General features: G+C 46.6%; 8 protein-coding genes across 20 annotated transcripts; 3 read left to right on the forward strand and 5 right to left on the reverse strand.

Moving 5' to 3' along the window:
* Positions 1-334: 334 nt before the first annotated feature.
* On the reverse strand, positions 335-17,472 carry CLCN6 (chloride voltage-gated channel 6). Its single transcript, XM_066203273.1, has 23 exons — positions 17,391-17,472; positions 16,639-16,698; positions 15,536-15,601; positions 14,941-15,006; positions 14,222-14,288; positions 13,718-13,824; positions 13,360-13,486; positions 12,729-12,796; positions 12,574-12,632; positions 11,815-11,947; positions 11,303-11,416; positions 10,874-11,040; positions 9,908-10,034; positions 9,419-9,545; positions 8,943-9,096; positions 8,689-8,848; positions 8,442-8,548; positions 7,670-7,856; positions 7,165-7,322; positions 6,226-6,382; positions 5,407-5,514; positions 4,878-5,003; positions 335-3,592 (listed from the first exon to the last, which is right to left on the reverse strand). The coding sequence occupies exons 1-23, from the start codon at positions 17,463-17,465 to the stop codon at positions 3,512-3,514; spliced, it is 2,601 nt and encodes an 866-aa protein (XP_066059370.1). The 5' UTR covers positions 17,466-17,472; the 3' UTR covers positions 335-3,511.
* A 331-nt stretch (positions 17,473-17,803) lies between these two features.
* On the forward strand, positions 17,804-28,973 carry MTHFR (methylenetetrahydrofolate reductase). 3 transcript variants are annotated; one of them, XM_066203274.1, is made up of 13 exons: positions 17,804-17,881; positions 18,576-18,610; positions 20,356-20,607; positions 21,690-21,928; positions 22,230-22,340; positions 22,503-22,696; positions 23,163-23,413; positions 24,146-24,280; positions 24,540-24,720; positions 25,114-25,296; positions 26,619-26,720; positions 26,955-27,074; positions 27,569-28,973. In XM_066203274.1, exons 3-13 carry the CDS (start codon positions 20,366-20,368, stop codon positions 27,764-27,766), a joined length of 1,956 nt encoding a protein of 651 aa, XP_066059371.1. In that variant the 5' UTR covers positions 17,804-17,881; positions 18,576-18,610; positions 20,356-20,365; the 3' UTR covers positions 27,767-28,973. The 3 variants fall into 3 exon arrangements, with proteins under 3 accessions (XP_066059371.1, XP_066059372.1, XP_066059373.1); XM_066203275.1 differs by lacking the exon at positions 18,576-18,610 and having other exon boundaries at positions 17,862-17,881; XM_066203276.1 differs by lacking the exons at positions 17,804-17,881; positions 18,576-18,610 and adding an exon at positions 20,715-20,771 and having other exon boundaries at positions 20,521-20,607; positions 27,569-28,972.
* CUNH1orf167 (chromosome unknown C1orf167 homolog) lies at positions 28,910-42,975 on the reverse strand. Of its 2 annotated transcripts, none has more exons than XM_066203271.1 (20): positions 42,609-42,975; positions 42,019-42,062; positions 41,256-41,496; positions 40,904-41,079; positions 40,327-40,424; positions 39,783-39,966; positions 39,172-39,353; positions 38,671-38,860; positions 38,274-38,496; positions 37,525-37,694; positions 37,264-37,360; positions 36,729-36,871; positions 36,014-36,222; positions 35,135-35,279; positions 32,671-32,935; positions 32,018-32,126; positions 31,554-31,761; positions 31,318-31,453; positions 30,472-30,582; positions 28,910-29,782 (listed from the first exon to the last, which is right to left on the reverse strand). In XM_066203271.1, the coding sequence occupies exons 1-20, from the start codon at positions 42,774-42,776 to the stop codon at positions 29,720-29,722; spliced, it is 3,162 nt and encodes a 1,053-aa protein (XP_066059368.1). In that variant the 5' UTR covers positions 42,777-42,975; the 3' UTR covers positions 28,910-29,719. The 2 variants fall into 2 exon arrangements, with proteins under 2 accessions (XP_066059368.1, XP_066059367.1); XM_066203270.1 differs by having other exon boundaries at positions 39,783-39,969.
* A 6,057-nt stretch (positions 42,976-49,032) lies between these two features.
* AGTRAP (angiotensin II receptor associated protein) lies at positions 49,033-58,248 on the reverse strand. Its single transcript, XM_066202983.1, has 5 exons — positions 58,180-58,248; positions 52,969-53,003; positions 52,629-52,740; positions 51,856-52,054; positions 49,033-49,793 (listed from the first exon to the last, which is right to left on the reverse strand). Exons 1-5 carry the CDS (start codon positions 58,204-58,206, stop codon positions 49,687-49,689), a joined length of 480 nt encoding a protein of 159 aa, XP_066059080.1. The 5' UTR covers positions 58,207-58,248; the 3' UTR covers positions 49,033-49,686.
* A 6,152-nt stretch (positions 58,249-64,400) lies between these two features.
* DRAXIN (dorsal inhibitory axon guidance protein) lies at positions 64,401-78,038 on the reverse strand. Of its 2 annotated transcripts, XM_066203187.1 has the most exons (7): positions 77,869-78,038; positions 70,491-70,969; positions 68,948-69,135; positions 68,447-68,558; positions 67,999-68,088; positions 67,668-67,757; positions 64,401-65,423 (listed from the first exon to the last, which is right to left on the reverse strand). In XM_066203187.1, the coding sequence occupies exons 2-7, from the start codon at positions 70,951-70,953 to the stop codon at positions 65,311-65,313; spliced, it is 1,056 nt and encodes a 351-aa protein (XP_066059284.1). In that variant the 5' UTR covers positions 70,954-70,969; positions 77,869-78,038; the 3' UTR covers positions 64,401-65,310. The 2 variants fall into 2 exon arrangements, with proteins under 2 accessions (XP_066059284.1, XP_066059285.1); XM_066203188.1 differs by lacking the exon at positions 77,869-78,038 and having other exon boundaries at positions 70,491-71,007.
* Positions 78,039-78,576: 538 nt separating this feature from the next.
* MAD2L2 (mitotic arrest deficient 2 like 2) lies at positions 78,577-86,081 on the forward strand. Of its 2 annotated transcripts, none has more exons than XM_066203198.1 (9): positions 78,577-78,628; positions 80,638-80,689; positions 80,919-81,037; positions 81,584-81,655; positions 82,508-82,608; positions 82,728-82,822; positions 82,925-82,998; positions 83,988-84,080; positions 84,377-86,081. In XM_066203198.1, the coding sequence occupies exons 2-9, from the start codon at positions 80,650-80,652 to the stop codon at positions 84,416-84,418; spliced, it is 636 nt and encodes a 211-aa protein (XP_066059295.1). In that variant the 5' UTR covers positions 78,577-78,628; positions 80,638-80,649; the 3' UTR covers positions 84,419-86,081. The 2 variants fall into 2 exon arrangements, with proteins under 2 accessions (XP_066059295.1, XP_066059296.1); XM_066203199.1 differs by lacking the exon at positions 78,577-78,628 and adding an exon at positions 78,728-78,807.
* On the reverse strand, positions 85,926-108,527 carry LOC136300656 (F-box only protein 6-like). Of its 7 annotated transcripts, XM_066203190.1 has the most exons (11): positions 108,443-108,527; positions 108,005-108,167; positions 105,384-105,844; positions 104,277-104,364; positions 103,821-103,878; positions 91,116-91,264; positions 88,901-89,214; positions 88,152-88,278; positions 87,363-87,458; positions 86,891-87,026; positions 85,926-86,170 (listed from the first exon to the last, which is right to left on the reverse strand). In XM_066203190.1, exons 7-11 carry the CDS (start codon positions 89,157-89,159, stop codon positions 86,024-86,026), a joined length of 765 nt encoding a protein of 254 aa, XP_066059287.1. In that variant the 5' UTR covers positions 89,160-89,214; positions 91,116-91,264; positions 103,821-103,878; positions 104,277-104,364; positions 105,384-105,844; positions 108,005-108,167; positions 108,443-108,527; the 3' UTR covers positions 85,926-86,023. The 7 variants fall into 7 exon arrangements, with proteins under 7 accessions (XP_066059287.1, XP_066059288.1, XP_066059291.1 ...); XM_066203191.1 differs by lacking the exon at positions 105,384-105,844; XM_066203194.1 differs by lacking the exon at positions 108,005-108,167 and having other exon boundaries at positions 108,443-108,523.
* Positions 89,539-95,772, forward strand: LOC136300657 (F-box only protein 2-like). 2 transcript variants are annotated; one of them, XM_066203196.1, is made up of 6 exons: positions 89,539-89,619; positions 91,041-91,310; positions 92,361-92,487; positions 92,586-92,681; positions 93,743-93,878; positions 94,276-95,772. In XM_066203196.1, the coding sequence occupies exons 2-6, from the start codon at positions 91,067-91,069 to the stop codon at positions 94,408-94,410; spliced, it is 738 nt and encodes a 245-aa protein (XP_066059293.1). In that variant the 5' UTR covers positions 89,539-89,619; positions 91,041-91,066; the 3' UTR covers positions 94,411-95,772. The 2 variants fall into 2 exon arrangements, with proteins under 2 accessions (XP_066059293.1, XP_066059294.1); XM_066203197.1 differs by having other exon boundaries at positions 89,588-89,619; positions 91,045-91,310.
* Positions 108,528-138,737: the final 30,210 nt, after the last annotated feature.

A 138,737-nucleotide genomic window follows, 5' to 3' on the forward strand; every position in this document is an offset into this window, starting at 1 on the left:
GATTTTCTGCCATTCCCCCCAAGAGATGGTTCTACCTGTCTCAGGCTTTATACCTGAGACAGGTATATACCTACCTATTTATACCTACCTGGCACTATAAACCCACCAAGGGAGAGCCAGAGGGCAGGAGCCACACAAGCTGCTGGCTAACTCTGTGTCAGAGAGCTCACAACACAGCCCCCTGATGCACAGAAATGTGGAAAGGCAGTGAGTTTTGTGGGTCCGATATTTCTATGGTGCTCAAAGACTATACTTATATTTTCGGCCTGTAAGCATGTGATGAAAGCTGAAAAATTGTCACAAATTCTTTACTGTAAGGCAGACAGCAGGACAAAGCAGGAAGGATAGCCACAAACTAAATAAACATTACAGATGAAATTAAGAAGAAGAGAACTGTGGAGAAGCCAACTGTGATACAAGAGGTGCCACACTGTAGTCTAAACCTCTTTCATGAACTTACTGGCAGGAAGGTGAGTTCTCAGGTAAGAAAAGCAGCACAATGTGCACAATTCAGCTCCTCATCAAACATGGCAATTCCCTCCTTTAAAACAGCTGTTGTGAGAATGTGGAACTACAGTGGTCACAATCTAATGGATCACAGCCATTCCTCTCTGCCTAGCCTAAGAGCACCTTCTGTACAAACTGTTAGATCCAGACAGCTCATAAATAGCAACTACTCAACTACCTCAAATCATGCTCTTGGATGTCACCATGTTCTACAAGTTTTATTATCAGGAAGGGCAAAAATAAAACAATAGTAGAGACATCAAAAGGCCTTGAAAGTGCTGAAGGAGACACAAACATTTTACTCTCAGACATGTTACAACTACATGAATACTTCCCAAGTGCTATAGTTCAAATAAAAATATATTCATACAAATTTAAAAAAAATACAATTTATATACACACACCATGAAATTAGCTTACATCATTTCATAACAAAAAACAGTGCAAAAAAAAACCAAACAAAAACAAATGGAAAGGTAAGTTGCTACCATTGGAATGGTTCACAGTAATCAATAATTCAGAACTGTATAACTAACACTGCACAGGAAACCACAAGGCAAGGGAGAAGGCCCCAGACCAAGCCCCTAACCCTGCCATCAGAACTAACCCACGTTCTGGGTTAGTTTTCCCTTAGTGTTGCTCTGTTAAAATGTTACAGGCACCTATGTTAGAGTAAGTCTCTTGGTAAATCACTAAGCAACTAGAGCCAGGGTAGCAGTAAGTGTGTTTTAAGAAAAGAATTAAGTAACTGAAGTGTGAGAACAAGAACTGATTCAACACAAGCCCCCTGGCATCAGTCCTCATCAGAAGGGAAATGCTACATCTCCAAATGTCAGGTGAACTTGAAATTCCTTTTCTGCAGGCTACAGAACAGTAACTCTATGCTGAGATTTCCCCTTAAAGCAGCTGACAGGGTCTCCAGCCATCCTCACTGAAAACTTCTTTACTGAAAGAATGACAGGGTGTGTTTTCCAGCTGAAACATTTGAGTAAGATGCCCAGGCATAGCAGACAGTGCTGCCAACAGGTGGAAGGCAAGGTGCCTTCAGATGGGGAAGCATCTGGTGCCCTAGTCATGGGGTGACACAAGACATTCTTCACAGGTGCTCTAACAGTACAGGATTCCAAATTCCACAAGTGATTTGAAATCCCACAAAAGCAGGACTCCTATGATTCGTAACTACCCAGGAGCACAAATCCTTTGAATGAAAGGCAGTCTAACATAAGCATATTTCAAACCTAGAGTCCAGCTTCAGGGAGTGCAAATGGGTGCTGGAAGTTTCCTGGGATAGCTCAGTGTAAGGCCAGAGCTCAGGGAACACAGGCATTTTAGACAACACCTCCAGAGATGATCCAGACAGAACAAACATCCTTACTCCACCGAAAGGGAAAGAACTCACAAATCAAGAGTAGTAGCTGATGCTAATTCCTATGCTCTAAGGAAACACAGAAAATCTGCCTTTCTTCTGCCCCAATTCCCACTCAGCCAGGTCCTAATGGCAGACAACAGGTTAACTAGAGGGCTTAGGGGCTGTGTAGAAGCTTTTGTGGAATACATTCCCCATGCAACTTGTCCCAATATCTTGGCTGAGAGAATGCTCTGTGCTTTATCAAGCCAATCAGCTCTGCAGTGCCTGAGGCACAGCACTGGCTTCCCACTGAGGGTTATCTGCACACAGAACTCAGGAGGGCAGGTGCCTGCTGGAACAATACAGGTGCTGGCCAGGATGGTACCTGCTAAAGCACTGAACTGGCTGCAACTGGTTCCCAAGTGCTGATTTTACCCTTACAGATTGCTGCAGTTGCAAACATTATCCCAAGCATTTTCAGAGCACAGACAGCCCCACTTATCACCTGCAGGAGACCCTGCCTTAGTCACCAGCACCAAGTATCCCTCCTTATGGCAGCCTGAAAGTACAGCAGCTCCTCTCAAGACACAGAGAGAATTCAAGCCCAGAGACCATCAGTTCTATGTGCCTCCAGAAAGCAACACTTCTCCATGCTCTCAGGATGTGGAGCTCCCTGGCCTCTGACTCCAGCTGGAAAGGTGCCCCAGGCTCTCACTGTTGGAGCAGTGCAAGGACAAAGTGCCTACAAATGCCAAGAAATGCAGGAATGTCAAAGTGGAGTGTCACCAAGCATCTTAGAAGAGTCTCTTACAGGGAGATAACAGCAACAGCTAACAGGAAAGAGATCTCCCTTCTCTGAGATGCTTTGCAAACATATTAAATATCTATAAACCCAAACAGTAACTAAAAAATAACCATTTTGAACTCCAAATCTGCTGAGTTGCTCTCAAAAGTCATCTGCTGTCAAAAACATCACAGCAGAAACATTTCCTCATGAAAGAAGGAGAGAAATTAAGAACAAGTAAAGCCAAGAAATTAAGAACAAGTAAAGCCAGAATGAAAAAAAACATGGGCAAAGGGGAACACTTGCAAAGACAGGTGTATTTCCAAAATGCTCCATTTTTAAATACTGCTTTTGCAAGAAACCATCCTCCAGAGCAGCTATTTGGTATCTGCAAACTTCAGCATCTCCTCTCAGTGGTGACAGCAAGCCCCTTCTCACACAAATAAGGCAACAGTTGCAGGAACAACGGAGGAAGAGGAAAAGGGAGTCATACAGGAGGAAGGGAAAGATGCTGCAGTTCTTTGCCCAGAACACAGTGGAGGGAAATGGTTCTTCCTTCCAACTCTTCAGAAAACCCCAAAACAAAACGGCAGAGCACGCAGTGTCAGGACATCAGATGGGAGGAGATAACTGGGGGACAGGGGAAGAAAACACCTGGATCAAGAGCTGTCAAACCAAGTGCCTAAGGCCAACCAACAGCCCTGGGCTCAGGCAGCTCCTCTGGCTAGCAAGATGTTTTCCAGTTCCCCAGGCTTGATCTGCATGTGAGAAGCCAAAAGGCAGGTCTTGGGCCTTGTGGTGTCCAAGCAGAATGCGAGCATGTGTGCAGGCTTGGAGGAGGGAGGAAGCCACACTGACAGAGGGCCAGGGGATCAAATGGTCTGATAGTGTTGTCTCAGTCTTGCCTGCAGGAATTCATGGGTCAGGTTATGCCGAGTGATTATCCCAACAACCTTAACCAGGAAGAAAAGAGGAAGAAAATACAAGTCAGTATCAGAAATGTGCCACTAAGAGACATCCATAATGAAGCAGTCATTCTTTTCAACACCCCAAAAAGAGGAAACCTGAAAGCAGTTCTTGACCAATGCTGAGTTAGAGTAGATTCAAGTAGAAACTCCCTCCCCCAACACTTCCTCTCCAGGCAGGAATGCTGATTTAACTACACCCAAAAAACCAGCTTAACCATTGCTGTGGTGTCTGGCACCAGCAGCACCCCCTGCCTAGGAAGGGAAATCCTTTCCATGTCAGATGGCATAAACATGTAAAATCCTTTGGGAAGTAAAAACTGCAGTTAGAAATAATAAAGCTGTCTTTTAGGGCTTCATTCAAGACATTTCTGGTATTCCACATGGCATGACTTCTGATAGCTCCTATCAGATACATTCAAGGAAGTTCGAAAGGCCAAAACAGAGAAATGGTCAAGAGGTGACTGCACACTGGCAGGTGACAAAAGGGACCCTCTCCCAGCCTACTGTGGAAGCAGTGAAACCATACATTTCAGCTGATGAAACCACTGATTTTACACACAGGAAGAGGTTAGAACTAGGCTCTTCTCTAATACTGCAAGAGCATCTTGTACTAAAATGGAACGAGCCAACATATCTTGTTTGCAACTCACAGGCCCTGCAGAGTAACTGTGGGGAACCCCGAGGCAGAAAAAGCAGTGCTGCCTCACACAGACCAGGTCAGGCTTAAGGGGAACAGTTCCTCATTGTGGCTATAGGAGGTTGCTGACATCTACTGACTGTTCCTGAGCACTGTACACAGCAAAGAGACAAGGACAGTGAGCCAAGCACAAACCATTTTAACGCTCCTTTGGTTTGCTGCTCCTGTGAGTAGGAACAGAATACAAGTCCCTTCCTACAGAAAAACCTCTTGCCCCAACATAAAGGAAACTTTGCTCTTGGCCTTGAATAAAGCTGTGAAAGGAAAGGCAAATTAGTGGCCTCTGATGAGCTCAAGGCCTCTCAACAGATACAAAATTGGGACAGCTCCTACAGGCTGCACTCCTGAGACAGGAGAGATGCACATCCTGCTCTTTGCAGGTAAAGGGGAAGCAGACTAGGACGCAAAAGATGGCAACAAAGACACAGTTTTCAGGGACCTAAAAAATCCCATTCTGACCTCTTCAAAGCATTTCTGTTTGATGTTAAAAGAGATCTTAATTGTCCCAAAGATGGAAAATGTTGCACAAACACTGTGGTTTCCTTGCTCAGCTAAGACAAGACAAGGACTCACCTCTCCAACTGCATTCACAACCGGTAAATGCCTGAGTCCCATTGTCCTGAACAAGTTGAAGACTTGTGACACGTGAGTATTTGGAGAGACAGTAAAGGGTGATGGGTTCATGTATGGGGTGACATCCTAAGAAAGAAAAACAAATCATGTTATTTACAAGAGGCATTTTCACTGTCTCTGGAAATCACTAACAATAAACTCCTACAAGTCCTCCATGCACTGCTGCCTGGATGGAGTGTTTGATCATGGTCATCTTCTATTTCTGCACAAATATGACATTATTTTGGTTTGGTTTGTTGAGAAGTTAAACTGAAAAGGCAACGCCTTATTCTAGAGGTAAAGCACTAATGGACACTGTTACCTCATCAGGGGATCTCCACATTCAGAGAAGGCTGAGTGCTTGAGGAGCACAGGATATTGGTCACTGCACCAAAGAGAGTATTAAACATGCTCTCAATGTTTTTTAAAGGCTTTGGACAGTTGTAAATACGTATCAGGAGACACTGTCACACTGCAGTGCATATCTTACCACTATCATACGAGGGTTCAGCAATGTGAGGTCCAGATCATGGATATCTGGATAGCGAGGATAATCCTCTGACATCTCTGCGTGGGACAGACGGGGCTGACTTGCACTCTGCAATTAAAAGAAACCCCACTGAACCCATGTGTCAACCATCCCAGACAACACAGGGGCTGCAAGCAGCACAGCAAACCATGCCCCCTCATTGCTCCCCCAGACCTCCTTCTCCTCCCACACCCACACATCCACCTTCTGCAGAGGTGCTGTTACCCAAACCTGTGCAGGCCTTTAGCTGACAGAGAACCGATCTTGCTTCCCAACCTCTGACAAATCTACACTTGACACTGGAGGGCAGCAGCAAACCAACCGTGTGGGAGCTGGGCCTCAGATCTCACAGATCTCAAGTGACACAGCTGACATTGTTCTGCTAAGACCTCAACACACAGCAGTAAAACACACAGTATATACTGCTGGGTGCTCTATTTGCATTTAATATCTGCCCTCTGTTCTCCAGTTCTGCTTATCTTTATGTCATGTATTCATACCATATATTTGTATCTTTATGCAAGAAAGAAGTGTGTTGGATTACTTCTTAAACCTTATAAACCATGGCTGCCCTTTTCCTGGAGATATTTTCAACTTCCTTTACTCTAAAGCTGCAAGGGAGAATTCACATTACCTGCCTGCAACTTTTAAAACACACATGCATTCCTTCAAGTGTAAAAATAGATATATTCTTTTTGGCAGCCCACGAATACTGTTGCCAGCCTGCTCAGCTGAGAGGGCAGGGATGTCTCTGCTGCAGTTCCTGAACAGAACACTCACCGACTGGCTCTCGGAGTAGCAAACCCCCCGGTCAAGAAGGGTGACCAGCTGTGAGCGCAAGATCAAGCCATGGAAGGTCAAGGGTCTGAAGCGTTCCTCCATGGTCCACTCCTCACTGGGAGACTGGTCAGGGTACAGGCTGGGGTAGGGAGTGTATCTGTGATGGATTTAACACCATGTGTTACAAGCTTCATATACCCCAACTCCTAAAAGAGCAGCTGTTTCAGCTCTTTGCAACCTTCTCCTGAACATTTCAGGGACAAGCAAGTTTTCAAAAAAAAAAAAAATAGGAGAGAGGGGTCAAGAGCCATTAAGTGGTCAGAGCAGCAGAAGAGGACAGTCTCCTAACTCAATTTCAAATCACTTGCTATTAAAGCAATTTTCAGTGCCAAATCACTCAGATTCTAATAAAAGTTGAGCATCTGGCAAAATGTCAGGGTCAGGATGCCATTCATGAAAGTCACAATCACTGACTTAGAAAATGATTTACTAGGCTGGGCTTCTGCTTGGAAGTAACAGCAATGCAAGCCTGGTGACTCAGCCCAGTTACCAGAAAGGTGGGATCAGTATCATGGCACCAGGACATGAGCTGGGATAAGTGAGCTTTCCAGAGCTCTCACATATTTGCAGACAAGAGGACATTAATTCCTACAGAAATCTTCCCAGGTACTCCATCCTCTCCAGGAAATATGTCTGTATAGGTGTTTGAAGGAAATGTAAGAAGTTGGACATAATCAACCCACTTGCCTGGGACTTGGTCACAGGTGTGAGCCGCAGCACCGGTTTCCCAGACCTGACAAATCACTTCTAAAACATGGATACCAGCGCTGTTTCCACTGACAGATGGAATGACAGAGACTGTACGAAACATTCCTTACAACACATCTCAACATATGGAAAAACCCTGTTTCCACACATTAGTGCCTAGCGGGGCCTCACCTTCTCTCCAGCATCTGCTGCAGCATATCCTCCTTCTCCGGAGGCTCCTCTGTAGCTATGTGCTCGTCACACATATTACGCAGCTCACTCGATGGGTAGGATTTCATGGACTGGCTACGCTTGCGCTGCTCTCCAGCTCGGGTGAGGATGCTGGATTTCTGGACATAACAAACAACTTTCAGATACTCACTAAGCAAGTCAACAGTTATCCAAGAGTGACTATGAACTACTAGATCATAGCTTTGTGCCACCATGTAACATGTTCATTAGCCACTGCTGCTGCAGGACTTGCAGGAACAGCCAATAGGACTGTGTAATTCCCTTAACAAACCCAAACATTTCCATATCTATGTTAAACAGATTACTTTGTCCTCTTAAACTTTTGCCTCTACCATCACCCAGAGAATGGAAAGAAATGGAGTCCTTAAAACTTTTGTATTGCAGTAGGTGCTTCTCTGATCTGAATTCTGCCCAAAAAGCCTAAATAACTAAAGCAACTCTTTACCTTGAATTTGATGTTGTTACTGATCAGCTGATTCCCCTTCATGAACTCCCTCTCATTGCCGCGGTTCTCCGTCACCACAGGGAAGGCGTGATGGACAGTCGTGCGCAGGATGCTCACCAGGGACTGGATCCGGGTGTGTGGGTACACGTATGTCAGGTTGGGTTCCATGATGTCGCTGGCTCGTAGCCTGAAGAAACAGAAATCCAACATTGCTGCATGCATCACGTCAGTGACAGAAGGCTGGTGGTGAACAAACATGGAAATAAACCAGTCCCTAAACAAGATCCTGAAGGAGTCTGCTGCAGTTAAGTTCTGCTGGCTCCTTTTATGTGTGTGCTCACCTTCCGTGTGGTATCAGCAGTGATGACACACCTGATTTTTAAAATTTTTTTAACAAAACATTGTATCAGTGATGCACTAGAGGAAAGGTAGAGTGTTCTAACTTATAATAAAGTTTCTAAACACTACAGAGACAACAGGCGATGACATTCCACAAGAAGCAAAGTCCAATGGAATGTTTTCACAAAGTTCTTGCTGAACCTCCCTAATCCACGCTGCAGATTTCCATCCATCCACCCCCTCAGAAGGGGCTTCAACATCTCTTTCCTGCTGCAGGCCTGGTGCACAACTCCTTTCACAGCCCCCACAGTGCTCCTCAGAGCAACCAGGTTTATTTGAGATGAAGCATCATCCCCCTGCATTAAAGCATTTCTGAGCAAGAATCCCCACCACAAACTCTAACCCACAGCCTGGCCAAGAGAAGCAGCCTTACTTATCCATTTCCACCCCGGTTTCCCACTCCAGGAGAGGCACTCCTCGTAAGTTCACATGGATGTCATAGATGCCTTTGTTGAAAAAGTCTCCTGTCCACTTGGCTACCTGCATAGCAAACACAAGGTCTACTGAGTTGCTGTTCCAAGTATAAGACTTCTTATGACAGCCCTGAAAGTAACAAAGATTCAGGGCCAGCACAGGTTCAAGCAGCCTGCAGAAAGCCAGGGCTGAGGCCCTGCACTCACCATGAGGGTGATCATTATGGGGAGCCCATAGGAGATCTCATTGGTGGACTCGATGAGGATGACAGTCAGGCTGATGGTCATGCGCACCACTCCTCCCAGGAACGCTGCTGCCCCAATCAGTGCAAAGGTTCCTGAGTAGATGTGATCCAGGCCAATGTAACTAGAGCAAAGCACAGAGCCCTCAGATTAGAAAAACCTGCCTGAGAGCTCCTGGGGCACCTGCAGCACATCCCTCACACGCACACTTGATGCACCTTTTGAGGAGGTTGGCGACCAGGCGTCCGAAGGCAGCCCCACAAAGCAGTGATGGTACAAACAGACCACTGGGCACAGAGATCCCATATGTCCAGCAGGAGAGTAAGAAATAGAGAAGGAAGAACAGGGATAGGGTGACTGGGCTGAAAGTACCTGCAACACAAGAAGAATCATGACTAAAGGGGCAGAGGTCTGTCCAAGATAGTGTCTTGCACCATCTACCCCTCAGCTCACAGCAGGCTCATCTCACAACAGCTACTGAGTCTCCCAGTCCAAACACGCACGCAGACAATGAGTAAGTGAAAAGAGAGGAAAAGGAGGCCTTTCTTCCCATCAAGGAGACTTTCACCAGCTGTACTAGCAGTCCTCCAGAGCTATGAAGGCCTGGAGACGCTCCTAGCCTGGTGGTGCTGTTCCAGGTAAGATGAAACTCAGAAGTTTAAGCATGGAATGAGGCAGTCTCCTAACAACTCACCGTCCTGGTGGAAGAGCTGCAGGATAGCTGACTCCTGAGGGTTGAAGAAGAGTGTGGCCATATCATTGTACGTTTCATTAGGGCAAAAAAAAGTTTTGATGCTTGCATTTACATCCTCTGATACATCCTAATGCAGGACACAAAAGACACAAAGGGTTAAAATTCACTGTCTCCTACATTAGCTGTTGGGCAGAATGGGAATAACACTTCTGTCACTGTTAGCCATGCTTTGGGAAGTTCAGACCAAACATCAATAGCAGAGATGGGACCTACAGCATCAATGGGCTCCTTGACTCAGAGCCTGAGTTACTTTGTACAAAAGCACAATGTATTATTTCATTATTACCCTAAGCTCCTGCAACCCTCCGTGGGCTCTCACTGCAGCTCTGTCATGTACTGCACGCTGTCAAAAGCTCATTACACGCCTGTGCTTCTCTGCAGGGTGAACAATATGACAGGGGATATAATCTTCACATAAGAATCCCTCACCTGCAGGCTCAGGGTGTCATTGCCACCGTGCCTGCTGGAAGACAGCTGCCGGCACTCCCCCAGGACCATGGAGGCTACGAAGACCATGACGGTGGTGGTCAACGACACAAGCAAGCTCTCCAAGACTCTGAAAGACACAACATAAACCACACACTGACGCCACACTCAGCCCTGTAACCTAGTTCCAGCTCTGCTAGAAGCAGCAGTCACCATAACTTACCATCAGAACAAGGGACACTGCAAATTGAGTTGAATTATGACTTCGTTCCCAGGGATTGCCTTAGCTCCCCTTTTTAACTGCTTGCCCCAAAAAGAAGCTATTTCCACCCAGAGAACACACAGCAGGGCACATATGAAAAGCCCCAGGGTTCAGTAATGAGGCTGCTCGCATGGAAACAATGTTCTGTACATCCTTACAGGGTAAAAGGGTAGATAGGACTGGGCAGGGTGATGCACAATCTCTCAATCTCTTTTCTAACTATTGAAATTATTTTTCTTTTTAAACTTAGACTATGTGTTTAGGAGCTAGAGCAAACAAACTGCTACTTTCAGAATAACACAGAAGTTCCCTCTCTAAATAGCACAGATATTGTGGATTTAATTAACCAACATGATCTTAAAAAGTGAGATCAGTTATTCCTTCCATATCAGTTTGGGTAAGGACACAAAAAAATCCTGCATGGAGACAAAGCCCTGGTTTGTGCAGACTTTATTATAAAGAGCTCCTTCCACTGCCCTTATAAGAGGGAATGCAATCTTCTCTGTACCACCAAAGTAATCAAAAAATTACAAGGACTGTAACATCTGGTTTCTGGTGTTCACTTTTAAGTTCTATGGAGGCTTCATTTCGTGATTTTTAAAATAACCAGTCTGGGATTTCCTCCAATCCTACTCACAGGGTCTTCTAGACTGATGCTTTTGCTTTGGGAGTGAGATCCCTGTACAAACTCAAGAGAGCACATTTACCTGACCAGCTTTGGCTTGGGATGCACATTGCGCATGCGGTACTTGGCAAGTCTCTTGTTCAGGCAGTTAAAGGTGGCTCCAAGGAGGCCTCCTACAATCCCCATCAGAATGAAGAAGCCCAAGTCCACAGCTGTCCAGAGGTGGCATTTCTTGTCAGACTCAGAGCACTGTGCAAAAGAAGTGTAAAAAAAAAGCATTACAGTAATTTCTGCAACTTCCTACCAAAATTTCTGTCTCCACAGCTAGAAATTTTGAGTAGCTAAGACCAGAGGGGAACAATTCTGTCTGACGGTATCAATGTATTGCAGGTAAGTATAAAGTGCCTTCCACTGAAATACAAGCATGTGTCAAAAGAAACCTCCAAACTAGCAGACAGATGCACGGGACTAACAAGAGACTGGAGAGTGGGGAAATAACAATAAATCTTACCTTAAACTCCCCAAAGTTCAGCAGCCCAGGCAGCTGGAAAGACCCCCAGCTTCCAAACTGAATCCCAGAGCGGAAAAAATTTAGGGTGAAGGTGGCAGCCATGGAACAGAAAAGCTGTGGAAGTAGGACAAAAAAAAAAAAAAAGAAAGGGGAAGCAAAGGTTCCCAAAGTTAAGATTAGCACAGTCAGTTCTTCCTTGAGACTCATGCCTGAGGAAAGGAACTGACTGTGGAAGGGATCAAACTGCAGAGAGCCCAGGCACAGAAGCCCTCTCTCCCAGGTACACTAGATCTGCCGTCTAGAGCTGCCCCACAGTTACAGATAATACCGGGCTCATCTCTGCCCTTGATCTGTAATAGTTCTGGAATACTGACAGAACAGGCAACCTCTCTCCTGCCAAGAGAGCTCAGGAAGAATCAGGATGATCTGAACACCCTCATGGAAAAGCCCTACCAAGGGGAGCCCTCTTCTCAAGGAAGAGGCACACAGAAAGAGTCAGAACCATCACTCACCACTTTCCATGTAAGACCCTGGTTCCAGAAGGAGGAACCTTCTTCCAAACTAAAAAGAGTGCCTCCAATTGGGGCTCCAAAGGCAGCTGCAACCCCTGCAGCTGCTCCAGCAGATACAAAATCCCTTTTATCCCTGAAATGAAGAAAAAAACAACCTCAGTTTAGCAAATTAGAGCTCTGGAGATGCTTAGATTCTGCAAAGTATGAGACTGTCCCCAGTTATGGATATATCCCAGGGATTCAGGAATGAGAGTTGGGAGCAAAGCTGGCTATGGCAGACACTGCCATTTATTTATTAAGCTGCAGCACTGAGCCCTTTCTGTAGAGCACAACCACAGAGCAGAATTCTGCTAACTACACAACTGCCTGGTGTGTGAGGAACCATCCCAAACCATGGACTCCAGCACCACTTGAAAGAACTACAGAGATGACAGGGCAAGAATTTGTTCACATTCAGGAGAACTAGCCTTCTCTGTAGCATATCCTAATCATAAGGGGTAAGTAACTGAGCTTTCAGCCATCCACATTAAAGGTTTGAAATGGGTAAAGAGCAGCACAAGAGAACATCTATGAACATGAAGACCAGAGCAGCTTGGAAGAGTGATGTCCTGGTGCTGTCTCGCTGCAGAATGAAACTGCAGGACTCTAGAAAGAAACTGATAAAACAACTGAGTGGATCACCCCAGCCCGCCACCCTTCTCCCAGGAAAGTCTGCTCACTCATCCTCCTCTCCCCTCCTCCACATCCTGGGTACAGTACCTGTCACTGCGGAAATAGGGAAAGTTAAACTGGATCTTCCTCAAAGACATGCTCTGGAACTACAAACAAAGTAAAGATTTAGAAACACAGTAGATGGAAACTCACTCTTACAAAGCAGTGGCGTGACCAGGACAGTGACTCAGGGAAGCACTAACCTGCGGCAAGCCCGCACCCACGACAGCACCACTGTGAATCATGGGACCCTCCTTCCCGACAAAAAGACCTGGAAAAACAGGGCCCGTGAGGGAACACACTTTCCCCACTGCCACCCTCCCTTGCTGACAAAGCCAGAAGAGATCAGCTCACCATTCCCACGCCATGGCACAGCTCTCTGTGCTGAGCCTGCAGCTCCTCACAGGGAGGTGCTGACCCCCTGCTCCCTAAACAATCCCAAATGTTTGTGAACACTTGCACAGATTCTGCACACCAAATGGGTGGAATCATTGAAAAACAACTGTTACAAGGACTCTGAACTCTCCAGGTTATTCTGCCCTGCTGCCTTCAGGCTGTGTCCTGGAACATTCTCAGGTCTCTCTCTTGGATTCTGCCCCAAAGAGTCACATCTGACTAGCTGACTCAGAAAATCCCGTTTCCCTGATAGTCCTGATCCTTCTGTTTATTGTTTATTCTATAATTGGACTCAGGGCTCACGACCCTGCTCCAAATCACCAAAAGGATTTTACTGGAAAGGCAGGGCCTTCTGTGCCCTATGTAAGCAGAGAAAGCATTTTTTCCCCTTCAGTGACTCCTTCCCTCAACAAGATCAACACACAGAGCCCTCCTTACCTCCTGCCACACTGAAGAGCACTCCCGTAGCTTTGCACACCACTGTCCGCAGACGCACAACTCCTGGAACCTTCACTCCATTGAGGTAGCACTTAATTTCAGGAATTCCTGACCCAGCTGCTACAGGCTGTGGAAAAGAAACACTGACACTATGGTGCACTGATTTCATACCTGACCAACAACATCTCATCAGAGAGCACAGGACCAAGAGACCCTGCTTAGCTAAATCAAATAGCTCTGTGAAGTTAGTTTGATGTTTTGGGGCAGAAAGTGTTTCTAGCAAGGATATTTCATATCAAGGACCAGTGTGAGAGGAAAGGAAGGTTGTGTAAAGAGCAGCAATGGACCGAAGTCTTACTTGGATCAGGACCAGAAGACTGGCAAGAAAAACAAAGGTCAGGTTGAACCCCAGCAGCTCCAACAAGGACAGTGCAAGGCAGCCTTTCTCGGTGCATTCCTCCACCGCTGCAGGGATGGTCAAGGAAAACAACATTCCCCACATCAACACACAGTCACTTGGTAATATCTGGGCCTCCCACTGGCATCAACAGCCAAGCCTGTGCTTCCTAATCCAGCCAGAGCAACTAACACAACATGTCAGGAAGCCAGGCTTTCTTTTCAAAGCTCAACACTGACTTATGAGGAAGGGAAACCACTCATTCCTTCAGTCTCTGCTGATTTATCCGATACTGGACACATTTCTTGGTTTCAAGGGCTGAATTACATAAGCAAGTTGAAAACTTGCTTAATCATGAACAAAATGCCCAGTGGCAGAATTGTGAGAGTCAGCTGTTTTGAGCAAAACATGGGAACAGAAAGGAAAAGGTCACTTGAGTCCAGCAAGGCCCCAGGTAAAAGATACAGCTTTGTACCACCTGGAACTTGAGCTGGGTAAAGAGTCGCACAAAGAAATCCACAAAGAGACCCACCTGGGGAAAAGAAAACAGAACTGTCATCAGGAACTTCTACGCGCAATTAATGAAGACCACCCCCTAGTTAGTCCTACCAGAAATATGTACACAGGGGAGAAGAGAAGATGAAGAAGACAAAAGAAACATAATTCAGAGTAAAGCAGCTTTGAAAACTCAGATTTCTTCCCTCTCTCTCACTGGGACAGATCCATCCTAGAATTATTCCTGACAAGATGCACTTCTGCATCTGACTACTACCCATTAAAGTACTAATCTGGCAGCATTTTTAACACCCTCAACATACTTAAGGTTACAGAAGAAAACTGGTATTTAATGGAGGCATAAAGTCAGCTGGGCTAATTTTCTCAGTTCAGCCATAAATTGTCATCTTTTTTTTATTAAGTTGTTTGCTTTGGACAAGTTTTCCTGTATGCAAAATTAAAGGATTTGCCAGACTACTTTACAAACAAAACTCAGCAAGTTCTGAAAGAAAAAAAAGGCTTCCTGAAAAACAGTCTATAACATGCTATAATTCCCAAAAGACAACTCTAGCTACTAAGCTCTCATCACCGTGAAAGAGAATCTTCTTTACTCCTTAGCCACTGACTTCTAAATTATTCCTGCTTAATGTCCTGAATTTTCTTCATTCCCCGAACAGCATAATCCTTACCAGGCCTGTACAGACTCCAATAGCAAAAACCAGCACCCACTTCACTGCTTCATATCTCTGGGCTTTCTGTTTGGAAAGAGGATTAAAAAAAAAAAAAAAGTAAAATAAAAGCAACACGGAAGCAGGGATTTTCTGGAAAGTGGGTTTTGGCTCCATAGCTCAACAGCAGAGGGATAAATCAACAGAAGATTGTGACAACAGCAAATTGAAAATAGGAAACTGAAAGACTCTACATCTTAGTCACTTTAAACCTGAGGATCACAAGAGATGCTGGGAGCTATAATCTCCAATTTTTTTTTTTTTTTTTTTTTTGTAATAGAGAAACAGGAGAACACACAGAATTTCTGTCATAAAGAAGAAAAAAACCATAAAACTTCCTGCAGTGGAGCATATTTATGAATACAGAATGATCTGGGTTGGAAGAGACCTTAAAGGACCTTAAAGCTCCTCTCATTCCACCCCCCTGCCATGGACAGGAACACCTTCTCCTACCAGGCTGGTCAAAGCCACATCCAAAAAGGCTTTGCACACTTCCAATTAACAATTCCTCTGGACAATTTCCACGATTTTAGCTTACGAAAGAACAAGGTCCTACCTTGTTGTCCATACTCTCCAAGATTTCCAAGTATGGGTCATTGATACAGCGATCATAATCCAAGCTCTGAAATGGCAAAAGGTCAATTTAGGAGAATCAGCTGCAACAGGCTGTGAAAAAAATTATGTTTAGAAGACCTTATTTAACACTACAGAAGTCATTACTACCCCCCCAGTAGATTTTGCAAACAGTAGTAGGAGAAAATACTCCTGGAAAAAATTTAAATATTTAGAGCATTCAGACCCTGAAAATCACAAAGTGAAAGAACAGAACAATTTCACTGCTCAAGTCGAGAGAGACAGTGAAACAAACAGAAGCACAACTGATTTATACATCTTTATGTCAGAGAAGTCACATTGTACAGTTTTACACTTCCTGAAGTGTCTCCACGTGGACAGTCCAGGGGATAACACTGGATCTTCATAGTCACCCTCTCACTGCAACAGGAACACTAGCTAGGAACTCCTCTCCACATGAACAGTATCAATTCCTCAGTTTATCACAGCAAGGAGCTAACAGCAATAGCTTCCAGTCAAACTCACAAAACTCCACTATTTCTATCCACATCTTCAACTATTCAAGTCAAGCAGTAACAGGCTGGGCTGGTGACACCCACACTGACAGCAACTGCTCTAAATACTTCAGGACCACCATACAGAGATGCAAAAAGCAAAAACCTCCTGTAAGCAGCAGAATCTGACATATGGGAACAGCTGCTGTGAGCCAGCATGAGAACACAGACAACAGAAAGGCAACTGTGACCAAGTAGCTACAGATGCTTTCTACAGTCACCAGAAAACAAGGCCACCAGAGCCTGGAAATCTCACATTGAAGAAGTGGGAAAATGCACCAGACTCTGAAAATGAATTTTCTCAGCAAGAGTCTGACTAGAGAGCAGACACTCAACCTACTCACAGGGCTTTATCCCAGAAACATACAAAGATGAGGAACAGTTCTTTGCAAGCACAGCAACTCTCAGAATTTCTGCTGATGCCAATGCAACCTAACATTGAGTATCTGCCCTGTTACAAACTCAAACTGATCAAAATCTGTCTGCAGTTCTTATCACATTAATATCAGGTTGCTATTAGTTAATTCCCCACCTCATAGTCTTTGCGTGGAAGGATCTCATCCTCCTCTTCATGAGTTTCTCCTAGGATCGTCTGCAAAACAAATGCAGGAAAGGAAAATCGTGAAGGGAACGAATGCATCTACAGCTGTTCACGAACACTGGTAGCAAAGCCATTATTACACAAGTCCTATACCACTGTTGCTTTGCGGTAACCCTAAAGGGTCTTACCTTACAGCCCCTCAGCCAGAACACACACCACTTCTACATAGGAGCTCCTGACAGTAAAGTCCTAACCCACATCCTATTTCCTCCATAGCAACAGGTTACAGGGGAGCACAGGACAATTTTGAGGAGTGCACTCTGCAGTGCTAGAATCAGAGACAGCCCCTGCCAGCACCACTCCCCCTTACAGCTGCGAGGGGCAATGGCTTCAGGGGCTGGGATAGAAGCCCAGACAAAGAATGCGGGCCGGGGTAGGGACAGAGCGGGGCTCCCGCACTGGCGGTGAAGCACCAGGCCCGGCAGCAGAACGGGCGGGAACGGGCTGTGGCGCCGGGACAAGCATCGCATGAGAGACTGGGCCAGGCGCAGCACCCTGAGGTGCCGACAGCGGGCCCTGAGGCGCCGGGCCCATCACTACAGCACTGCTCACCGCCCGCCCCCAGGCGCTCCCCTGAGCCGGGTGGAGCCGGGCCGGGACCCGGGGTGAAGGGGCTCTGCCAGCACGCACGAGTCCCGGGGGGAGCAGGGGGCGGCTGGGGGAGCGCGGGGCGGCGGCCGTACCAGCTCCTCGGGGGTGCGGCTCTCCCGCTCGCCGCAGCAGCAGCAGCAGCACAGCCCAGCCCCGCACCGCGCCATCTTCCGCCGCCGGCCCCGCCCCGCCCCGCCGGCCCCGCCCCGCCGCGCGTCACTCCGCGCGCCGGCCCCGCCCCGCCCGGCCGCGCCCCCGCAGCATGGCCGCGGCCGCGATTGGCCCGGCCTGCACATGGCCACGCCGCCATAACCGGCCCGACCGCGCTCCCGCCGCGCCCCGCCCGCGCCGTCCCACCTGGCCGCGCCCCCCGCCCCGTGCCGACAGCGTTCCCGCAGCCCCGCCGGTCCCGCCCGCTCTGGCCGCACCCCCGAGGCCTCGCCCGGCCCCGCCGCCGCAGCCCCGCCCCGCGGCGCCATGTCGGGTGAGGGCAGCCGCGGGGCGCCACGTGACCCGCGCGGCCGCGGCCGCCCTTAAAGCGCGGCGGGCGGGCGGCCCGCGCAGCGCCCGGCACCGGCCGCAGGTGAGCGGGGCCCGGGAACGAGGGGCCCATCGCTGCCCCAGCGCCGGGGGTTCCCCGCGGCGGGTCTGTCTGCCGGCTGCTCCGGGCAGGGCCGTGCTCCCGGCCAGGTCTGCTGAGGTGAAGGGGCGATCGAGCTGCAGTGACCTGCCTGGCCCCGACCCTCTCCCCGGCACTAAGGACCGCAGGTGCTGCTGCTCCCCTTCTCCCCCGGCGGCCCGCGGGGCTGCCAGGGTGCCTTCGGCCATTCCCCTTTGGCTGTCCCGTGGTCGAGCCGCTACCCTGTGAGCTGTTCCGGCGGTGGATGTAGCCGCGGGCGCTTGGGCTGCCCGCCCGCCGATCAGCCCGATGCCGTGGGCCTGGAGCTGCCCCGTGCAGCGTGTGCACCCTGTGAGAAGCGTGCAGCTGGTGCAGCCGAGTTTGGTCTTGAGGGTAAAACAGAGCTTAGGGGGATGCAGACTCCGCGCTCTGTGTGTTGGTGTCAGCTCACGGCTGGAAGGAGTTTGAATACCACCGGCATTATAAAAACACAGTAGGTACATCCATGCTAAGCATCAGCAATATGCTGAGCCACGGATCTTTGAGCTCTGCAATGTGACAAAGACAGGAGCAGGAGTGTTGACAGGTGTTAAAATTGTCCTGCTTTGTTGTTGTTCTTGTTGTTTAGGCTTATCTTTTTTCTCTTTGCAATAACTAGGAGTGTCTGCCAGCAAATCTGTGATGCGTATCATGGTAAGGAAATTGTTCCAAATGCTGCTTGTAGACAAAAATCTTAAGTGAGCCTTTCTCATGTCGTCATGATTTGATATTGCTAGTAAGATAAGGATCTTTCCTCAACAGCAAGTCTCATTTTATAGAGGCATAAAGACATGAACCCTTTTTCCATGTGATGGGTGTTAAATCTCAAATCAGAAAACAAAGCTGCTTTGATTTGCCTGCAGTGCTGTGCCATGCTTGCTAGGAATGAGATTTTGGGAGTTAACAGCACTTGATTGTGAGGTGCTAGCTTGATCACCCAACGCATGCTTGGGGATAATTCTCCCAGATTAATGCATGTGAATGTCAGGCAAAGTCCTCTGAGCTCTCTCAGGGCTGTGACTCTGCACCCAGTTGGGTTTGCTTCCCCTGTCAGTAGGTCTGTGGTGCTGATCTTTACCACGGCTGCAGTGTTGGTAAACAAGAGATCTGAGGCTCCCGGTTCCTCTTGGAACAGAGGCCCGTGCTCCTTTCTCACATCTCCTGCCAGCTGGAGCAGTTCCTCAGGTGGTAAAAGTAGACTTTCTCCCAGAGGGTTTTGCTTGATTGGCAACTCAAATGTAAACAATAGAAGATGAGTTCAAAGTCTTCTTGGCTGAACTAAACCCACAGAGCTTATGATAAGGACTGAGAGTGTGCTGGTTCACGTAACTGCTTCCTCCAAAACAGACTCCAGAGTTATGTCATGCTTGGACAACATGCTGCTTCCCAGTGACAATTTTAAGTATTGGTAGTACTAAAGCAAATAACACAGATCGAAATTTTGTGGTAGCTCTTCCATAACTGTTTGTCATCTCTATCTCATTTTAAAGGCACGTTTTAAAGGATGGGACATTTTGCAGAGCTAAGTGGAGTTGGGTACCCTAAACCTACTTGCAGTGCTGTTTTGCTTTCTGTAAAGCCAAGCAAGCACAGCTGATCTTGTTGCAAGGCAATAAGATGAGATTGGTCTCTGCTGGCCTTGTTTCCAAGCAGCCACAATTGTTTACAAAGGGAACAGTGTATCTGGTAAAGAGTTAATAGAGTGTGTGCAATGGGACTGGCACAGGGGAAGGTTGTCTGTGGAGATGGTGTGTTTTGTGAAGGCTAACGGTTGGAAATGCAGGTGTGATGCCAGCAAAGAAAACAAAGGACAGTTTGTGGGGATGGTGTGGTCAGAGGGGATTCTGTCCTTTGTTTCTGGTATAGCAATAGTTTGTGTATTCCTGAGTATCTGCCCCATTAGCACTGACTCACCTACCTACTCTGTAAAGCACTGCTGCTTTTTGGGAACAAACAGGATGGAAACTCTGAAGACGGATACAGCCAAAGAAGCAGCTGCAGTAGACAAAAGTGTCTGCTAGCATGCCCAGCCCAAGGCCAGAAGATGACAGAGGCCATCACCTAATTCACACGGGCATCCTGGCTTGCTGAGTTGTAGTCAAGGCAAAAGTGACATTGACCTGACTCTTCTGAGAGCCAAATTTGACCCAGCAGGCACAGGAGAGCTGCATCAAAGTGCATGAAGCCAAGTGCTCAGCACTATCTAAACAGATGCTTTTTGTGTTTTCACCAGATCCCCCACTACAGCTTACAGTGAAAGCTGGCAAAAGGGACTCCTTGATGGTGATGAATGTTGGGTCTTGGCACAGGCTTCTTTAATCATCTGCTGCCCACCCCAGCAGCATCTGCTCTGTGCAGAGACCCTTGTACCAACCCTACTCTTGTGCTCCCCTCCCCAGAGCGCTCACCATGGTTAATGAGACCCAGCAGACATGCAGTGCCAGCTCCAGCTCCAGGTCTGATGGGGGCAGCAGCAGTGGCAGCGAGAGCTCCAAGGACAACTCACGCTGCTCCACCCCCGTCCTCGACTCCGACCGGCATGAGCGGCTGCGGGAGAAGATGCGCCGCCGGCAGGACGCTGGAGACAAGTGGTTCTCCCTGGAGTTCTTCCCTCCACGCACAGCCAATGCTGCTGTCAACCTCATCTCCAGGTGAGCGCTGCAGGGTAGGAGAAAGCAGAGGGGGAAGTATCTGTGGTGGAGGGCAGGGAAATAGCTAACGAGGCAGGCTCTGCTCCATGCTCTGTCTCCCCTTCCAGGTGATGAAGCAGGTAATGGGGCTGTGCTTTCCTGCTGAGGAGGGTAATGGACACCAGGTAACTTGTCTTCCTTGGAGGCCCTGAAGAGTTAAGTGTCATGGTGGGATTACTGAGGGGCCAGGTTGTTTCCCCTCTCCCATGCCCTGGGAAGATGGAGTAACCCCAATGTCACGTTCTGGGTCTGAAGCACAATACTGGGGCAGTACCAAGTAAAAGCAGAAGATATTCCCTGATGGACAGTGTGCCAAAATCTCTGAAACAGATTCCCATTTCCTTTCAATATTAATCTAGCCACTATGGTTTGTGCCTCAGTATTACAGTTTTAGCCTCTGATGTAGGTGTCTACATCTATGTGCTAAATGAAAGTTGATAGGTCTCAGCAGAGCTAGGAGTTATTCTGGAGCCCCACGAGCCACCATGGACTTACCTGGAGGAGAAGAGGGTACTTCATAATTATTTTTGTAATTGCTGTATACCAATGCCATATGTTAAACAGAAGGTCCTGTTGGAGCAGGAGAGAGACAAGTTAGGGAAGTCCTTGTCTTCTCTTTTAAGGCACACCTAGGAACACAACAGAGTTCTGGTCCATCTTTTTGTATTTGTGACCTCTACAGTTCAAGCTGGCAACAAGGGGCTGCAGCATAGTCTCCCATCTCAAAAGGAATGGGACTTGTATTGCTTGTATGTCAGAAGCTATATCAGTCTATTAGAGCATGCAGGGAGAAAGTCTGTTGTACGGAGAACATCTTAGTTGCCTCATCTTCTAAGAAATTGTAAGCTCTTCCCCATAGAGCCTTCAAGGATGCCTTTCCTTATTTACATCGGCCACTTGCTAAACTCCTAGTGCAATACTTTTTTGGTCTATCCGAGCTCTCTCTGCCTGCTGCTGGCATTCTAGCAGTGAGCAAGATATTTGAGGCGCAGGGAGGAGATTTGGCCACCTGGTGTAGGCTAACACAGCTCTAAACCCCACAGGTTTGACCGCATGGGAGCAGGTGGTCCCCTCTTCATTGATGTGACGTGGCACCCTGCAGGGGACCCAGGATCTGACAAGGAAACCTCTTCCATGATTATTGCCAACACTGCAGTGAACTACTGTGGCCTGGAGACCATCCTGCACATGACATGCTGCAACCAGACCAAGGATGACATCACAGGGCATCTGCAGAAGGCCAAGAGGCTCGGGTTGAAGAACATCATGGCACTGCGTGGAGGTGAATCCTTCTGTCCTGTGATGTGTTGTGCAGAGGCTGTGCTGCTGTTGCGTTCAATTGCAGAGTAAAAACAGATTTAGGGGCTCCTTCTGCAGGAATTAAATGCTGAGACTGTGTTTCACCTGAGCCCTTTGTTCACAGTCCCTCCATCTCAAGGGCAGACAAAACCAGTCCATAGGTAAAGCTGCAGATTTGGGAGTTCATCTCTGTCTTCCTTTTGATACCAGGAGGTTTTTACAGAACTAGCAGACCTGAGTTCAGCAAACAGTTGGAGAGCGTTGTGGATTTGTTCTCTTTTCAGATCCTGCTGGTGAGGAATGGGAGGAAGAAGTAGATGGTTTCAACTATGCTGTCGATCTGGTTAAGCATATTCGCAATGAATTTGATGATTACTTTGACATCTGTGTGGCAGGTAAAAAATGCCTTCTATTGCAAAGTGTGCAGTAGGGTCTGAGACAGGGAAATCAGCTCAGCAGTCCCTCCCAGACCTGGGCTGTGACAGTGTAATCAGATTGGATATTTCCTAATTTCTGCATGTTGTCCTGAGCACATTTTTCATTTTTTCTCCCCAAAGGCTACCCTAAGGGTCATCCTGAAGCAGAGAGCTATGAGGCAGACTTAAAGCACTTGAAGGAGAAAGTCTTTGCTGGAGCAGACTTCATCATTACACAGCTTTTCTTCCGACCAGAAACCTTTTTCAAGTTCATGAAGGATTGTCAAGCCATTGGCATTACCTGCCCCATTATTCCTGGCATCTTCCCTATACAGGTGAAATTCAGTAATTTGGATTTGGGGAGGGAATAAGGATCTAGGATGTTAGGTGTTTGTGGGTCAGGGCCTGAGACAGGTCTGTAAATATGCTCCACAAAATTTCAGGGAAGAGAGACTGCTGAATGTAATAAATCTGTAGGTGGTTTGCCAAATTAAACTCTCAGGCAGCCAGTTACAAGCTGAAAATGTTTCTTGTGCCCGTTTGGCAAAAAGGGATATAAAGGACAATGACCTGCAACTCCTGAGGTCACTGTCAGCATGCTGGGCTCAGGCAAGGACATGGGGAGAAATCACCTAAAGTGACATGACCTGGACTGTGTTACCATCCTAGAGATGGGGCCTGGGGGTAGATTCCAGGACCCCCAATCCTAAATCTCCTGCCACAAAATCGAGATCAAGTACCTGTGTTACTGGGATGGCAAAAAGGGTTCTTGGAAAAATGACAATCTGCATCCTCATCCAGGGTTACCACTCCCTGCGCCAGCTGGTGAAGCTCTCTAAGCTGGAAGTGCCTCAGGAAATCAAAGATGTGATTGAACCCATCAAGGACAATGACGCAGCCATCCGGAACTATGGGGTGGAGCTGGCAGTGTCCATGTGCCGGGAGCTGCTGGACAGTGGAATGGTGCACGGGCTCCACTTCTACACCCTCAACCGGGAGGTGGCTACGACCGAAGTCCTGAAGCGCCTGGGCTTATGGAAAGAGGATCCAAGGTGAGCAGAATGTGCTGGCTTCCACCCATCCATCCATCCATCCCACCTACTGAAGGTACAAATAATGGATGAGTCAATACTTCTAGTCTCGTTTTTCCTTTTTGTTTTCTTTTATCACCTTTTGCATTTAGTAGTTCACCCCTCCTGCCCATCCACAACAAAAGCTGGGAGGAATAGCGGGGACAGCCAAAGGAGGAATTTGTTTTAGTCAAGTAGCTTTAAAGTAGCCATTCTTGGACTTTAAAAACCCAGAGCTTAGAGCTGCCATTTGGAAAAAACATGTTTTTGATGGCCATCACAACCCCTTACAGGCTAGGGGTATGCTCCCAGTGTGGATTTCTGGGGTTCTCTGCAGCTGAGAAAGGGAATGTGGACTTCTCTCTGAGTTCACAGGCTTCAACACCAACAAGAAGAAGCAAAGGAAAATTGACAGCTGTTTTTTATTTTTTGTTGAAGTAGCTTCCCATAGTGCCTTGCCCTTACCTTTTCTAATTTCAGGTGTCAGTCCTGTACCTTAAGAATAAGTAGACTCTACTGAGCCTCCTGTGAGGGAACTGAGTAGGAAGTATCTTCCATAAAGGAAGAAGAGTTTCCTGTCCTACTTCTTGACAAACAGAAGTCCTCTCAGCCCGTTATTTTTCCCCAGGGGCAAATAGCACCATGGGAAAGGCTTCCAGCCTTTGGTGGATGGTCAGCAGAGGCACTGTGTTAACATCTGCTCCTCCCATGCAGGCGGCCTCTGCCCTGGGCAGTCAGCGCTCACCCCAAGAGAAGAGTGGAAGATGTCCGGCCGATCTTCTGGGCCTCCAGGCCGAAGAGTTACATCTATCGAACTCAGGAGTGGGATGACTTCCCCAATGGCCGATGGTAAGCTGTCACCTGCAGTAAGGCACAGCTGTGGTAGGAGAGCCTGGTGTCCTGGGCACACTTGAGGTGGCTTTGTAACAGAGTGGTTCCCTGTTGCTTGGATTTCAGTGAGGTGAGGCAAATGGCACCAAGATGTTGAGACTTGTGGTGTCTAGGGGGTTTTGTTGTGTACTTCTCTTGTCGGTTGGCCGTCTTCCTGCATCACCCACTCAGCTCATCTTCCTCGGTGACTTCAGGTCTGTGTCTTCTCCCCCTGCAGGGGTAACTCCTCCTCTCCAGCTTTTGGGGAACTGAAGGACTATTACCTCTTCTATCTGAAGAGCAAGTCTCCCCGGGAAGAACTTCTGAAAATGTGGGGAGAAGAACTGACCAGTGAGGAAAGTGTCTTTGAGGTGTTCACATGTTACATCACTGGAGAACCCAACAGGAATGGGTACAAGGTGAGTGAGAGCCCAGGAAGGGATGGTCCGTGTGGCACAAACAATAGTGCACATTTCCTCTTGCTCCTGGTACCACATTGTTTTTCTAAAGAAGATTTGGCGCTTCTGTATCCAAAAGGATTTGCTGGCACACTGGTTGAAGGGGGTCTAGCAACCAGAGCTAAGGCTCAACATATAAAGGAAGGTGCTACAGTATGACATGACCAGTACTGATAGACTTCAGCAGTCATTCTTACTGTTTAGCATGTCCTAACCCTTGAACCAAACCTGGGAATTCTCTCCTGGAGCAGGTGTGTTTGAGACTATTGAGGCACTACTGAGCTCCTTCAACACCCAGATGGTAATCCAAGGATTGTTACATCCATTGTGAGCCATGGTTTCTCCTCGTGGTAGGTTACGTGTATGCCTTGGAATGACGACCCTCTTGCTACTGAAACCAACCTTCTGAAGGACCAGCTGGAGAAGGTCAACAGACGAGGAATCCTGACCATCAACTCCCAGCCAAACATCAATGGCAAACCATCCACAGACCCTATTGTAGGCTGGGGGCCCAGTGGAGGTTATGTTTTCCAAAAGGTACTGTATTACTCTGGGCTAGGCAGCAAAGAGTTTGACCTAGTTTGGTCTCTGTTAGGCTGGGAGGTCCCAGGCTTACATCCATATAATCCTTCTGCCCATGCTTTATCTTAATTCATTCTTGTTGGGATAAGGCAAAGCTCCTTTGGTGTCTTAAGAGCTGTAATACCATCTCTATGGCTGACTTCACCCACCTCAAAACATCTATTGAACATCTGTAGAGTTTCATGGTTTTATTCTCAGCAAGTAATTATTGGTAACTTATTTCTAGAACAGGTCTGTGACATTTTATATATACACATGTGCCTTCCCCCTGTATCTGATTCAGTGATGGCACAAAGCACCCAGATTTTTCACAAAATGGGAATCAGTGAGGTAGTATCTCTACCACCCAGCATCTTTTGGTGATAAAGGGGTATTTAAAATTTTCCTTCTGTATGGCAGAGTTCTCCACAGTTGCCCCTAGCCCATGCACTGTGGTGTGCTGTTCAGACAACTGTCATGTTCCTTCCCTGGCCTGCAAACAGTCATGCCTGCCATGCCTGCCTCCCCCTGTCAGGCATTTCAGGACCTAGAGCCTTGTCTAATGGTTGTGATACAAATATCCCATCAAGGTGAATGCCAGGCAAGTGGCTCATACTGGAAAACAAAGCATCCTTGTTCAAAAGGGATCCAAATGGTAAAACCAGAGACCAGCAGATGGCAAATGCAGTTATGTTTTCAAAGGAAAAAATTCCCCTGAGGTGAGGGAAATCCATCATCTCATGTGATAGCCAGGAAGTGGGGGGAGGGGAAGCAGTTGTTGGGAGCAGCCAAGCACAGAATTTGGTCGTATGAGCACACGGGGAGAATTGTGAACAAAAGATGAGGACAGGGAGCGGTGCTTGGGAGAGCCCAGCTGAGACCCCTGAGTTCTGCTCTTACCAGGCTGGGCTGCTTGGCAAGACACTGCTGTAAAATAAAGACTAAGCTCAGGCTTCTTCCAAGTATTCTGGCAGACTGCTTCCTTGTGCAGCAGTTGTGGTAACACTGGAATTCATTCCCACTTGTCTACTTGTGTGGATGGAAAACAGGAAGCGTGTAGCTTTCTTGAGTGCACTGTTCCTGGGCTGTTCCCTCTGCTCTCCCCTATTATTTTTTTTCCTTAGCTCACTTACTAACTTGCTCTGCCCTTTGCTCAAGCCTCTGTAGTACATGTTTCTGGGGATGAACATACAAGGCAGCCCAGACTCTACAGCTGTCGTCGTTTACCTGTATTTGTCCAGTTCTGCCGTGATTTAAGGCTCTGATTCTCTTCCCCCCTTCTCCATCCCTCCCTGCAGGCATACCTGGAGTTCTTCACCTCCAGCGAAATTGTCACGGCGCTGCTCAAAGTGCTGAAGAAGTACGAGCTGCGAGTGAACTACCACATTGTCAATGTCAAGGTAAGGCCATTATTCTCAGGATATTTTCCTTTCACCACCTTGGGAGAGAGACAAATACCAAATATTCAGGGTATATGATGAGGGCTGATGAAAGGAGGGGAAAGTAAAGCAAGTCAGCTGCAGTGTGCAGCAGCTGTCTGGTCCCTTAACAAGGAGAGGGTAAATAGACTTTTTCCAACTCACTCAGTCCCTCCTCCGGCAGTTGCTTCAGAAAGGTTTTACTTCTCTTGGCAGGGCCAGAATATCACCAATGCTCCAGATCTGCAACCCAATGCTGTCACCTGGGGTATCTTCCCAGGAAGGGAGATCATCCAGCCCACTGTAGTGGATCCTGTAAGCTTCCTCTCCTGGAAGGTGAGTCCTCCTTTCTGTTGGATACATTGCTGTGATGCCCTGGAAGTTCAGAATGTCTGGTTTAGTTTTAGTCTCTGACACTCCTCACAGTTGAGGGCTGTTGCTATACTGGCTTGCAGAAGTACAGGTCCTTGCTCCTCCTGTTCCTTCAGCTCCAGCAAGAGCTGTTCCCAGACACAAAGCGCCCAGTAATGGGAGTTGAGAGCCACTTCTGTCACTGTACCAGGCCTTGGAGTGCTGGACAGTGGCTCTTCCTCCCCTCTTACACACACAGGGGCAGCATTGAGCCATCCACTGTGCTGCAAACGTGTGTCCTTTCAGCTCAGGGCACTTCCTGCTGACTGGAACGCACAAGGCCCCTTGCTCAACTCTTGCCTTTTTTACTGAGAAGAAACAAGCCCCAGTTTGGCCAGTCATGTGCAACACTGGGTAAACTAAATTAAGTAACATGAAGATGTTTCACAACTGCCAACTTTTTTTTTTTCCCATGGCAGGACGAGGCCTTTGCACTGTGGATTGAGCAATGGGCCAAGCTCTATGAAGAGGAGTCACCCTCTCGCATGATCATCCAGTACATCCATGACAACTATTACTTGGTCAACCTGGTGGACAATGACTTCCCACTAGAAAACTGCCTCTGGCAGGTTGTGGAGGATACTTTTGAGCTGTTGAACTCTGCAACTCAGCAGTGAAAATTCTTCCAATTTCTTACTTCCTCCTCCCGTCCACTGACTCCGGGGAAAGCAGCAGCTCCTGTGCTGACAATGAACACACTCCTAAACCGTGATCAGAGTGGTGCTCTGATCTACCCACACTGTGTTCTTCTGTCCCCAACACAAAGGCTCCCTGGGCCATTCTCACTGACCAATAGCCAGAGCTACCTGAACCGCTGAGCTGAGGCTCCAGACTAAGCCCGAAGGGCAAGGTCTGCAGGATGAAGAGCTGCTAATCATGGTTATGCTAATGACAGTAAGAGGAGAACAGGAGATTCTGGTAACTCTCCCATGCCAGAAATGCTGGCAGGGGGACAGAAACACTCCTGTCAGCTGTACCTATGCAAAGGGATTATATCAGTATTTACCAACCTGGAAAAGAAGGTCAAACTGCTTTTATATTGCACTCCTAAAAAGTATTTCTTGACAGTTGATCATCAGGCACTTTTGCACTCACTCCAGAAGAAGGTTCATATTTTCTTCCTAACTTTTCTCCTTATGTTGTATTTCCTGTTTTCTTTTTAATAGGACTGTGGGAATTACCATTTCTGGATAAGACCAAGTAGGAATCACACTATTTCCTAGATTATATACAATAAAATACAAACGTCTCTTGTACCAAGCTGTGCTCTAGCAGAGACTCATGTTGTTTGCTAATTAACCACCTGGCCCAAGGGAAAACTTTAAGAAAATCAAGTGTTTCTGAAGCAGTTCTGCCTTCACTTTCAATGCATGTCCTGCATATGGCCCAAACTCCACGGCAGAGCAGAGAAGGCTCCTAGAATTTACCAAAAGTAATCAGCTGCACTATTTAGCTCAATTCTGCAAGGTCACTTGCAGGTATTCTTTTCCAGTGCCTGTAGGGAAAGATAAGCTTAAATCAGGAAAGATAACCTATCTTTCCTGACCTAATGACTCTTAACAGCCTTAGGCCCCATGGCATTGGAATAAGGGGCTGGGGAAGCTACTGAGGCTGCTTTGTGTACTTAACAACCTTGCAAAGCTGCCACAGGCTAGGAAAACGACCTCGGAGCAGTTCCCAGTGGGATTTCAAGATCCCCACCATGCTGTGAGCATCTCTTTCAAACAAGCAAGGAAGAAAAGCCTTTTCCAGATTCTTCAGACCCTCTTGTTACAGCTGTCTGAGACCGGGCTCATATATCCAAGGTAATTACAAGGCATCAATCATAGAGGCAAGTAATGGGAAGGCTGGGGATCAGACACGCCTGTCTCGCCTCAGCAAAGCTTTTGCTGCTCAGCTGTTCCCAGCAGGTTTCTTCATACCTTGCCCATTCAACACAGAAATGAACCAGCAGGAAGCAGTCAGGGGGTTGGCCACCCACTGAAAGGCTTAATGAAGAGCTGATGGATCCAGGCGGGGAGGAGGTGGGAGCCATGTGGAAATCTGCCCTCCCCCCTACCCCCCCGGGGTAAAAGCCAAATCTAAAAATAAAGACCTGTGTTTGCACCTGCCCAGGTGCAGACTTTGGAATCAACAGGATCCAGCACCTACAAAATCCTGTTCATTTCTAAGACTGTATTTGCATGTTCCCCCCTTGACACCAAACTCGTGTCCAGGGAAAAACACTGAGTAAAAGGAAAGCCTATAAAGTGTTTTTTTGACCTTTAATCAGAACTCCAGCAAAAGCAGGGTCCAGAGAAGAAGAGAATGCAATCTCACAACTGTGAGTAACTTCTCAATTTGTGCTGCTGAGGAGATAGGATACAAGTCCTTTAAAGAGGACGTTTCACTAGGTACCACCTCTTCCTGGTTGTGCTTTGGCTGTCATCCTCCTGGCCGGCAGCACTGTTTTTATTACAAGAGCACAGTGTTCTCTTTCTTGACGGCACAGGGCCAGCTCTTTGTTGTGACAGGAGCCGTATCCTCCACGTGTCCTGAAATGAGCAGCAGCTGCAGGCAGGCCCCTCCATTCAGCAGGATCCTTTGTCCTTGCCCTGGAATGCCGTGAACTGCTGCTGCCACCTTCCAAAGGCCTGAAAGAGGAAAGTGGACAAATCAAACCACTCGGGTTACCCTTGAGAGGCTGCAGCCATTCTCACAGAACTCATAAACATAGTTTTCCTTCTACCAATGGCTCTGCCAGCTGCCTCACCCTTCACTCAAAGCCCTTCCCTGTCTCTCCTGGAGCCAATACGGGGCATGCAGAGTACAAATCAATGTAAGAGAAGAAAGACCAATGCTCCCCCTGCCCTCTAATTTCAATACCTGCTCCCTAATCCTACATGAATCTTCAGGAGGCAGGCAGAGGGGCAAACTGGATATGAGTTCTAAGGCTTTGCCTGCTTGCTCAAATTCATAGTGCTTTGCTTGCCCCTGGGTGCAAGTCAGCACAGCCTTCCTGCACCAATGTGGAGGCTGTTTCTTCCTTGAGTGGGGTCTCAAGAGGCAGGGGATTAGAGGATTAACATCACTAATAACAGCAGGGAAGGGGGCACATGTCAGGGAAATTGACTCCTGACACCAAGCTTTGAAAAACACCCATAGATGAACCCATGTAAAGCTGGAAGCTTTTTTTCCTTTTTTACTGGCAAGTCCCATTCCTTGATGTATCCAGCTTCTCCCTAAGCAAGTGCATTGTGCAGGGAGAGAGATGCAGGGTAAACCAATTGTCCCTTTGGGGTGTTTTTTGTACCACTGAATTGAAACAGTCATAAATGCTTACCTGAGACAGGAGGCTCCTGGCTTCCTCCTCCAAAAGATTCTGCACCACACAGCTTTGCAAATATCTTCGTCTCCACACCCTCCAGGCCTTTTCTATCAGCCGCTGCTGGTCCTGCCAGGAAAAGAGGCAGTGCTCAGATTAATTGGGCTCTGGCAGGCAAATTACCTCACTTCCCCTCCAGTCCCACCTTGTTCCAGTTGCTTTCCTGAATCCCTCTTAAAAGACTTCGCTTTGGTAACAAACAGAGCAGACTAATAACAGAGCTCTTGCTGAACTACTCTCTCCAACATAGTGTGGCCAAGTCCCAGTACCCTGGGGAGGGGACAATGCCCCACTGTGGTCCAGCACAGCTCCTCAGTGACTATGGATATGCTTACACTTATAGGCATCATCCTGTTACCTGGGCAGGCCAGAGCACATCTCACACAGCTAATGCCCAGGAACCAGGCAGAACATGGGTATGAGCAGGAGGGGAAGCCAAATGACAGCTCTTGGTAAGCTGTGGACACCAGTGGGATGTATCAGGAACACAGATGAGGACAAAGATCATCATAATTGCTGTGAACTTTTTGCACAATCTACAGACAATCCAGACATATTCTGTTTCAGCTTCCTATTTGTAAGGGCAAAGCAGAACTAAATCTGTGGATATGCCAGTCTGTCTGTCTGACATTTCAAAAAGAACAATGGAAAAACTAGCCACAGCAGTAAACCAGCATTTCTGGTGCATACTGGTACTTGTTAAACCCCCAGGTGTCATCTCCCAGGATGTATGTGAGGTTACAGGCACAGCAGGCTTGCCCATTAACACTCATCACTGCCACCCCAGTGGCACCAGACACTCACCAACACCTGAGCCAGTATCACCACCCTGCTGGCTTCCCTCCACTGATGCCATGCCCTTGCCAGACAGAGCAGTTTCCTGTCATGCTGGCACTGGCGCAGCACCACTGTGTCATGCCACCACCTCAGGTATTTCCTCCTGCAGGCAAAAGAAGCAAGTAAGCTTTACCAGCCATACAAGGGAGTCCTTCCCTGATGGTATCAGCAAGAGGAAGCCCAAAGCTCTCCACTTCACTTACCCAAGCCACTTCTTATCCCACTCCTCCAAATCCACCTCCGCTGTGTTCTCCTGGATCCTTGCATGTGCATGAGACGCTCCTACCACATCAGGTCTCTCCAGCAGCCTTGCAGCCCTGTTTTGGCTCCTGTAGATCACCAGCCAGCGCTGAATGGCACTGGGAAAAAGTCCAGTTGGTGCTGAATCTTCTTCTCTGCCTCTTCTGCTTTCTAAGAAACAAAAGAGGAATCACACAGGAGCTAACCTTGGAGCTAGAGAGGGAGACATCAGAGCTGCCATGAGCCCTTAGTCCTTCAACTCCTGAACACAGAAGAACACCACTGAGTTTGATTGCCATGAGCTCCTTCTCCACAGAGAAATCCCAGTCATTAAACTGGGATTCTAATCCCAACTAATGCCCTTCCCTCATCACTCACACTACCGAATGGATTTGTTAAAGGAAGAGAGGAGGGAGAATCTTCTTACTCATGGACCAAGAGAGAGACATCTTCCTGCTTTTCCTAACACCTATGAGGGTACTGCACTGCCGTAAGCACTGGGAAAAGGCAGCTGCTCTGGTCCAGTAGTTGCAGGCCTGCAAACAGAAATAACACAGCTGCAGCCAAGAGTAAACACAATGCACACAGCACTCACACAAACCAGTTGTACAGAGACAGGCTCACAGCTCTGCAGGTAGCTTAATATGCTAGATCCCAGGCTGGAAACTGCACAGATGAGATCCCAGCAGGACTGACTCAGCCCTTCCAAATCAATCGACCTCTTTGTAGTTTGCTAGCTGTGAGTCTTTTGAAAAAAGCTGCAACTGTGACAGCTCACTCTGCTCTGCAGGGACAGTGATTATCCCATCTTATCTTCGAGCAGAGAGGAAGGAGTGCTCTCATCTCTCTGGTCAAAATGTCCCCTTTCCTTATTGCTGTGCTCCATATGGTTGTTGCAATCAGTGCCAGATTATGGTGATGAAGTTGTGTGCACAGTCTGTGAAGAATTTCACAGCAGGGACTAAGCAGTCACCACAAATCGAGCCAGGTTTTTATACAAGCCTTGTCACACTATCTCAGTGCTTCGTGACTCACTGAGTTAATAATAACTGTCTCATAGGGACCTTTATCTTCTCTTACTTGTTTGACAGTAGTCACAGATCCCAGGTGCAGGGCTTGCTGTCCTCTTGCAGCCACTCGCCAGCGGTGACAAGCTTTACCTGGAGAGGGCTCCTGCCACTTGTGGTTTCTCCCTCTTGGCACTTGTTCAGCTCTCAAGAGTTTGTCCCTCCACTTAGTAAAGCTCACAGCCAGGAGACGGTGCTCTGTGACTCTTTTAAAATAAGAGAGGGCTTCATGCTGCCTCCGTCTGCATGCAGTGACCTGGGCCCAAGTGAGAAGGCACCTGAAAGACAGTTACAAGCACAGAAAAGAAGCAGATGCCTAAAGTAACAATTCCATGTCAGACCAAATTTCACCCTTTCACCTGCCCTGCAGTGTCCCACATAAACGATCAAAGCAAGCCAAAGAGCATTCAACAAGAAAAAAGCCTGTTCCTATTATTCCTTCTGCAATTTATGCATTGATCTCCATGCTATGTATTTTTCCAGTGCCTCATTTTTGGGAGGTGCAAGTTCAGACTCTTCAACTATCTTTCTGCTGAAAACCTGCCCTCATTTTACTTCAGGTTCCCAGCACTGTTACCTCTCACCTACTCAGAGCCCAAGAGACTCTGTTTCTCTCTGGCCATTTTAGCTTTTCCTCCTCTTCAAAGGCCTCCATAAACTGAATCCAATCTTATACTACACTTTTCCTTTGCCTACAAAAGAAATGCTTTTCCTAGGCTGCCTTGCCAGTACACATACTGGATGCCCCCCCTCCCAAAAAAAAAAAAAAAAAAGAATTAGTCAGTCTTCAATCTATCTCTGTGCTACAAGCTGACCAGAAAGATGATGCTTGATGGAGGCTTTTCCATTTTTTCCTTATGGGATGAGAGTAAAATTGCTAAAATCTCCCTCAGCATGGAACCCAGCAGACTCCTGAAGTCTGTTTGCAGCATTTTTGACAGCCACTTGTCATCAAGATTCACATTTTGTTTCTTGGCTGTCACGAACTAAAGCCCTGTGTATGTGGGATGTACAACTAGAATCTTTATAAAGACAATTTTATTCCAAAAAATCAACAACTTCAGCAGTTACTATTACCAGCACAGTAAATCTGCACCCACAATAATCTCTCTTTATCTTGCAGGCTGGTGCACAGGAGGCCAGTCTTCCTGCAACCAGAGAATCCAATCTGCTTTTAACTCCTGGCTTATCCTTTTGGTTCCTTGTTCCATTTGGACCTTCATTATGCAAATCACCCCACTGCACCATAGGGCAGAGGTATAAATATCCTGTGCCTGGCAGGCTTTTTGAAAGATCAAGAGAAGCTATTGCAGGTTATCCTAGCATGAAAAATGCCCCCCTCAGAAGAGAAAGAGCTCAGCCTGCACCATATCCAGGTGAGAAATTAGAAACACACTCTCATCAAAGGAGACTGAGAAGGAAGATTAATGGTGGAGAAATACTCAACAGGAAGGAACAACATTAAGGGCTTCTCCCAAATACAATTCCCACGAGGGAGCCACACAGATGGATTTGCAGAGGAAAATGCAATTGGGTGGGGTAAGTGCAGAGTCTAAACATCACAGCCACCAAAGTTTTACAGGGTTTTTGGTTGTTCTTTCCTCTGCAGATTTTTATGTAATCTCAGTCTGAACAATTCAAAAGAAAATCTGCTAAGACCAAACCTGTGCTTCTCATGCCTTAAATGAACCCTTGGCATAAATAATCTTACTCATTCTTATCCTCCTGAATTATTTCAGAGAAACACTTCAACAATCCTGTTTGACTTCTCTACACTGCAGGCAGGCACTGGCCTCATACAACATAAACCACAAACAAAACTGTTTTCAATGAGAAGGCAACTGAACACAATTAAGAGAGAAAAGAAATTAAGTTCTTGTGTTTTCGGGATCTGAAACATAACATAAGACTCAAAGACAGACTACACCTTCACCTATATTGTAATAACACCAAGATGAATTGAGTATCATGGTTCTCCCTTCATAAGCTTTATATTGCTTTGCTGCAGGAAAAAATTGAACTCAATTTTTCACATTAAATTAATATCAACACACTATGTCCAGAAACCTAAGAGACTCAGAATTGTAAACATCAGATCTCTGTAAGATCTCTGCCCACTATTTCTTTCAGCAAATACTGAAGTGCAAATGAGGCTTTCAATTTTTAAACTACACAAATTTGTTTGCAACTCTCCCTCACTTAGTGCACAAATACCACCCTGCAGAACTAAGACTAAATACAAGTTCTGGAAGGAAAAGAATTTTTGAATAGGAAAAAAGAGGTGGCGTGTGAGGCTTTAGGTAAGAGACCCCTTAATATAGACACATCCTCAGAGAAGTGCTCCTACAGAAGCTCCATTTATACATGAGCTATCCACACTTTCAAACCCAAACTCTGCCCTTAATACAGTGGATACTGCTACATAAATGGCTCTTCATGCAGAGCTTCCCTTGGAAATGGAAGAGCAAGAAACAAACCTGTGCAGGAGAAGACATTCCCAGAATAAAACAGCACATTTCTGCTTCCTTGTTTGGTAATACCATGTCTGCAGGACCAGCCTCTTCTTCTCCTGGCAGCTGTGCCAAGCCCATTGCTGTTGCAGCTCCCCCAGAGCACGCTTCCCTGTGAGAGAGCACAGCTTCCTGAGCTCAGCCCAGTGACTGTTTCTCCATCGCAGAGTCCAGACAAGAGCAAAGAACACATCTGCTGCAAACACCAAACTTGCTAAGATTTCCTGTCCTCTCTTTAGCAGCTAAAGAGACTTTTCAATTCATCCTGTAGTTTTTTGTCTGCAAGGCAGTCAGACCTTCTTTCAAATTTTCCCTGCAGGAGATCACAAACTACGTCCATTCTTATCTGCAAGGCAGTTTCCCATTAAAAATTGGGAATTCTTCTTCCCTGGCACAGTGTAAGTCCTTAAAGCATATGGAATTCCTTGAGGGATCAGGATTGTTAAGCCACCCCAAAAGATACTCCCTGTTCCCACTGAAGAAAAACCTGAGTGCTTGGTCTGAGGAGACATGTTCAAACTTGGAATGCTGCATGGAGCTCCACTTAACTCCCCAACTGCTAAAAAACCCTGCTTGAACACTCTTTTGGTAGTGCAGGTAGAATTGCCAAAGGAGCATCTTCTCTAATATAAATCACTACAAAACAGTAGTTTTGGGCACATGTCCAGCTGATAGCCAGAAGAATGCAGTGACACATGCACCTACTGACTCCTGGAGTAGTACATGCCTTTCCAGAGGAGCAGTGCACAAAATTACAGCCCAAAGTGTGACTTTCTCCATCCCAACCATTTCCAGAGCTTCTCTCTTCCATGGACATAAGTGATGCAGTGGGATGGGGTAACTCACTTTGCCAGCAGGAACGCCAACGCCACAGAGCATCAGCAGTCATCTGGTGAACGTGACACCTGAACCTCCGCTCAACTTCCACCTTCTGGGCCAGTCTCCTTTTCCACAGGCTGAAAGCCATCTGGAAACAATGAACTCTATCTTTTAAGGCTGCTGCTGCTTTTTGGTTCTTATTTTCCATGACCCAGTGGTGCCAGCTGAGAAAGGCTCTGAGAAAGACAAAGGTTGCTGCACTGACTGTAGGAACAACTCACAGAGATACACAACTTTGTAACAAACATACACATGAGGGAGTTTTTGAAACACATCTGATCTGTTAACATCTTTTCCCCATTAATGTCAGGGGAAATGATGGACAGGACAAGCTGCTGGGAGTAAGGTTTTCTGTCCTGGCTGTGCCAAGCCTGTTGTGCTCTTCAGCTTTGGAATCAGTAGAGAGCATGGCCAGTCCAGTCCTGAATAGGAAATTACCAGGATTTATCAGCAGAGCTGGGCTTGCTCTAATTTGTGAGGCATCCCATCAAACAGAAATTATTGTGCTCCTACACAGTAATTTTGAACCCAGAAAAAACTCAAAATATTGGGCTGCAAAACTCCCACTGAAGACAAAAAAAAAATAGCTAGAGGAAGAATTTTTTTTTTTTTTTAATTAAAGCAAGTGTAAAGCTTTCAAAACAAAGAGCTTTAGGAAACTTCTGGAAAGCACGATCCCTACCGAGAGAGCCGAATGCGCCTGCAGTTCTGCTGGGCCTTTACATGATGCTGAGTTCGAGCTGCCCAGACAATGAAGCACCTCTGCAGGCAGTATTTCTCTGCTTGCTGCCTGCAACTCCTCACCTCCTTGTCAGAACTGCAGCCCTGTAATCCAGAAAGGCAGAAAGGGCCTTAAACTGCTGTTTTATCAGTTACTCCACACAGCTCAGCCATCTCTCCTAGCCACGTGATGTCTGTGGATTGCCCAGCTCTGTTGCTAACCCACACACCCCACACGAACACACATGAAGGTCTAACACATCCCTTTTAAATCCTTGACACCTGCCCTACTTCCACTCAGCTGACAAATGGTAGGGAAGAGTTACCCTGAAAAAAGCCTCAATTTCCCAAACCTTCTGTTAGAGAGAGAACAAAAAGACAAAACAGCAGTGAGACCTTCCATATTCTGATATTGAAACCCAAAGGCTCTTTGCTAAATTTGAATACACAAAAACCACTTGTATATTTACATTTTACACAACACTTTCTAGCCTCACCTCTTCCCATGCGGAGTAACCAGTAGGAGGCTGTGAATTATTTTTTGGACTCTGCAGCACTGAAGATTGGAACTGATTTCCCACAAACCAATTTCCTCTGCAATACAAAGGTGTTGGGCAAGGAGGGAAAGAAAGAAGAACATAAGTCTCCTGGAAGGATGGTGTGACATGACATAAGGGATTATCCAGAAGGAAGGAATTCAGCCAGTCCAAACAATTCATGCTCCTACCAGCATCCCAAAAAACCAGTCTCCAACTCACCCAGACCCAGGGAAGGAGGTCTGCAAGCACAGTTCCCCACCCAGCTCAGCTGGCAGTTCTGTGCACTGGTGGAGTTGCAGGGAAGAACTGTGACATGATATGTGTGTGACATCCTCAGCAGTCAGAAGGGAGGAGAAGCTGTGCTGGCTGCTGTCACTAAGACTGCATTCCTGCAGGTATGAAGGGAGGAACATGCTATGAGGTGAGTGTCCTCACAGTGCAAGAACTCCACTAACAGCTCTGACCATGCCATTTACTCCATTTTTCATCAAGGATTCAGTCAAATCCAGAATGCATCCAAAGGAACTGCAGGCTAGCCATGACACCTCTGGAGTGCAAACATGTAAGTGATGGGGAAGTTATTTCTATACTAGTAACTTTCATACTGAATCCAGAAATACATGTATTTCTGTACTGAGAAAAGGGGGAATGGGCATATGCACTGCCGCAGTGAGGAAGCTCCTTATATCTCATCCCTTCCACCTCACAGCTACAAACAGAAGCAAGTGTACAAGGTAACCTCACTAGCTCAGCACCTTCCCACATCTCTAAATGATGAACCAGAAAAGGCACAGAGAGCATTGACTTTACACTTGCAGATTTCATTTCAGCTCCAGGACCCCACAGATTCAGCACTAGATTTTAAGCAGTTTTCTAATGACAGTATCATGCTGCAGTAGAAATTTTCCCCCAAAAATCCCAGCAATTTAATACCTCAGAGCAGTCTGGGTGCACCAAGACCTTCTCACCTTTTCCAATGAGCTTTGAGAGGTCAGAGTAGCTGGTGCACTGCTGTCAAAGCCAGATGATGTTGAGAAATCCTCAGAAAACAGCATGGCAAGAGGTTCCTCATAGACAGCTCTATGCAAGTGCTTAGAACTTTGTTCAATTGTCTTCAGCATGAGATACTTATGGTGCCATAATTTCAGAGTTTTTCTGAGTTTACACTGCTCTAAAGTCTGAGAGAAAGAACTGAGACAGAAGATATGGGACAGTGAACTGACAGAAGAACAGAAGAGGGGGTGACTAGGCACACACAAGAAGGACAATAGATAGGGTAAAAGGGGTTCTTACAAAAGGTTCAGAAAGTGAAGGGGACATTACTAATGGGGGCAGGGCTCCAGGGTCTGGCTCTTCTGTACTCACTCAGCTTTGTGATGCTCACACAGCCTTGTTTTCCACAGCAGATACACTCTCTGCAGCTTCAGTTTTTGGCAGAAGTCATCAAAAGAGTAGATGGTTTTCTCCAGAAAGTGTCTCTGTCCAGTCCATGATGCCTGACCTTCCTGCCTCGTTGTCACAGTCATGTCAGCTACTGAGCTGTTTATAACTGCTCCTTAACCAGTTACACAAAGGAACAAGAGATCGTTTGTCTCAAGGCATTCCAACTCAGGCCAGCCCAACCCTCAAATTGCTTCTTTTCAGCAAGGTTTAAGAGTTTATGTTTGGTTTATGAAGCAGAGTGACAAATCTCCCTGTAGCTCCATTGACACACACAGAACCAGTCCTCTGCCCACTCTGGTTTGTTCATATCCTGTACCATCTGAGCCTCTCTGTTTTCAGGCTATTTTCAGTGTACAAGAAGAGGAAGAAGGAGCCTAAGCACCTCTGAAACTTGGATTCTGCACAGAACCCCAAACTGCTCACCATAATGCCGCCTCCATTGTAGGAGGAAGAGGTTCGCTACTGCCTGCTTGTCAACTCCTCTGACCTGCAGCATCTCAACCCACTGCTGGAAGTGCTTCCTCAGTGATACTGCTCTGAGACGGGCCAGGTTGCACCTGTCAAGTGCCTTCTGCTCAACAGTCTCCTTCCATGTACTGAAGCACCTGAGAATACCAAAGGAAAAGGTTGAAAAACACTTACACAAGCTTATGTGTCATCCTGAGGCTGGGCTTAGTTCAGGACAGACACACAGAAGCTGTTCCCTGAGCTTCTATTTGTTCATTTCAGTAAAAAGCCACTGTCATGCTTAGAGCATGGAAGCACAGTGGCTGGTCTCAGGTTTGGTCTTCCAGGACATCAAAAGTCAGGACAAAAAAGTTTTGGCAGTGCACAGGAGACAAGTTGCAACATGTCTCGCCACAGCAGTTCCTTTTCATGTTTCTACCCCTACTTTCATCTTTATTAACTCTTAAAATAAAAGGATAGATGGCTTTAAGATGGAACAACTACTACTGTCTGGGTTGGCTCTGTTATTCCTTGGATTTTCACAGTGAACAGATTTTTCACATGAAAACCAGATCTTGTCAACTCACCAGGAGACCAAGTTTCTTTGGATTTGAGTTGTCAGTGTTAGAATCTGTCTCATTTCCAAGCTTCGAGAATGCCACATCCAGAAAATTTTTTGTAGCTTCTTCTTTTCCAGCAGAGCACGGACTTCCAAAAGCCTGGCTTCCTCTTTGCTCAGCAGCTCCTTCTGCCGGCGCCACAGTCTGAAAGCTGCTGTGTCGGCAGGGCAGGAAGAAATTGACAGGAAGAGAAATAACAGAAGAACTTCAAACAACTTAGTGTCACACAGCAAACATTCCCTGGCTTAACTCCAAGCTGCCAGAGGAAGGACACTTAAGAAAGGCAGCTCACATTGCTGGAGCAGCACATGCTGCACCTGAATTCATGTAAGGACTGAGGAAAAACTTGTATGACATGGTGAGTGGCCAACCCCCACCATCACAGATACTGGCCCAGCTACTTGCAGGATCACATTCTGAAAGAGCTCAAGGCAACAACTAGACACAAACCGCAAAAACTGGTGAAACAGTGAAAACCAAGCTGTTCCAAGGCTATGGAATGTGTGCTTACCAGCCAGCCGTCTTATATCTCTGATTGCTTCAGCTCTCCAGCAGAACTCACTTCTTCTCTGCCTATGTCGAAGCTGTGTCCACAGTTCTCCCTCCATCCTGAAAGAGCCACAAGCATGCCTTAGCATCTAGCTGACCAAAGAGGCACTCACAGAACAGAATCCAGTGCTGTCCTCCCTTGTTTTGTCTCAACTTGTTCTTCTGCCTTCAGAATTAGAAGCCTCAACAAAAGGCATTTCTTTTGACACCTCTGAAACTACTGCTAGAGACTGTAGTATTGCCTCACTCCAACCTCATTTACACCTGTATCACACATGCAGGTGATAGCTGAAGCCAAGGATTAGTACAGGAGTGTTTCTGTCAGACACTCAAATCAGACTGCAAACATTAGTGCACAGAAGCTCTGAAAAAGGATTGTTTAGTTCTTAACACTAAACTACTAATTCTTGCAATGTTTATCCATAGCAATACATTCAAGGACATGGAAAGAAGTCTGCCATCATTTGAGAAAAAAATTTCCCTGTGTTTGTAAACCTCCTTTTTCCCAAGATAACAGAAAGAGAATGCTCTCTGCTTACCTGTAAGCTTGCTCTGCCTCCTTTGAGTATCCTGTTGCAAGCTGTTGCTGAGCTGAGCTTGTCATAGTTGCTAATTTTCCTACTCCAAAAATCCCAGCTGATGAACTTTGGGTATAGGAGGAAGGCTCAGGCTGCAGAGCTTCCTTCTTGCTCTGCTTTGCCACAGCTTCCTTCCACTGAAGAAGAAACCATATGATTAGAACAAACTGCAGACAGAGGATTGGTACCAGGGTCTACACCACTGAATTTCACACGGGGCACCCCTTCCTCCTCCCTATCCAAACAGGATTTGTGCTTTCTCTGACTGCAGAGCAGAAAGCTCATGGCATCACTGTCCCTAGCCAGGGCTCACCCTCTGAAAGCTGGCAGCTAGCAGAGCTGAAGCATGTCTCTGCTGGGCCACCTCCAGCTGTGTCCTCCTTTGGTGCACAGTCCACTGCAGAGCATCAAATCCCTCCTGAAGCAGCTGGTGTTTGTAAAGCTGCCTGGCTGCTCTCTTCCAAAGGATACGTCTCTTCCAGGCTTGGAAGCACCTTGCTAGGATTTGTTTTTCACACAAGTGCCAGAAACTTAAAAACAACAGAGCTGAGTTCCTGTTAACAGAAAAGAAAGTTAAACCAGCCAGGAGGTGGCAATCAGGGTTCAGCCATCAAGTTGTAACGAGGTTATTTCAAATCATTCTCTCTAAAGAATGGAAAACATGCAATCTCATACCAAATCAAGGAATCACTTGCTAAACTGGTAGCAACCTCATTCATGTCTTATCTACAAATTCGAACTCCACCTCATGGATAAGTCTAGCTCTTGATCTTCCCTAGCTGTGCAGTGGGCACACTGGAATTTGCTGCACTGAAGAGTAGCACTGATGGTACCAACACTTCTTCATTGCTAGCAACAACCAAGGCTGAATTTAGAAGACAGCATTGAAAAGATACAGACATTATTTTTAGATCATACTCCATTCTAAATGACAACCCTTTGAAAAGGGATGAAAAGTGGATGCAGATTAATGCAGGCTAAGTCCTAAACCCAAATGTTCCTAGGGACATTAGCCACTTTCCAGAAGTGCTCCTCTGTTAACTACCAGCACATTCATACTTAAACAGTCTTTTTACCTTTGCTCATTCACCTTCAGTGACCAGAAGCTGTTCCCTGAGATCTGCAAACAGACGAGACAGTAATTCACAATTATTCACACTGCTCCACTCTGTTGAAGAATTTGTCTTCATGGCACACATAATTTTGGATGGAAACCAGAGCAGGACTGCCTCAAGGTTGTGTATTATGTGGGATGCCCTGGACACTGCTCCCACACCATTGCTCTGTGAATATTCTTACATACTTCAGACATGAAAAGGCACAAAAAGCCTGAAATCTCAGCGCCCTGCAACAATGTGCAGAGTAAAAACTAGTTGAATGCTTTCCCTTGGCATGCAGATCAGAGAATATAAACAGGTGTTTACATTCCCAAAACAACCGATTTGAAAGCTGGTCTTTAGGAAGAAGCATGTTGGATGGAAAGATGCATACACTGAGATGAAGAAGGACTGTAAGAGATGATATTCTGGCCATTCAGTGACAAGAAAAAATTACAGGACAAGCATCCCCATCACTTGTACCTCAACTCTGCACCTCTAGCAAGTGGCAGAAACAAGCACAAGTAATACCTGTGAACACGGATGCTTCACAGTGAGCATACCCTCACCTCTCTGGGCACAGTTTTCTGTGTCTGGCTCCCTTCTTCACAGCACCGTTGTTCTTTGGCATTCCTTTCTACAGAACATTCTTCAGACTCCTTGAGATTGCCATTAGCTTCCAAATTCCACTGGCTGCTTTGGTAAGAGTATTTGTTTCTCCTTCCTTCTCCGCTCATGTTCGTACAATCTACATCAGAATGTTCATTAAAGCCTTCTTCAGCTGGTGTACCCAAAGGATTGGACTGGCTGCTGCCCACTGCAGCTGTTCTTCTGGTTGCTTGTGATCTGGAGTCACACACCTCTTCTGACTCTTTACTGCACTTAACGTGAGAGCTTTTGACTTCTACAGATTTAACACTAAGCTGCTGGCCTGGTCTAAACTCTTTACCTCCAGGATGAGAAGCAATGCTCACATGCACTTCTGCAGGAGTCCCACACATGGCTACACCAACATTCATCTGAGCCCCCCACAAATCTGTCTCCAGTAACACCTGCAGACCCTCTGGATCCAGACTGGCTGAAAGGTCTTTCTTCCAAGACTCAACACATGGAGACGCCCCATTAGATGTCTGTTCTCCTTTAACTACCTTTTCATGAGAATGATTTTTTCTGTGAACATAAAGACTACCAGTTGCCAGAGATGGCTTTACCAGGGACTGGCATCTGAAGAAAGGGGAGCAATTGAAGGAGGAATCTGTTTCTGTACCCACTGGCCTGCCAGAGCCCACTCCAGAAGCAAGGGTTTGTGGTTGGATGCCACCTGAAATTTTGGCTCTCCATGTGTTTGAGCCAATGTATCCATATCTGAGAGAGACAGAGAGAGGCTCAGCATGACTGAACCTTGTCACTGCATCAAGGCTCCAGTCTTTAGCAAATGGGACACCCCATTTCAATCTTGCCTGAGCAGCACTGGTTTTTACTGTAGCTAGCTGTTCTCCCGTAGTTAGGATACTGGGACTTAAATCCTCAGGAGCAAAGCATGAATGGCCAATGACTGGAGGAGACTTGGGCTCCAGAGGGAGGGAACCCCATATCCCCATCAAAGCACCTTCTTGCTTAAGCCTCTGGGCTGAACAGTACAAGCTATCAGAAATCTATGAAGACTGCAAAAGAGACTGAAAAGACTCCAAATTAGATGGATCAAGATATCACAGGGCCAGGGCTGAACTGTGACAAGCATTCACACTTCCACTTGAGCTCCTTAGAGAAGGACCCACCACTTATTCATGCCTAAGAGGGGAATCTGCAGCATGAGATGACAAATGTGCATTGACCAGTAAAGGGTTCACTGGATCCTTACAAGAAGCTGCAGAAGGCTGATCCAATTGGTTTCTCACCAGACAGTCATAATTCTTGTTCCTTCTTTCTGAATAGTGATGGTAAGCAGAGGGTATGGAGCAGCTGCTAGCTGCCTTTGCTTCCTGATGGAGTTACTTAGGAAAGTCAATACTCTCACTCTTCCCTTCCAAAACACAAGCCTCAAGGTGCCAATGCCCCTGGGGGAGATTCACAGCAGGGAGCACCGATGCAGAAAGATGGGGACTCTATGAACCACACAGTTAGAGCTGTCCTGCTGCAGCCTAGAGCACAGATTATTCTGCTGCAGCAAGCAGATATTGGAGAACTGGCTGGCAGTGTCCAGGAATGGCTGAGAAGGGCAGGAGAAATTTGTCTGAGACTGGGATCTCTTCCCATCTGACAGAGGTGTGGTGCACAGCTAGCCCTGTGCTGCTGTCTCTAGGCTTACACCAAATGCTGCAGCCTCAGGCCAGGGATGAGAAATGTCTACTCGACTTCTAGTGCCCAAATACAGATTGAAATTCGTGTTCTTCTGAATGTTTCTTTGCTCTGAAGAAAAAGAAGAAGAAATATAAGCTAAGGACTGTATGCATTTCCTATCTCATCTTGCCTACTTTGCCAAAGCCTTTGGGTACTTTCCTTGAGAATTTCTTGTCTCTGATCCACCAGCCTCAGTCCTGAAAGTGTTATGGACACTACTCTCTTCCTGTTTTTCAGCAGACAATCGTACCTGGCAGAGCAGGAATGACTGAAAAGGACAGATTCAGTTCTCAACAAAAAACCTGGAAAACAAAGACTTCCAGCATTATACACCTGCAGCCTCAGAAAGCCTTTGTTGCTAGCAAGGCTGAATTATCCCGCTGGCAAGACAAACTGTGTAGCAGCTTTTACTGGATGCTTTACATTCCACCAGATCTACATGACACTGACCAACAACAGGTCTAACAAAAATGTTTTCACAGAAGTCAGAGCAACATGGTTCCAGCTGGTTTACAATGCTTACCCTCAACACTGATGGGAAATCCAGCTCAGATCTCCACACTCATATTTTCTCCAGCGCTTGTAGGAAAGGTAGGGCCTTGACTTAAAGTCCTGTTTAACTGCCTTAAAAGGGAAAATTTGTTCACATATCATGCTACAGCTCTCCAAAGGTTCAAGGTACACAGACTTATTTCTTCTTGTCCGCACTAAAGGATGAAACCATGTTTACATATCCATAAAAGCCACACTGTCCCCTAATCTGGAAGACTTACAGCATAGCTGAAAGACCTACTTTGCAGTCTAGCCACTAAGTCTGATGGTTATACGTGTAACACTCGTGCTGAAAATGGATTCTTAAATTGCTGCTAATAGGTAAGTGCAATTTGAGAGGACTGTGGTTTTATTCCCTCAGATTTTAAAAGCGAGTTGTCAATCACTGTCATTCTAACCACCATTCTTTCCCACCTCACTTTTAAAAAATGAAAATGGTTTTGTATAAAGACACACACATCTCTACCATCTTAAAAACCCCTAGTCAATCTGAGAAGAGACAGCAACGAAATCAATGCCCATTGTCTTTTTCAAACACACTCTAATCCCAGAAAGCCTCCTGTCAAATTGCACTGTTTCCAAGCTGTGTTTATTTCATTCTCTTCTAAGAGAGCATTTGAGGCTCAGTTGTCCCTGTTTGTAACAGCTCATTTTTCCCTCTCACATGCAAACTCCTTCAGTAATCACCACAATCTGGGGAGCAAACACAGTTCCTAAAGCAGCAGGAGACAGTCAGGCCGTGTTGCAATTATCCCTGGGAACTGCTGTTACTGCCTTTCATACATCACCGAGGGTGCCATGAACGGAAAGATCCCATTATTTTTTCCAGACAAGTTGAAGTTGGCAACTAGAGAGTGAACAGACAAAGCACAGCTGCCTTCCTTAGGGTGCCTATCACTGCATGAAGTATAACCACAAAATGCAGTGGACTGGTGTTCCATGGAAGCACTCCTTGCATCCCAGAAATATCCAATCAACAAGCAATGTATCACAAAAGGGTGTTACAAAGGATTTAAATCGCAAAAGGACATAAACCCACCATGTTTTTCAGTGTTGTTTCGCTCTGTGAGCACCCAAAATCTGGCTCTGGACTACCTTATGCTCAAGAATCGGGACATAATCTATTTTCTCGACAATAATCTATTTTCTTGATAACTTGTGATTTTTTTTTAGCTCTCCATTTCAGTTCTTTGTGCCAGGTATCAGGTTCTCAACACATCACCATGGTTATTTCAGGTGGTGTCCTTCACCTCACTCATTCTTAATTTCAGTCTCACTGAGATCTGGAAGAAATAGCATCCTATCAAAATCATGTTTGTTTGCCTTCAGAAATTGCCATTCAGGACTTTAGCATAACAACTTTTAAGCAGTAGGGTTAATCTCACTCACAACAAGATTTTACGAAGATATTTTTTAGAACTCCTTCTGAGGCCAAAAGAGATAGTCAAGGCAAACTGCACATTTTATGAACTGCAAAATCCATGACCAATGGATTTTATATTAACTTTTATGATTCCAACTAAAACATTTAATGCATGCTTACGATATACACACTCTGCAGCAACACACTAATGTCTTAATACCTGAAACAAATTCAATTAAGCAAATAAAAATTAGGATGATCAAGTTATTTCTGTTGTTACAAGAGAAAGGAAATAAATAGCACAGGTCATGAAAAGTAAATCAAGCTCTCCCAAGCAAATGCCATTTCAGCAATACGGTAACAACGCCAGACCCATAATAAACACCTTTGCGCTGCACACACAGTGCTTATTTTCCCATCCCTGCAGGCCAAGGCTGATCCATCGCATATTCCAAGCAGAGGCCAGTGATTACTCTGGGATCACACTTCAGCTGCCTTAGAAAGCAGGTTTTTCCCAAACACTGTTCAGCGTTACAAACCAAACCAACCGCATGGCTGCCATCGCATGACGCCTGTGAGACCAACAGCTAGCACAGGTGCTCTTCCCTCCCCAGGGCTGCCAGCCAAGCACCCGCCAGCGTCCCTGCGGGCTGTAGTGAGAGCGAGAACCTCCTCGCCCACGGCCCGGGCTTCGCTCCGCAACCCCGACGGCTCCACTTACCCGCTCCGAGAGGCACCGGCTGCACTGCTGGGCGCCGGGGACTGACCACGCGTTGACTCTGAGCCGGCACTTCCTTCGCGGCGACGGCCACCCTCGGCCCCTCAGCCCCAGCCACCCTCGGCCCCTCAGCCCCAGCCACCCTCGGCCCCTCAACACCAGCCACCCTCGGCCCCCTCAGCGCCAAAAACACTCGGCCCCTCGGTGCCATCCACCCTCGGTCCCCTCAGTGCCAACCACCCTCAGCCCCTCAGCGCCAAAAACCCTCGGCCCCTCAGCGCCCGCACCCCGCGCCTGCTCCAGCTGGGGCTCCATAAGCAGCTTATCCCCGCGATTAGGTCGGTGACTGGGGCTACAGATGGCCAGGGAAAGCCGCTCTGGGCCATGGCTAATTAAAGCCGGGGCCCGGCCGGGGACAGGGGGGCTCATCCCGGGCGGGAGCCGTGCTTGTCGCAGGCAATGCCTGAGGACAAGGCGCCACGTCTTCCTCTTCCCCCTCCTCCCCCGCAGCGAACCCGAAGCCGACAGCGCTGAGGGAGACACCTGCCCTGGCCGGGCTGAGCGTAACCCCGGGGAGCCCTGCTCACCACCAAAACCCCGGGCACAGCAGGATTTTAAAAAACAAGGCAAAACCAGCTGAGTGGAGCATCGCACCTCTCTCGATGAGGAGATCTCGCTGAGACCCCACAAGAGCCCCACCGTGAAGCCAGCGAGGCCATGCTCCGGCACAGCAGCTCCGTGAATCCCCTCGCGCCCTCCTGAACCAGGTACAAACACTCTCTTCCTCCTCAGCCAGGAGACGGGTGGGTTTTTAGCATCACCTCCGATTTACTGCCCAAAACAGGTATCCTTGAGGCACCATAAGATGAGTGTTACTTGTGCCTTGCTCTGCTTCCCAGAGCTCCCAAATGTACCAAATTTTCCACAGAAAAATGCATGGCAGGTCAGCTAGATGGGTATTTCCAATGTATATCATCTGACAAGGCCTCCCTAGATATAACTGACTGTGCCAACACCCAAACCCCACAGCATTAAAAGCAGTGATTTTCAGTCTGTGGTCCACAACAGTCCATGGGTCTACGTAAAAAAAAACCCTGAGCATTTAAATTTCTTATTCAGGGATCTGTGCTGTCACTGTACAGTTCTGAAGAGCTGAAAAACCCCATTCACATAAAGGCTCTGGAACTCCACAAGCCCCAGCAATTTCTGCCTACTCTTTCCTTCTTTGCCATCTAATCACAAGAACAGACCAATTCCTATTCTTGTGCCCCATTATACGTAAAGCCTATAAAGAGAATGCACAACACTTCTATGGCATTTACCATGTACTTGGCTCAGGTACACCAAGAGGTCACTCTAGTGCTGGTGCAGCAGGGTAGAGGAAGCTTACGTTTGAAGTGATCAAAGTTGGGAGAAAATTGCTTGGTTTTAAAAATACAAATGGCATGCTTCTGGAGATTAGGGCAAAGTCAACAGGGGTCTTGGTTACTGAAGAATCAACACAGCAGCAGGTCTTGTCAAGAGAAATGCAGTTGTAAAATAACAGGTAGAAACTTTGAAAATGAACTTGCTTCAGGAAAATACCTGTCTTCCTAGTACTGGAATTCTGCCAAAGCTAACATGCTCATTTTCTTCTGTCAATGAATCCTGTTGAAATTTGTTTGTTTGTTTGCTTCTGGGGTTTTGTTTGTTTGGTTTTCTTTTTTTTAGACTCTTACCTGAAAGCCACAGCAGGATGGATTTATCATGCATAACAACAGAGGCTATAGTTTGTCACACCCAATGAAACTCACCTCTACAGTGTAAAGAAGTCCATCTTTCCTCAATCCCCATTTTACTAGCCCATCTTCCCACCCACACAATTATAAGCAGTATCTTCTACTTCTCAGAGTAAAGCTTAGACTAAAAGCCACCAGAGGCCTGTAGACCTTCCCCCATAATGACCCTCCCAGACTGCCTGGATACAGTCCCAAGCCCTGAGGAAAAGCTACATTTTCAAATGAGACATAAGTGACCAGTGTAACTTTTTCTAACACAGAAAAACTATGTTCATTTTATAGTTTTCTTAGAAAAATGTAACATTTCAAGTTCTGTTAAGACAAGCAGTTGAATATTCCAAAGCACAAAGGATCTATAATCTACATTCAACAGTCATTTTAAGTATCCTGAAGGACATTCAACTTGCATAAAAGCATCAGTTAATAAAACCCAATACCAGATACTGGGAGCACAAGAAGTTAAATAATGCCATCAAAAACAGCTCTTGAGGACTCCCAGATGTTTCCTGGAAATATATCTGCATAAAATCAGACTACACTGTATTGTTTTAGGGCAGTCCATAAGCCTTTTAAATTGCTTGTCCAGGAGTACTTTGAGTGGTTCTCTTATAACAAAGAGGAAGCACAATGAATGACTGGAAGACTGTAGAAGGTGCATTCAGTCACATGTACAGAGGAGGGAGGAAAGGAGAGACTGGGATTACAGTGAGTCACAGTGCTTAACATGACACCTCCAAGATCTCCTGGACTTACTGCAGAACCCATCTGCCTAACCTTTAGGCAGGCAAAAGAAATATCAAGATCTTCTCTTGTTTGCCCAGTATCAGGTGCTGCTCCACGGGCAGAGTGGAAGGCTCAGCTGGGCCAGGGCAGTGTCTGTGCTCAGTGCAGGTGCCTCAGTAGGGTGGCTGGGCTGCCTTGCTCGAGGAAGGCCACTGTGGAGGCACGTCGGGCTGGTCAATGGGCTCGTAGCTGCTGCGGTCCTGGCCTGCGCTCGTGGCACCTGAATGGAGATGGAAGAGAACAAGCTTGGCACAAAGGCAAAAGCACAAGAACGGAATGCTCTAGAAGAAACCAACAGCTCAGGAGCACACATTTTACCAGCTCCCAGCACCTGTGGTCTGTGATCCTCACTAAACAGGCAGGAGGTAAGAAAAGTCATCCTTCCATGCCTATTCTTTCCTTGAGAACTGCTCTCTTAGTAGCCACGTGGCTGTGTGGAAAGCAAGACCCACAATACCCCATAGCAGCACAACAGGCTCATGTAACAGCGTATTTCAGCAAGATAAAGTGTATGAGAGGTCATGAAAAAATGAACAGAGCCAGAAGCTGCAGGAACTGTGGCTAGCTAACAGCATAGATTTAAAGGCATGATACATCCATGAACCACTCTTCCCAACAATGCAGCAATGCCGCAAGTGCAGCACAAAATTTGAATCCAACAGTGCTCTTAAACTGCACTATGAACAATCTGTCTGTGCAAAATCATGTTACTGTCCAGGGGATGAGCAAGGAAAGTGGAGGCAGAGAATGTGCATGGACAGCTCTTTCTCTATGGGCCAGGCATTTGCCATGGGGAGAAAGCAACCTGAATCACAGACTATGAGGGATTTGTTCTAAGCAGCAAAGATGCTCCCAAGCAACAAAGAGAGACTTCATGTAGAAGGAAAACAAGACAGAAAAGGCCAGAAAATTTCAGCATTGCTGGGTTCAAAAGAAAAAGCCAGATAGCAGGAAAACGAGAGGAAATTTGTCAAGCACATTCGGCACAAAAAACACACAGTACTGAAAATCTTGTAAGAAAGACAGTTCAGGAGAGGATATGAAATGACAAATGTTTGAATTCCCAAATGTGCCTGAGAGATTTGGTATCATGTGGTTGAAATGAAGTGCTGCCAAATTCCAAGCAATGAGATGAACTCTTTGACTGATGAGGAGTCCAACCTACACTTTCTATGGGATACACATGTTGAATCCCAATGACAAACACAGTGAGCAGCTAATAAAAACTGACACAAAAAAGGCACTGCATGAGACTTACATGCCTCCTGACCTAGACAAGACCTATCCAACCTATCCATCCGGATTTTCACAAGTAGCTGGCAGGGACAACATCCACACTCCACTAGCAGAGAGGAGCAAATAGCACACAGTGCCCTAAGCCATGGTTTCCCCTCCTCTGCAGGTTTACACAGGAGTGTAACTCCTCTTTTCACAGGAGTGTGATCTTTGCTACCACCAAAACAGAATAAGAGACAGTTTCCAGACGCTGTAATGCAGGTATACCATCTTTTGCCCTGCACAGCCTTCTTAGGATGACAAACAGAACTGTGACAGGCTGCAGGTTTTGCCAGCATGAATTCAAGCAACAATCCCTGGAAAACAAGCAATCCCTGGCAGCTGCCCAGGCATGAACTAGTACCAGGAATGCTTGCAAAGCTCACCAAGACCTAGATCATCTGGCCACAGCCCATCCTTTCTGGCAAATTTTCCACATTATCATTATCAAATAAAACCAGGGGGAAAATTAAATGTCTGCAAGCTAACTCCCATCAGGTAAACATTAGTCCCATTTTCCAAGTGAGGAACAAAGACCAAAGCAATCAAGGTAAATAGGACATGTGAGGCCCACAGAAAGCATGGAGTTAGAAATCCAGCTTTATTTCCCTGTTGTTCATAATCCAGCCAGAGGAAATACTGCCTCTACTCTCCCCCAGAAGGAAAAAAAGGGTTGACAAAGAAAGGACACACAAAAATTTCCAACAAGCACACACAAATGCAGGAGGAGGAAGAGAGGAAAAGCCTCTCAGCACCATTGAGGGCAAAATTGCTGTCAAAAACTTCAGGTCTGAAAGGGGAGAGAGAAAGAATATAAATGTAAGGCCAAAGACACACCAGAATGACAAAATGGGAGAACAAACACGAGCAAGACAGAGCAAGCACCCTGTCTGCCTGGAAAGGAGAGCAGAATCCACTTGCACAGAGCTCAGGCTCGGGGGTCCAAAGTGCAACGCAGTCCTGGGGACGTGGCCCACTCTGACATGGAAGCAGAAAAAGTATCCTACCTATGTTAAAGGTGTACTCTCCTCCACGCTCCCGATACATTCGGTACACCAAATAGCAGGACACAGGTTTGAGGAGGAGGCTGAAGATGGCCATGCCTATACTGAAACGCTTCGCATCACTGAGGAAGTCGTGTGAAGGGTAGAAGATAGAGATGTGAATGATGTCTGTGAGGACTGTGAGCAGCAGCCCAGTCAAGAACTGGAAACAAGGACAGAGAATGGGACATGAACAGAACAAGGGTTTAACCACTGACAGTAACAGTCAGCCTCTGTTTCCTGTGAGATCTGTGTTGCACAATCATCCTTCACCCCAGTATCACATAGCCCTCTTGGTACTGCCCCAGGCAGACAGATACTCCTAGATGAATGATCTTGTATTTTGTGCCTTTTCCTGTCAGATATCTTCTCATAATATATTCTACAATTGTTTATTTTGGTTTGCCAATCTACTCAACATTCAAAAAAGGGTTTTACGAAGCCCCTCCAACTCAAGCATATTTGAGTCCTCATCTGGCATTACAAATCACAGCAGCAGGTAAAAAAAGGAAGAATCAAGCATGTCTCATCTCTGAGAAGAAAAATAATTGATGTGAATGCTTCTCACCATGGTTTACAGAGCTCATAGATTTATATGCTCTCTTAAAAAAAACCTAAACCCACCCAAACAGGGAACTGTTGTGTTGGGAACAGCTGAAAATCATCTCTAGCCCAAAGACTTTGCCCTCCACCCTCTTCCTGAGCAGCCTGGGGGAGACCAACACTCTTACACTCACCATCGTTATGGCATCAAGGGAATCTCGCTGCACAATGGCCCAGATCCCCACTGCAAGGACACTGAAATTCCCCCAGGCATAGGAGACTGGCAACATGTAATTCATGCATCCCCTGCCAAATGAGACCAAAAAAAACCACCAAAACCAGATCACATTCACAATAAGCCTGCAACAGTTTGGTTTTGTCCCTGTTCCCTTAGAAACACCTCACTCTTAGATTTAGGATCTTCTTGCACACAGGCACAAACAGGGAGTGCTGATTCCCAGGGAACATCCCATCTCCCATCCCTAGTTTGAAGGAATACCCTCTTCTCCCCCAGGCCAGACACTGAACACTCACCACACTGTGAGCAGCCAATGTACCAGAATGATAGCCTATAAAAAAACAAAACAGGAAGACAGGTCAGCATGTTGGGAGAACTCTGGGAGGATCAACATGAAACAGCACCATCTTGACCCCAGGGGATGGGTGGAAGAGTGGCCTGGACCCATGAACTAGTGCAGAAAGATGGTGAGGCAATTGGGACAGTGAAGACAAAGCTATTTTTCTCTGTATCTGTTGCTGAGTATTTCCTGTGGTGCTACACTGTAGTCATTCATTCTTGTCATCTCTGTTGACAGCTGATTCAGGGACCACTTGGCCTTTTCTAAATGGGTTTTGGAACTCCAGAAAGCCAGGCAAACTGATTTACGCTGTTTTGTTTATACAGGACCAGTCTGGCATCCCATCACCAAAAAGCCAATGGACAGCCATGCCTGCAGCTCCCAGAATTTCACTCCAGTCCTCACCAAATCCTTCTTTTACCTCCTTCCAGTCTGTTTAGAGCAGTGGTCCAACCTCACTGCAGTATTAACAGACCTGAAGGCTTCTTCCAGGACTCTGTGAACCTGACCCTGGCAGGCACACAGCTCTTTTCACTCCCAGGGAAGCCACCAGGTCCAAATGCCAACAGTGCCCTGAGTAGCAGTGAGATAATGCTGTCACAAATCCTGTACTTTGCACGTGTCCTTAATGATCCTGGTCCTGGTGCTTAATGGGACAAATCCAAGAAGAAAGGATCGTATTGTAATAAGTGATACAAAGATTCTCTTCACCACCACTTGCCATTTTTGTAACCAAGGAAACATACCCTACATGTTTATTCAGAATGGGAACAATATATCACTTCAGGCTTTTTCTACAGCTATAGTCTGCTGGTGACTCCTGCAAAGGGAGATCACTCATATTTGTTCTCTCAACATTTGTGAAAACAAGAATATGGAAGACAGGCGGTATTAACAGCCTCACTAAAAGGCTGAAGCCTGGACATATCAGAGGATCCATGGGTTACAGGCACACTTTCATTCTCTCCTAGCTGAGAGAAAGGCTTCAAATTGGCATTTCTGCTAGCCTTGGTATTAAAAAAATCAAACCCAATTACCAAAACACCTCTGAAGAACACTCCCCCTCAAAGGACAAAAAGGAAAATTGGGAAATGAGTACGTAGCAAAAGCCTGAGTTACTCAGTGGACACAGGAAAGCTGTATGCAGGAGCATTAAGACACAAAAAAGAAATTAAGATCTACTGACAGCCTGCTAGATTCCTTGACTTAAAGCATGCTCTAACTTAAAACGAAACTAGTTGCTGGAGAGAATGAAGCTGTGACACAAGTGGAGCACAGTCAGGAAAGCACAGGGGTGGCCCAGCCGCTGTGGCTCACACTGCTCTGCCGGGACACCACAGTGGAAATGACTTCCTGCTCTTCCTCCACTGCAGTGCCCCATCACAGCTGCTGAGCACTCACTAGACTTTGCTGTAACTTCCAACACCTCTTAGACAGATTTTTATTGATTAATTTGTTAATTGTTCATGAAAGCTTACAAAATGCTTCACCACTCCTCACGCTTCCCCTTCTCCCAAACTGTACCACAGACACAATGGAAAAACTGCTAACCGGTAAAATACAAGATGCTCCTGGATAAGAATGGAGACGTGCAAATAGTGTTTACTCAAGAGACTATCACAACATCAGGAAAATTCTTAATTAGGTACTATTTAATTGCACATTACATCCCCACAAGAACCCTCAAGGCTCACCAGTTAACATAATTAGGCAGGGTGGGTTTTTTTTAAAGCTGTCTAGATCAATACTGCAGTTACTACATTATGAAGTATGTTTAGTCATCAGCATAAATTCAGGTAAACTGGGGCTGATTCTATGAGTGACTGCTGAAATAAAACCAAGATATTCCCTTTTTAATTATTAATCCAATTTACCTGACAGTTTTTCAGCACACTATGGAATTGGCTGGTGGTGTTGGTATGCTTTAACATAGAAAATATAGTGTTAACGAAAAACTACAGTGACTGTGTGAGGTTAGTTAATTTGCAGCTAGTCTCCTGATAAGACAGCAGAAGAATTTAACATTTTTCCATCTGTCCAAGGACGTAAGTGTGTAGCTAAGACAGACATACATTTCTTCTTTTGAGAAAATAACTCCTAAGACTTGAACTAGTGGTGAGAACAAAAAATAAAGGTGGGTCCTTTGTCCCCATCTCTTCGGGGAAAAAGGATGGCCATGTAATTAAAAGCATCCCTTTGGAAACTGGGGAGAGCTAAGGAGAATTCCTACCTCCTTTGCAAATCCCAGCATGTGATGGAACTAATTGCCAGGCATAAAAAGAGCCTAGGTCTGCCAGGGTCTCATTAGATGGGAAACTCTTTGGAATAGGAACTCCTTTAAACATGCTTCAGCACAGAACTTAGCACAAGGTTGAATTTTGACCAAGTTAAAAATGAAACAGTTCAAAATTACAATTATCTTCTTGTTTTATCTAAATTCCTATTTTACTTTTTTTTTTTTTTTTAAATTTTAGAGTGAGCTCACCTACTCTGTGAGTGACATTCACCTGAGAACACACAAAACCAAAATATAAATCTGAGTGGCTGCCTGTGAGGATGCTCCTCATTATTATAACAGAGTGATAATAATGAGAGTGCTTAAGCAGTGGGACAGGCTATCCAATGGGGCTGTCATGGCTCTGTTCTTATTTTAAAACTCAGCTGATTTTTGAGTTGAGCTATTTGATCTAACTTTGCAGTTTGCCTCGCTTTGATCAGAAGGCTTAATCACATGACATACAGACATCTCCATTATTCCTTGATTCTGTGACTTAGCATTTAAAAATGCCTAAGCACAAAATGTGTGTTTCCAGGCACATGGATTGTAGGGCATTGTCTAGGCTTGATCAAAGTCAAATGTTGTATTTCAAGGCTCTGCATGATTATTTCAATAATCATAGGTGTCAAGCTGTCATGGCAGAAGTATGGCTGTGCTGCTTCCCCCGTGTTTTGCTGAGCATGGCTGTCAGAACCAAGCCAGTAGATCCTGTTCAGTGAGAATGCTCCCCACCCACCCCAAGGCAAAGCCTGCTACATTAATTTTATAGCTCTGCAAGTAGCTTTAAGAGACACCCCGAGGCTAAGACACTGCTACATTCTGGCACAAACACAGCTCAGTCATGCAGCTTTCTTGGAACTACTTCTATCACAAGGCTCATCTTTATAATCTCACAGAACCAGTAAGCAGATCATGCCAATGAATAGTAGCAGTGTGTGTTCCAGGCCCCTTCTGAGTAAGAATCTTCCCCACCTTTGTGATATTTTCCAGGGAGTCAGGCCCTAACTCAGGGACAGTATGAAGTGTAGGCACAGCTCTTAACTCCCTATTCCTGTCTTTGCAGCTCAGAGCAGAACTGGCAGACTCGACAACAAGGAATTTCTTTAATGCTGAAAACAGTTTTCCCAGGACAAACTCATGCTTATCTAGTAAGAGATTGGGGAACGGTTGTCTGAAACAAAAGAAGAAAGGCAACATTTTAGTTTTGTTGTCCATTTCCCAGGGTAGAACACGTATTACGTGTTGGCAAACTTTTTAATTAAATGTCCTTAGTTTTCACTGTTGTTTTAGCATGGAAAAAACCCAATCAAACCAAGTTAAAAAACAAAGCAGAAGGCAAGATCTTTTAATCTTCTTAGTGCCCTGGGAATCACACAATAGTCCAAACTTGTCAGAGCAAAGTATCAGCTAGTTTCCAGAATGTAATATAATCCACATGCAAGGCCTTGAAAAATCCATTTGCTTACTTGCTTCTAACAAGGGAAGCTGCTTTTCTTGGTGAACTAGTAAGAGGGGTATTCATCATAACATGAACACCAATCTTTATTTAATACAGCCACATGAAAGCTGTCCTGTACAAAGCTGAATTAATAATGGTAGCTGAGATAATACCACTCTCCCATCCAACCCATAGGCAGCCTGGTCCAAGGCCACTGCTCACAGCTTCACAAATCACCAGCAAAAAAAACCCCTGATGTGATCCATGAAGTTTTCACTCTCTGGGCAAAGCTTTAACCAAAGAAAGCACCTGAACCATGCTGTATTAAATGAAATCACAAAGTAGTGAAGCTGGGAAAGGACACATACACCTAGAAATCTCAGGACTCTGGAAGTGTGAAAGACTAAAAAAATAGAGAGGAAAATGTCACATGTGTGGTAGTACAGAAGACATCAGGATCAAACATCAGCATCAAAAGCAAACAAAGTGTGATTTAAACATCCATTGGCTTGTCAGCAAGGAAGTGCTTCTTCCAGAAGTGAAAAAGGTAACATAACTGGTTAGGTCTTGGGAACGCACAAAGTCTCTTGTATCTCCTTTCTCTGGTTATGAGACATTCACTGAAATTTCCAAAGTGCCCTCAAGTGGAGCCTGCCCTTCCCAGCAGAGAAACAATTGCAGTTATCTATCAGATGATAACCCCCAAGTAAGTCGGCTTATTTTTCTAAGATACTTTGCCTGACAAGCAAAAACTTTGTCTCCTCAGGATCTTGTGCAGTGTTTATCTTGGCTTAGCTCTGGTCAGCTGAGCTGGAAACCCCCATGGACACTAGTTAATAGCCAGCTGTTGTCTCTGCCCAGCCCTTTGCCACTTTAGCAATATCCCCGAAGTAAGAACAAACTTTAGAGTCATCACCTGGTCGGTTTAACCAAGAATCATAGAATAAAGTGAGTTGGAAGTGACTCATGAGGATCAGCAACTCCTGGCCCTGCACAAGACACCCCAAGAATTCCACCCTGTGCTTGAGAACGTTGTCCAAACACTCCTTGAACTCAGATAGGCTTAGTGCTGTGACCACTGCCCTGGGAGCCTGTTCAGTGCCTGATCAGCCTCTGGGGAAAACATTTTCCTCATATCCAATCTAACCCTCCCCAGGCTCGGCTTCATGGCGTTCAGAACTTCTGCAGCCTTTGCCCATGTGATTAAAACAAAAAGAAAAAAAAAAATGTAGGAACTTCAGTATTTCCTCCTCAGAGGGCTCCGCAGCTCGGAGCAGGGCCTCAGCCAGGATCTGGACCGGGCATACGGCTGGAGAACAAGCGAGAGGAGAGACAGAGGGAGGGCCGATGCGAGCGCCCGCGGCTCAGCTCAGCCCACCCCGGCCGCCCCCGGCCGCCCTCCCGCTGCCCCGGCCCCGCTCCCGAGCCCCGCGGGCAGGGGAAGCTCCTACCTTGAGGCTGACGGCCGGCAGCTCCATTGCAGCAGCCCCGGGACCGCAGCTCACGTGGGGCAGGGCCGGGCTCGGGGCCGGCAGGGGCGGGGGGAGCCGGGACACCGCCCCTGGGCCCGACCCTGCCCGGCCCCGCCCGGCCCTGCCCTGCCCTGCCCTGCCCGGCGCGGTGCCCCACGGTTCTGGGGCGACTGGGGAGCCCTTGTTGGAGTTCACCGAGTGTTGGCTGCTCAGGCGTGTTCCAGCAGTCTAGAGAAGGCAGTCCGGGTGCTCTGCCTACCTGATGTGAACCGCACGGCTTCTGATCTCGTTGGTGCTTCGAAGGCGGGCCCCGCGAGGATGGTGGCAGACTCTTCTCAGTGGTACCCAGTCACAGAACAATGGGGGTTAACCAAAACACCAGAAGTCCCAGCTCAACGTGAGAAAGAACTTCTTTACGTTGAAGGTGGGACAGGCCGCCCGAGAAGGGCGTGGAGTCTCTCTGGAGACATTCCAAACCCAACTGGACACATTCCTGTGTCTCCTGCTCCAGGTGACCCTGCCTGGGCAGGGGGAGGAGGTGGCAGGGAGTTGGACTAGATTATCTCCCGAGGCCCCTTCCAACCCTAACAATTCTGTGATTTTGTTTCCAAAGCCACCACTAAGTTAAACATATGCACAGATCAATTTCTTGGCTGCAAACACCCAGCCAAAGTGTGTGCAGATCAGTTTGTTGGCTCCAAACACCCAGCCAAACTCTTCCTGCTGCTTGCACATTCAATGTAGTGAGACAAGGTTGGACATTATACTTTGTAATCAGTGTCCAGGAAAGCTAATGCGTGCAAAGAACTTCGCAGCTTTCTGCAGGAAGAGAGTTTCTGTGCATATATCTCTCAGCAGTGTGACCAAAAAATGAGGAGTGACAAAGAAACTGTTGATAGACACCAATAAAAAGGTTATTTTAAGATGCTAACTGTGCTCAGCTATGTCACCCAAAAGCTAAGTCATGTTAAGGTCAGTCTTAGGGGTTGGGTCAGGTAGCTAGGATGGCTGGCAGGTAGTTGAGTTGCTTCCTTTGGCCCTAGATTTTTCCCTAGAACTAGATGACTGAACCCTTTGCCTAAAAACCTGGTACAAATAACAAGTTCTTCATTTCTCATTCCGAAAGAAAGCTGGTTTCATTTTAGAGCTAGAGAAGTTGGTAAGTGACCAATTCAACCCCACACAGTTCAGCTATAACTTACCATTTCCTGTCGAGTTCATACCAGCAGCCTTCTCCCCAAACCTGGCAAGGGAAAGAACAGAACCCAGACATCATGATGACACTTCTCAAACCCTGCCATCCTTGCCTAATGTGTGCTGTCTGCAGTGTAAGGCTGCAATGTCTTACTAGATCCTTTCTTGTCATTATTCCTTCTTACAGAAAAGATGAGGCCTCTTGAGAAATTAGCTGGGTCGGAGGTTCATTGCAGAAGTTGGATGTGGAAATGCATGAGTCACCCTTCAGTCCCATTTTCAGTTCAAGCAGTGAGAATTGTGCAGTGCTGAACCTACTGTCAGACATTCTCAAACAAGCCACAAATGTAGTGCTATCCAGCCTGTCCTTGACCGTGTCCTGAGTGCTATTGACTGCTTGTGTGCAGCACACTTCAAGATTTCCCGAGGCAAAGCATTAAATGCCAAAATGAAATTACCTAGAAAATGCTAGGAAGCATCAGGATAAAACTGACTGGCTGCATAGCTCAAAACAACAGTAAAAAAACCAAAAAGGCTGTGAAGTCCCCTCAGGAATCTCTGAATGTGTCACTTTCAAAAGAAAGATTGAAATATAACTCATCTGTTGCCACATGACATGTGAGCTGTGACTTCACTTCCATTATTGTGTCCTGCATGAATACATTACTGTGTCTTGCAAGGAAGTCCTGCCTCTGTCTACAGATGTAGTGGTATCAAATAAGATCAATGCTAGTGGTTCCAGTAATGTCAAGGAGTGACTGAATTTCAAGGTAAATGACAAAAATATGTGACACTTGTGATGGGGGGAAAGATACAGAGACTGAATAGCCATATTGCTGGCTCAGTGCTGTGTGTGAAGTGCACTAGGATGCCCTTCTGCCAAGCCAGGTATCTATCAGAGGAGAACGGTTTGTTATGAAGACAAATCCCACTGTCCCTGTTGAACAATAAGCACTATTTGGATGCAGCAGCATGTGGGCGTCTTTGCTCCCTTCAGCATTCTCACTCAGCCTGAGACAGAGTCTCATTATCATTTATGCAGTGTGAGTGTGAGCCATAATTTGAATTGATAACACTGTTTAACGCAAAGCATTTCCCCTTGTACAATAAAAGCACTTTACTTCATTTTGTTCATCAACGTATAGTGCTGTTAATTCATCCCTGCTTATTATATCTCGGGCTTGCATGTCATGGACTCAAGGGACTTAGAAATGTCTTAATGATCTCATGGATATGAAAACAATGAGAGCTATGACTGATATTATGCATTATTATGTCTCTCACACCTGTGTGATCTGGGGGTTTCTTATTTTTTATTTCTACTTTGTGCTTCTTGTACCCTGTGAATTGCCTCTCTGTGTAACCCACTGTCTCTCTCCCCTTCCCCAGGTTTGATAAAGCAACACAACATGGCAAGGAAGATAAGCAGCAAGTTAAAGAAGACCTGCAGGGAGAAGCAGGTGACCCAGGAGACTGGATGCAGAGATTTTTGACTAGAAGACTGCTCCAGGTGAGTTCAGCTCACTGCAACCAACACCCAGCAATTAGCTGCTTTATGCAAAAATCTACTGTTTTTAAAAATCTATTGGTTTGCCTTGTGCAGACTGAATACAAGCCTAATACACAGCTGGATCCCCTCCTGATTGCATAAAAGTGAGGTTAATAAGGCAGAAATTCTTCCCTTTGCATTTTCAGATCACTGTACCCTTGGTGCATACGGTGATAGCAATTCCATAGGGAAGTGAATGAGTTAATACAATTGCACCTGCTGTCCTTACCTGGCCCATGAAGATGGAGACAAGCTCACCCCTCATAGTTCTGCCTTTCTTCCCCTCTCTCAGGGTTTAGTCTGAAGACAACTAAAGGCTGCAGCTGACACCAGTATCTCTGAGTTTTGCCCCTGGCTATGGAGTTGAGACAATGAAGGCATCAGCTCAGCACACATACATATATTAACCACAGAACCCTTCTGAATAAGTAGTGAGGAAGGGCATATAGAAGTTGCCTGGCTCTACAAACTCCCTTTTAAATCCCAGTGGGAAATCAGTAAACAGAATCGTTATTTGGATTGGAGGGGAAACTGAAGGCATTTTGTAATGCTGATGGAAAGCCGCCTCCTGCAATTGCACTGCAAAACAGACTATGGCAGGGTGATTAGGGGAGTGGAGAGGGTCACATTAATGTGGTGTCTTGACAATTGCATTTGGAAGTCAGCACAAGCTGCTCCTCTGATTTTCTAAAATCTAACTAAAGCTTTGAGATATCATTAAGAGACCACTCTTCAAGATTCACTGACACTCCAGAAAATGAACTGACACACCAGAAGCGGTTTTATGGAGTACATATGCTCACTCAGAACATTCCAAGAAAACAACAGCCCTCGGGTTTTTTTCTGATAAAAAATATGAAAGCAATGCTTTTTCCAGGCTTCATGTAGCAGAGAATGACTGGCATGGATGTGAACAATTTGGTATAGCATGGGTTTCAAATTGAAGCACTTTCACACACTGTGGATTTACAACAGGGTAATTACTGGGGGAGGAAGGGAAGAGAGAGGGTTTCAATAAAACACCTCCAAGTGAAAATGAATGCAGACTATTACAAACCTGAGACAGAATGATTCCCAAGTGTTTTAATTTGTGCCTCCACTCCTTGCCTCTCTTGCAGTCATAATTTTGGCAACTACCAGTAACATCCCTGAGATTCAACAGCATTTGCAGAGCAGGCAGCTGCTGAAAGGATTATGTCAAAACAGCATGCTGCTCTCTCTTTTCTATGTTTAATGATTCTCACCCTTGGAGAAGCAGTTTAAAGTGATGCATAACCCTTGGACTCTCAGAGGCTGCTAAGAACAGGACTTTGGGGTGGGACTTCGTCACTCACCTTTCTTGCATGCATGCTCTGTGATTAACTTTATAAATTATTGTACAGAGCCCTGCTATGGCTGGTTTGGGCCTGATCCAAAGTCCTTTCAAGACAATAGACAATCTTGCAAAAGCTCTGACTAAAATTCTCTGGGGCAGCAGAGAAGCTGAGCTTGTGTGAATTTTTAATTTGAGTTTCTTAAACAATCAGTTGAGAAGAACACATAAATCAAGTCTTGCTTGACATTTATATCTCTCTCTTGTTCAGACCTAATGCCCCCAAAGACAAAACTGTCACTGACAGTGCTGTGACAATAAGATAGTGGGAAGGAAGGGGAAAGCTGCTAAAAGTAACCCATGATGGTGACGCTTTGCAGCTGCTGTCATGCCTTTGAGACAGCACAGAGTGGCACTAAATAGCTTTGCCATGCTCACAAGTGGGTTGGACATGTACAGATGTTGCCCTGGGGTTTTATATCACAGGCTTCTCTTGCTTTCCACACCTTTGCACGTGATTTACTCAACAGCTTTCCTTTGTACTGCAATTGTGAAGTCAGTAGTTGATCTGGCTGATCCATAATTCAGGTTGATCCTTTTTGTGCTGCTGTAGCTGTGCAGCATGTGCCTGTACCACTGCTAACCCTTCCTGCCCCACCTCTGCAACCCCACAGCAGAACTGACACTTGGTCATGGGCTCTCTTTCTGAAACTCCAATGTGAGCAATCAATCCAGTAATCCCTGACTTGACTGATAATAGTTAACTGAATTTTCACTGACTTTAACTAATCCCACCAATTAAGAATAATCTGTTCTTTATATTCAGAGTTAATAGCAAACTGAAGGCTGAAAAAGGAGGAAGTCTCCTTTTAGAGTCTAAAAGCTCTGACAAATTTCAGACTTGCTTGTATTTCACATGATTTGCAGAACAGTCTTGCCTCAAACTCTGTCCATGATCCTACAAGAATCCCATATGTAGTGTACGAGGCAAGGAATATCTGGATCACCAAGGATAAAGATTTCCTGCAAAATTACCTGCTCGCTTTCAGTTACACTGTTCCCCCCAGATGCTGGGTGCTACACTAAAGAGCAGTGTGATATCAAACCTGGCTTTGATAGTGCCTGTGCATGTGGTTCTCATCAGGGTCACAGAAACCAGAGGCTGAGAGCTCTGCAGTTGAATGTGATCAGTTAGGAGCCTTTTTCCCCTTTATGCTTCCACTGACAATGGCACTGGCAGCACCACCCACTATTCTGCATCTGGGCTGAAGGAGGGGCTACATTGCTCTCCCTGGGTTAACAAATTGAATCCTTGCTGCTGTGGCATCGAACTGAAGGCAAACCACCTTTCTTTACTTCTGTCTTTTGTGCTAAGACTGTCACGCTGTAAACGGAAATCTAAACAGCTACATCCAAGCCTGTGCTAGGTTTGGCCTTAGTGCTCCCGTACAAATTCCTCCTTCAGCAAGTGTGCGCAAGTCAGAAGTGAAATTGTATTGACAGCATCTCTCTGTGGCCATGACTGGGCACTCATTATATTAGAGATGCAAAGTGTAATGCTCACAGCCTTTGAGTGAATACACAATGCAAAGTGGCACCATAGCATAAACAGGATTGCAAACTGGAAGTTTGACTAAATAAATGGAACACAGGGGGTTTAGGGAAGCTGTGTAAAGAGGATTTTGCCCACAGCACCACAATTAATATTTCTGTTCCTAAAGACAGTGGTATACATCTCCAGGCTCTTGGATACAAAGAGCTTCACAGCTGCCTCCCCAGAGAAGTCAGGGTACTGGGGTGTTAGCAGTAGCAGAGAACATCTTCACCAGCTACCACTACTCCAGGTTAACACAGGTAGCTTTTGTTGTTTCAGTATATCACTGAAGCCAGTAATTAAGTATAAATATAAAGAAGTTTAAAACATCTGGCTGGCTACACTAGGCAGAAACAGTTATCTGCAATTTGAGTGAGAATACAGGCAACTTTGGGGAGAGAAATTTTTCTACCAGTAGCACAATTGTTCTGTGTGAGTACCTCAGGTCATCAGTGTTACCTGCTGACCAACCTCCTTATAGGCTTTTCTGGCTCCTCCAAATCCTTGGGTGCAGTCAAAAAGCAGAAGAGTTGCACAAAGTATATCCATCATATCTTTATTTACATATCACAGAAACACACATGCAACATGTCACAGGTTTTACTACAATGGAACAGCCTGTCCTATCTTCTGTTACAAAAACCTTTATTTTTGGCTCACTAGGAAAACGATCACTTCCCCAGAAAGCTCCTAAAAATAATTATTTAAATTAACAGACCTGGCAGGATAGCTAAATGAGTGAGAGCTACAAGCTGGGATGTCTTGCCACATCCTTGCAGAAATCAGGTGGTTCTCTGGAACCAAGAAAGGAAGGAAGGATGGAGTGGGATTGGATTGTCCCAAAGATGACAGGTAGGAAGTGGTAATGTGTAACAGCTAGGGAATATGTCTGGAGCAGTGAAAAAGACAGAGAGCAAGAGGTCTGCCGGAGGGTCCTCTCTGACCCAGGCAGGCAGCTTCCCACTGATCCACTTCCCATCTTTCATTCCACCTGGACACTACAAATTCCCTCTCCTCTAGGAACTTCAGTCCTTAAGGAGGATCTATCTACCTTTATTCTCAAGCAATAATTAAGGGATGAAGTTTAAGCTCATATCCCCTTTTCCCTGAAGGATCTTCCACATCTTGCCTCTCTTGAGAGGAGGAGATGAAACTGCAAAGCCTTTTCCTGCCAGGACCATCAGAATGGGAGTCATGATCATTGCTTACTAACTAGGAGAGAGAGACTCAATTCAGTGGCAGGAATGTGCTGAAGGAAGGGACAGGGAGTGCAGCCCTGCAATGGAAAAGGCTGATGCCATTCTATTTATAATGAACATGAGTTTCAGTCTAGCTGGGACCTGGCACGTTCAGAGCCTGCAGCTTCCATCATTTGCTCAACTTTTCTTCCTCTAATTCCCATTGCTAGGTATAAACAGTTTGACCCTAGCTCCTGACCATACAGGCAGGAGTCCCACCCTCCTAAACATTAATGAAAGATCCCTGCTCTCCGTTGGCTGACTCAGGCTCCACACAGCGCCCTTTCCTCCGCGTCACTCTTCGGTTACGGTGGAATTTGGCGTAACAGCGTAGCCCTGTGGAAAAGACATGGAGAAGTGAGGAGCAGGGCTCACTACAGCACTAACACCAAATATCTCTCTGTCAGATACTGTGGCACTGGGGACAGTCCCAGTGCTGTGTCAAATAGGGTGGCAGAGAAATGCCTCACACAGACAAGGCATATTGCTCTCTGGGCACTGGCATTCTGCTTAGTTCACTGTTCTGGTTTGGGATTCATTGTTCAGGCAGGTTTCACTGGCTTCTTGAAATACCAATGAATTATTCCAATTGTTTCCAGTGATTTTATGGAAGCCCTGCTTGGTTTCCCCCTATTACTTCCCATTACTGTCTAAGCAATCTCTCCATTGGGAAATTACTGTAGACTTAATGTGCAGCAGCAATGACTAGGGGCCTCCCCTTGCTATTTATTTCCCTGAAGCTTGAAGGGAGAAGAGACTTTGAAGTGTTACTACTGGGAGGTCCAATCCAAAGCCCACTGCTCATCTCCTTTAATTTCTCTGTTTTAGATGTTCTCTGTTTTAGATGTTCAATGTTCAGGGTCTGAGAGAAGCTAGCTAATATGGGACAGGTGAGTATGAAGGGGAAAAAAAGGTCTTTTATTTGTAAAAACCATGAATACATATTCTCCAGTGGAAAGTAACGGGAGCCTCCAGACATGGTGACTACTTGGTTTCTGGCCCCAAGAGGTAGATTTTATGGTGTTTCTGTCTGACTTTGTTACACCAGAATGCATAGCTACTTGGGCCAGACAGGACACAGCTTATGGGTAAATAATTCTCATGAAAACCCTGATTTTCAGTAGTGCAGAATCTCGTCACTGGGGTTGGCAGGAGCTGATTTGATCATTCTAGAAACTGCAGCTCTTTTAACTTCCAGAGCAGGCAACAGAGGATTTATGGCTTTTGTAATAAGACAGCTCAAAACTGTCCTTGGTAGTACACTGGAGACCCAGGTGATGTCACAGAACGGTCTTTTGGAAATATGTCCCTGGGCTACATTGAGACCAGTTACCTTAAAACGTTGGGTTTGTGCCCCTCATTACCAATCACACCAGGGCAATCTGGCCTCCTAGGAGGAGAACATGCTCTTTTCAGAGCTCTGCTCTTATCTAAGCCTCTTGTGTGTCTTACCTGGATCTTCCATCTCTGGATCTTTTCTATGCTACACAGGATGGACTTTTGCTATCAACTTGTAACTAGCTGAAGGATAAAGCAGGGCCTGGGGCAGCCTCATTAGGGATTGCAGAAACACATTTCTAGGCTAATCTATCAGAAAGTCATCTCTGATTAGGATCTTGTGGTGTTACACAACACGCCCAAGGTGAAGACTATCATTTAACATTGCAGCTCCAGGAAAGATGCCCATTTAACTGGGTAAAAAGTAGGCAAACAGCCTGGTCAGATCACTGGGTACCTAATGCAGGTCACAAAACTTGGCGAACAGTGTTTTGTTCTGGCAGGCAACACTCAGTGCCTGGAGCTGATCCTGAACACATTTGGACTAGAAGAGTGCCTTTTAACACCTTCATAATGTACCTGCTTAGTAAAGGCTGCTGTGGATTCTTCCAAAATAGTTTTAAGAAACAAAAGCCTGAGTCCTTCCCACATCTACTAAATTACTGCAAGTTCAGTTGAAATTAACTTGGGAAAGTCATGTTAGGCACAAGGTCATACAAAACAGTGTCTGTGATACTTGAAAGCACCACTGAAATGTTAATATATTAATGTAAATAATGTGGCTTCTTCTGTTAGGGTGGTAGATATCAGGAGTCAAGAAAGAAACAAGAGAGAAAACAAGATATCCGAGAAGACTCAGTAGTCACACTGTGAGTCAGTGGCAGAGAGAGCCCAAGAGCAGGAGAGCTTGGCTCCTGTTTTCAGATACAAACCACTATTCCAAGTCAATGCTACAAAGTCGGGGAGTGTCTTGGGGATGGTTTATATCTCATAACCATGTTTGCTTTTGTTTTTGTTTTGTGTCCAGAAGGTTTCTGTGGCCAAGAGAGGGCTGGCACTGGGTTCTTGGTTCTGTTTGTTGCTGTTACCATTGTGGTTGTTTGTTTGTCTTCTTATACATATATATACTAGTAAAGAACTGTTATTTCTTTTCCTGTATCTTTGCCTGACAGTCCTATAATTTCAAAGCTATAATAATTTGGAGGGAAGGGGGTCATATTTTCCATTGCAAGGGAGATTCCCACCTTCCCTGGCAGACACCTATCTTTTAAACCAAGACAGGGAGCAAAGAGCAGGACTCACCTTCAGTGCACATACAGTCATCATAACACTTGTTGTTAAGGCCTCGATTGTGTGGTTTGCAGAGGTGTTCACGCAAGTCACAGCAAGAGCCTGCAACACAGGACCAGGGGTCAGCACAGCTCAGGTATCCCTTACCTGTAGCACTACTGACACCCATGTCAGCTCCATTTTACAGACATCATCTGGTCCCACAACACACCTAGAAAGCCTCTGCCCTTCCCTTGCATAGCACTTCCTATCAGTAGTGGAAATCAGGGTGCATGTCGCAAAACCTGGGCTAGATTTCAAACATCTCATTTTGGAGAAATGACTCTGCCAAGCTGATCCTGACCTGGGAGGCAGTCAAGGTGGTGATCACATGGCTCTCCTTCAGCTGTCATGGTTTCATTTCCACTGTTGGGGCTCTTACTGCGGCGTTTTTCTACAGGGGAAAAAAAAAAAAGATGTTCATAGAAAATTTCATGCCAGTGTTTTCATTCTGGAGAATATATTGTTCCAGGGTAAAAAGAGCCTCAAATTTCAAGAGTTTGAACTCTAAACCTTCATAGTCTAATCTCCCTATTTCTCAACTCGCCCATTTATCATTTTTCCTCTTCCTTCCAAATATGCATCCAAAATGAGAAACGTTCTGAACCTGAGCACAAAACTCAATCACCTTTATCCTGCTTCTCTCTTTCCCCACCACTATGATCTCATGTCCTTCAGCACATCTGTGAATACTAACCATAGACAAGCCTTACAGGATGACTTTTGGGAAAGAGGACAGGGAGGTTTAGCACCTTTCTTTTTAGCAGATGGCCACATTTCTGGTTTGAGATCCTCATAATCGGTCCAGTCAAAGAGTGCCATATCCAAGGTGGGCATCACATCCCCATCTTGCCTGAGGCGGGCCTGCAAACCACAAAAAAAAACCCCAGACAGACAACAGATTACACTTCTGTAGAGACATCGAAGTATTTGCAAATTTTTCATGGTGCTTTTACACATTAAAAAGGCTTTATGATTTTCCCTCCCCAAGTCCACTCCTGTCTTATTCACTCAGGATTCCTGGCATTTCATTTTCAAAAGCAAAGAGCGGTCCCTTGTTGAGGCTGAAGCCAAGGGGGAAGTCTCCACTGCTTCTGTGTGAGAACAAAAGGTGAGCAATGAGCATTAGGACATGTTGGGTCTTCAGCCAAGGGCTCCTACTGTCTCTCTGGTCCTTGAAACTCAGTGAAGTTGGATAGCTGAGGGAGAGGCAAGGCTTGGAGGTACAGAACAGTTCCCAGCTGTCTCTTTACCTGTGACCGTGGTGAAGTGGCTGGAAGAACAGGAGGCTCTTCTGTGGAAACAGCTGTGTCCAGTGCACCAATGAGGAGCATGGTGGGAGTCAGACTTGTAGCTTCCTCTGCCTGAAGATTTTGAAACTGTTCTTCAAAGCTTTTGGGTTTCTTGTACAGGGAGCTTGGCCCAGCATCAGGATTCTTCCCTGCAGAGGGCAACAGGTACAGTGGCATTACCTTTCTCATCCCTTTTCTCCATGTGACAGATTTGAATCAAAGGAATTCATGTTTCATCCAGTTGCCGACCACTGTTCCATGACCCTGAGCCACTGTTTATACCACTGCAAAACACAGTAATGAGCTATTACAGTGATAAAGCACATCCAGAGTATATGCAGCTTGATTTTTGCAAGCTTAACACATCCATAATCCCACCTTCCTGAAGACAGGTCTATTGCTCGTTTAAGAAGCAAAACATGTCTTTTTCTGGTCTCAAGAGTACAAAATGTGCCTGTTTAACCATTTTTAAACCAATGAATTAAGCTGTTGCAAATATCTGTGAATACATTCTTACTTGATTTTAGTAGTGAATTATTTCAATTTAGCTCAAGTCAGGACGTACCTAACTTGAAATTATCTTCACAGATATAGCCCTCTTCTTCATAAGCATTAATTTAAATATAGACCTTAAGTTAACTGCAAGAAATAAGCCCAGTCTGTAGTCTGCAAATATTGCTTCAAACCAGCTTTGTTGCATACTCTTCTATACTGCTAACACAAGCTGTTTAGTCAGTCCCCTGAAAGAACAATACAGCTTTTCTTACTGGGGCAGGGAGGAGTGATAGATGGAACTCAAGGATGTGACACCCAGGTTGTTACATTGTGGATTGACACAAATTGCCTCGCTTTAACAGAGCTCAAGGTTTACCACACGGTACCACAGAGCTCATACCACAGAGACACACCCACAGCTTGACCTGCAAAGGAAAGCAGTCCCAGACAAAACCAAGCAAAATTTTAAAGTTAGCAGTGCAATTTCACATATGCAAAATCTGATATTTTTGTTGTTGTTGTTGTTCAGCATAAACATAGAAGAATACAAGCTCTGTTGAGAAGAAAATAGTCTTCACAGCAAAATAAGGGGGTTGTGTTTTTTCCAATTCTCATCATTTTTTGAAATCAGTGGAGAGATTGAACATGGCTCAGACATACTTGTTCTTAAATTGAGCCATTTGGTAAAAAGGAAAAAAAAAACCCCCAAAACCAACAAAGCAGGCCAACCCAAAAGAGCCCCTCAAGTCTTAGAGAATCTCAAGAGTGCCTGCAAGACAAACCAGGTCATTTTCACAAAATTGCAGCCAGCACTAGAACTCTCTGTTTCTGCAGTTCCCCTTTCTTCTTGTGCCTCTTTTGTTCGGCAGATTTCTCCCCAGAGCAGCACACACTCCACACCCTCCACACACCCATGTGGCTCCACCACAGCTGCGTCTTCTTGCCCTCACACAAGAGACGCTCATTTCCAGTGACACAACAGCCCCAGCTTCCCTTGGAGCTCAGATACCTCGCTGGTGTTTGAGCCTGTCCCTGCGGCTATGTCGACGATGCTCTCGGTTCTGCTTCCTTCCTTTCTCAGAGCCTGGGGACTGGTTTTCCCTCTCAGGATACAACAATTCAAACCCCAGGAACACGTCCTTATTCTGTTTCAGGGCTGCTGGCTGTCCCTCTGGCACCAGCTCTTCCACAGCTGAAGCTCCGCTGCCCATTTTGAGGGTCTCTTCCCCAGCCGGCTGCCCTCTTGAAGGCGTGGCATGGACCCTCTCCTTCTTGGCCAAGCCTTGCCTGTGATGGCGCCCAGTTCTGGGCTGCTGCAGCCACATCTCTTGGTTCTGAAGGTGGTTGTTGTTCTCTGGGGCATTTTTGAGCTTTGTGCCAGGGTTCAGGGAGACTGCAAGACTGATGTCAGAAAGAACCAGCACGCACAGGAAGAGGAAAGAAGAGAAGGTGGAAGAAGTTTCCATAATCATGGGTGCTCTGTCTCACCTGCAATTAAAAAAGAAAAAAAAATAAAACAACCAACACTTAGGAACTGTAAAGGCCATCAAGATTCAGTCCTAGGACACTTAGATGGAAGCCATTATGGTGTCCTGAGCTGGAAGCAAGTTATTCCCTCTGCTTATCTCCTCTTCTCTCAGCCCTGGTTACAGCAGCTGAGACACATGTGCAGGGCCTGCAGGGCTGAGAGGTCCCAGTTTCATGTGCAAATGAGGCCATCAATCAGTAGGACACTTCCCTTTGATTCCCCACTAGCCCCCCTACCCTCCTATTCACAGCCCACCATCTGAGGGGCTGGGGGGGCTGCCTCCTGCCCACAGCTCCTAAGCCTGGCACAACACCAGCTGCCCAGCCAGGGCTGTCTGCTGCCAGGTTGGCATCCTGGGCCGGGGCACTGGCCCCTCCTCACAGCTGGGTTCCTTGCAATGAAGATGTCAAAATGAACAGAACTGGGGGCAGATGGTGGCCTCACAGGACCAGCAACAGCCCTGAGCAGCTCAAGATAGAGACTTCCACTCATGCTTGCATACTGCTTCAGGGTGGCTGAAATTGGTCAAAGAAAGAAAAAACACTGGAGATTTTGTGCTGATACCTCATGGCATAGCAGGGAAATAAAAAGGCTGTCAGCAGAGCAGGGGATGCTGGTCGAAGGACCAAGGGGCAGAGAGGCAGACTGAGGTTTCTTTAGCTTGTCCCACTTTCCCTCCTTGATCCTGTACAGGCAAGGGTGTCATTGGGAGGGTAATTTAAGTCCCAATTGAGACCATTAGGTGTCCACCAGCACAGTGGCTGCAGACTGTTCTCATTCATTCTGTTTCACTGTCATATTTTTGAGGGTCTTCTTTCATCCTTGTGTTCGTGTTACAAGACATGGCTTTGGGATGTTGCACAAGTCAGAGCATTCTCTAATTAAGTTATTCAGTCATTCTCCCCTGTCCTTTCCCACAAAATGGGGAAAGGGGAATTGCAGCATTTCTAGCGCAGCTTTTCCAGACTGTCTCTCTCTCTCTGAGCAGCATGAAGACATGCTTAAAAACAGTTCCCTGGGATACTGACTGCCAGAAAACCAGGCCTGTGCTTACATTTGAGAAATACTGTCACACAGTTACAGCCACAGCTTTTCACTCAACCTCATCCCAGTCTTTCCTGCACTTCAGCCCTTGGCTGCACCTGATTTCCACCTGTTCACCAGGAGAACCACTTTGCTGCTAATCACAAGGGCTCATATTCCCTCCTCCAGGTGATTTTCTGCTTGACCAGTGTGTTGATTTGGCACAGACTGGTTTTTGGTAGTGGGGAGGGCCACAGGGGTAGCTTCTGTGAGAAGCTGCTAGAACCTTCCACCATGTCTGACAGAGCCAATCTCTGATGGCTCTGAAGACGGACATGCTGCTGGCCCAATTAAAAAGGTTGGTAACACTTCTGTGATGCCATATTTAAGAAGAAAATCAAAACAGCAAGAGCACAAGTTTTTCCAGGGGTGCCGAGGCGCCACGGCCAGGGCCCATCTTGGCACGGCCCATGGTGAGCCACATTGCCTGCCTGGCTGCCCTCAGCCAGCCATGTCACAGGCAAAAATGGCAGGGAATGTGGCTTCTCCTTGTCAGCCCCTGCATGGAGAGAAGTGTTAAACAGTGCCAGCACCACAGTGGGGCTGATGCTGCCCTCACGATGGTGGCAGGGCCGCCGGGCCAGCTGTGGAAACATGGCGAGAAACTCCCCGACACAGAACCCAGACGAGACCAACTTCTCAGCACTGCGAGATCCTGCAAGAGTTTTTGAATTGGTGGAACTTGTTGGCAATGGTACCTATGAGCAGCAGTTTTTCTTCTAGTCAGAGAAGGAAGTGAGTGCATGTGAGGGAAAACAACATGGTGGCACCAAGGTCAGTGGAAGAAAAGGAGGAGGAAGAGATGCTTCAAATATCGGAGCTGAGATTCCTCTGCAAGCCACGGTGAGGACCACGGTGAAACAAACTGTCCCCTTGGAATGCATGAAGTCCACGGGGGAATTTTGAGTCAGTGGAAACTCTGCCATCACAGCAACCCAGCATCCTGAAGTTATGAGAGAGATGCCTTCATCCTGTTAACTGAAAAAACCCTGCTCTTGCACTCACCAGCCAATCCTGCCTTTCCAAGATTCCTCTCTGTTGCTGTTCATAGCCTGGGAACTTGTTTTCAGTTCAGCCATTCCCTGGAAAGAGGCAGGCAGCACAGGGGCCTTCTTTTCACGCAGTTTTCAAAAAGCAGGTCTTTCTACTGGCCATAAAAGACAATAAACTGTTCCTTGAGGAGTGATTTAGGAGGCACTGGGAAGCTCACTTGCTGAAGGCAAAATGCTAGAAAATAGTATTTTATTGGCAACTACCTGGAACAAAGGAAAACCAGTCTGACAGCTAAATCTATTAAGAAAAGCATTTGAAGTTCTTCTTCAAAACTACTGGAACAAATAGCAACACCCCTGCATGGGGTCATTTGCTTTTTCCTCAGACCATAGGGTCTTTGTTTTTTTCCCTAGGATTTTTTCTTTAAGAACCAGAGCAAACCAGCTGGATTAAGACATCACTCAGAACAACTCAAAGAGCTCATCTTACCTTTTCATCTGTAGGCAAAATACCAAGAGGAGAGAAGAAGTGCAAAGAGAATGCAAGGGTGTCTCCAATCTCACTCACAGACATGGCCCTTTGATGGTAAACCTGACAGACACATTCTGATTTTCAATGGGAGCTGGGAGGCAGCTAAATGCTGCAGGGCAGTTAAACAGAAGGTCTGCTTCAAAGCATAGGGGGCATTTATTTAAGCTGCCCAGCTGTCTTGTTGGCATGAGCCAGGGTGAAAATGCAGGTGGAAACACAGATTGCCTCATCTCTTCACTGGCAGAGTGGGCAGGTTAACTTGCTGTGTTACTGTCACTGAGAATCTTGCATTAATAATGCAGATAAATACCTGTGCTACACGGTTTCCAGGGGAGACCTGAGCTGTTTGCTAAACCAGACCAGTGCATGGACAAGTTGTGGGTTAATGCAACACTGCTGTGCTAGAGGCAAAGCAGTCCCAGCCTTTTCCTAACCACTTGTTTCCATGTCTTGATCTATCTTTAATTCCAGAAATCTCTTTGTGCGTCCTTCATTTTTCTTACCCTACAGAGTACACACTTTAAAAAGACAGCTAGATAACACAACAGCATCCCTAGTTCTCAGTGCTCAGGTTCCTCAATGGCTGAGCACTAAAGTAAGCTTCACTCTCTTTCTAGCAGGACCACAAAAGAAGCCCATGCTAGCTCTGGGCTCACTGATGTAGGTGACAGCAAGGTTCTAACCCTGCTGATGCAGCCTGCAAAGGATGAAATTCTAACTGAGACACACACCAGGCAGAAAGAAGTCTGGCCTTGTAAGGAGCTGCCTTTCCTAAATTGCTATAAACAAACACACACGTTACAACAAAGCCCAGAATTCCTTCTCTTCTTAGGGTTCATATATTAGTAAGGGAAATAAATAGAGTATGTGCCAGGTAAAGCTGCTCCTGTAGTTCTTCACAACACCAGACCTACATCCTTATTGCTGCACCCCTCTTCCTGCACTGCCTTATAGACCCTCAGAGTTACAAGCCAGCTGGGGTAGCAAATCTGCCTCTCACATGAACATATGTACAGCAAAGAGCTGCCCAGAGTACAGACTCAGGGCTGGGGAGTGAGTTGCAGTGCTGTTTTCCAGCCACAGTTTCTGATCCATTTTGGGTTAGTAGTGGATGGTTACAATCCTGTAAATTAAATTGAGGGGAGGGAGGGTTGCATCTTGGGTAACTTTCCCTGTGGGAAGTCTCCTTCTCTGGACTCACTAATATAATTGCTATTTCTGTGCTCTCTGCTCGTAATCCTGCAATGCAGCCATGCACTGAACAGGTACACAGAAATTCATGCATGTTTTCCCCCTATAAACACAGTTGTGCCACCTTGGCTCTGAAGTAGACTCTGAAACTGTCCTTGGTGTATTTGTTCTGTATTTGGCAAAGCAGGAACATCAGATGATCTACATTCATTCACATATCTCACTTAAAACATGACATCTGACAGTCCTAGCTTTAACTTTTCATGTATGTTCTTCATGTCACAGCCAAGAGGAACAAAACCCTTGAGTTGAGAGACTGTCAAGATCCTTGATACGTTTAGTTTGCTCAAGGGCTGAACCAAGCTGGACCCAAACACGTGTGCTGGGCCAGATTTCTTTTTGGCTCTGATAAGCTCAGAATTTGGCAGGCATTTGTTAAGATTTCTTGGACTCCAGACAACCCCAATCTGCAGCAATACACAAAGAGTATGGGCATCTACGTGGGTGTTGTGTGTATGTGCCTGTGTGGCAGGGATGACAGACAATAAACCCAGCTTTGTGTGCCAGGCTCCCTGTAAATAAGAAGCCATGGGGTGATGGATGGGCTTGAGAAGGCCTGGAGCAGAATGGATGGGGCTGGGTCTATGGTGGCTGACATGCAGAGAGCTGGCTGGAGCCATGAGGATGGCATTGTGCAGATAAATGAGATTTCGCTTCCCTGCTAGGTCTCCTTCCATCTGTTTTTCTGTTTCTGGAGGCAAATGCTGGGAAGAAAAATTGCCAAGAGACTTTTCCATTTCTAAAAGCTCAATTCCAGCTTTCTAGGGTCTCCCAAAGCAGGCAGGTAACATTTGCCCTTGTCTTTTCCTCTCCACGGCAAAAGTACTAACACTTTTCTTCTTTCCAACACTTCCTGCATACTCGATCTGTAAAGAATTTCAATTGTTTTTGCTGTTGTCCCAGACATCCTTGGGATGACAGAACAGCAGAATTCCCTGCGCACAGATCTTCAGTCCTTTTGTGTTCCTTTTCAGAGCTGCCTTGCTTTTTAGGTTTCCTGTTTCCATCATCACCATTCCTCCCTATCCTGCCTTTCATACTTATCAGACTCAAAAGTTTCCTTGTCCCTCATGACTGTGATGCAAGACATTTCCTCTCTGCAGGTATTCAAGGTACCTGAACCGTGCCACCCCCCGCCCCCTTTTGCCCTATGAAACATCTGGTTCCTTCACTTGTGCTGTTTTCTCTCACCTTTGCTATCCCCAGGCAGCACTCCGGAATAGAAAGGGCCAAATTCAGTAATGTACCAATTGCATTAGTGGCACAAGAGACAGGACATTAGGATTCAGCTTTGCAAGGCATTAAGTAGGAGTAGTAGCTGCCCCTTCACAAAGCCTCTCCCTGGGGCAATTGGTATTCTGTGACCACCTGAAACTTGATTCACTCAACATTAGTTGCAGGGCTGGAGCTGGGACTCCCCTCACCCATCAGTTCTGCCTGACAGCCTGTGCTCTGCCCTCCTGATCAGGACAGAAGTCATCTGTTTACACAGCACAACCCAGGAAACTCCCTCTCCTGCAGCCCAGGCTTGTGAGCTGCCCGAGTCCCTGCTGAGCTCCAGCACCCTGGTTTTGGTCGGCACTGGACACCTTCAAGTCACTACACGGCCCTGGCCACAGGTGTGTGACCCTTTCTCCTGAGCCTAGCCCAAGCTGCCCTGAGAGCTTCCCAGCACAACATCAGCCATGGACAGCTCAGCCCAGCAAGTCACTGCAGGGAAGGCAAAGAGGGGCCCATGAATGAATATGTAGTACCCTCTGCTCTGCTTCCCTCTGGGACTTCACAGTGCAGCCATCACAGGCGACCTGCTATCAAACAGAGTCTACTCTATGCAATAATGAGACTAAAATAGCAATGAGCCTGAGATTAGCATCCAAGATATAGCTGCTTGCTGTCAGCATGGCCGAGAAGACTCTTCAGTTTCACACACAATGCCAGGTGACAAATGGGACACAATCAATAGGAAAGGTCATTGTTCACCCAGCTGGGAAGTACTTGCCAGTGTTAAGGGGAAGAATGGGGCAGGTTTGCCCTGATCTTCGCTGGGAGGGACACACGGATGTGTCCTGACTGGCAGAACAGTTAGGATATGCTATCAACATTCTTCCTTGCAAGACATTCTCACTTTGAACCATGTATATAAAATTAATGCCTCCTTCTTCAAGGGAGAGGAGATGGGAATACAAAACCACTTCCATTAAACCCTCCAGCTGACAGAAAACTTCAGGTGTGAATTGGATAAGTGTCACTTAAATTCTACGTGATGAATTACTAGCTGCAATAAGCCATTAACTGATGCCAAATTGATTTAATTCAGAAATGAGACCTCACTTTTATCAACAGAGGAAGAGCAGAGAACAAGCCGCGGGTACCCAGGGGCTCGGTGCACGGCAGCGCACGGCTCTGTAAACACAATGACTCGGTGGGAAAAGCTTCCGTCACCCCTCGGCATCTCTGGCTCGGAGCCGGGACATACCCCTGAGGTGCGCGAGGGGCTCAGGCCCCGCGAGAGGGACGGTGCCTCTGTCCGAGCCGACTTCGCTTCCAAGAGATATCCTGGGGAGCGAGTTTGCAGGAGTGATCCACAGTGGGGCGGTGGGACGTGAGCCCCAGAGCCCGTACCGCACATCCCTGCGGGGCACACGGCGCAGGGCACGGAGGCGACCCGTGCGGCAGAAGAGTCCGGAGCCCGCTCCCCAGCACGGGTGACAATAGGTCTGGCCGAAAGCACCGCGCCCCGGCACCGGCGCTGTCCGAGCTCTGTGCTCGCTCGCACCGCTGAGCGATGCCGCCGTGACCGGAGCTCCGCGCGCATCCCGACGGCGGCGGGACCGGGGATCCCCGTCACCCCATGTCTTTGTGTCCTCCGCGGCTCACGGAAAGTGGGAAGGTGTCCCCCACTCCTCCCCGGTCCCTGCGACAGCAGAGGGGAATCAGCTCGGCGGAGCATCCACCGGCGGCCCCGGGGCGGGGTGAGCGCGGCGCGGGCAGCGCTGCCTACCTGTCCGGAGGTCCCGATCTGGCGGAGCCCGGCAGGCTGGGCAGGGCAGCGCAGGGCAGAGCTGTGCGAGCGGCGGAGGGGAGGCAGGTCTGCGGGGGGCAAGGGGTGTTCAAACCCGAGAGAAGGAGGAGGAGGAGGAGGAGGAGACAGGGGGAAGGCAGTGGGGGAATGTGGAGAGGAACCGGGGACGTCGGGAATCCCGGGGGACCGGGGTGCATGGTGCGGGAGGAGGTGGGGCTGGGAGGGGTGGAGGGGCTCCGGGCGTACGGGGGGGCACAGGGGCAGTGCAGGGACATGCCAGGGGAGTGTGCTGCGGGGGTGCCCGGAGCTGAGGAGGAGGTGGGTGCGAGAGCGCAGGGTGCTGGTGGCAGCAGCGGTCCCCGCCCCGGGCACGGACGGGACAGACAAAGGCCGGAGACAAAGGCGTGGCAGCCCGAGGGGGAGGGAGCGGGTGAGCCGGTGAGCCCCGCTCACCTGCGCGGTGGGGCGGGCTCCGCGCTCCCGCGGGGTTCCCCCGCGTTATGGTTACGGAGCGGGAGAGCCGCTGGCGGCTCAGCGTGCCCCGCTGCCTGCCCCGAGTCCCCGGCCCCGCCGTGCCGGGGGAGCTGTGGCGGTGCCGGGACCCCGCGGGGGCAGCGGGAATAGCCCCGCTCCCGCTCCTCCCGCCCACCGGGGGGCGCTCGCCGCCCCCGCCCTGACGTCACCCGCACGCGCCGCCGCCGCCCCCCGCGCTGGGCGGGCGTGACGGGCGGCGGGCCCGGTAAGGGAGCGGGGGACAGCGGGAGGGGGCACGGGGGCGTGGGGACACCCGGGGGCAGGTGGCCGCGCTGAGGCGGGGCCGGTCAGCGAGTGTCCTGGGCGGTCGTGGGGCGTGCGAGCAGCCCCGTTTCGGGAGGGAGCAGCGGCGAACGGGCGGGTCCCGGGCTCGGGAATGCCGAGGCAAGGCAGTGCCGTGCGTTGCCTGGGAGCGGGGCGCTCCAGGGATCTGTCCCCTCCCTTCTGCTCGCGCGGTTGAGACACCGGAGCGGGCGGCGGTGACCGGGAGCCCGGGCTGCGGGGGTGGCCTGTGCCGGCTCTTCTGGGCTAGTGCCGGAGCTCTGGTGGTTGATAGGCTGGTGGATTATAGTTACGTGATATGCGCCATCCCTGGAAATGTCCAGGGCCGGGTTGAGTGGAGTTTGTACCAACCTGGAATAGTGGAAGGTGGCCCTGCCTCTGGCAGTGTGTTGTAATAAGATGAGCTTTAAGGTCCCTTCCAACCCAAAGTGTTCTGTGATTCCATGGTCCCCCAGCCTGCACAGTCCTTGAGCGCGTAGTGCCTAGTTCCTACTTCGTGACTGTGTGGAAGGGTGGATCTCCTCCAATCCCTTAGGTTGTTTGGGCATCTCTTTAAGGAGGGATGATGTTTAAGTGAGGATGTGAACCTAAACCTCTAAAAACACAGATTGTTTATGATACTCCATAGATCTTTTGTACTAATTTGAGGGACACTGTGACAGGGGTGCTAGAGAGATACTTTACTATCTTGATTTTATTTAGTGTAGCAGATCACTAATATTCCAGAAGGTCCTTGTATACAGTGGTATAACTGTATCAAAAAACTGGGGATGAGAGTAGCTCCCTGCTTTGTGCAGATTGAACTAATTCTTTGTAGGTCTGAAAAACATGTTTTATTGCAGCTGAAACTGCTTAAAAATCAGTGTCTAAAGAGGTGAATGGATTATCTGTGGTTTGTAAAAAGTCTTTGTAGGACATCTGAGTTACTGGTGGAGCCAGGGTGCTCCAGAGGCATTTAAAGTTCATGGACCTCTGCAGTTCATGAACAGTGCTGCTGTTAGTGATTAGAATTTGCTTGCATGCAGAGAGTGTGGATAAAATACTGAAACAAATTAAAGTTTCTAATAGATATTTATGTACACTGTGGCTTAAACTGTGTAAGGCATGGAGTCTGCTATGCAGGCAAAGCTGTTGGGAAGCTCAATTCCAGCGTCTGCTGTTTGACTGTTGGCACATTAAACTCAATTTGTCGCAATAATGTGCTGCCCTTTGTAGCTCACAAATTTCAGGCTCCCCAGGGATGCAGTCATGGCCCAAGCCTGTCAGAGTTCAAGGAGCAGCTGAATGATGCTCTGAGTCACATAGTTTAGTTTTAGGTGTCCTGCGAGGAGCAGGGAGTTGAACTCCATGATCCTTATGGGTGCCTTCCAACCTGAGCTATTCCATAATCCTGTGTGACAAAGTTGACGTAATTATGCAGCTCTGCAGGGTTTGGGTTCCTTGGGACTGCAGAGAGAAGCTCAGAAGCTGTTGACAGTGGCAGCAGATGAGAACCTGTGTGATGGTGTCAGTGGAAGATCTAGCTCCAAGCTTGGGCAAGCAATGGTTCATGGAGGTGCTGGAATAAACCCAAAACCCCAAGAAGTTCTTGTGTTATAGTAGGATATGGGGCTTAGAAAAGGCAAATACTATGGAGCTATAAAAAAACAGTGTTTCTTGTGTGAGTAAAAAGTATTTGTCTGAACTTTCCTGTATCCCAGAAAGAGAGAGACTGAAAACCCCAGGAATTGAATTATGAATAATCTTTCATCCTGAGGTGTGAGCACTGGTTTGTGCACTGCTGGTAATCCCTGAGGATGTGCTGTGCTTATGAGGGGTGCTCACACCTCTCACTGTGGGCTCACAGGGTCTTCTGGTGTACAGCTCCATGAACTGACTAGATGAATAATATAGGAGCCAGAGGATAACTGCTCCTTTTGTGGTTCCTTCCAGGGCCTGGGGAAGATGACCACTCTCACACGGCAGGACCTTAACTTTGGGCAAGGTAATGTGTTGTACTAAGCTGCAGCTGGTGTCCTCGTGTGGCTTCTCCTGGGCACTGAGCTTGGGGGAGTGTTGTTGTAGGGTTGCTCTGTCCCAAAACTTTCTGCAGCTAAGAGAAGGCAGGTGAAATTTATGCAGAAAAAATACCTGTAAAAAAAGTTCCCCTGAGTCTATGGTATTGCTCTACTTTCCCACACTCTATTCCAGCATCCTTTACTTCTGTTTTTCAGTAGTTGCAGATGTTCTTTCAGAATTCCTGGAAGTGGCTGTTCACCTCATCTTGTACGTCAGAGAAGTTTACCCCATTGGGATCTTTCAGAAGAGGAAGAAATACAATGTACCTGTCCAGGTAGGAGATTTTCCTGGAAGCTGACAGCCACATGGACAAGCAAAATAGCAAGGATCAGTGAACACTCACCAGAACAAACTTACACTCCGGAAGTGATTGTTTAATGTATAGACTTATTTTAGGAGAGCTTAGTTCTTGTCATAAGAGAGAACAGCCCTGTGGCTGAGGGTACAGCAGGTACTCATGGAACAAGTCATGGACAGCAGCAGTTAAAGGCTGCCCCAGCTCTGTGCAGTGAAGTGAGGCAGCAGGAAAGCATGTTTCCTAGGAAGTAGAGATGGTTGGAATATGCTATTCCCAATATGCTGTTATGGGTATGCATTCCAGATACACAACAGCTGTGTGGGTGCAGTGACCTGCCTCAGCTGATTAACCCTTCCCTGAAAGAACTGCTGGTTTGAATGGGCAACTCAGCATTTTTCAGCACTATTTGAAGCATGACTTGAATGCCTTCTACACACTGCTGCTTCTGTTTAAATCTTCCCTTTTAGCATTGTCCTGGCTGATATTAAACACAGCTCTGACTCTTCCCTGTGTTTGCTGCAGATGTCCTGCCACCCAGAGTTGAACCAGTATATCCAGGACACGCTGCACTGTGTAAAGCCACTGCTGGAGAAGGTGAGCTTAGACTGGGGACCTGGGCAAAAGTACTGCAAGTGGATTTGACAGAAAGTAAGAGTACATAAATATTATCTTAACTGCAACATTTGTTTACAAATTTACCATGCACAATATAGGAGCTGAGAAAAGTTCCTAACGAAACTAAAAACATCACAATTTTTCCTGGCTGTTAAGACCCTGCCTTGCTTGTCTCACCACACAAGGACACATGTCTCCATATTTCCAGTTACATCATCCTACTATTCTGCTTTACAATCGATTCCAGTTTAAGCACCTGTTGTGGCAGAACAGTTTGAATGCTTTGCTGTGAACCAGCAAGCAAAGGTAGGTCTGGACTCTAGGTTTTGTGAGAGAAGGTTGTGACTGATGAAACACTCCAGGAGGCTGCTGACAGGTTTTGTATGCCTTGCTCTTTACAGACAATTTTAATGCACATGTAGAAAATGGAATTAGGTCTGTTTAAAATCATGGTTGTGCTAAGTTCCTCTGTTTGGGCAATGGTCTGAATGTATCTTCACTTCATCAGTGCCCATCCGAGTGACACAGTGAGATGGCTGTGCGTTTCCTCCTTAGTTCTAAAACAGGATCTAGAGGAAAGTACAGTTTAGCACACTTCATCTCCCTCAGACTTAACCACAAGCTGGCAGCTTAACACCCAGCAAGAAATGGCTTTGCAAAAGCATTTTTTCTGATTGCTAAGAATAATCTGAACTCAGGTTTTGGAAAAGGGCTTGTGCTGTCAGGCCCAACAACTGAGTGTACTCCCACTGCATCAAAGGATACGAAGCACACTGTGGGCAGCAGACAGCTCATATTAAGGAAGGGATTTTTCTGTGTTGGTTCCTGCAGAACGATGTGGAGAAAGTTGTGGTTGTAATCCTGGATAAAGAGCACCACCCCGTGGAGAGATTTGTCTTTGAGATCACCCAGCCACCTCTTCTTTCCATTAGGTGAGGTTTCCATTCCTGCTTGCCCATCCATGGCATCCAAAACCCAGCCCTGGGAGATATTCTGGAAGTAACTTCAGGCCATTGCTGCATGCCAGTAACAACTTCTGTCTCCTCCACAGTTCTGAGTCCCTGCTGTCCCACGTGGAGCAGTTACTGCGTGCCTTCATCCTGAAAATCAGCGTGTGTGATGCTGTGCTGGACAACAACCCCCCAGGTAAATGTCACTTGGATCCAAACAGCCTAATGCCTGGCATTGCTTGGCTTGGCTGATCCTCTGGAAGCTGTCCCCTGAGCTGGAACCTGACACTTCTCTTAGGTTGCACCTTCACAGTTCTGGTTCACACACGGGAGGCTGCCACACGCAACATGGAAAAGATCCAGGTGATAAAGGTGAGTGATATCCTTGGGCACCTGAGATTGTGTGTGAGAAGCTGCAGGGCAAAGACTGGGCAGTGCAGAGTTTTGGCACCTCTAAAGTTAAGGCTGAGAGATATTTTGAACATGTAGATTGCTGTCACATGAGGCACATCACTACTTTGGTGAAATGGTTTATGCTGATGAGCTGACAGCACATTTGGTACACACAGCCACAATTTTAGACAACTTTAAGTATTGAAATAGATTGTAACAATACTCACTGCCCAGTGCTTGCTCAGACACTTAGAAATACTTAGGCATGTAGAATAGGTACTTGAATTTAATCAAGCAAAAAAGCAGTGCTCAACCACCATCCACTGTGTGGTGGCTGATTTTGTATGAAGAGCAAGAAAGAGAGATTCAAGCAACTAGTAGGTTTGGGGGCACAAATACACTTTATCTTACAGGAAACTGTGTGCAGAACACTTTCTAAAGGAAGATGATTTTTTAAAGAATCCTTGGTTAGATGCAGGGAAACGTTTTTCCTGAGTCAAGTTATTTTAGGTGTCCTAAGGCACAACAAATCAACCTAGCAAAGTATAAAATTATTTCAAAATGGAAGTTTCTTCTGCACTGCTTAGTAATGGAAACTTGTGGTGTAGTTGACCCACCTTTAGACTTCCAAGGCAGGATGGAAACCCATACCATAAGCATTCTGGAGTTGCAGTTAAATCCTGGTGTAATGAACTGGGCATGGTAGCTCAGGACAGCCGAGAGTGTATAATTTAAAGAAGTGAAATGTCACCTCTGCAGTAAGTGAAGTGGGCTGACCTCACAGTGTGATGCTGTAACTGAAGATAATTATGCTGAACATCAGGGACAAGCGTGCACGTTATGTTGTTGTGGAAGGCTGAATTACCTGTTCCTCCCTCAGCCACTTTACACAAAACAAGTGCTGAGGAGGAGCTCACCTTACAGCACTGCTGGGCTCTGCCAGTAACACCTTGTGTTCCTGTCCCCAGGATTTCCCTTGGATCCTCGCTGATGAGCACGATGTGCACATGCACGACCCCCGGCTCATTCCCCTGAAAACCATGACATCTGACATCTTAAAGGTGAGCAGAGCATTCTGACCAAGGGGTGCTGAACCTGCTGTATTTCTGAACGCTGAATGCTCTGACATCACCTCTGCAGTTTTCTGTGGTGCAACTTTAAAAAATACTGCTGAGCAGTAGCTTAGCCTTGCAGATGTCTGTGCCAGTAATCAAAGCAGGGCAAGACTCCTCAGTAAAATAGGAAACCTGGTTATGGGGGAAGGTGTAAGCACTTCCTATTCAGCCTGCTGCAAGCTCTTTTTTTTCCATTCACCTACCTGTATACCAACAGGACTGTTGCTTGTTTCTCTCTCCAGATGCAGCTATATGTAGAAGAGCGAGCTCACAAAGGCACCTGATTTCAAATCTTCCTTGCCTTCAAGCCTCATCTGATCTTCCAGTGGAGTAAGATCTGTCACAAACTGTATCTTGATAACCATCTCTTCAGCTGGCCTTCTGGGTGAATGTAGAGCAGCTGCTGCCTCTTTATTTTAAGTGCTCTTACCACTGTATAAAGAACTGACTTGGAACAGGGAACCAGAGCCTGTTCCCATGTTGACTTGTGTGAGAGTACAGGTGTTGATACAGTGTGTCCCTGGGGAGTCAGTGCTTTATTACCAGTTCTCACCTGAAAAAGGGCAGCTCCATTGCACACAAGCAGTGATAGACAGCAAGGAGCTGTCACACAATCCATGAGAGCAACATTTGTGCTAAGGGGGAGTGAGGCCTTATGTAATGTCTGTTCACTGTGACCATCCCAAGTAGTCTTCAATAAATCCTAAGTTTTACCCCAGTAGAACTGGGCTGAGTTCTGTCAAAACCAGGCTCCCTTCTTCAGTGAGGAAGTATTTTTATTTTCTGTGGGGCTTCTACTGCTTTTCTGGCCTGTATGTGAACTCTGTCAATTCCTATGAAAGGCTGTACAACCTTTGTCTCTCCCCTTTCCCTCAGAGGTGCCATTAACAACCTGGAATTTATCTGTCCAGCAAGGACACCTGGCAAGTATCCTACTCCTAACAGAGAATAGGCAAGGAAAGCACTGTTAATCCTACACTTGTCAGAGAAGATGGAACATGGCCTCAGCATTAGTTCTGGGTATATAGGGGTGGCAGACACAGTTCAAAGTGAGCTGAGCTTGTTTGTCAGAGAATTTGGTACACTAGCCTGTCCATCACCTCCTGCTTCCTCCATGTAACAAGTGTAGGAACATTACAGATCAAGGCTGGGCACTGCTTTAACATTTTATGTTGGGTTTCACTGCTCAGTACAAACCAAAGGTGATGTGGGAAAAGCCCAGCACCATCAAAAGGCACTTGTGTTGTTAGGCAGCTGCCTGAAGGGACTCCTTATCTCCTCTTTCTCTACCTGTTCATTCAAACACCAAGAGACTGTTTTGGATAGGAAGGCAGGTAACATTTTGATCATACACACTTAGAGAAAGGGTAAGGAATTCACTAGCAGTGACACAGCATTAGGAACAAGGGTGACAGTTTCCTGATGCTATGAAAGGTCTGATGCAGATCATAAATCTTAACTGAATCTTAAAACTGAAATAGGAAAGAAAATAACCATACAAAACAATCTGTGGCAGAGTACTTGTAGATATCATTAGTAATCTGAAATTAAACATTTTAGCCTTATCTTTCTTAAGTTCCATAAACAAGAAAGTATCTTTAAGACTGTGTGTGTTAGCAAAAGAATATATTAACTAGAAAAGATAGACCTCAGATTTAATTGTCCCAGTTTTCCTCTGGAAGGGCACCAGTAATTGGAGTAGCATCCATGCCAGGAGAGGATGGAAGATGAAGACAGAAGCCCTTCCAAAGGGCTGGGCCTGCAGAAGTTCTGCTGTGAACAAGAGCTGCAAGACAAAGCTAGGACACACCCAGAGAGTGCAGGCAAATAGTGCACCTGAAGCCTTTTGGTTACAGTCCTGAGGTAAAAGCAAACCCTTACATTGTGCTTCATAATGCTGTCTGGGGCCCAATGGTGATGCTGGTGTTGGTGACACGGATCCCATACCACCCTGCCCAGAACTGGGTGTCCTGGCCTCCGTGCTGGAACCAGATGTAACGAACTCCTGCTGGGTAGTTCTGGAAGGTGTGAGACATCTGGAGGGAAAAAAGAATAACTCTTAATTTGCCTAAATAAACCAGCGCTCACCTAGAAGCTCAGAAAACTACAGTGTGTGAGTCTTAGAATGAGCTCTTCCTGAACCCAGATATCTTTCATTGAAAGTGCACCATACCCTGGGTCTGTTTTTTGGGGGGGTGTGGGGGAGGGGAGAGAAGCCTTTCTCACTCAGCCTTTTCCCCAAAATCCTATCTGAGTTAAACTAACATTAAGCTTGATTCTTAAGTGCATGTATAACTAACATCTAATGTAGAGTGTACAGCAAATCAAACCAGTTAAACACCTGTAACAGTTTAAGAAAAGTGAAATCTGCAATACTTGGGTATCCATGCAGTATTTTTAAAACAGTTTTTTGATCCAAAAGACCCCTGAAATCTGCTCTCGTTACTTAATTATTTAGACAGAATCTTACATATAACCAAGAAACAATTAAAAAGACTGCACTAAAACAACACAGAAGGCTACAGGATACTCTCTAGAAAATGCGGGGCACCTAAAAATAGCACCAGTCTCATTCAGGACACTACTGCTTCTTCAGCATCATGAATAGCAAGGACAGACTCACCTCTATAGAGTAGAGGAGGCTGAGGAGCAGAGAAAGTCCACTGGCAACTAAGTACTTTTGGCCAAGTAAGACTTGCAACACGCAAGTATCACAACACAGCTGTAAAGCTCCTGCCTCCAGGGCTGCTGCTCACCTCTCTCCACCTGGCATCACTCCACTGCTCAATGACTACTGGCTCAGGGTGGAATTCCTCCAGGACGATGTAATCTTTGGAGAGCAGCCTCACTGTGAGCTCGTATCGGCACCCGCAGTCACACCTGGCAGCGTACCTGGAGAGGCAGGAGGAATCAAGGAGCAGGGCTGTGTATACAGCATTCAGTTTTCTTTACGTTTCAAAAGCAGTCTCCAAGGGGCTCCCTGTCTGCAGAAGAAAAGGAATGTCATCCCCATAGCTATAGAGAAGTTCTAGAACTTGCAGCTATCCCACCCTTTACAGGATTGCCACCTTGTAGTCCAGTGAGTGAGTTTAAATTTAGCTTATTCTTTACTCAAGAACTACAACTCCCAAAGAATAAAGAACTGATTTTATAGCATGAAAAGCTCCAGAAGCCTAGCTTACCTCTAGACCAATGCCAGAAATTGTAATTTTCAGTGCTTCCACTCACCAATCCTTGACTGTAATTTCAGGCCGTTTCTCATCCATCAGCTGATTCGAATAGCCTTCTTTCTTCAGGGTAATGAGTTGAGACTTTAAGCATGACCTGAAACATACACAGAAATACAGTTCCACAGAACACATCTCTTCCCTCTTGCTGTCCTTTCCCTGCCAGCTGTAATACCCACCCAGATCCTGAAGACCCACAAAGCTGACCTGGCTAAACCCTGCCTTATCCCTAGCCAGAACCTGACAAGAAAATGAACTGAGTTAGCTTCAGCTAACCAAGATAAAAAGAATAGTTACCTACAAGCTGGATTAAGAGGGGTCCCTGTACTTACGTATTGGTAACAGGAAACCAGTGCCTAGTGCTTGTAAAAGCTGTTGATCCTCCTCTGGTGACAGCTTTTATTACAAGTCATTAGTGGGACACACCTACCACTTGTGGAGGTTAGAGCTTTGACCTTGTCATGTAAATGCAGTTGATTAAGTTTGCCAGATCCTTAACCTTTCCCTACCACCTTTGAGAGAGGAGAAGCAGGGATCCCATGTGGATTATCCTAACTATAAAAATTACAGGAAGTTCCTGGTAGGCAGAAAAATTTAGCACCTGCTGTGATCAATTCTCTCAGCAACACCCATCTCTTTAGACTAACTGGCATAAAGGGTTAATGAAGCTCCTTCCTTTTCCCACAGGTGATCTAAGGTTCAGTAACCTGCCTTGTAACCATGGTGCCTTTCCAAACAGATATGAGAAAGCAGGTTTCCCAGTCCCAGATTACTGGAATCCAGTTCTTACCCATATGAAGTGACAAAGTATTTGTGTACTCTGGGGTCTGGCGTATTAGTTCCATGAGCTCCAGGCAGATCCTCAATTCTCCACTGATCTCCTCCATTAGCATCAAGTGTCCAGTGCTGGAAGTTCTCTAAAAACACAGGTGTCCAAGGTGAGGGTTAGGACCTCATTTCAGCTACCAGCAGGATCTCAGCTTTCATTAGAATCAGCAATAGGAGAATTCTAGGAAGCTACTTGGCATTTTCAGATCCACTGTATCTTTCCTACAGCTGTAAGTGACTCCTGTCATTATGCCGTCATTACCTTTAATGTGGCTGTTAGCATCTAGGCAGTAGGTAGCAGATTTCTGATCTCATCAGAAAATCAGCAGCAGCAATAAAGCAGAATTACTGTGGTCATATTAGCCAAGTATTTGGTAACAAAAGTTCTCCAGCTGCCCAAATGTTTAATCCCAATACCTGATCGTTTCACTGCCACATTGTACTTACAGTGCAAATTAATTGTCACTGCCTGCTGTACTGGGGCCTTATGACTCCAGATTTTTCTGGCTAAAACCACAGAGTATTAGTAAATACATATTTATCTACCTAGAGCAGTTTTATTGCAGGAGCTGGGCTGTGAATCTGACCTAGCAGAGCTACACCCAGTATCTGGACAGTCCCACAGCACCAGCAGTAGCTGAGGCACGCAGGACACTGACTCATGCTGACTGCTCGGAAACTCTTACTCCTTTATTAAATAAAGAAACAAACCTTCAGCACAGGGGTTTTTGATTAAGTTTCTCTTCAAGTGGCAGAGCATACAGAAGATCTTCCAGTCCGAGACGCTTCTGTCCAAGCTCTGACGATAAAACCCGTCTCGCTGACACTTGCGCTTCCACAGGGTGGCCAGGTCCACCACGTACCGCCACTGCGTGCACACCAGCCGGCAGCTGCGGAGCAGGTCCCGGGGGGGCAGCAGCGACAGCAGCTCCACCAGCACATCCTCGGGGAGGTCGCCGATGGTTGTCATGGCAGACCGCGGGCCGTGGGAGGGCGACGGGGAATCCCCGGCACGACGGGCCGAGCTGCCGGAAGCAAAGCCAGTTTCCCCTCGTTACGGACAGAACCACGGACAGAACCACGGACAGCCCAGCCGGCCCCCGGCCCGCTCCCCGCCCGGCCCGGCCCCGGCCCCGGCCCACCTGGCTCCGCCCATCTGCTCGGTCCGGACACGGATGTGCGGGCCCGCCGCCCTTCCGCGGGGCGGGGCCAGCACGGCGGGGGCGGGGCCAGCACGGCGGGGCGGGGCCAGCACGGCGGGGCGGGGCCAGCACGGCGGGGCGGGGCCAGCACGGCGGGGGCGGGGCCAGCACGGCGGGGGCGGGGCCGCGGTCCACCCTCAGCGGAGCCGGGGGCGCTCTCCCCCTCAGAGACTCCTCAGACCCTGATCGGAGCTGGACTCGCCTCCGGCCCGCCCGCGCAGCAGTAAGGTAAGAGCGTTCGGTGCCTCCCCTGAGTCCCTAGAGGTTTTCCGGGGAGAGAGGAGGGACACACATGTGCCCCGAGCGCGTCAAGGGATGGGAGCTGCCCGGGAGCGTGTTCCTGATGCAAAGCCCTTCCCAGCTTGGATGCTTAACTGGGGTGGGAAAGGAAAGGTACCTGCGCCCTTCTCCTGAGTGCGGGAGGGAGCTTGGCTAACTGTGCTCCATCAGCAGGCAGGGAGCAGGAGAGGCTTCTGAAGTTCCTCTACGAGATGAAACCAGCATGATCCCTACCTCCCGCCTACTTTTAAAAACTTACATTTTAGCCTTCGGGGCTGTGGTTGAGGGTTGGAAGTGTGAGGAGAATGGGAAATCACTAATGCTGTCTCCAGGAAAGCCAGGGAAATTTAAATTCTAGTTTGCCCTTGCTGAGTGCAGTGCAGATAGAGGACACATCTGAATGTCAGGATTTAGGATGCTGTTACAGCAGTGACTCCCTATTTCTTCCCTTCCGTGCCAGGTTTGGCACCATTTTATTTCGTTAAGTTGCATGCCAGGGTATTTCACCTCGGTTCTTAGTCCTCTCCCCGGCTTAATGAGTCATTCCTGAGAAGTTTGGCTGCATCCATGCAGTCTCAGCACCTTCCCAGCAGCAGGACTCAGCTGACATAAAAGCAGTGTCACAGTGCATCCCTCACGGATGACACGGGCTCTGAATCTGCACACTCATCTCTCCATAGTCCTGCAGCACCTGCACCTGGAACTCAGGGCAGCAGAGAGCTCCTCCGAGTTCAGAATTAGCACGTGAAGTTAGAGCAAACACTTCTGACTCAATTCCTCCAGTTATGAGGCCATAGACGATAGAATATTGGAGAGTATTAGCTGAGTTATTTTCAGTTGTGCTCAGACCTTTATTTTATACTGACTCCTGACTAAGGTGATTAAGTGCCAGCACTCTGAGGGAAAGCCTGTCAGATACAGAATGAACCACTGCAAAGGTGGCTGGCAAGATGCTTAACGCTGATATTTGAGTACTGCTTTGCAGTATTTGTTATCAGGGATGTTCCTAAAGGCAGAACAGACACCCGTGTGCCTCCCTCTTCAGAGGAAATCATTACTGAGAAACTGATTTTTGCAGCAGCAGAGATTCTGGAAGGACTGATTCCAGCCTGGAAAGTGAACAGACTGCCCATAATTGCAGTTGTCAAATACATACATTTTGTAGGCAGATTTAATTCAGGGCTTTTACTTCGAATATAAAAATAGTAATCTGCTTCAGGATATTAACTTAATAAGGAACAGGAGACCGTGAAGCTAGAAAATCATGCCTTCAGACAACATATTTCTTTTCCCTGTTTTTCTGCTGCATCAGTGTCTGACATGGCTGAGGGTGGGAAACCCTGACCACTCCTCTCCCCACTCTCTCTTAGACAGCTGTGCCCAGCCTGCCCCAGGGATGGAGTCCCTCCCTGAAGCAGTCCTGATCCGAATCCTGGCTGCCATACCTGCAGTGGACCTGGTGCTGGTGTGCCGCCTGGTCTGCTGCCAGTGGAAGAACCTGGTGGATGGAGCTGAGCTTTGGATCCTGAAGTGTCAGCAGGAAGGCCTCACCACAGCAGAGTCAGATGCAGAGAACTGGCAAAACTTCTACTTTCTGAGTAAGAAAAGGAAGAATCTCATCAAGAACCCGTGTGGTGAAGGTGAGAGACATCACAACAAGCTTCAAGGTGTCACAGATGACCAATCACTGAGAATTGCATATCTCTAGTCTTTAAAAATAGATCTTAGTTGCTGTCAGGTTGCAGAATTTTCTCCTTGCCCAAGAGTCAAGTCATTCAATCCATGCAGACAAATAATTTAATGAGCACAAAGGCCTTTGATAATCAGCCTTTGCAAAGGGCTTTACCTGACATTAACTTTATATAACCTCTGCAGGGATCTAAATCATGTTTGAGATGTCCTTTGCAGAAACCATCCAACACAGTAATGGCCGTGGCATTTGTTTCTGTATTGCTTCTTGCCAAGCCATGAGAGGAGAGATGAAAGATTTTCCCAGCTCAGGGGCAAGTCTGCCCTCAGCTCACCCTCAGGCTTCTTTCCTCAGAGCAGCTCAGGCCAATCATGTTTTCACCCTCCTCACCACATCCCATGTGCCATTATTCTGAATCTAAGAATTTCTCTTGCCAGACCTACAAGCTGCTAAGTAATAAGCAGCAGTAACCAAGCCTCACAACCCAAGCAGCAACAATTTCACACATCATAGACCAAAGCAGTATCAACACAGCTTCCCCATTTTGTTTACAGATGACCTTCTGCAAGGTTTTCCAGCATCCAGGTTTCCCTCTAGAAAACCCTGATGTTTAAGGTCTTATTCCTTCAGAAAATACCACTAAGTGCTTTAGAAAACTTAGAAATAAAGCAATCAGCATCTGTCCCCAGAGTCTTTGTGTGCAGTGACACTGAAAATGCTGACACACTTCAGAATACCTAAATTCTTTCCCTGAAGCACTTTCTTAAACCCACGTGTACACAGCCACTTTGCTGGGGAATGTTAAAGTTTGGTGTGATTAGGCCCAGTCAGACTAAAGGTTTTTGCCTGACCTCTACTTAACAAACACATAGTCTACATACAAAATCAGTGCTGTGTCTAATATTAAACTTTCACAAGCCAGAGGAAGGTTCCAGTGGAAGATGGTCAAATTCCCCAGACCCACAGGACTCATCCAAAGTCTCTTTTCTGCCATTTGCAGAAGACTTGGAGCACTGGGGAGAGGTAGAGAATGGAGGTGATGGCTGGAAAGTTGAAGAGCTCCCAGGGGACTTTGGAAAAGAATTTCCTAGTGAAGAAGTCCATAAATACTTTGTTACATCTTATGAGTAAGGCTGCTTTCTTCTGTTATTCTGGAAAGGGGGCATTTTTGGTTCCCCCTAGCCCCCGGAGAGACTGTGGTACCAATTAACATCTTGTGTTTCAGGTGGTGTAAGAAGGCTCAGGTCATTGACCTTAGGGCTGAGGGCTACTGGGAAGAACTGATGGACACAACCCAGCCTAAAATCATGGTAAGAGACTGGTAAGTATTAAGGAAGAGTCTGAGGACAGGCAGGCAGAGGGTTAAGAAAAGAAAGAGCAGGGAGGGCATAGATTCATATCTATTGGGCCTTAAAACCTCAGCTGCCAGGATCCTGGATGTGGGACAGGGCTCACCGGCAGCTCCCACAGGCTTTAAACTGTTGGTCCAAAGCCCAGGATCCTGTGATGAGTGAGGGGAGGTGGTAGGCTGGGCTAAGAACCGTTGCAGATTTCCATCTCAAACCAAGGCCACAGTAACTTGGTGAGTGTGGGGGAGCCTTTGCAGAGCTCCTACAGATAATGCCTTGTCTTGGTATGGAAAGACAGGTGTCTTCCAGGGAAAGCTGCAGTTTCCCTTGGAATGGAGAATGTAAACCTCCTCTCTCCAAATTCTAATTTTGCAATTAAGGGGCTTTGAGGCAAAGATATGGGAATAGGAACAACAGTTCTTTACAAGGAATATTAAAAAATGCAAATGTAGTAGTACAAAAACAAGCAAACAAAAAAAAAATCCTAGAAACACTGACAGAGTCAGAATATGACCTGACATCCTGTTGGTCAGGGTGTTGGGAGCAGTCCAAAATAAATCCTCCTGGAATGACAGATGTGGTTCTGTTGGAGCAGAGATGATCCTGTAGAAGGATCCAATGGTGGTGAGATAGGTCCAGTCTTCCTCTGGGAATCCAGTGCAAACAGGCTGTGCTGGTGTTCTAAATCTCAGGTTTTATCCTGGTGGGAATGCTGGGCTCCTCCCCCTGGGTGGAGCATCTCCCCATGGGATGATGGAATTGTATCAGCCCTGCAGTGAGACCATTAACAGCAGATATCCCCTGGAGGGAGGATGGGTGGTGCAAGAGATAAGAACACTGCCCCAGGTGATTTGAACAGCTGCCCATTAACAGAACACACCCACCCCATCCCCTTTGGAGTCACGAGGAATGGGGTATACTAGAGATAAAGAAAACACCTCCCCAGCCGGTTTCAACAGATGGCAAATAGAATACACGCTTTTGGTTACATGTTGCAACCCCAGACACGCCAACAGCTTGGATCTCCTTGTAGGTACGCAGGACGCAGTGATGCTGGCTGCCTCTACGAGCTGTGTGTGAAGCTGCTCTCTGAGAATGAGGATGTGCTGGCTGAGTACAAAAGTGAGACTGTCACCATCCCACAGGACAATGATGCCAGCTGGACTGAGGTGAGTTACAGCTGTGGGCTCAGCAGGTGACACCCAACCTACATGACCCAGGAATATTTTTAAGAATTCTCCAAGGGGAGGGGAAGGCTCTGTCATGTGTTCTCTGGAGCCATGACCCTATGATTGAAAAAGGGAAAGGGAGGCTGCTTTACAGGACACTTGGAGACTAGCTGAGTCACCACTAGCAGGTGTAAAGTGAAGGAGATGTCCAACTGGGAGTGATTAAGTGGCCTTAGAACAATGGGATCAAAGCTTCTCCCACTGTAAATGTCCCCACTGTTACTCAGCCTGGTGGTCTGACTGTGACCAGTGGGGCTGAAGGCTCTGTGCGCTGAGCAAGGGCAGGTTTGTGGTGGTTTGACACTTACTAACAACAGTTTTGTCTCTTGTCCCAAAGATCTCCCACACCTTTTCCAGCTATGGGCCCGGGGTGCGTTTTGTCCACTTTGAACACGGTGGGCAGGACACGCTGTTCTGGAAGGGCTGGTATGGTGTCCGTGTCACCAACAGCAGTGTGACAGTGGAGCCATAGCTGGGCTTGACCAGGATCTGCATGCTGGAGCTGACTGCCCTCGGGGCATCCCCATGCCTTTGGAGGGTTTCTGCATGGTGCTGCTTCTGGCTATAAAGCCTTTCTGCATAGGAACGTGCCTGCAAGATGCCAGGAGCCACCACCCATCCCTCCTCAAGAGGACTGTGCAAAGAATCTGAATGAATTTGTGAATGCACCACAAGACTCAGCCTCAGAACCTGCACTGATGTTCTGTCAGACAGATCACCTGAAAGTCCTGCAGTCCTCCTCTCTTTAGTCTCTAATCCCTGGCACCCCGCCTGAGTCATATCTCTCCTGCTCGCTTCCCAGACTTGGGCACTCCTTAACTTGAAGGGATATTTTAAGTATATTTTCCGGAAGTTAGAGTGGGAAGAAAAGAATAAAGAGAACCGCAGACACTGTGTCTCTAAACATACCAGGGAAACACAGAGCCCGGTCCCCAACTGTTTCCATGACCTGCAATGAGAATCTTTGCTTCTCCCACTTATAAACAGCTAACATTTTTTAACAGAGGGGCTCTAGCTTGGCTGTCAATGCTATTAATTTTTAGTGATAATGCAAAGCAAAAGAGATTGAATTCTTTTCTCTTACACCGTTCCCAGCATCCATTTATCAAGGAAAGTGTTGGGAAGAGAAACCTGTCTGGGGTCCAATCCTGGGGCTTCATTTGGCTCCCTCACATAGCTAGGGTCTGAGAGTAATTGCTGGGGGAGAGAAAGAAAGAGATGACAACAACTTAGGGAAATGGGTTAGAAAAAATTGGGGATAGGGTCCAGGAACAAATGGAAACAAACTCATTTACCCCATCCTGGCCTCTGCACGCTTCATGAAACAAGCATTCTGGTCATCCAGTGTGACTGCTAGCAGGACACAGAAAGCTGCTGGCCTCGCTCCACCTCTACTGACCGTGCCTGCAGGTAGTGCACATCTGCCTCTGCCATGTGCTTGCTGACAAGACAGCACTTCAGTCTCCCACTTGTGCTCCTTGATATCAGTCAGGGCTGTGAGCCCACCCTGAACAGACCCCTAAGCTTTCCTGGACCAAGACTATCCCTGCTAGTTACTCCACTCAGAAGAGCATCCCCTAACCGAGCTGGTGTTGCCTGGAGAAAGTATTTATATTGCCTGGAGAAAGTATTTATATTTTTGTGTCTATCTCTCTGTCTTCTCTCCCTGGGCAGCCATTTAAGTGCCCCCTTATACTGGTACTGCCTGCAGCCAAAGGAAAGAACTTCCCACCTGGACACTGTGCATGCTTCTTCCTCAGGCTTCCTGCACAGCTGCACCCAGGTGCCACACACACATACCAGAGTCCAGACAAACATAATAAAGTGACACAAATGTGTGTGGATTTCCTCTTGTGTATAGGGTATTTGTCCTCTGTGCTCAAGCATTTTGATTATGTGGAGCATGTCAGCCAGTTCTCTCCAAAAGCAGGAGTCACTGTACTGTGTGTAATACCATGTGTGTCCCTGAAAGAGGAACCTGCTCTGTTCCCCAGCACCCTGCACCCATGGGAAGCACTTCATGTGCAACGGGTCTGCAGTGTAACAGCAAGCTAAAGTGCATTTCAAGCACAGTGGGAATTCATTCAAGGCACAGAGAAGGTACAGGAAAGCTTCAACAAAGTCCAGCCCTGCTGCACACCCTCCAGGTCATTTGTCACTAGCTCTACTGTGAGTTCAACCTTAGTTCTGACCCAGAATCAGTTCAGAATTTAATTGTCTCCCCTCCCTTACCTCTGCACACACAGTCATACAGTGCTGCTTTACCCACCCTTAGCCTTTAATGCAGCTGTTAGTTAATATTCAGCTCACTGCCAGCTCCCTGCCCCACAGAAGAAACTATCCCTCCATTTGTCCCTAGGGAATCAGTATATTCAGGGGATCAATATTTCACACCTCAATGCAATTGTTAAACTCAACCTCTCCTAAATCACCATCTTACAGTCAGGATAAAGCTCAGGATTAGGCTCTCAGATATTGTGGCCCTTGTACATCCGGGGTAGGACCATGGTCCCCACTTTGGGTTTATCTGGGCTGAAGCACTGAACACACACAGCTTCCCCAGCAGCTCTGTCGCAATGAATGCAGCTGCCTGAGGCCTTTTCTCCCTGCACTCCCTCTCTATGTTAGCACCCCCATGTTCACACTGGCTGTCAGGGGCAGCCTGCAAAGCTTGTGCTGACCTTCCCACTCCTCTCCAAGAGGTGTTTTCCCAGTGCCTGCAGCCTCACTGCAGAGAACAGCCACCTCTGCTTCACAGAGCTGCTCACAAAAGCTACTGCTGACCTCAGGGGAGCAATTACTCCTCACATTCAGCCGTGTCAGTACTAGATTCCCAAAGCAAGTGAGTGTCTGGGTACACGGGGGGAAAAAAAGTCTTGCTCACATTATAAATATTTTGTTCCAAATGCCTTTTGAATTTTGATCAAACACTGTAAGCCTGAACACACTGCACCATACACATACACCCTATTCCATGTCAATTCACCCATCAGAGACAGAGTGCAGAAGGGTGATGGCTTCTCACACCTTACAGACTTCATGGAAATTGAGATGATGCAATTTCATAGGATTACAGAAACTAAGTGTAACTGGCAAAAGGCCTTACATGTATCAAATCTCCCAGCTGCTGCAGGGCTCTGTCACCCACCACTTCCAAACAGACTTCCTTCTGCTTTTTGCTGTGCCATCAGCAGCAAGCAGCTGTGTGACACTACACAGTAGCTTCTGGGACCACTATGACCAATGCAGATGTGACTCATATCAGATATTTGCATCCCTCAGACTCAGAGTATTTAGAAATCTGAGCATTAAAACACAAAGATTGAGTCTTGCTGAAACATTCACAATGAAGAAGGAAAAAAAAGTACCAGAAAGCCAAAACCACATTAAAGAGTCCCCTCCCAGTCTTGATCATGGCAACAAGAGCTGCAGAAAGAGCTTGTGTTCCTTTGTGCATCATGCCCACAAGGCACCCCAGCAGTGCTGAGCTTCACTGAACACTGAAGTGTTTTCCAAACACCGACAGCAGAATGGAACATCCCCACTGTGAAACATTCACAGCTGGATGATAGGACTGGAGAATTTAAGACAGGAACCCTTCACTCTTTGCCAAGACACCACATGAACATTTCTTACCCCAGCTGCTTTAACACTCAGAGGCTCCAAGAGAAGCCCTGGTACAGCACAACAACCCTGTCCTGCTCTAACCAGCTGGCACCTGATGTCCTGGGTGGCTGATTATACTTGGTGTCTGCTGTTGTACAAGATATCACTGTCATTTTCTTCTCTACAAAGCCCACCACAGTTAATCTTGGATATAAATGTCATTAGAGTTAAAAGGGGGTTGTTGGCTTGTTTTCTCTTTTGGTTCCCCCCCCCACCTTGGGGTTTTTTAGGGTTTGTTGTTGTTGTTGGTTTTTGTTGGGGTTTTTTGTGTTGGTTTGGGTTTTTTGGGGGTTTTTTTGTTTGGGTTTTTTTTGGTGTTGTTGTTTTGATTTGGGTTTTTTTTTTGGTGTTTTGGTTTTTGGTTGGTTGATTGGCTGGTTGATTTTTTTCATATTAACTTCTACAGCAAGTCTCTTGCAGAGGAACAGAACAGAGCAATATGGGGTCCTGGCAAGGAAGCACTATCATATATCTTCTGTCAAGTCTAATTGAATTTTTCTATATGAAGCATCTATTATTACCCACCTGGGGGGTTGTGGACAGATTGAGGAGTTTTCTCCCCCACTAGGCAATTCAAGGCTGGGGATGGGACTGTTGGGGGAGAAAATAAAAGTAATCTATCTGATAATTCCCTGTTGCTTGTAGCCCAGCTGTTCTAGTTGTAAAAGGGAGGGTAGTTTAGGAACTTGATTCCTTCTAAATAAGTTTACAGAGGCTGGGAATGGCACTTCCTGCCAAACAGGATAGCAAAGCATCAATAACTGCAGCAGAGAAATTCACCTGAAAGCTGTAGCAGAGATTAACAGATTGACAGATTATTCTGAGTTGGAAGGGACCCAAAATGATAAAAAGCAAATGGCCCATACAGGGGTTGAACCCACAGCCTTGGTGTTATGTGTTATTAGCACCATGCTCTCTAACCAAATGAGAGACTCTCAGGGCAGGTGTCAGTAGGGTCATGGGGAGAGGGATGGAAGACCAGGGACTTACCCTTGCCTGTCAAGAGCAGAAACTTCCCCAGGAAGGGGAAAGCACTGGACTAGTGAAGAAACACTCCCTGAGGCACACATCTCCCTTTGCAGCCACTCCCACACCTCCTTCACTGCTGTCCCACATCTCATACAGGTACCTTAGGGGACAAAGTCCACATGTCAGTGCCTTGGCACTGAGCTCACCTGATTCCTGCTTCTCCTTCCATGCAATTATTTCCTTCTGATGTGCTCAGAGCAGTGACTCCCCTGGCCTCAGTCTCCTTCCCTAGCAGGGAAATAAGGACCTAAAGATGCTTTCCTACTGGGGAGACACTTTGGAATTACAGAGAGAACAGACACAGCTGGAAAGTCTCACAGAACCTGGCAAGCACAAGGATTGCTCAGAGAGCCGAACTCCTTACACAGCAGCCCGTGTGTAAAGCAAAGGTTCACAGACAACCAGAACAACACACTCATGGTCAAGACTGACACACTTGAGGAAGAGATGTCGCAGGCACAGAGGAGCCAGACACAGGCAGGCAGGCACAGCTGGAGGCTGTCACCCTCCCCAAGCCCGGTCCCTGGGCGGTGACAGCAGAGGGCACTCGGGCTGCAGGCAGGAGCCGCTGAGGTTGCCGGCTCTCTCCGTGCCAAGCGACACGCAAGAGATGTGATTCTACCGGTCTGGATGCTGCGTTTTGGGTCTGCTTCTGAGCCCTGCACCTCGTTTTTTTTCCGGCTGCAGCTTTGGCTCGAGTGAAGGTTTTCTTCTCATGCTCTTGCAGTGCCTTACCGGCATGGTTTGCAGTGCAGCCTTTGCTGCACAGACTCCAATGCTTATCCCTGCCATCTGGGACACCTATATATGCATTTTGGAAGGATTGTTGCCTCTAGGGCAGCAGACAAAACACACTTCTATTGGATGCAAGCAGCTTTTTAAATTGCGATGAGTTATCAGAGCAGTTTAAGCTCTGCTTAAGCAGAAAGCAGTTCAAGCAGAAAACTGCCTGAACATAGACCAAGGCCTTTCAAATTAAAGTTGAAGCAACACAATTTGCTCAACACTGACCTAGAGTGTTGAAGTCTCACTCAAATTAGTAACATGCCTTTCCTTGCAGAGTATTTTCTAACCTTAATGCAGCCCACAAGGCTCACAGGAGTCTCACCCAGAGCAGCAGGGCTGTCTGTGCCCAGATGCCCCATGCCCAGGCACTCCCAGTGCCCCTGCCCACCTCCCCTGCAGGCAGAGCTCTGCAGCCCTCCCCAGCCAGGCAGGAGTCCCAGGCACATCACACATGCCCTTGGCTGACCTCCCTTGCAGGCACTCAGAGTAACTCATCTGGAGCTGGTATCCGTGCAGACCCATTAACCACAGTGCAATCAGTGCTCCCAGAGAGGCTGCAATAAAGCCATAAGAGTGCTCGTTGGGCTGATGGATGGTGGGGAAACACATCCCACTGCAGCAGGAACAGGGGCTGGGCACTGACAGGGAGGGGAGGGAGCTTTGGCTGCCACAGGCCTCCCACAGAGCACATTGCAGATGTTCAGAAGCACTGAAATGCAGTGGGATATTTATATCCAAGTTTCCCTGAACATGAAGCTTCTTCTCTGAAGAGATGAGGGTAGAGAAAGGATGGCATCAGAGCTCTGTTACTTGCAAATCCTTGCAGAAGGACCTGAAGTCAAGCAGTGCTATTTCTACCTCACCACACATAGTGCAGCTCCTCTCGTTAATATTGACACAAGAAGCACTGCAAAATGAAGCAGATAAAATCCTGATCCAGATATGAGTAATGACTTCGCATTTTATTTGAAAATTAAACTTAATCTTGTGTTGACTGTGCTGTACAAGGCGAAATAATGAAACAGATTAAGATGAGATCTTGTTCACTCTTGCTGAACAAAAGCCAATTAATTGTCAGCAGGATTATTGTGAAGTCTTTCTTCTCTCAGACAAATACAATCAGATGGAGTCTGTGTGCTGGTGCAGGAGGCTGGCTTATTGGTGACTCTGCCTAGACAGCTGAAAACACTGCAAAGACTCAGTTACCCACACAGACACTCCTCCCTTGATTTTTCCCAGTCTCTCCTGCCAACTCGCACACAGGAGAGAGATGCTTTGGAACCAACACACACACTTCCAACCATACAACCCAAGCCTGCCTGCTCTAAGTCCCCTTCTCCTGTCTAACTCAGATCCCTTCCCACCTGTACATCACTCCTGACACAGATCCATCCAGCCTTTTTTCAAAGCTTTCTGGCTAGAAAGGCTTTACCCTTGCAAATCCTCTGTTACAGTCCTCCATCATGCTGAGATGTTTCTTTTCTCATCCAGACAAAATCCCTGTTGCAGCCTGTTTGCTATTTGCCTGGTCCATAGCAGAGCCATCTTTTACCTGTCTGCCATGATGACAAGGAAGTAATTCCTGCCTCTTCTCATCTGTCATTTTTCCAATGTAAAACAGCAATCTGCGAAAAGGCAAGGATTGTGGGAAAAGTTTCTAATGTCACTGCTCTCCCAGAAAAACGAGGGAAGACTCAGCACAAGGACTGACTATGAGACCTGATGAAAGACTTCAGCACTGCAAGAAATATCACTTGGGAGTCATTCAAGCACTGCTGGGTACATTCACCACTGCATGGGAGCCCAAAAACAGCACTGGAGTGTGAGACGCAAGGAAAGGTGCAACAGATTTTGTGGCACTGAAGGGTGGTGGTACATCACAAAAATAGCTGGCATGGAAAAACAAATCCTACTTTTAGCTGAGAAGCTTCAGGGTAGGAAGAGAAACCAACTCCAGCATACCTGGAAAAAGGAGAACACCTGTGCTGAAGTCACTGCCCCACTCCTATGGCAGAGTGAAGCTAAAACACACCCTATCCTGCCAACTCATGACAATCCCCCTTTTTCTGACAGCACCAAGAGCTCCACGCAACTCACTAGGGAAGGAGTCAGCAACAGCTAGAAATGAAAGGCATTGAGAGAATTTGTGAACAATTTACTTGGAGAAAATACTTCTTACTTTCACACCAGGTTAAAAAAAAAGTAAATTCCCACCAAAGCCTGCAGCACCAGCATCGACAGACAAAAATGACTTAATAGAAAAAAAAAACCAAAACCCAAACAAAAACCAAAAAACATGGGCAGGGAAAGTGATTTTCTTTGCCTGCATTGCCAGGGGAATTAAATCTTGTTTTTTCCCCATCACCACCGAGTGGAATAATCCAATATATTAAAGTTAATGTGCTTCTTGTATTTATTGCTGTGTATTTGACCTAACAGAATTTTATTCCTACATCAAGAATAAAACCATTCCGGAAGGCAAACTGCAAAGCTCTAGATCAATTACTACCATCTCCAACAGCTGAAAAGTGAGTTATTTCTTGTAAGAGAGAAAAAAAAAAAAACCCTAAAAACAAAAAAATCCTTTTCCCTGTGCAGCAAGTTCTGCACTGCAGACCTGGTGAAGTTCAAGAATATTGAGTTTGGTTTCTAGGCAACTTTTTAAGAAATCAGGCAGCATCCTCAATCACCCGTGTCAGATGCTCGTGTCCCCCAGCCCTCACAGCACTCAGTCACCCACTCTTAGTGGGCTGGGCAGAGCAGAGAGCTCAGCTCCAGCCCACACTTCCCACTGTGCCTTCAGGGGCCACAGGGGATTCAAGGCACCCAGCAATGGCACCTGTCCAAGGCAACTCCTGCTGGTAAGCAAACAACACCACAGGCACAACAACATGAAACTCGGGTGTGAGAGGGCCAGGCAGAGGTGGACAGAGGCAGGGTGACGACTCACTGATACAAAATCACTGAAATAAATATGAAAACACTCCTTGTGTCCTGTCTTGGGCCAAGCCTGCAGGATGCCACCCTGTCTGGGAGGGGTCTGGACCAGCACACACCAGCTGAGCCTTCTTTCTTACTATTGAGGCTCTGACGCTTTGCTTGGGGGTGGTTTACAGGCATACCCGGGTTTGGGGATCCCCAGAGGCAACACAAGCTCCTCAGTTGCACCTCAAGGGGCTGTTTGCTGGAATATCTGAGCTAAGACCCTTCAAATCAGCCTTCCACAGAGGGCAGGGAACACTAATCCTTCCGGATGCACTCTCATGGCATTGGCTACACCAGCTGGGAAAGGGGGTGCTGAAAATGTGGCACATTTGAAGAAGCACAGGGTTCCTCTAGATTTTAATGGTAGCAGCATTTATGAGGAAAACCAAATAAACCAAAGGAAATTATACTGATTTGTTGCCATTGATTGCTTCGGTTCAAAGAAATGAGAAGCTGCAGTACTTATGATTTGACACATTCATTACAGAAACGGAGATGCTGCTCACAGACAATCAGGAAGGTCAGGGCTTCTTTTCTCAGTGGAGAGTTTGGGATTCAGTATGCATGAAAAAGGGTGAAGAAAGGGGCTCTGATAAAAGGCAAGATCATATTTATTAAAAAAAAAAAAAGCAAGAGATGCATTAACCTTTAGAAAACAGCAAATGTCCCATAAAAAACCAACATGCAGGGCTTGCAACACCTGTGTTTGTACAGAGTGCTAGGGCTGGCAAAAGAGAGATAAAAGAGCAAAACTGCAGTGAAAGGCAAACTCAGTGTTCCTCCTGGCAAGTGCAGGAATGCAAGTGAATGTCAAAAAATCTGAAGGTACTACTTCAATATCCTTGGTACTTTGGGGATTGGTAACCTCAAAAGAGACCTAGACCCAGGCTGAGCTACTGGGCTTCTTCCCAGTGTGGTCACCAGGGCTTTTGTGCATCCCACTGCAGTCTTCCCATCCTGTGTCCACAGCCAGAGAAGAAACCAGGTGATACACACCAAGGACAGCTTCAAAACAAGAGCAGATACCATCAATCACAAGTCGATTGACTTGGAGTGCACTGAGGCATTTATTTGCCACCTGGAAATCTTTTAACCACAGCTCTGAAGACTGTTTCATGACAGGGATGTTTCTTTACATGCTTTTCTTAGGAATTAATTCTAAGAGCTTCATTATAAAGAAAAAATAACAAAGGTACATGACAAAGGACTCCTCGAAAGTCCATGGGACTGAACTTCTGTTCCTAGAGAGACTCCAGGTTAAAAAAAAAAAAAAAAAGAAAAAGAAAAAAAAAGTTTCTGAAGAGATCAGTGAATAATAAACAGGAAATCTTTTCCCACTGTGCACTAAGTCATTGGAGCTCCATGAATAACTCACATTTGTTATAAGGTAAAAAATGAGTAGAAATGCTTTCCTACCTCCTGCACCCTCCCCTCCACTCCAGGACTAGCATAGCTGAGCACAGGGTTTTCTCTCCTAGAAGTAAGTAAGTAAATAAACAAATATTAAAAATAAAAAATAGTTGCTCTGCATGGTTTCCCTGCATGCCTCTTGAACATGTAATTTTGTAATTTCATTTTCAAGGTCTCGAATGCCCACTTACAGACCTTGAAACAACTCTATCACCTGATCCTATACAAATCAATAAGGAGGAAATAAATCTATTTAATGGCATAGTCATGGAGTACAAGGAGAGGACTCAGGCAGACGACTATCTGCTGACATCTTTCTCCCACTGTGTGCCGGACATCTGCTCTCCCCAGCTCAGCTAGCCAGGTCTTTCTAGTGAGAGACCTGTCAGAAAGGTCTGAAAACTCCATATGGCTGAGCTGCATCACTCTGTGGTTCATTCTCAACAAAAAACAACAACTTACCAAAGATGAAGAAATGGCTGAGGTACTTAACATCTTCTTTGCCTCAGTTTTCAACAGTAAGACAGTTGTCTTCAGGACAAGTCGCCTCCTGAGGTGGGAGATGGGGACAGGGAGCAGAACAGCCCCTTGTAATTCAGGAGGAAGAACTTAGACACAAGTCTGTGGGACCAGGTGGGCTCTGTCCTAGGGGGATGAGGGAGATGGTGGAAGAGCTCACCAAGCCACTCATTATTTCTCATCAGTCCTGGCTCACTGGGGAGCTCCCAGAGGACTGGAATTAGGAGCTGGGAGTACAACAGGTTATGCAGACATATTTTGCATCCTAAGACTCCTCTAAGTTTTGACTCAGTCAGGACTTTCTCCAATCATGGCATTTGAAATTAAGTTTCCACCATAAATACTATGAACAATTTTTGTAATGTGACTGCAGGAATTAGAACTCCTTGCTATTTCGATGGTAGGTAGGAAGAGACTTTCTAAGTCCTGGGACTTAGATCCACCACAGCTCACAGATGTTAGTAGAGAGCTGGTATTCTCATCCTGGCTCCATATTGTCCACTTCACTGCATGTCCCTATAGGTTAGCTCAACCGCCCCCCCCCCCCAACCAAGTTAAAAATCAAAGCAGAGCTGGACATATCAAAATTCACCACTATCAAAGATGTTCACGTGTTTTTCTACACCAAGCTAGTTGCATCGGAACATATCTCACAGGGGATTACTTCACACTTTGCTCCTCTTCTTCCTGGCCCCCTTGTCCACTCACATAATCCCTCAGTTTACATCTGCACATGCCAGCAGCCTGTAAGGGACTGGGACTCTCAGGCAGGCAGCACCTGCCCTCCCCTCTGCACCCTCTCCCCTTTCTTCTGGAACAACTGCAGGCAAATTTGGCTCACCATCCACCCCAGATCAGGCAATAGGGATGCTCTGGAGCCCAGCCCAGCCCATGTGCCATGGAAAGCATCAGCCTTTCAACACAAATGATCAGCTGTGCAAAGCAGCTTCCACAGGGAAGAGGGAAATCAATTCCTCCTGATTCCCCTCCTGAGCTCAGCTTATCCCTGAAGCATGAGATTAAATTACCCTTATCATTATGGTAGCTTGCCTTGCTAGAAATGTTATTAGCAGTGATGAAATTATCCAGCCCTGTTTTATGCTGGAAAGAAATGCAGGAGGCTCGTCATGACTGCTACAAGGAGTGGGTGCTCTCTTCAGCAGAAAGGGAAATGCTCTTCTCCAAGTGCCATAATAGCCCCTCCAAAGGAAGGACCAGGACCTTGGCCTCAATTTATGCAACACACTTCTGTCACTGAAGTCACCAGCTGAGGACCACAAGCAGATGATGGTCAGGTTTTTGATGGCCAAGAGAATTACACCCTCAGAGAGCTGTGACATCCAGGCCTTCCATGTAAATCCAGGTATTGGCATTGCAATTCCTCGATTCCCTTTTCGAGCTCTGGCCCAGGCAGGACATTCCCACATTGTATCGTTGAATTGGGCTTCACTTCAATACCACAAGTGCTAGTTGTCCTGAAGTTGTGCTGGGCAGAGCTCCAGCTGTTTCACCTGGGTATGGAGGCAACAGGAGAAGTTTCTGACCTAAGGGACTGTGAGCTCTGCCCCAGAGGACTGGAAACACACACGTCCCAAGAAAATCCAGGCAGGATTTCATTCACAGAGATCAGGAAATGATCTGGAAGATGCAGCCCTGTAGCTTTGTCTTGGGTTATCACTGTGCCCACAGGCCACTGCAATTCACAACGCAGGCTTTGGAGAGCAGCACTTCCCCCAGCTGGACAACACAACTGGGACATTGCTTCCCTTCCTCTGCTGCTCTCTGCTCTCTTGGGAGAGACCTGGGAGCTGCCACTTCTCAGCACAGGTAGCCCCTGGCAACAGCAGCTCCCAGGGCCCAGAAGGACATGCAAACCAAGCTCAGTGTATCAGCAACCAGCACATCCAGTAACTAATGAGAAAAGCAAGGCAGAGACAGCAGGGAGACAATTTTGAACCAAATCAGTAATTCCCACCATGTCTTGTTAAGTCTTGTTATGGTCTCGTTAAGCTTGTTTTTAAACGGAGGTGGAATCAGCCTCAGCTTTGCTTGGAAAAAGCAAGCAACAAACAGTGAGAGCTCATGAGTGTAAGGGGATTTGGGGTGCACTGGTAAAGTGGGAACACAGATGTTTAAAGGGATAGAAAGGGCAAGTGTGGGCCTGTGTGGAGAAAAGGAGTGCAGGTGGGCGGGCATGCACACAGGTAGCTGGTCAGCCACGGAACACACAGAGTGCTTGTTATAAATGCATATGATATTATTGGCTTTTTGCAAATATTAAGATAAATGCTGTATGTATAATGTCGGAATAACTTTGCTCTGTGAATATAGTTTTCATTTCTATTATTAACAAAACTTAAAAATAGTAGTGAAATAGCTGATATAGTTATGCTTATAATTGAACTGTCTGCTTAGTTAAGATAACACCCAGTAAACATATAATGAAGACCCTACTGCTAACATGTTAACTATCAGCACCTACCATCTGTGGAAAGTACAGACAAAAGCCCAAACTGGAGGTGATAATAAAGAAAGACCAAAACCACAGCCAAAAACCACACATACTCTAAAAAGGTGGACCCAAGGAGAGGCTATGCAAAATAGTTCCTAAAATATATAAACTAGTTTGTGGAAAAGTGTAAATATACATAAAGGTCTATGAATATGCAACAGGCTAACGTAATGAAGAAAATATTTAAGAAGTATCTCCGAAGATGATAAGTGATAAGAATATCAAATACCAGCTGTTTAACCCTTTACTTTATCTCCTATTATCTTTTTATTAAACCTTTTAAGTTTCACCAGAACATTAAACCTCGTTTTCCACAGTGCTGGAGTCCAGCTGTCCCTGCATTGGGGAGCACCCAGCTGTGACTGCATGTGCACACATGTGGGCACACAGAATGACACCTGAGAGGACCAACACGATGGGCACCCTGTGCACAGATCTGTGCTGGGGGAGTTTAACATCCACCCAGCCTCTGGCTTCCCCCTGCACACTCAGCAATCCCTGAAGGGCCTTCCCCTTTTCCAGTCAGCTCTAATGCCTGATTGGATTCTTCTCCCTTTGAGCAAGTTTTCAATTCATCTCTGTTTTTAAGGAAACACTTAAAGAACAAAGCAGAACTGATAGCTAAATTAAACTTGCTGAGAATGCTTGTTTAATTGAAAATGCCATCTGTAATTTAAATGTCAGGGCTGAGATGGTTATTAAAACCCTCCTTGATTGCTGCGTCTCATTTCACAGTTTCAAAACAGACAAGAAAAAGTTTCAAGTGGGTCATGTAACACCCAACCACCAAGGAATGAATAAACCTTCTCCACACACACCAGTGGGGGCCAGGCCAGCTTTTTCCCCATGGCAAGGCTGGCTCTTGCCTCTGTCCTGGGAGATCATCTCCCAGCTGCAGCAGAGCATATTTTCTCTTGGAGGATGCTCAGGAGAGCCAGACAGAACAGGCAGTTCAGCTCTTCCAGGCCCAGCAGGCAGGCAGCTGCTCCTGGAACACTGGGCAGAGTAGAGTTCCCCTCCAGAGGTCCAGCTGGAGAGGCTGCAGAGGCAGCTCTGTGTCCCTGCACTGGCTCTGCCCAGCTGCCAGGCATGTGCTGCTTGCTCCCCATTCCTTCCCTGGCACTCACAGGGCACTACCCAGCTGTCCCCAAACACTTACCCAGGGTTTTCCTGCTTCTCTGTGCACTGCTCTCTGCCTTTCATCCTGCTCTTCCCAAGGCAAGAGGGAAGGCAGGTGACTAGTGGGGTGGGAGGAAAAGGAGCAGGCTCATGCTGAGCTCAAGGTCACAGAAATCACTGCCTTGTCCGGATCCCAGCCAGCTCTGATGCAGGGAGGGAGGAAAACAAATCAGCAGCTGCTGAGGTAGCAGCACCAAAGGCAGGCTTGCCATCCATCATTCCAAGACTACAGTTTATAAACCAATGGGCCTCAGTAAATTACAGGAGGAGCCAGAGGAGCATGCAGGCCACCATGAGCACAGGCTGCAAGGCATTTCCTTCCTGCTCTCCTGAGGCAGAAAAGCTGCCAACATCCCCCAATGCGAGGAAACCTGAACCAGCAGAGCTGGATTTACAGACACCCCAACCCATCACTAACCTTGGGTACAGCAGCACACCTGAGTCCACTGGTCAGGCTGGGGGTGTCCTTGTGCCAGCAGGGCCCCTGCACGCCCCCTTTTCTGTATGGGTACCCTATGCAGAGGCAGGGCTGGTTAAATTAATCAGTACTGCAGTGGGAGCCACTAATTAATCATTAATGGTCACTGTGAGAGTTGGAGGAGACTTCAATGAGCACCTGGCCACAGGAACTATAGCCAAGTGCCTCTTTCCATCTCCTCTACTCCCTCACTTTACCCCTAGGTTTAGTCAGTGGTTGAGGCATGAAATCCATCACTCCTTTGACTCCAGGAGCAGGAGGAAAACAGGGATCTGGTGAACCAGTGCATAGCTCTGTGCCCCAGCCCTGGATTCCTTGCTGCAGCAACACAGACAACAGTAAAGGATCACAGCTGATGAGATTTTGCACGGAACTCGCCCCTCCCCAAACCTTGGCTTTCCTGGTTGTTCCTAATTTACACATTCCCTTCACCATGCAAAGAATGTAAAAAGAAATAATTAAGATATTACAAAGTATATCAAGAGATGAGCTAGGACAAAGGGTAATTAATATTGCCCCTCAGCTACCTCTATGAAGTCCCCTGTAATTGGATGGTAAAGCACTCTGCTTTATGTTAGAAAAAAAGGGAGCACAAAGAGGCTCACATTACAGAAGGCTCATCCCACATTAAAAATTACAGTAATCAAAGCCACAATGAGCTGTAACATTTAATGAAACTTTTCGACAATATCTTTAGGCTGTAACATTAGAAATGGCAACGTTTAAAGAAAAACATAAAAGGACACTATAGGAGAAAGATCACTGGGGAAGGATCTGCTGGCTGTCAAAGCCAAGGATCTGATCTTGTCACCCCAGTGACAGTCTTGGCAGTCTCCCAGGAGCACAGGGTGGGAAAGGGTTGGACCCTCCACAGGTTCTTTGCAGCCCAGTTTCACCTGAACAGGTACAGGGCCTTTGGAAAGGCCACACCTGAACAGCCGGAATACCCCCACCTAGCAGTGCCCCAGCTTTAGCATTCCAAATACACAGCCCCACAACTGCTTACAGTACAAGCAATCAAGGTTTAGAAAGGCATTTTAAAGTAAATCTCTGTATCAGAACTCAATGGGGGAGTATCAGAGCCTTGCAGGAGAAACACAGCACCATCAAGCTGGCTTAAAACAGAGAACCAAGAGGCAGGGCTGCTGTTTAGGAGAAAAAAGTATGCCAGAAAGAAAGGAGGTGCCTCATCTGCACGCTGATTTCTGTTCTGACCAGCAGTCCCATGACTGGGTATGTCACCAGCTTTGTTATTGTTTGTTTTTGTTTTTTGTTTTTTTTTTTTTTTTTAAATTTTTATTTTTAAGCCTTTGGGACCTATGGCTAATGGGAACTGGTAACATCCAGCACCTACCCTATTGCTGGTGGAATTGATGAGGGGACCATTCACACAAGCTCAGTCTGGACCAGAACATGCAAACTTTTTCTAAGGTATGCACAACTTTTTGTCTGCATCATCTCCAGGTTTGTAGTAAATTACATCGTGGCACAGAGCAAACTCAGCATCACAAAGGCTACCACACACACAGGAATCACCTGGAAATATCTGGGCTGAGGGTACAATGTTCCCCCTACTAACATGACAAGGACCAACTGCTGTCTTCTGTCACACAGCAATTACTGAATCTGTGGGAAAAGAGACGTGGGAGAAAAATGTTTTGCCCCTTATCTATTCCTTGACTCATTTCTCCCTCTGTTCTAGGTAAAAAAAGTATTTTCCTTTTGGGTAGGCAGACTCCGGACAGTCGAAGCCATAAAATTTCAGATTTCTTTCTGCATCAGCTATTCCATGCAACATTAAATTAAGATAGTTGTTAATGTTCCAAAATAATTGTCTTCTCCTTTCTAAGGAGTTAAGTAGTGTCATGCAATGAAAGTAGAATAGATTCTATCAATTAGGAGCAGGGTAAGAGTCTGCAGATTTTCCTAACTGGAGATGAGAAAGGCTCGCTTCCAGCTCTGAGTTTTTCCTCCCCTGGCACACAGCAACCTGGAGGAAGTGTGTTCTGCCTCACAGCAGAAGGACTTGAGAGACAAGCTTGATTCTGAGTGTGCTTGAGTGCCCTGGCATCAGTCCAATGAAGCACTCACCGCCCTGATTAACTGTAATCACAGGTATGTCCTAGAGACAAGCCCTGGTGTTATTTTAAGATCCACTACTATATGTTTGTGAGTAGCAAAATGCTAAACTAAATACTCAAAGCCATAATAAAGGCTGATTCTGCAGATGGAGAAATTGCAGTACAAGGAAGGAAAACAGACCTGGTTGTCTAAGGCTACCCATGAGTCAGGGCCACTTTGTGTGACAACGATGGACACACAAATCAAAATGATGGAAAGGCCTGGGCTGAAATGACCCTTAAAGACCATCTGGTTCCAACCTCCCTGCCATGGCCAGGGACATCAACCACTAGGTCAGGTTGCTCAGGGCCCCATTCAACTTGGTCATGAACATTTCCAGGGATGGGGCAACCACAGCTTCTCTGGGCACCCTGTGCCAGGGCCTTTACCAGGCTCTGGATAAAGAGCTTCATAACATCTAATCTAAATCTCTCCTCTGTTAGTTTAAAAACATTCCTCCGTGCCCTATCACCATCTGCCCATGTATAAAGCCACTCTCCCTCCTTTTCTATCAGCCCTTTTCTTGTTCTGGAAGGCTGCAGTGACATTTCCCCAGAGCCTTCTCCTCAGCCTGCTCCCAGTCACCTCCCAGACCCAACAGCCCCTTAGGAGAGAGGTGACTTATCCACTGTCATCCCCCACAGCACAGCTCAGGGGTGCTCACATGGAGGAAGAAAGAAAAGTCTGACTGACCAGAGGAACAGCCACAAACCCCAACCCTCACCACAATCCCCCCTTTACAGCAATCACTGCAACCTCTCCTCCAGAGCCTCAGCCCTCTCAAGTACCACCTTCCCCAAAGACAGAAACATACAGAACCACTGGGCCAGTGGCACACATCAGACACCAGAAAACTACAGGGAGGTCTAAAATGTTGGCAAGAGTGCACTTATCAGAGCCCAGTAAGATTCCACAGCCAATATTCCCTGTGTGGCTCACAGACCTGGGTTTCCACCAGAGAAACCAAGGCACAGAGAGCAGCAGTTTCCCCCAGTCACACTGAATGTGACGTGTGGAGCTCAGAGGAGTAAAGGTACTCTGGGTTCACATCTCTTCCTTTAGCCCCTTCCTTCCTTCTGCTGTCATGCAGCAGATTACATTCCTGCTCTCACCCTGCCTGGTCAGCAGGTTCCTGAACACACCTGCCTTTACCTGTCATGCCTCAAGCACCACCTCAGACACGGAAGACTCTGGCTTCAGGTATTCCTGTCCCTACTCAGAGCACTGGGACAACTTCTACCAGCCCAGCATCCTCAGAAAGTCTTTACTACATGTTCCATAGAAAACTAGAAATGCAAAACTGGTTAAGTCTTACTAGAGAAGAAAAGGGACTAGATAGTAAGAAATTTCAGAGTCACTTTTGCCAAACACCATTTCTTGTATCAATAACTGTTTTCTTCTTTTGTTTTATAATGGGAAGATGCACTTTCTGGAGTCTGATGTCAGCAGCATAGCTGAGTTATTCCTTAAGCTCTTTTAACTTACTACTGTGCACTGTACATCGTTAAATCACTTTTATTATCACTTTTGAAAGAAGCCAAGCAACTCAAAGAACATCCTTCTATTAATCCTAAAAAATACCCTAAGGATTTTTCCATTCTGCACCTGAGCATGTATTTACATGATGGATTCATTACACCTCATTGAGAGAAGGATGGTGCATTTTTAAGCACACTTATAAATATGTATTCATCTGATAGACTGGAGGAACTAATCTAGGTTTGAGAAGGTCCACAATTATGAATTTACAAGCTCTTCCCTAATTGTCCCTAAGGGATAGGGTAGGGATGGAAGAAAGGATGAGCATCTGGAGCTACAGGGAGATCGTACACATTAGTGATGCTTCTGAACACAGCAGCTCAGTAGAAGCACCCAGTTTTCAGTGTGGAAAGAACTGCCTAAGTACAGGAAAACAGGAATCAGGCTGATGGCTTGGCACAGAGGCAATATCCAACATACAAGGGATACAAATAACCCGAATTTCCAGAGCTGTTCTCTCCCTTTCCTCAGCGTCTCTGAGCAATGCCACCTTCCCTTAGAAAAGACAGCAACAAAACCACAGCCCAGCTCTCCTGACAAACAAGCCACATAATTAGCAAAGCATTGCTGCACTTCTAGGTCTTCTTGTCCTAATTTGTTTTAATTAGAGATTCTGCTGCTGGTAGGTGACGGCAGACTGACCTTCACGTGAGCAAGAAAAAAGCCAGTTATACATAAAAGCATTCCAAGTTCCTCCCACCGTGCTCCCCTTTTTGAAGGGGAGAGGAGATTTTGGCTCAGCCATCTCAGCTTTGTGACTCCAAGGGCAGTTGCCCAGTTCTGCTCCTGTTCATTTCCAGCACCTCTCTCACACCTCCCAGGCAGCCCAGCTAAAGGCAGACCAAGCAGGTCAGTGCCAGGACAGTTCCAGAGTTTCATGGCTGGACGACCAAAAGGGACTTGATCTTTTAGATCAAAAGCTGATCAGCTGATCCCTTTCCTCCTTGGAGCACATCCCTCTATCTTCCTCTCCTAAGAGTAGCCAGGAGTTGGAGAAACACTCTGGACACATGGCAACTGTACCTCTGGTGTGCTTCATGCTCCTTGCATGGACAGCTAGACCCTTAGGATCATGCATTTAAAAATTTCTGCAGAAATTATATTACCCTTCCATTTGATTTGTGCTTTATATTTGTGCACCCCAGACAAACCCAGATTTTATTCCCTTCCTAATTTCCCTGAGATGCTGGAGTTTCCAATTAACCAGAAAGGCTTTTTATTCCTTAAAACTCTCCAGTTATGAATAATTATACTAGCTCATAAATGAAAATTGTCTATTTAGATTCTGTATTTCTGGGAGGGTACATGGGGAAAAAAATCAAGCATGAGGCAGTGGCCCTTAGGTCATTTGCAACTTATTAATTTCAAGCAGAGCTCTTAGCTACCTTATTAACACTGAGTATACTGCAGTGGAATTTAATGGCCAGGATATTAATTACCTTGCAGACTTTCACAGATAGAAGATGGTTTATTTTTATTTTATGTTACAAAGCAGCTGTACCAGGGGGATCATTCAGCACTCTCAGATCTGGGCAGTGCAGGTCCTTAAAAGGCTGGTTCTAGCAAGGATGAGATGGGGCTGCTCTGAGCCCTCAGCCTGGCCCTGTGCCTGTGCAGGATGCCCTGTGACAGGGAATTGCCTCTGGAGGGCTGCTACCTGGTGCTTTTTCCCCAAACAGAGCCAGCCTGGAAGTGAGGTGCAGCTCCACACTTCACAAACAAAGCTGGCACGGGCAGAAACCACACTTGGAATGTCTGTGGTAGTGTCTGCACCTGAAACAGACCCTCTGGAATCACTCCACAGCAGATCACTGGATATACATACTGCACTGCACCAGGTGGATGTTTTCTATATAAGGAAAAGGGTCTCAGTTTCATCCCAGGACTTTTTAAGGGAAGAACTCTAGAATTTTCTATGCCCTTCTGATCACAATTGGCTCAATGCCAGAACGAAAACACTGATAAGGCTCTTTACCTGGTCCTCAGAAATGTAGTTATTTTCTATTGGGCTGTTTGCCAAAAAACCCACTTAAATATTTCAATACTTAAGGGAGAGTACAAGGCTTCTCACCACATTTTTGGGGTGCTGTAGCAGGTGTGTGGGACCTGTCCCTAAACTATGTGCAGCTTTTGTTCTTTGTTTTTGTATTATTTCCTTCTTTTATTAAAACCTTTTTGCTTTTTCAAGACACTCTCGATCATGCCATCTCGCTAAATATTTTAAGCTATTTTCTGTGAGGTGCTGGACACCCTCAGAGGTATTGAACCCTCGCAGAGCTAAATACATCTATCTCTTGGAGAAATTCAATATATGCACAACGGGTTTTAGTACAGAAACAGGACAAACCTAAGCAGCTGCCTCCTACCTATGCCAAGACACTGCTGCCCACTGGGAATGACCCTCAGGACACATCGACCAGCCCCAGAGGGGCCACAAGGTGCCTGTCTGGGTGACCATTAACAGCCACAGAGCACTTTTAAATGCCAAGGTGCTTTGGATGTGTTCTACTCCCATCGATTTTAACGTAATTCTTAAGACACATAAATGTGCCTTTCACCCAAGCTTAGAGGAGACACCTGTCTCTGTCCCCCTTGCCACTGTCTCATTAAGTTCTGATCCCATGGCTGTTCCTGGAGAGTGAAGGTCAGTCAATTGACTGTAAATGGAAGCATATAAAATGCAGCAGCACTTAACAGTCAGTGCTCTGCAGTAATGGTAAAGCTATGATGTGACTTTTCTTGGCGTTTTCTCTTAAGGAAGGATTCCACCTGCTTTAGGATTCCATAAAAGAACAACAGTGATTTGCATCTCTGTCAAAACAACCTGACCCCTTGCAAACCCTGTAGCTGCCAAGTGGCCACTTCCATAGCTACAGATACTATAAAATCTACTCATCCTCCTACACTGTCATTAAAAGAACTGATAAACAAAACCAGAATTCCCCAACGAATCTTGAGGGACAAAACTGGACTATAATTTATATATACAGTCAAACCACTGAAGAAAAATGTAGTCTCACTGCTAAACCAACTGCTATTATCACAAATTCATAGATGCCTCCAAAACTAAGCACAGTTGTCCCTCTTCACCCATCAAAAGCCGTGGCTATTTGCTTGGGAACGCAATGTACATTTTTCAGACGACATAAACATCTGTTAAAGGATGGAGAGACAGACATCAACCCAAATACCTTTCTCTGACTCACAATCTGGGGCTTTCAGCAAAGGAAAGGAGCAGAGGGGACAGTTACAAGTTAAAATTATGATTTTCCTCTCCTCCCTCTCTTTCTTGTATTTTTAAACCCTGCTAATTTCCTTCCCCCTCCCCCCTTAAAATAAGTTTCTTAAAGAAGTCAACGGATCTGGCACTTTCTCTCCCCTTTCTTCCTTCTTTAGATGCATCTGTTGAATATGGAAGAGCACTCCTTTTATATTCCCAGGTCAAAAGGATCAAAACAAGGATCTGGGAACTGATGTCTGTATAGTTACTTTGACAGAAACTCAAATGCATTGATGCTAATATATATCCTACCTCTGGTCTCTCAGATATTCCCCAGCTCCTTCAGCTCTGTCCTTATATCTCCATTACTTCATTGGGGAGGAGGGAGAAACCATGGCCAAAGAGGCAAGACATTTATCTTCATCATATTTTTCATGTGAAAATGTAGCTTAACCTAAGCCAAAGTCTCAGAGGTGGGTGAGGACTTTGTTTTTACAAAACACATATTTGTTAGGGGCGGGGATGTGGATAGACATCAAAGTTGTTCCCGTGAAAAGATCGTGTTCTGATTGTTATAGGTCCAAAGTTTCTCATCGCACCCTGACTAGCGTCCCTGACTATGTGTGGATCTCTGCAAGCTCCTTTTCCCAGCTTTGTTGGAGCTTTCCCCTCTGAGGCCCTGGGTCACATCAGCCTTTGTCCGACCAGCTCACATTTGTATTCAGGGGGGTGGGGACAGGTCAGGGAACCAGGGGAAAGCCACATGCTACAGCACATCCCATAGTACTGCCCTCATCCTCCTCCCCGCAGCTGGCTGGGAAATGAGGTGACTATTATCTTGATATAATGAGGGCTCATTAATTCCTCTAGGCAGATGTTCCCCAGCAATGACAGCCCAAAGGTCAAAGTACTTTTTGAACTGAAATCAAAGCAAGATCATGTGGCTGAGTCTTCCCCAGTTTTAATGGCTGCTCATGGGGCATTTCAGGAGTCTCTTGTTTTGTGACAGCTGGGCAGCCACAAAACAGAATTATGGGCAGTCCTACTAAAAGGACCTTTCTGTGGTGCAGATAGATTCACTAATCTGTTTTAATGGCTTTTCCAGCAAAGCCTTTGACACATTTTCATTACAGTAATGCTTTAATGCAGAAAGCATCCATACAATTAGGATAAAGTTTTCAAGATCTCCTCTTTATGAAGGTTTCTTTTTATTTCAACGTGTTTTGAACTCACACAGCAGGACCACCTTTAAAAAGCTGCTTTGTACAGGCCAAATTGGACCAATTCCATCCTTTAACAACAACAACAAAAAACCTCCACGTAACAAATCCCTTACTTCCTAGTTACTAGGTCAGCAGCACAGCTGGTGTATAAACATGCATCACCCTCCTTCATAATCCTGGCTATGTCAGAGAAGAATGTTTTACAGCCAAGCCGTGCCAGCTCAGGATATTATCCAGTTTTCATAGTGTCTCGGTTTTGAGACAAATTTCAGGAGAAAATGCCCAAGAATGGACATTTCTTCTATGAAGAAAGGACTTCAGTAACTCTCTTTTTCCTCTGCCAATGAGAGAAATGGATACCAGGCTTTTAAAGTGAAAAAAACCCCTGTTTATTAACAAAAAAAAAAAAAAAAAGAAAGAAAAAAAAAAAGAAGGGTTCCTGCAAGGCCCAGAAAAAGAAATAAAAAGAAATTGAACAAATGCCACTTATCTATTTAAATGCTAGATATTTAAATAAACCTTACCCCCAGCACAAACCCAGCCCCAGCCCTCTCTGGAGCGCACCACCTTCCCCTTGGATACAGTTCCGGGCACGGCCAGCAGGGGCGCTGGTGGCTCCCGGCCGGGCAGGGTGGGTGCAGTGATTCCCCCGAGCCTGCAGGGGGCGCTGTGGCGGGGCCCTGAATCGTGAAAAACAGCTAAAATCATGGACAAACACTCTCTAAGTAGTTAAAGTTAGAAAGTCGTGTGTTTTATGTTTTATTGTGATGTCGGGAGTCGCCTTTTAGAGTAGTGCCCATGAATTTCAAGGCTCTTTGCCCTCTATTTATTTACCAAAGTCATACGTACTCAAAATGCTTATACATATGCATAATCCCAGGACCTCCCACTCTCGCTTTGTATTATAATGAGCCCAGAATCCTTCACACTGTGCAATTCTTCACTCGAATTGGGTCAATGGTCCTTGAAATGGGTCAGTGCTCTTGAAAGATGAAGTCAGGGATGTCTTCCTCACAATGACCTTTCTTCTGGCAGGCTTTTGTGACTTCTTGGCACAATTCAATCTCCCTTACTTCGCTTCCAATTATTTCTGGGCCCAGGTGCTGTCATGGTTCCATTGGTTCTCATTTGTTCTCCTGATGGTCTATCATTTCCTTCGATAAACACAACTAAGACCAGCACATAATAGCAAGTAACACATCTCCTGTGTTCTAGTTTAAGCATCTAGTAACTATTAACTCATCTTTGTTTTTCTAACTTGCATCTTAATCAATATAAATTACTTCTGTAATTACTATAATCAATATAATTACTTCTGTCCAGCCGTCTCTCTCACGTGGTTCTGGCGGACACAGCCAGCAAAAGGAATGGAGAAGGGGCTTCCTTTACAAACCCTCAGTGGCAGCTGGTCGCCGTGCCCCTCTGGATAGCAAAAGGAACTGTAGTAGGAACCTCGGGAGAAGCAAGCTGGAATGGCAGGACCTCCTGGCAGGCAGAGGGTGAAAAGGTACAGTGCAGCACAAATCTGCAGCAATGGGTATGGCGGGGGTTAAAATTCTGCAGCTGAGCCCTGCTCCTCACCAGTAGGCACAGAGAAGAGGTCTTGCTGTGGAACAGCCCTATGCTACAAGACATATAATTACATTTCAGGCTCTATTACTCTCCTCTTTCAATTACAAAACTGATCCAGTGAGGAGAAGCAAGTAGCTTCCTGTTTAGAGAGGCTTGGAAGATGATTTCATCTCACTGCCATAGCACCCTAAAAATAATCCTCAGGAATAAGTTATTTTAAATAAACTCAAAGATTCTGAAGTTTCTCTCAAAAGAACCCTACATTCCAATCCCAAACTTGTCACAGTGCAGAGGAGATAGATGAGAAGTGTTTTACTGTCCTGCAGCTTGTCCCATGCAGGGGTCCTGTCAGACCTCAGACCTCCAGCTCCCTCTGCCTCAGCTAAGGCACAAATTCGTCTGATCCACAGCCTTGAGAGCCCCAAGTTAAATTAGCAGAATAACTTCCTTCACTAAAACAACAACAACAAAATTTTTTCTCAAGTCTCACCTAGTCTCAACATTATGTCCTGGCACCGTCCGCCTGCCCAGCCCAACAAAACTCCCCGTGTCAGCAGCAGGGCTGAAATCCTGCCAGTCCCAGGGAGGGAGTCCCAGCAGCCCTACAAGCAGGAGGAACAGTATGATAAGATGGTGCTCAGCAAGCAAGATCATCGTGCAGAGCAGGCAATGATCCTGCTCCTGACGGGGAGGCTTATTGAAGGCTGTAAGCAGGGAGGCTTCTGTCAGGCTGTCTCAGAGCGCAGGTTTATTCTTAATGGGAAAAACAAGGAAACCCCTTGCCTCCTCATTTCACACTGATGATGTGAATGAATTTTGTTTTGGCTTGAAATTATAATTCAATGGGAGATGACTGCCAGCAGAGGGGGTCATGGGTTTTCCATGTGCCCTGCTGAGAAGAAAGGGCTCTTGTGAAAGACAGAGCAGCCAGCAGCTGCTGCTCCAGGCCCAGGACAAGCTGGAAGCATTTCAGCTGCACTGGAGCAATAAAGAGAGACCTCTTCCCTCAGCAGCCAAGGGAGCACAGTGACAGTGTGGAGAACAGGGTCTGGACTGAGCCTCACAGAGGCAGCCCCAGGTCAGAGGGAAACACCACTGATGGAGGGGAGCAAGCAACAGCTCCCTACCCAGATGACATAACAAGGGCAACACGTGTCCTTGTGGGGAAAATCTCAATGCCTCAAACCCATTGGGCTCTGAGGGGAGATGGAGAAGTCTGGTTTCCTGGACTCCCCCACACTCTGGAGCCTGCTGTGGTCTCAGGTTTCCATAGAATTCACTGGCTTGGCAGGTGACCCACCACTGCAGAATAACTCTAACTCTGCAGAACTATGTCCTGCCTCCAAGTACAAATCAACGCCAACCTGAACAGCATTTCTATCAGAACTGAGATGCAGTAGGACAGGTCAGAATCACTCCACATGCAGACAGCACACACAGGGAATACACCAAATTCTGACCAACCTGTAGATGAGACAAGTGTCTCACAGGGAACAGTGCTTCTGAAAAATGTGAGCAAGGGAAAAAGACAGTTCATTTATCCTTCCATGTCTTACAACTCCCCATTGTGCCTACAGGCTGCACCCTCTGCAAGTGGTGACCTCTCCTCAGAGGCAAGGAGAGTTCTTCCCTCACCTCTAGGGGTGCATGGCAGCATTGCTGTTACTGACTGGGGTCAAAGGCCCATCTTTGCTCCAGCCTCCCACCAGCAGGGCAGAGCATCCCCATCTGCAGTCTCTGTGCAATTTCCCAGAAGAAAACAGTTGTTGCAGTGTTAATGAATTGCTGCCAAACATTATTAAGTGTGCAGCATGACAGTGGGATGTAGGTACAGAGCTGCATCTGCTGAGGCAGGAGCACCACCCCAACCTGCACTTCCACTCTTCTCTTCCCCATCACTGCTCAACTCCCTCACAAACAGCAGTGTCAGTGCAGGGCTTTCCCCCCAAACATCAGCTGATCAGAGGGCACTGCAGGAACAAGCTGAACAGGGTACTCCAGGTTAGTGGGGAATCCGTCACTTGAAATGTCATCAGTGATGTTGCAATGATTAAATTCCAGTCTGAAGTCCCCACCGCATTTTTTACTGATTAAATCAAGTGCGTTATATTGACAGAGTTTCTGCACACTGTGCAAAGGCATAGAGAATTCATTATTAGACTGATGCCTAAAGTTTTAGCTTTCATGTTTTCCAGATTCTGTACTGCATTAGTATGTAACTCTGAACTTCATATAAAGTGTTAACAAGCTCTCTTCACAGTTCAGTCAGACAAAACAATCCTTTTCCAACCTGAGAACCAAGGACACCATTGCAGCTTCAGGCCCAAAAGGTATAAACAACAGTGAATTGAGGAGAGCAATTTGGGAGGATGGGACTTCATAACCTGGAGCTGTAATTGGACAATTAACCCCAATGTGTAAATGGACCAAAACTTACAAAAGTGTAAAAACTCGTGACTTGGAGTCCATCTTCGGTCCATCTTGGGTGGAGCCTTGGCCAGGCTCTTGTACTGCCCAAGGTGTATCCTTTGAAGGCCTTTTAATAAACACCTACTTTTATTGCTTTAACACTGTCCAGCCTCTGTTCCAGGTAGCCTCTCAAGGCACCAAGAGCAGCCAGGCCACAAAGGCAAATCTGAACATAAGATTCTGAATAAAACCCGAGAAATCTGATGGTTTTCCTGCCATAATTCATCCTACCTTTCACATCTTACCCCTACTGTCAAAAGTCTGATGGATGCTGTGGCTGACAGGCACCAAGGAAAGGAGACACATCGAGTCAGCTCCATCCTTACCCACTATCCCCATTGTGTCACCACTCAACACGGGCTCTGCTCTCTGCAGTGTCCACTGGGGCAAAAGACAAAGCCTCTTGCCCAAGCTGGGAAGGGCTGATGGCTGCCCAGAGAAGGGCTGGGAATGTAGCAACTGTGCTGTGTATCACTTGGTTTTCCTGGGGTTTATTTCTCTCTGTCTTAGTATTTTTTTTTTCTTTTCACGCCAATTATTATGGCGTTTTGGCTTATTTCAATTAGTAAACTGTTCTTATCTCAACCCACAGGTTTTACCTTATCTGATTCTTCATCTGTCCCACTGTGAGTGGCTGTGTGATGCTTAGGTATCAGCTGGAGTTAAACCATGGCAGCATCCTATTGATAAAGAGGGAAAGAGCAGAGACAAAATGAGCCAACTCTGCAGCTCGACAGGCTATGACAAACAAATATCCATTTTCCTTAGACACTTCATGTTTAGTGCCCAGCTGCAGGTGGAGCAATTACCAGATGCTTTTTAAGCCCCTGCATCTTCTGCCAAGGCCTAAGGGTGTCTAAAGTCTTACTACTGCCATTTCTATGCCACCCTCCATCTCCTCTAGAAATGGGATCACTCAAAATGAGCATTTCTGGAGTATGGAGCTGGACTAACTAGCCAGGCATTTCTCATGCTAAATGGAACAGAAAAACAAAACCTATCAGGAGGGACACATAGCAACAGCCCTCTGAGACCATCTGCAAAAATATGGAGGGAAACATCTAGACAGCTGTGGACAGGAACAAACTATGGACCTGGCCCACAAAAGTATTTTGTTTAAAAAAAAAAAAAATTACTGCTGTCCAACATACTGTGATAGCAAAATCAATTCCTTTGCACCAAATTACCTGTATTTAAATAGATCTATTTTATGCCACTCACCAGAGAAATGCATCTTCTATTGACAGTAAAGCAAGGCTTTTTGCTCCTTTTTAAAGGAAAGGAAGCTTTTCATAATATATTGCCAGCAGGGAAGATGTTGGAGGGGCTTTTATTTTCTACTTAGTACTCTCGGTAATAGGACTGCTAATGTAGCTTCAAAAGGAGCAGAGTTTTTACAGTTAAGAGGTACACCGAGCTCTGCAACATCAAACAGCCACCCCAACCCTACTTGCACAGCCCATTGAACTGAGCAAAATTAGTTCCTTGCCTTCCCTGAACTGTCTGGGAGCACTGAGCTCTGGGGAAAACGGACTGAAAACACATGCCTGCCTGCAGCACTGTCAGTGCTGGAGACCCGCATTCCCTGGCTACCAGAGACACACCAGCCCCTCCATCTGTGTCAGTCACGGCTACACTCACCTTCTGGAGGACAGTGAGGAGCTCAAGCTTCTCCTCGTGGTTTCCTCATCCCCTTCACTGCTCTCCCAGACACAGGACAAATGAAGAGATGCTGTTTGGCAGGGACACTGCCACACAGGCTCTGGAGCCAGTCTGAGGGATTGTTACTGCATGTCTGTACCATTAACTGCTTGTTAATGGGTGGAAGGAGCATTTGCAGCAATAACCTCTATTCATCATCCCACAAGGCAGAGCCAGGAGTGCTCGGCAGCGCTCCAGAGTCTTTCTTCTGCCAGGGCCTCCAGCAAACTCCTACTGATGATCTAACAGCGCTCCCCACGACACCCCGAAGAGCCAAGCTGCAGGGGCATAAGGGAGAGCCTGCTCAGCCCATCACATTTCTCAGCACAGCCACCCTGCCCAGGACTGGTACCAATCCAGAGACTCAGCAATCCTCCCTGGCATCAGCAATGCAGCAGAGAAGGAAACAGAGGAGACTATAACCTTGAAAGGGGAGGACAGGCCAAAATTTAACTAGGCTTCTCCCCTGAGCTTACCAGGAGCATGGAGGAGACGGGCAGATGATCCATTTACTCTAGCAGGATGTGTACCATTGTGTTTCCCAATTAAACTCCAATTAAACACTGACATAGAGGAACCAGAGAACCCAATTAAGAAAAATGCTAGCACACTAATTCAGTTAGGGCCAAGTCAAGAGTACTTAAGTATCCAGAAATAACTATGCCAGACATCTGGGTAGACAATTACGTTTGCCATTCTTCACAAGAGCAAGTACTGAGCACTTGGCCACCCCGTTCCTCCCTGCCCTGAGCAAGGGCAAGCCAGGCAATTCCCTACCCATCACCTGGGAGGTTTCCTCCCCAGTGAAGACACAGAAGGTCAAACCAGACCACAGGAAGAGGGAGAAAACCCAGGCAACAGCACCTGAGCAAGTCACACATATTTTAGGTGCTTTTGCAATTGCTCACACCCCAGCCATGTCTAAAAGGCCCTGTTTCAGCCCCTGCTCCTGCAGAGTGGGACTGAAAAGTGCTCCTTGCTTGAAGCAGCTTAGACCACAAGCACACACCAGGAGGCAGAGAGCTTGTTCTCATCCCTCACCCACCCCAGAGCCAGCACAGATCCGCACAGAGCACATGGGACCATGGAAGGGCCCACATGGGTCAGCCTGGCTTGCAGAGCCACCTGCCCCCAAACATCAATTAGCCACTGCCCTGGATAGCAGTACACCAGAGGAGACAGACTGAGAGCAGTGGAGACATCATGTAGACAAGGAAGCAGAGTCTGGCTACAGTCACTCTGAGCTGGCAACAATACCTCAGGTTTCCCAGCAGAGCTACAGGAGCAGTGCCTGACTTCACAGACACAGTAAGGCAGATGTAAGGAAGCTTTTTACAGTCCTGTAAATACTGACTCCAAAACATGCCCCTGACTGCCCAGGCTGAGTAGGGTGGGAAAACACTGTGTCCAAGAACGTCTCAGGAGTAGACCCAAACAGTTTTATTTCATCCAGCTCTCACAACCTGCCAGGGAAGTTCACTAGAAGCAGCAGGCAGTAACTCAGCCCAGCCAACAGGAGCAATGTCACACTGCCGATCTCAGGCTGGGCAGAACAGAAAATCAGTGAGGTGCTTGGGATTTGTGTCAGCAACAGGAAAGCATCAAACACAATGGAGTTTTACTTTTTTTCAGCTATTTGCTCAAACAGAGCTGAGATGATGCTCAGTTTATATTCCAGCAAGCAATGAGCCTAAGACCAAAGTACCCCTTCATATCCTCCAAATTCCTTTTCTTGCTCTTTGTAGTGCATGCCAGTGTCTTTGACCTTTGGTGAATTTCCTCAACAAGTCTCCTCTCCAGCACAGAAGAGCTGCTCTTCAACTGGATATTAATGGGCAAATTGCAGGGCCCATAGGTCCCAGCAGCTTACAAGGCAACTGAGAAAATTACAGATTGCTCAACTGGCAGATAAAGAACTAATCCTGCCAGAAAATTTGTTTTCCATGATATTGTGAATTCTGCAAAAGGAGAACGAAAGGGGCTGGATATCATACACAGAAGTCATGGTTTACCACCAAACACACAAGCACAACCTGTCTGCAAGGAGCTGATCTCAGCTGTACAGGATCCCTGAACGTGCCAGAGAAAGCCAGACCTCCTCCAGGTGAAGGGACACCACAGGAGTCTGGAACCTGGCTGACTGGAACAGAGCACTGCTCTGCCTTCTCCAGCACCAACACTAGCAAAGAGCAAGGGCAAAGAAGAGAAAAGTGCAGCTAGAAACAGCTGATGTAAGGACCGCCCCTCACTGAGGACCATTTCACCCTAACCTCATTAAAAGAGTGACGCTGTTTTACACCACAACAACACAGGACTCCGACTTCAGGAGGCTGAAAATTACTCCTTTGTTTTTGTGATGTGTCTCCCTTACATACTATCCTACACAGACCAATTTGACTGGTGAAACGAAGACAAATCTCTTCAACCACATTGGTCAGACCAGAGTGACATCAAGAAGAAGTCCCTTCTAAGAAAAGAATGTAAACCAAGTTTACAGAAACATGTCTCTTCTTTACAGAAAATTCCCTGGGAAAAGAATTTCAGGAAACCAAAACACCTCAGGCACGAACCAGGGCTACAAAAGAGGATTGGGATTTATACCCCAAATATTGTTTTCTCTCCAACATTTCTTTTTACAGCCTTTCTCTCAGGACTTCAGCCACACACCCACACACCATGGGGGACACTACACACCTCTGATTTGCTGTGATGTATTTCAGGGGTAAGTTTGCACAGGATAACTTGTCCTTTGACATTGACCCAAGAGCTGTGGTAGGGAGGAAAGAGAAAAAGTATTTCCTTCTTGTCACAGTCGAATCATCACCAGCAGCTGTGGGATTACAAAGCCTGGCTCCCCTCCCTCACTGAATATAGGGTCAGGTCCCTTGGTCCTGCAAGCAAACAGTTGAGCCATGGACCTGACAATTAACATGCAAGACAGGAGAGAACCAGGGCTCATTTTCAACTTGTCAGGGGCCACAAAATAAATTACGGAATAAAATCTCAGAATGACAGAATAATGAGCAATTCATTTGAAATGTAAAATAAATAGGTAAATCTCTAGTGAGCTGGCAGAATAAATGGGATTCAGCTGACATTTGGTGATTAAGTTAAACAGTAATGACCTCATGAATAATGGGCTACAGGATTGAATTTGGAGGGCAATATTTTCTTAAGTGGGGGCAGAGGGACAGCACATCCAGTAAGAGCCAAGCTACACTTTTGGCATTATTTTCAGTGCTCTGCACAAACTCCCCTCTTCTGAAAAGCTGCAATGCCTGAGCACACAGCCCTCCTCTGCAAAGGCTCACCACAGCCCCAGTGTCTTCAAGTAGGAAGATCTCCAGCTCCAAAGGGGATTCCTCCTCTCCCAGCAGGCAGCTGCAGTGTTATCTCAGGGCATGAAGAGCAGCACAAATCCTACCGCTCCCTTTGGAGTGGGGAAAAAGTTAAAACCAGCAGAAATTTAAAAATCACTGAGGCATGAGGCATCCTTCCTAGCAAAGCCACCTCCTGTGCCCAGAGAGACCAACCCTCACCTGTAGTGTGCCCCAGCCAGGGGCACACACTGTCCTCTCTCATGTCGATGCACACCCAATGCAGGGCCAGGTTTCCCAGCTTTTCCCTCCCTCCCCTGCCCTCAGCTGCAGGTATTATGTTGGTATTAATAGAGGATTATGTTATCAGGGCTTCTATGGTAATGTCAGCTGCTGTTTCTCGACCTGCAGTTCTGAGCTTGGTCTTTCACTTATCAGCTACAGACAGAGCTGTCACTGACTCCAGCTGTTACTTTGAGTTAAATTCATTGGTGTGCAAAGATGCCTTTCCCCAGTCCGCTGCTGGCCACCCTCTTCTCTAAAAACTCCAGGATCCCCAAGGATACAGGGCCGATCTCTCCTTTCTCAGCCAAAACCTTGGCAGCCTGGGGAACGACTTGTTTCAGTGAGTTCATTTCTTTGTTTTCTTTAACTTAGTAATTGACCAAGAAAGATGTGAAAAGTGAAATTTCCTCTTGGTTCAAGTCCAGAAAATCCTGGTTTGTATCAAACAGAACAGAAATAAAGACTTGTTTAAAACATACTTACACATTTCAGAAAAACACAAATTCTGAAACTTAAAATATTTATCTTCCTGCCTCACTTCACCCTCCTGTGAAAACTTCATTTCAAGCAGGTGTGCTTGAAAAAGGTTTTTTTTTTCCTCAGACTCAGATATGCAGTGTTGAGGGACAGAAGTCATCCCAAAACGGGAAAGGAGAATAATTAACTCATCAAGATAACATCCAGTGTGGTAAGTATTGCTATAGTTTTGCTAAACCTACATCACAAAGCACAGACAATTTGGTTAAGAACAGTTCCCTTTACTAATGCAGAACAAACTTGCTGGTCTAATAACTTTCCCCCCCTACAAACCAAAGCTCAGCAGAAGTGTTGCCACAGGCCAATAGATTGAGAGCAGGGAAATAAATCAAGACCTACAGAGATATAAAACCTAATAATTCTATTAAGGCCAAGTTAAGACGATTAAGTACTGGTGAGACATCAAAAAGCTAAGTAGCCTGAAGAAGTTGATTTTATAAATGAACCAATTCATTTAAATCTATGTCCTCACAAATTGCATTTAATTCTTGCTACACATCTCAAGCCCCAAACCTCTCCCACTGAAAGTCACACAGTCCCATGCATGCCCTGTAAGAGAATCACGGGGGAGAGGTGCTGCTCTCAATTACCCTTCACCTTAAATCAGTAAGGAGTGAGCATGGTTGAGGAGCCTCAAAAGGTATCTCCCCACATACCTACCTAGCACACAGCCTCTGGACCTGCAGGAACTGGAGATCAGCTCTCCCAGTTCAGATCCAGACCACCACCACTGCTGTTGGCACTCTGGGAAGAGGCTGCCTAGCCCATTTCATCCTGCAAGCCAAATGCCTTCAGAATATTCAGCAAAGGCAGCTGCCTTAGCCCTCAGCACCCTGTGAAGCTTTGGCTTCCCTCCTCGGTAACACAAGGACCAGAGCTATCAGAAGAGAAAGTAACTTACATGAGCAGTGCCAGTCATAAAACAGCTGAAGAGGATTTAACTACACAGCTCTTCACAAAGCAAAATCCCTGCAATGTACTTGCAAAGCCTGAAACAGCCACACAGCTGACCCCAGCACAGCAACCCTGCACTCTGGGTAATGCTACAACTGCTGCCTTGCAGGTGTTTCAGAAAACATATTCCAAGCGGAGCCCCAGTCACAGTGCATTGTAGAATAAAATAATAAAAATGTCACATGATAAATTCCTGTACACCAGCTCCTGATGCTTCTGCTGAGAGACCAAATTTCTGCTGACTCTGTTTCAGTTCGCATCACCATGGAAGAACAGGACAAGTAATACAAATGAAAAATGGGACACAACTTACTCTCTCCTAACCTCTCTTCCTCTCCCATTGCTCCTTCTTCAGTATCCTCCTCTCTCCCTGACTATCCACATCCTCCTTCTTGGCTGTCTTTCCAGGTCTGTAGTTTTATCTGCATAGCCTGAGGGATTAAGAACCCCGACAAAGAACATCTTCTCTCCTTGAGATAAGAATAGAACATTTGGAAAGGGATGGTTTGGGTGGGGAAGGTTGGGAAGGGAATGTTTGGGTGGGGATGGTTTGGGAAAGGAAGATCTGGGAAGGGAATGTTTTGGAAAGGATGATTTGAACACCTTGCTGGCTTTGCTCACATTCTCCCCTGCACTGCCTACAAAGCCTGGTGCTCTACTTGAAAATTTTGCCAAGAAATCTAAACAGGTTACAGCTGAGATTTCAGCTGCAGAGGTACAGCAGGGGAAGTCACTCCGAGGGGCCCCAATACAGCACCAAGAGCGACTACATAGAAACTCAGCTGAGCATACTCACAGTGGCAGAGTAAGCTCCCACTCAGACCAGGAATAAAACCTGACTGTCTTAGGGTGATTTTATGATGATACTCAATTCCCTAATTATCTGCTTTGTGCCCAGAGATGGCTGCTGCAGCTTTAAGGTGAATGCAGAGGAGGGACAGGGAGCCCTGGGGGCTCCTGCACGGGCTCTGTTCAAAGATTCTCTCTGGAGCCTGCTGGCTGCGCTGCACTGTTGCTTTCAATGGATTTTTTTTTTTTTTTTTTTTTTTTTTTTTTTTTTTTTTTTGCTAGTTTAAGCCAGAAGTTTCCTTTTTTCCTTCCCCTTGCCGGGAGGCTGCACTGGCCATCCTTTTGGCAGCTTCTGTTTTGTTTTCTCTTGAACTGTTTGGCTTGGTTTTTTAGTCTGAAGTCGGGTGGTCACCGAGGTGGTTGATCTGGGACCTGCGGGTCGTTTCTCTTATTGGCAGAAAAGGGGAGATTACTGAAGCCCTTCCTTTTAGAAAAAACACTCAATCCAGTGTTTTCACCTAAATTTGTCTCTAAACCAAGGCACTGGCTCCCTTAAATAATGACTGGCATTGGAGTGGATGAAGATCTTTCTCCCCTTCAGGTCATTCTGACATTGCCAAGAGCCAGCATTACGATTTTCACACTAACACATGCTCTAGCCTGGCAATCACAGCACAGCACAGCCTCCACTCAGTGGCAGAGCAACCCTTGATTCAGCAGCAGAATTGAGTTGCTCCAGTTCAGCTCCTCTGAGAGGTCAGGCCCCAGCTACTCCAGCAGCAGAACCAAGCCCACACTCAGAAAATGCTGGAACCCTGGGCATTGAGAATTTTAGGCTTTCTGTGCTGACAGGCACTGACCCCCAGGAAAACACTGCAATTGACCTGAGGCCTTGGAAAAGGCTTCCAAAACTGAGTGACAGCACTGGGATTGTGGGTGTGTAGTTTGAATGGAAGTGTGTGATATCACAGGGTGGAAAACACAGAGTTTAAGGTTCTAGAGTATAGTAATATATAAAGCGAGATGGAGGATTTAGGGTGGAGGCCAGTTCTTCTTTTTCACCTTCTTCTTCATGGCTCTGGGTGGTATTTTGTAATTGGATAGAAAGATCCACATTGCGGGCCATGGGTGGTTGGTTATTGGGTTAAAAGTAAAAATAATTTAGGTGACATTTCTTAATTGGACAGTTTATCCTTAAAAGGCCTTGTAGAGAGAGACATGGCTCCATTTTTAGCTTGTTAGCTAGAAGTGCTGTAGAACCCACGGTTTGTGAGACTGTAATATAGATAAGAATTCATAAACATCTGAGTCTGAACAAGAAATACCATCTCAAGCATTTAATCCTGACTCTGGCAAAAAAGAAGATAAAACACTACAGGAAAGAACCCTCCGCTCCAGTTGTTCTCATCCCTCTTTGCTCCTGCTTCTCCTGAAGCTGGATCAGACTCCAGCAGCAGCAGTGAGACAGCCCTGCACCTCCTGGGGACAGCTCCCCACCATCAGCTCTGCCGGAGCTGCCAGCCCAGTGGGCACTCCACACAAGCCTCCACACACTGGAGGGGAAAGGCATCTTGTTTACATGAAAGCCTGGCTCAACCCTTGCATTTGAAATGCTTGTGCTCACTTTCCCCCTTCAAACGAGCGGTGTTACAATAGGAGTCCCCTGGTGACAGAGCCTGATAAAGCAGATTATGTGCCTAAAGTCTGATTCCCACTAGGTTCCCACTTGGCATTTTATCAGATCTTAGAGCAGCTGTACAGCAACATTCACTGTAGCACCAGACATATGCCAGCCTTGGCAGTTGCACCAAAGCTCCTCACAGCTTCCAAGTCCTTTTCTGGAGCTGGGCTTGGGCAAAAGACAGCACTTCCAGCACAGCTCCCAGAGCTGCCTCCATGCACTAGGAGGAAAAACTTCCCTGTCCTTACATGCTTCACCTCAGCACGACAAAGAAGGGCCAAAAGCATTTTGATTATGAAGAGCATTTGCAAAGCTCAAAGCACAGTTATTGCTTGTAATTACAGTGTCACAGCTCAGCACAAGGACATCCTCTTATGTAGGTCTAACCAGTGAAAGTGTCGTTTTTAGAGAGATCTCTTACCTTACCAAACAAAGACCTTTAAAAAGCTGTTATTTGCTGAATTCTACATCAGCACATCATCTTCCAAAGTCTCCATAAAGCCTCCTGAAGCAAAACAAAGCCCAGTTCAAACAGCGTACCAAGATCTACCACAAACAACCTTTCCAGATATTATATTGCAGATTTACATTCTGCCCGTTCAGCAGAAACTGTGCACGCTGTGAAGGCTACAGTTATTAAAATACACATACATTGGCTCTTTAGAGCCCCAAGAGCCACAGCCTTGACAATTTACATGCACCCATTCTCATTTCTGCTACACCCACGCCTCGCTGCTGCTACCCTAAATTTTAGTGAAAATGTTTCCTGGCTTGTCCTGGTGCAACGAAGATCAGCCCCTGGTTGTGAGGGGAGATGGAATAGAGGCAGGTTTTTTATTTATAAAGCCTCCCACTCTCTGCCTCCTGGCAAATCTTATATCCTGCCAAGTCAGTACACACTGAAACCAAAATTAAAATACAATAAACTATCGTTAGGAAAAAAAAGGGCTGAAAACTCACCCTCATAACATTTCCACAGACAAAGACAGTTGAGAATGGAAGAACCAATTAGGAATAGAGAGGAGGGCTCAGCAATTGGCCTTTTTAAAAGGCTGTATTTGGATGCAGACCATGGCAGGATAGCGGAGCAGCGTCTGAGAGTGGGACTGCCACCACTAGAACTGGCGGGTTTGGGCTGACCTACAAGTGTTAGGGTCTGAGTGCAGGGAGCTGAAACCTAACTAAGGTCACTGGAGAATTCCCGAGCAAATGGAGGAGCTGCTTCACCACCGATTTGCCCGTTTGCAGGGTGAGGCCACTGAAGATCAGGGCTCTGGGCCAAGTCTCCAGAGCAGCTCATTTCTGGCTCTCCCATCAATCTTCAGGTCAGGCTTAAGACAGATGAAGAGCAGAAACCGCCTCATGGCACCTCCTAATGGTGACAAATGCCACACAACAGTATCTTGGTAAACAAAGCAGAGTCTGCCCAGCATCTCACCTCCCCTGCAGAATGAGCTGGATTCCTCTCTCCCCTGCCAGTCACATCCACTTGGAGTGTAATCCTTCAAACCAAGAGCATCCTTCCCCTTCACAAGGGCAGTGGGCGGCACAGGGGAGCCCTGATCTCAGCCAGGCCAGATGAGCCTCCAGAAAAAAGTAATAACACTGTAATCACAAGGCATATTACTCTAGCAGCAGGTGAAACCTCACATTAAAAAAAAACTAAAAACCCTCTTGGAGATCACACTTGCCCAGAGCCACATCAGGGGAATGGGAGTGCCCTTGAAAAGTCTGATCCACCTGACATTGCTCTGGAAGGCTATTCCTCACCCAAGATAAACAGCCCTCTGCTCAGCAGGGCATCAGAGTGTTTACAGATTATTTTTTTTTCCCCCCAAAAGAACATCTACTCCATAAAACAACAATTAGCTGCACTCTGAATTTATGAGTGTAATTTGCAATGCTGTTAAAGCATGGGCAGCCTTGGCTTTCACGCAGTGGTAATTGCAGTGCTGTGAAGGAGCCTGAATAAGGCACACTCCTGGCTTTTGGGGATTGCTGGAAAAATGAGAGGCTGCTGTTCTTCATGGAAGAGAACTGCCACCACCTTAACAGGGGAGCAGGGCACACACTTGGTACCGTTATCACCTGCAATGATGCAGTGACCACCCCAAAAATGTTTGATTATATTCCCACCACAGAGAGTGGTGGGAAGGATTATACTGTGAGTTTTTGGCTACCAGATTAGTCACCTTGGTTGCATCAGCAAGAACCAGATGAGGCAAAGAGGACCAAGGAAAGCTGGAAGCCAAGCTTTTCAGAAGGGCAATAGTAATGAAAAGACTTTGCATAATCTAGACATGAAGGGAAAACATTAGGAGTGATGTCTCCCCTGTCAAGCTACTCTCCTAAGTAAAAACCACCAAAGTCTGGTAAAATATCAGCTTATGGGAGAAACATCTTCAGGGCTTAACACAAGTATTAACAGCTGAGCCTGAGTGGAGTTTTTGTACAGCCAAGATCACAGAATCACCAGGTTGGAAGAGACCTTTAAGATCATTGAATCCAACCCAGCCCTAACACCTCAACTGGATCATGGCATCGAGTGCCACATCCAGTCTTCTTTTAAACACATCCAGGGATGGTGACTCCACCACCACCCCAGACCATTCCAGTACTTTATCACTCTTTCTGTAAAAAAACTTCCCTTAATATCCAACCTGTATTTCCCTTGGCACGGCTTAAGATCCCCAATGAAAGTCAATTCATTCACATTCCAGCCAGTCAGCATTAGCCTGTGCCAACTAACCTGCAGTCTCCCCCTACAAGGGGTAAAATGGGAATAAAAAGAGGAGTAGCCAAGGGAAGCCTTCAGCCTAATGTCAGGAGAGCCCAGGGAAGACGAGGGGGGATGATCACTTGGCACACAGGTCCCAAGAAATGCTTCTACTGAGAAAAAGTGGGACATTTCAAAAGAGAGTTAATGTGGACCAAAAGAAAGTTATGACACAAGAAATATGCAAAGACTGCAGTCTTTCCCAGAGCCTTTCCTACCCCCCTTTGCTACAGTGATGGAGACAGTCAGCACTTTTCTCACAGATCAATACTGCACTTGAATGTGATCACCACTCCAATTACTGCCTCAATTACAGACACGAGTGTACCCCTGCACACCTACCCTTCTGCTGAAAAAACACCTTGCATGAGCTGCCCCTTGAAAAGGTACCTGTGGGAAATCATTAACCCACTAATTTGAAATCAATTTAAAGTCCATTTGCCTAATGACATGAGCACTGTAAATTATCTATAAATTATTAATTTATGAGAATATGACATCAGAATTTTTGTTTTATTAATTGGCTTTTCCAGATGCAAGTTATTTCTAAAGCTTTATAATCCATGTCTCTTGGTGAGCAAACATTAAAACCTGCTTAATAAGACAACTTTTTATGCCAAGAAAAAGAGTAAAATGAGTAAACCGACTCTTATGAACACTTCAGTATAAGGGTTTATGCATTCATCCTAGCAATTAGAGAAGAAGTCACAGAGAGATTGAAAAAAGGTCCTCAGAGTGTCTGTTCACGTTCTTGAACAAAATTGGCTCCAACCACATTTGCATTTTTCAGAAGCAAAATTCCTCTGAGTGCAGAAATCAACATCAGCCCAGGTCACCTCTTCCATCATCCTCATCCCTCCTTGGCAAGGACTCAGCCAGGCACAGACTGAGCTAAGAACCCATCTCTAAGCAAATACTGAGTGACAAACTCACTGGCCAAAGCATTTGTAGGAAACGATTGTCAAAGTTTGTGTCCCGGGACCACTTTGTGGTTTCTTTGCTGATGTGGAGGTATTAGAGACTAACTTTTCCTATCTGCTACTAGTACAGGAGTGCAGAGACTTCTTCAGATTATTTTCTTGTCATATCAAGTACACAGGTCCACAGAAGTTAATTATTTCATCACCTAACTCCTATTTCAGTCTCTCACTCTCCTGGACCTGTATTTTTGATGTCTCATGCCATACCACAGGTCCCGAATTTCCCTCCTACCCCAGGCAGCTGCTTGGGAATTGCTCACACACCATCCACAGCCACCCACAGAAGTCAAGTCCATGTCATTTCTCTACTCCATGGTAACCAGGCAACATGACTAAAATTTTCAAATATCAATATTTATCGACAATAATACAAATGCAAAGAAATCAGGGTTTGACTGACCCAAAGAGCAAATGCACCAGAGGAACCTGCAGCCTGCTCCTGGACAATCCTTGGGCACAGATCTAGTGCAAATGAGTTTCTTGGTCCCTGTATTCATTTTACTGAACAGTCAGAAATAAAATCTCCAGATGCACCATGACCTTGACAAGAAGAAGGGGAAAAAAAAGAAAAAAAAAAGGGAGTATGATGATTTCAGCTACTGCCTGATGTTCAGCAAATCTTTCAGCACTGGGCTTTCCATATTCAGTATGATTTTAAGGAAAAGACAGAACAGGAGCAAGGTAATGGGAGTCCAGCCTGGAAGACAGCCAGGCAGCAGGGAGAGGCACTGCTCAACAGTGCTTCAAAGCCCCAGTCTGCACCTGGGAAGAAAGATGAAGCCACAAGATCTCTCCCAGATGAGTCCTGAAGCAACATGCAGGTCATTGGGCCAGTCTGCTTCCAGCTGTGTCTGGGGAAAGGCAAGTGAGCCCCAAAGCTGGCAACATTTACTGCTTGTTCCACCAGGGTGCACACACACGAGGCATGGTCAGCCAGCTCCACTCCCTCTCTTCCTGACCATCTTAAGCCTTGATCCAAAATTCCCCCCAGCCAGCACAATGCCCTCAGGAGTGCTTGTGTGCACATAAATGAAAGCTTCTCTGTGCAGGGACCAACCACCCCTGCACTCCAGCAGCAGCTGGCGTGCACAGAAAACTCCTTTTTCTTTTTTTTTGCCAAAATAGAAAGCTGCAATCTCAAAGCTTCCCTCTTCCCTTAATGCTCTATTTAAGTTAGTCTTTGAATCCATCTGGATTACAAACCCATCCTCTCCCAGCAGAGGCCCTTCCCAGACAGCCCTCCCCTCCTCTCTGCTAAATGGACACTAAATATAAATATATAGCCAGGAGAATGTGTTGGGGGAAAGGAGGAGTGGGATTTTTAAAAGCTCCCCTGTCTTTCATCTACTCCACAAACACACCAAAACAGAGCTGCTTTGTTTTTGGCTTTCAGAACTTCCAGTTGAGAGCTCATCCCTCCTCCAGTCATTCATTGCCACAGCCTCTGCTGCAGAGTGCAGTGCTGGGAACACCTTGGTTTTCTGCGGGGATGGCCAAGCCCCTGTGCTGCTCTTCCCCAGCAGATCTCTTTCATGCACGGACAGGGCAGATGATGAACGCAAGGGTGCTCAAAGAAAAGCTGCCAGATGAATGCTGGCCCTATTGTCCAATCCTTCAGAGAAACCAATCCAGCTGGAATAATTCTTGCTTGCCAATAAGCCAATAGTATAAAAGAGCTTTAATTGTTTTCTCAACACTGCCTGTGCCACTTGCACACCCACACTGAAGCAGAATAAAGGCTCTATAACTAAAAGTTGTGAAGCAGGTGTGCTTCACTCAGCTCCTGGATGCAGGGGGGAATGGTTCCACCAAAGTCCTGAGTACAGGTCACTGCTCTCAGACCCCTCGGCCACACCTGCCCAAACAGAGGAGACTCTGGTTGCTATGGGGCTGATCTGCATGTCCCACTTGTGCCCTGAATGTATTTATTCTGGTGTGAAATCACAGCCCCACCCGTTCTGATCATATCAAAGTTCCCGTTTAAAAGAAAATACCCTTGGGGTGGATGAGAGATGATAAGAAAATCCAGCAGTCCTTGTACTGTCTGCTCTTGAAAACAGGAGGGGAAGGGTGTGTGGGTGAAGGTACAGGAGAGATCAGTGACTCACACAGCATCATTAGCCAGCCCACACTGCTCCATCTGCAGCTCCTTCAGAGCTGGACCCAGAACCCATCGGTGCTGCAGCGCTGTAGGAATGCATTTCCACACCTAAGCAAATCATTCTATTTAAGGAAAAAAGTTTCAGTTTACCTCTGGACATAGAAGGAAGCCAAGCTAGAAAGTTCTGTGCCCTTTTCCTCTGCATTGGCCCAGTGCCAGCACAAGGGCACTGGCTGGGATTTAGAAATGTTTCTCAAAACCTGTAGCTGTTTCTATTAGCAGCAAGGCAAATTATCCCTCCTAAAACATTAGGTATTTAAGAAGGAGCAAAAAGATGCTCAGGGCTTTTTAAGGTGTCTTAGTCACATGTCAGATGCTTCTCTGGCACCTGCCGCAGCTTTTGTTTTGTTTCTGTATCATTTGTTACTTTCCACTTCTATTAAAACCTTTGCTTTACAAAACACACCCAAGGAGCCGTCTTGCAAACATTATTAAGCCACTCTAGGAGGCTGCAGGTCAACCCTCAGCCTTGATTCATCTTCAGGGGGCTCATTACACACTCTGGCCATGTGTAAGACTATCAGCAGCGATTGAGTTTTAGGTAACATCCCTGCACAGGTTTGAGCTTTGCTGCTGCAGCTGTACAGATGCAGAAGTGCCTGATCAGACTAACCCACCCCCTTTCCATCAAACGTGTTTCCACCAGTTTTGTGCTGGCATTAAACAAGCATTTCATTTGCTCTAGCTTTCTGCTCAGAGAGGCTGTGGCTGACAGTCCTCTACACAAGTCACTTGAAGCAGCAGGATGATATGCCTGGCCCTCAGGAGGACCTTGTTCCCACAGAAATAATTTTCCTCCTGTAGTATCTTGTTCCCAGTCCCCTCTCACCCTGAATTTGAGCTCTAAGCTCCCACAATAACACAGCCTTGCTTCAGGCTGGATCAAAACAGCACAGTTTGGCCCACACTGTCTTACAATCAGACAGCATTACCCAGGACAAGACCTGCGGTGTTCCCATGGAAGAAGCAGCTTTTGACCAGCAACTCCTCCTCTCTCTTCCCCCAATTTCTTTCCTAGCTAACACTCCTTCCTTGAGAGGAGGTAGCATAACCAATAGCCTGGTGCAAAGGCTGTTGCAGATAAGACACCAGAGAGCCTCAGTGTTGTCTCTTCCCAGGTACAATGCAAGGCCTTGCCTGGCTCTCTGGAAACATCTTTGGTTTTATGTTTATTTTTCAGCACGATCATCAAGCAAGACAGCAAACTGACTCATCACCATCCATCACGACCTTCACTGTTTAGTAATAAGATGTATTGCCCCCTTGCAGCAAAATAACATTCCAGCCACAGCTCCCATTTGTTATGATCTGGCTGACTAGGACAGCTGCTCATGTCAATGCTGTAAACACTCCATTTGGAGCAGAGACAGCATGTTTGAACTGCTAATAAATGGGACAGCAGGCTGCAAGTGCACACGAGGTTAGCAGCTGGTCACCAGCAGCCTTCCCCAGCCAGGCTCCTGGAGCAGCTCCCAGCCAGTGCTGCAACCACTGATGCCCTTCAAACACAGCCCAGGGTGCGTGGCTCTGCCTGCCAAGCCATCCCAGCTCTGTCCCACACAGACAGTAAACCCTGATGGGAGTTGCCACAGCACAGTTACCATCCCAGAGTGACCCCAAAGTTCAGTTGCCACATGAGCAGATAGGGTTTGTCATCAGAGTCGGGTGGGTAAGGCAGTTTTCTCAGCTCAGAGGAATGGGCTCAGAGTAGCAGTGCTGGAGAAAAAAATTGACTTCTCCCCATGCATTGGGAGCAAGATGAATCTGGTTTTCTGTAGTTAGCTTTATTAGAAATGACCTCAGCAAAACAGAGAGCAGAGAGAAAATTTTCTGGGAGAGCACTGTCTGACTTCTCCAGTAGCGCACAATGATAACCTGTTGAGGACAAAATTACTGCTCAGCTGGGTGTCTCTGATCTGGTGCCCTCTGTGCTTTCCAGTGCTAAGCCATGCTCTTCTCTCAGGGTTATTACCAGCTGCACATTGCACAGACTGCTCAGCCCTAAAGCTCCGGAGCAGCAAAGGCCCAGCAAACCTGAGCCTCCAGCAGCAGCTGGAAAATTATAACTGCATACTGGAGGGTGAGATCTATCACCACAGTAGATGCCTAAACACACAGTGGGGCAGTTGAGAGCATGCTTCCACTCCCCACATAAACTCCACTGTGGCCAGGGTAAGCCAGGCCCCAGTGTTCCCGTATTTCCAGCTGTCTTGGGCTGCAATGCAAGATGAAACCAAAAGTATGTAATCTATAATATTCTGTGTATTCAACATCTGGGGCAGTGTTCTTTATCTCTTCCAGACTCATCCTCCCTCCAGGGGATATCTGCTGTTCATGGGCTCACAGCAGGGCTGATACAGTTCCATCATCCCATGGGGAGATGCTCCGCACAGGGGAAGGAGCCCAGCATTCCTACCTGCATAAAAAACCGAGATTTGGAACACTCGAGCAGCCTTTTCCCTGGATTCCCAGAGGAAGACTCAACCCATCTACACCAGCACTGGACCTTCAGAGGAAAACTACACCCTTCTACAAGATCATTACTTCAACAGAACCACATCTGTCACTCCAGGAGGACAGCAGTATGGCCAGTCCATACACAGGACCTTCCTTCCTGCCCAAATTCACCCCTTGGTGTTGCCACTCAACCTCCATTTCCACAAGGAGAATCTTTAATGTACAGGATGGGTCCTGATTTAGGCAGGCAGTAGAAATGTTCTATATTTGTAGTTTAATTCGCTCTCCTCCACACCCCACCACAAGCGGTTTACTGGCTGCTGCCTTCCAGCCCAGCCAGGGCTGCCCTTCACTGCCAGATTAATCCATGGACAGCCCCACCTGGCAAAACAGCTTCTCTGCTTCAAATCTGGGCTTGAAACCAAATCTTTGGCAATCTTTTTGACCCCAGCT

Source organism: Chamaea fasciata, unplaced genomic scaffold, assembly GCF_029207755.1.
Source record: "Chamaea fasciata isolate MVZ Bird 193981 ecotype frontalis unplaced genomic scaffold, bChaFas1.0.hap1 SCAF_23, whole genome shotgun sequence".
NCBI lineage: Eukaryota > Metazoa > Chordata > Aves > Passeriformes > Sylviidae > Chamaea > Chamaea fasciata.

Excerpts from the sequence above, each read along its gene's own strand:
- CLCN6 (XM_066203273.1), bottom strand. The coding sequence starts at position 17,465 with ATGGCGCGGTGCGGGGCTGGGCTGTGCTGCTGCTGCTGCTGCGGCGAG. Across the intron at positions 11,041-11,302 it reads TGAACTTTGGGGAGTTTAAG|TGCTCTGAGTCTGACAAGAA; the intron begins GTAAGATTTATT and ends TCTTTTGCACAG. Across the intron at positions 10,035-10,873 it reads CCCAAGCCAAAGCTGGTCAG|AGTCTTGGAGAGCTTGCTTG; the intron begins GTAAATGTGCTC and ends TGTGTCTTTCAG.
- MTHFR (XM_066203274.1), top strand. The coding sequence starts at position 20,366 with ATGGTTAATGAGACCCAGCAGACATGCAGTGCCAGCTCCAGCTCCAGG. Across the intron at positions 20,608-21,689 it reads GCTGTCAACCTCATCTCCAG|GTTTGACCGCATGGGAGCAG; the intron begins GTGAGCGCTGCA and ends TAAACCCCACAG. Across the intron at positions 24,721-25,113 it reads CCAACAGGAATGGGTACAAG|GTTACGTGTATGCCTTGGAA; the intron begins GTGAGTGAGAGC and ends TCCTCGTGGTAG.
- CUNH1orf167 (XM_066203270.1), bottom strand. The coding sequence starts at position 42,776 with ATGAGCGGAGAAGGAAGGAGAAACAAATACTCTTACCAAAGCAGCCAG. Across the intron at positions 38,497-38,670 it reads TGTGAGCATCACAAAGCTGA|TTCTTTCTCTCAGACTTTAG; the intron begins GTGAGTACAGAA and ends CTTCTGTCTCAG. Across the intron at positions 37,695-38,273 it reads CTCAAAGCTCATTGGAAAAG|GAATGCAGTCTTAGTGACAG; the intron begins GTGAGAAGGTCT and ends TCATACCTGCAG.
- AGTRAP (XM_066202983.1), bottom strand. The coding sequence starts at position 58,206 with ATGGAGCTGCCGGCCGTCAGCCTCAAG. Across the intron at positions 53,004-58,179 it reads TGCCGGCCGTCAGCCTCAAG|GCTATCATTCTGGTACATTG; the intron begins GTAGGAGCTTCC and ends GTTTTTTTATAG. Across the intron at positions 49,794-51,855 it reads AGAGTACACCTTTAACATAG|GTGCCACGAGCGCAGGCCAG; the intron begins GTAGGATACTTT and ends ATCTCCATTCAG.
- DRAXIN (XM_066203187.1), bottom strand. The coding sequence starts at position 70,953 with ATGATTATGGAAACTTCTTCCACCTTCTCTTCTTTCCTCTTCCTGTGC. Across the intron at positions 68,559-68,947 it reads CCACTTCACCACGGTCACAG|GCCCGCCTCAGGCAAGATGG; the intron begins GTAAAGAGACAG and ends TGTGGTTTGCAG. Across the intron at positions 68,089-68,446 it reads GCCATCTGCTAAAAAGAAAG|AAAAACGCCGCAGTAAGAGC; the intron begins GTGCTAAACCTC and ends TTTCCCCTGTAG.
- MAD2L2 (XM_066203198.1), top strand. The coding sequence starts at position 80,650 with ATGACCACTCTCACACGGCAGGACCTTAACTTTGGGCAAG. Across the intron at positions 81,656-82,507 it reads TAAAGCCACTGCTGGAGAAG|AACGATGTGGAGAAAGTTGT; the intron begins GTGAGCTTAGAC and ends TGGTTCCTGCAG. Across the intron at positions 82,823-82,924 it reads GCTGGACAACAACCCCCCAG|GTTGCACCTTCACAGTTCTG; the intron begins GTAAATGTCACT and ends CACTTCTCTTAG.
- LOC136300656 (XM_066203189.1), bottom strand. Across the intron at positions 87,027-87,362 it reads GAAATTACAGTCAAGGATTG|GTACGCTGCCAGGTGTGACT; the intron begins GTGAGTGGAAGC and ends CTGCCTCTCCAG. Across the intron at positions 86,171-86,890 it reads GTGATGCCAGGTGGAGAGAG|ATGTCTCACACCTTCCAGAA; the intron begins GTGAGCAGCAGC and ends TTTTCCCTCCAG.
- LOC136300657 (XM_066203196.1), top strand. The coding sequence starts at position 91,067 with ATGGAGTCCCTCCCTGAAGCAGTCCTGATCCGAATCCTGGCTGCCATA. Across the intron at positions 91,311-92,360 it reads CAAGAACCCGTGTGGTGAAG|AAGACTTGGAGCACTGGGGA; the intron begins GTGAGAGACATC and ends TGCCATTTGCAG. Across the intron at positions 93,879-94,275 it reads ATGATGCCAGCTGGACTGAG|ATCTCCCACACCTTTTCCAG; the intron begins GTGAGTTACAGC and ends CTTGTCCCAAAG.